General features: G+C 39.6%; 2 protein-coding genes and 1 non-coding gene across 8 annotated transcripts; 1 reads left to right on the top strand and 2 right to left on the bottom strand.

Annotated features, from left to right (window-relative positions):
- Nucleotides 1-37969: 37969 nt before the first annotated feature.
- Nucleotides 37970-100408, top strand: tspan5.S (tetraspanin 5 S homeolog). Its single transcript, NM_001090505.1, is given in 8 exon segments — nucleotides 37970-38407; nucleotides 85933-85983; nucleotides 91911-92057; nucleotides 93509-93679; nucleotides 95347-95472; nucleotides 96140-96187; nucleotides 96441-96557; nucleotides 99648-100408. Coding segments are annotated over 8 exon segments (807 nt in total). The 5' UTR covers nucleotides 37970-38326; the 3' UTR covers nucleotides 99714-100408.
- A 10600-nt stretch (nucleotides 100409-111008) lies between these two features.
- Nucleotides 111009-129339, bottom strand: eif4e1b.S (eukaryotic translation initiation factor 4E family member 1B S homeolog). 6 transcript variants are annotated; one of them, XM_018235085.2, is made up of 8 exons: nucleotides 128247-129006; nucleotides 125038-125091; nucleotides 124686-124780; nucleotides 122312-122407; nucleotides 121017-121080; nucleotides 120824-120937; nucleotides 115277-115416; nucleotides 111009-111689 (listed from the first exon to the last, which is right to left on the bottom strand). In XM_018235085.2, exons 1-8 carry the CDS (start codon nucleotides 128568-128570, stop codon nucleotides 111614-111616), a joined length of 963 nt encoding a protein of 320 aa, XP_018090574.1. In that variant the 5' UTR covers nucleotides 128571-129006; the 3' UTR covers nucleotides 111009-111613.
- Nucleotides 117981-118111, bottom strand: LOC121399584. Its single transcript, XR_005965157.1, has one exon.
- Nucleotides 129340-137555: the final 8216 nt, after the last annotated feature.

Raw genomic sequence — 137555 nt, 5'->3', positions numbered from 1 at the left:
ATTCCGTAATTCGGAGCTTTCTGGATATCGGGTTTCCAGATAAGGGATCCTATACCTGTAGTTAAAATGCTCTCTACCTTAAAGGGGAACTATTGCGAAATGAGAAAAGTTCTAAATACAATCAATTCCCTTACAGACACCTGTTGTTAAATCATAAAATATAACAAACTACTGGTGATCTTTTTGGATTCCCCAGTTTGCTCTGTTTGCAGTGACACGATACCAACAAGATGTTATTTTTGCCACGTGCTGTTTTTTGATGGTCCATTAGGTGGCACTATATGAACACAGATTATAATCTTGCTGCAAACCACAGATGGCAAAGATCATTTATGCAATAGACTATTATATATAATATATATTATTAGACTTTATCGCTGGTGTAATTATTCAACACATGAATATCCCTATAAAGGCTACATGAGTAGCCAATGAAATGACCGAAACATACATTTATGGAATAGATGTGTTTGAAAATCAGAGATAGATCACCGAAGGTGCTGCAGCAGTTGTAGAACTCCTCCCTTCCAACACATCTGGTGGGTGTCCTGGAAACTGTGCTGTAATTTTTTCATAAAAAGTTAATGTAAACTATTTATATTATATTTTATTTAGCTTCTAGCCATATAAAGTAATGTTACTAACACATAGTTATACTGCACTTAAATATGCTGCAGTACCATACAATAAATGGGTGTAGACACTGAACATACAGATTTCAAACAAAAAATACAACCGATAAAAGATAAAGAGGGACCTGCCAAAAACATAGTCTTAAACCAGAGTGGCATAGGAGCATGGCTATGGACGAGCAATTACTGAGTAAGAACGGCAGCATTCATTATGAACTGGAAATATAACAGTGTCTGGAGTGGAAGGCCAATTATTAGAGAGCTGCAGTAGTCATAGTGTAATATGACGAGAGAGTGAATCAGAATTTTGGTGGCATCTTGGGTAATGATCATATTTTGCAAATATTCCTTAAGTCAAAGTGACATGATTTAGCGATTGATTGAATATGAGGAGTGAAGGACAGGGCAGAAGCAAAATCATAATTGTGTCATTAATAGTGATGCTGTAGGTGTTGGATGGGGAAATGAGGACCATTTCTGTCTTATAGAGCTTACCACTGGGACATCCAAGTAGAGATCTGAGTGGAGATCAGGAGAGGAGGGAAAATTAGAGGTCTAGGACAGAGCCTTAAATAGGAACTATCGCAAAAATTAAAATTTTATATAAGCTTCCTCTGAAGTAAGAAACTTTCTAAATACAATCTATTAATAATTCAGCATTGTTTCTTAAATATAAAACAAGGGAAAGTCGTGCTCACCACTAATTTTTAAAACCATTAGGCGGGGGTGCAATGAGGGTGTGACCACAAAATACATATAGACAAATACAAGATTCCTCTGCACTCAACCCATTACCAATATATTTAAGACAGAGACATTTTGTGCATACTGCTACTGAAAAATGCCTTACCCTTTAAACAAAACAGGGATTGTTTGTCCATATATTGCAATATATTTAATCTGGCCAACTACGTCAAAGTCATCCCTGTTTTGTTTAAAGGGTAAGGCATTTTTTAGTAGCAGTATGCACAAAATGTCTCAATGTCTTAAATATATTGATAATGGGTTGAGTGCAGAGGATCTCTTGTATTTGTCTATTTGTTTCTGAAATAATCAAGTTTTATTCACTATCCCTCTCTCAGCATCTGTTTCTCTTCGTTCTGTCTTCATGCAGCAATGTCGGATAAATGATCCAATATATATCTTATGGGTGGCTTCCTTTCCTAGCAAATGAATTTGAGCTCATTGAAATAACTGATTCCAGTACAAAAATCTAACAAAATAACTGCCTTTTGCACAAATCCTGCATGTAGAGAGACAGGATTGCTGGTGATTTTAATAGAGTGAGCGCTAATACATCTAGGCAAAAGAAGCCCCCTATAAGATATATTGGATCATTGATCTGACACCAAACTCCTGAATGAAGACAGAATGAGGAGAAACAGATGCTGAGTGAGGAACAATAAAGATAAACTTGTTATTTTAGAAACGGTACAGAATGTTTAATTGGTTGTATTTCAGTATGCTGAAGCTAATATAAAATTTTCATTTTTGCGATGGTTACCCTTTAAGGAACCCCAAAAGAGACTGGTAACAGAGAAGATGTTACTTCATTGCAGGAGACACTGAAAGAGTAATTTGTGACATATGAGAAAAACCAGGACAGGGCAGTGTCATGGAAGCCAAGTGAATGGAAGGGTTGGAGGAATAGACATTAGTCTATGGTGTCAAAAGCAGCTGAGAGATTGTTGATAAAATGTTCATTAGTTAGCCATGTTAGAACAGTTTCAGTGGAATGTTATGGGCTGAAGCCAGATTTTAGGGGTCCAGCAGGTTATGGTCAGAGTGGAATAGAATCAGTCAGTTGTATACTAACTGCTTGAGTAGTTTAGAGCTGAAGGGAATCAGAAAGATACTGTGAAATTTGCCAAGGTTATGTGATCCATTCGTGGTTGTTAGGAGGTAAGGGACTTTGCTGCCAATCAAATCATGAAGCATGAATTTAGAGTTGGACTACAAATTTGCTGATTCCACAACTCAGACAAACCCATTATTACCATGGGCACCCATGAAGACACAAATAACACTAATTGAAAATGTATGTGCTGGTAGAACTTTGGGATACAGAAGTCAGAACAGATTTGAGGGACCAAAAAAAAAACAGCAACTAAACCCTTACAACAAGCTTCATCCTCATTGTTGTTCACACTTGCTTCATTCTTATAAATACTTTAATTAGGCTGAACCCAAGTGATGACTGATATACGGTACATTTAATACTGAGAGATTAAGTAAAAAAAAAATGGCATGACACATGCTTGCATGCATTGTGGTTTTCATGAAAAAATAGTTGAACTCTCCACTGCAAAAGGTGTTACTTGTATATGTAACAGTTATAAAATATGGACAAGGCTCTCTACAGTATCACTGTCCTATCAAACAATTGTCTTTGGGCTAGGATATCATATTTTTCCATTTTCTCTCTCCCCTAAAATGTTAATGCACTATTGGTTAGGGCTGCTGTTTCCTTTCAAGATGTCATGTTTTACACAGGAGTTACCATTTTTTTCCAAAAACCCTATAAGCTAGTGTGAAAATACAAAATATTGAAACACAGCTAAACAATATTGAGGAAGTTTTGTATAGTGTCCTTTGAATATAAAATGTTTCACTGTTTTATGAACACCTTGATATTAATTGTACCACACTGAGGTTGCGGTAGTGCCTCCACCTTTAGGCAAATGTTGAACAAAGGGGCCTATTTATCAAACTGCGTAAATGCTGAAAGAACTGTGTAATAAGATGTGTAAATTAAATGGCAACGTGTATGTGCATTTGAAAGAAAAAAGACCATTATTTTGCATAATTCAGATCTTGTGTAATCAGGTACAAGTACATGGTTGCTAAAAATCAATACACAACTTAATAAAACCGCTGTTCTTTATCAGTGCCGAGCCCTAGGCAACCCAGCCAGCTACGTCGCCCTCTCCTTCTGTGCATGCGCTCAAGAGTGCACTCGTCAATGATAAATGGATTGCTGTTACAGGTGGGAGACTTCAGACTCTAAGGAAGTGCCTGGAGATCCGGCAAGAAACGCTTAAGTCAGCCCAGCATACCCACCGCTAGATTCCCCCCTGTGTGTTTGTTTTAATAAAGCCGACAATTCAACACGAACGCTTGTGTCCTCACATGGTGTCCTGGATCAGCGCCTAGTACGCGAGAGTATTGTTTGTCCTAATTTCCTTATATTGCCTGCATTGCCATGGTTACACTTCACATTTCTTTTGCAAGTCCATTTAGTGATCTGGTGACCTTTCCCCCATAAAGTCCATATAGACACCAGGTTAAAAAGGCTGTTTATACTACAAAAGTACTAGATTTAAATCTTTAATTCTTGCAAATTTTGTTTGTTTTTGCAATTTTAACTTGAATTTAAAATTTTACATTTACGTTTTAATTGTATAACAGGAAAATATGGAAAACTCAGCACTGCAACTTGTAGATACAGGAAGTAGTCCAGCAAGCAGTTCTACATACAGCAGGATAATGTAGAGCTCCACCAATGAGGCAAGTGAAAAACTTGCATCAGGTGGCAGCACCAAATAGGTTACCAGGGGTGGCAAAAAGCCTCCTAGAGATGGTGTTTAATATGGAAATGTTGCTTTACTAGTGCGAGAGAGAGCAATTGTGCTCTCCACACTAGTGTTGCGACCTCTCCCTGGACAGATGAGGGGGGGACAACATTGCAGAAGCCACCTCAGAAAAAGTCCTGATGTACAGTTCTAAATCTAGTTCACAGAATAGGTCAGGCAAGGTGGGCACAGTAATGGACGGCAGTCTCCCAGGCTGGGCACAGTCACTGACCTTAACAACAGCCACTGACTCCAATGAGACTTCCAAGTGTTTGTGTGGCGTGGACCTAGGCCGTGTGCTTCTCAGTCTCTCACTTGCAGCAATACTCCACCTACTTTCTGTTCTTGTGAGAAGTCACTTCCAGCTTGTGTTTGCCACCTGTGGTTTTGAACTGAGCATCAGATAGAATCGAGCCAGTTTTATCTAAGTCAGTGCTGTCCAACTTCTATGGTACAGAGGGCCGGAATTTTTCTAATCTACATGGTGGAGGGCCAATAACGGAAGCCAGTGTTAGCCACTCCCTGTTTTTAGACCACACCCACTTTAAACCACACCATGTTACCGCAAGACCATGTCCACATTAATAGCACACCAAAAAACCAAATGGTTGGTGCTCACTGCAGGGATCAGGGCCAGAACTAGGGGTAGGCGGCTGTCTAGGGCGCCATCATTGAGGGGCGCACTTTTAAGGGGATTTTTTTTCGTTTTTTAATTTTTTCGTTTTTTTCAAGCGTTTATTTAATAATTTGTTTCAGTAATCATGGTCACCCAATTGGGTGGAATCCATCTCCTTCACCTTCTCCCTCTTGCCGGCAAGTAATAGCTCCTTCTGTGCAGTGCAGCGCGACGTGCGTACAAGCGTCAATTACATCACTGATGTGTTGGGTGACAGAGAGCTGACGACCTGCTTGGTGTGGCTCTCGCTGCTCTCAGCCTTGCACAGTTGCACTGAACTGAAGACATTCTTTCTATTACTGTAAAGTGTGAAGCTTTCTGCTGGAACAGCCAGGTACAGATTTGGGGCCCATATGTTTGCTGTTGCTGCTGGGCTGGGCGCTGGCACAGGTACATAATATAAGACATACCCATAAATCCATATGTCTCCTCCTCCCCTGTGTATAATACAGTATCCCCAGCATATGATTAAAAACCTTATGGCCACTAACAATAATTTTCAATTGCTAACAAACCCCCAGAACAAATACCAAGGGAGCATAGGGAAGGCAGATCAGTGCAGGAGACAGGAATCAGGACCAGTCTAATATGTACTACATACAGTGACAGTGCTGGTGCCCCATTAGCATTTTGAATAAGGTGTGAACAGGTGAACAATGTGGGCAGTTTCAGTCTGGGTCTCAGGTGTGAACAGTACAGGACTTTAGCATGTGAACAATAGAGGTGTCACAAGTGTGAACAATACAGGGGATTACAGTGTAAATTTTAGGTTTAAACAATGCAGGGGCCAGTTAATCTCTGTAGTGATACCTTTTAAATTTTACATATGGTAAACAGACACAGCAGGCAGACTTTGATGTGGAGGGCCATATAAAGGGGGGTCGCGGGCCGCCAGTTGGACAGCCCTGATCTAGTGATGCAATAACCTTGCTCCGGTGTCAGAACTCCCCCATCATTGTGCCTACCGTTGATGTCATCATGTCTGTTCCTACATCACTGCACCACCCCCAAAACTATCTGCTAGCCCCCCGTGTTCGGGTTTAGCCATCAGCAAAGGTGGCAACCCTATCTGGAATATGAGCAGTGATTTATAGGAACATGTCAAAAAAGGAGGTGTGGTCTATTTATTTTGCCCTGGTACGCTGTCAATGCCACTATAATGGCAAGTAAGTATTTTGGTAAGGAATTTTGGTAAGGATTGAGTAATTCATTTGAGCCCTCAACTATTCATCTTCCACTTTAATTTCACGACTAAATCATTCACGAGTTAAATCATAGCAACCAGATACATTGGATTCCAAGCCTGAGAGCTACACAGCAAAAAATGTAAATACTGTATTTCCCTCTTTTTTTACCCTCTAAAGTTACTTTTAGGGGAACAACTTTATTTATAAATGGGCAGGCACATTAATCAAATATCACATCACACAGACCCATTGTAGTAGTCTAAACACATCCTAATCCAAAAATCACATAGATAATATACTATACTATGAACTATGGTATTTGGTTAATTTACCCGGACATTTATTTCACTTTAATATATGTGTTTCTATGTTTGGGTCTTGCATTTGAGCAGAGAGTAAGTGACTGTACAGAATATCTATAGAAATAAGTCAAATCAACTGGACTTGCTGTGTTTTTCTTGAAGACGTTTCTGCAGGTTATACCCCTGATCTATAGACGCATGTAGCTAAGGTCCTGGTTAACTGCTTTGGTGTCTTTGGGTTTCAGATTGTCATTGCTTGTTCAGCTGTTATTTACTGTATTTGGCCACAAGTGTTCAGAGTTAACTATCAGTCTGCCTATAAAATCCTCAGCTCTGAATTCACTCACTGCTTGGTATAGATCAAGCTTAGGTGATCTGATTTCTGCTTCTAATCCCTGATTCCTGCTGCTCTTCTCCTGTCTTGTGTTGACTCTTTGGTTTTGACTCGACTTGTTCCTGAGTTTGAGGTTTGTCTTGCCATTCTACTGTATTTTGTATTTGATTCTGACCTGGCCTGACTACATCCAGGTCTGTCCTTACCAGCTTTATTGATGTATTATATATTTGCCTCCCTTGTCTGCCATACTTGAGTAGCTGAGGGCCAGACTCAAAGCCAATTCCTGTCTAGCACTCCTAGACAGGAATCCAGATCTTCCACTGGGGTGTGGGTTTTCCATACGTGACAGCTAGGAAATGAGGAAAGTGCTGCCAGGACAATTTGCCAGGGAACAAAACAGAAACATGAAATGCTAATGATGACGCAAGAAAAGTTTAGACCTTTCCCAAGGAAATGTGAACAGAACAGGTAACTAGGAGGAAAACATGGTTAGACTTTACCCATGGAACAAATGCTAGCACAAATGTTGACAAGCTGGGATATGAGCTGTTATCTATTTGTGAGAGGATATTATTGCGCTCCATACAGCTGGGAAACCCTGACATCTGTGCTGCAGGGACACTGTGTGCTCTATAAACCTTGACTTTGCAGTTATATTGCTGAAATAGTGAGTGCTGCATTTATGGTTATAAAAGGAAATTAATTTTCCTGCTCCCAGTCAATGTCCCTGACGTGGTAAAATTTGGATAGTGCCACTTTTATTGGCTTGCTTCTGCAAGTTCTGAATCATTTCTCGGTATTAAGCAGAGGCCGACAAGTAACATACTGTAAAATCCTTATCATTAGAGAATATTTGTCTCTAGAATACTAAGTGCAACCCAGTAAAAAACATTTTTAATTGTGGGTGAAACATTATTCAGATAAATCAATTAATTAACAGCTAACCTGTGTTCTCTAATTTGTCAAAAAAGACTACAGACATTTCTGGTTAATATGTTATTCAAAGCCTTTTAAATCCTTATAATGCATATATAAACAGTGTAAATAAAAAGTGACATTACAATGGACGGATGTATTCCGCAAACATACAGATTATGTACATACAGTATACTAACCCATGCAGAAGTTATCAGAGCAATGCTCATTAAAACTACATCTAAAAGGTGAAAGGAGTATAAGACACATGGGGGCAAATTCACTATGCGCCGAAGCGCCTAACGCTAGCGTCAATTCGCTAGCGTTGCCCATTTTCGTTACTTCGCAAATTCACCAACTGGCGTAACTTCGCTAGTTTAACTTCGCACCCTTACGCCTGGCGAATTTGCACAACGGACGTAACTACGCAAATTCACTAACGCGCGCATTGTTCTGAACGCTACCTTTTACGCTAGACTTCCTTCGCCACCTCAGATCAGGCGAAGTGCAATAGAGTAGATAGGGATTTCTTCAAAAAAAGTTAAAATTTATTCTAAGTCCCAAAAAACGCTGGCGTTTTTTCTATATTATGGGTGATAGGCTGAAAAAGATCAAAACATTTTTTGGGGCTCCCCTCCTTTCCCCCTACATTTCCTAACTCATGGCAACTTAACTATACAGTGGGCACATGTGTAGGGCAAAATAAACATTTTATTTGATGTTTTGAAGGTTTCCCAGACATTTGTAGTGCTGCTACATATTCCTCCATTGAAATTTGAATTTGGCGCCGTATGCAAATTAACCATCGCTAGCGTAACTTCTCTTCGCTTAGCGAATCAACGCTAGTGCAACTTCGCAACCTTACGCTACCCCTGAGTGCAACTTCGGATTTTAGTGAATTTGCGAAGCGCTGGCGAAACTACGCCTGGCGAAGTGCGGCGAAGTGCGGCGAAGTTACGCCTGGCGCAACTACAAATCTTAGTGAATGTCCCAGTGAATGGATTTGGCAGTGAGAGAAGTGAGTGTTTAGTGTATTTAGCAGGTGACAGCAGCTTATCCTGAAAGAATACTAGGTAAGATGAGAGAAAGTTCATCCAGTGCTGTCCAACGTATTACTTGTAGTGGGTCAATTTCTGTATATGTCATACAGCATGTTGGAGGGCAGGATTGAATTAAAATGATATACAGTGAAATCTATGGAACCTTTGAGCAGGCTGGGGCCATAAAAATACTTTGGAGGGCCTCCAGTTGGACAGCCCTGCTCTAAAGAAATGAGTTTAAATAGCTTCAAGGCAGACATATCAGGAAGATTTCAGTAACGAGACAACAAATCTCCCTAAAAATTATCCAAAACTAAGCAACATTTTTCTTATTGTAGAGCATTGACAGATGTAGAACTGCTTAGACCAAACAGATTTAGAAACTCAACAATAGTAATAAATATAAAATATGTTTCAAGAAAAGCACCCAATGAACTTTATTCATCCACTCTGTGCATTCCAGCTACTCACTAAACATTGCTGACTTGTCTTCTGTTCATGTGTGTGGGTGTAAAAAAACAATGAAATAAGCAGCCTACTATTCACCCAAAACAGAAAACTCCAGTGCACATGATGAATAATTAGTAGGTCTGGAATTGCATAGACCAGCCTGCTTGCATTGATGCCAAGGGGTCCTACCAGTGACATTATACTTTATATCAATGGAAATCGCCTAGTTGTGTTATCAAGTTGCATTAGTATCCGTCCATAGGAGCAAATTTACTAAAGTGTGACGTGACTAACCCTAAATTCGCCAGAGTGACGTCATTTCGGAACTCCGCCGATTTACTAACGGTCGCTGGCGTAATTTCACTAGCAAAGGAGATAGACTCTAGCAGTATTTTGCTCCCTAACGCCAGGCAAATTTGCACTCTGGCGAAGGGTCGTAACTGCGCAAATTCACTAAGATGCGGATTTTACTGAACGTTACCTCTTACGCCAGACTTGCCTAAGCCACCTCAGACCAGGCGAAGTGCAATAGAGTAGATAGGAGTTCTTCAAAAAATAGTTGAAAAACACTGGTGTCTTTTCCTTTTTACAGGGTGATAGGCTGCAAAAGATGGTCAAATTATTTTTTTTGGTAACTGGCTTCCCCCCTACATTTCCTATACACTGGGCTCATGTGTAGGGCAATATAACAACTTAATTTTATTTTATTAAGGTTTCCTGAGCTTCTGTAATGTAATGCATTTGCTGCAACATATACGTCCATTCAACTTTAACTTCCTGCCGTATGCAAATTAGGCAGCGCTAGCGCAACTTGGCTTTGCTTGCCGCAGTAACGCTAGCGCAACTTCGCCAGCGTTAGGCGCCCCGGGCGCAACTTCGGATTTTAGTGAATTAGAGTTTTCGTGGCGAATCTACGCCTGGCGAAGTGTTGCGATGTGAGCAAAGCCGTCGCTGGCGCATTTTCGAAGGTTAGTAAATTTGCCGCATAGACCCAAAGGTCCAATAAGATATTGAATCCAATTTTAAAAGGCTGATTATGTCTTTCTCCATTTGATTTGCTTCTGCACAAGTACCTTGGGCATACTGCCATAGCGAAATGCTGAATTATACATTATACTATACCATCATTCCTTCTGTGCTGTACACACACTATGGGCATTTCTATAAGGAGCTTGTACTGTATTTTGAGTGTGAGAGAAAAGCCATGCAGACATGGGAGGACACACTAGATAGAAGTGCTACCCAATGATCCACCGTGTTTTGTATGTTTTTTCTTGTTGTCAGAGAATGAATTTCTTAACTACATTTAAAATGCAAATACCTATAGTGGCTAGAGTTAGAGAAATATAATCACATATGTACGTTTTTTTAAACATACAGGTTAGAGTCAGTATTTCTTTTTACGTTACAGGAAAATGATAACTCAGTGCTAAAATGTCTAGAATGTTGAGTTCATCTGTTAGATTTGGATCTTGAATAGCTATGCCATATTTTCTGCTGTTGCCTAAATTATCTGCATTTCACTCCCCCTAAATACTTTAGCACTGCTAAATTTGTAGCAGACTGCCATAGGGTATTTTCAACTTAGTGGCTTAAAAGATGAGATCAGAATTATTTTAGTGCTAGTCCAAGCTTTCTATCCCAAGAATGGCTTCTTCTAATTTCTACATTGGCTTTCAAACTGCTGAACTGCTGTTTCTATCAGTCTTAGTCAATAGACAAATAGCTCACAGGAGACTGAGAAAAGCACAAGGTAAACTGCATTATACTGAGAAATATATATACATACAGTGGTCATCAGAAGCCATATCATTATATAACTTAAATCTGCTGCTACCAAATAATTCATGGACTCGTTCTCAGGTGTATCTGTGTATGGCCCCATAAATATATTGGCATTGAATTATGAAGGAGAGAATTATAATGTGTGTAACCCAACAGGGCTGTCATCTCAGCCCCCCCCCCCAACCCAGACAAAAGCTCTTCCAAATATCATCTGCCTCTTCTCTCCCCCCCCACTTGTTGCATATACTTTCGACTTCATTGTAGCCACAGTGGGAGGGGGGGCTGGAGCATCAAGAGTCCGGAAGGGGAGCTGGAGTGGGTCAGGGCCAGCAGGGCCAACTGTACTTTTTTACTGGTAACCCTGACCATAATCTCTGACACTTTGTAAGTGCAGATTTTTTTACTTATTAAGAAATTGTTGAATGATACACACTATGGACCTGCGCACCTATTTTTTTTTTATTATAATTTTTATTGGGTTTTGAAAAGCACAACATGGTAACATCAAGAGAGTAACAAGGCATATTGTGTAGACATAACAGCAGTTAACAGCAATATAGAAAGAGTATAATCACAGTGTCTACCTATGTTCACATTTTACATAGATTAACAATGTTCAATATGGAATACATTTTATTATTGTAGGAATGGGGTGTGGGGGTATAAGGTATTTTAGATAACTGAAGATTTTCTTCCTGAGGTGGCCTTCTGAAAAAGGGATAAGACTGGTGGATATTAAAGGAACAGGGGTGATTCTAGGGCTGCTGTTGCCCACCCTCCCGATCCGCGCTTAAAAATCATCGTCGGAACGGGTCAAAGGGGGGGCAGCATAGTGCAATGAGCGCAATACCGATCTCTGCACTAGTGAAGCTGAATTTCTGGGCTACACACAGAAATTCGGCTCTTGAAGTTACAAAAGGTGGCTTTTTTGCCGCCCCTGGTAATTGGCTGCTTGCTGCCGCCTGAGGCAAGTTTCTCACCTTGCCTCATGGCACCTTGGTGCTATCCACTGCAGCTATATTTAGAAAAACAAAAGGATGAGGATGCACACAAGGATTTTTAGAAAAATTAAAAATGTTAAAAACAGGTCGATGTTTCGGTCTGCATCTAAGACCTTTCTCAAGATCATACACTGCTGATTAAAAGTTACGTATTTAAATAGATAAAACACCCCCACACTCAACCAACCCCATGCTACATCATTGGTCATATGACAGAAACTAAAGCCCCAATTAAGGGTGAACATGTATAGTTTAAATGCATATGAAGCTATTCACATCCATAGCACTAAAGCAATAGAAGACAAGCTTGTTACTCCCCCTGGATAATGAAATGGAAAAAGCAGAATAAGCACCACTGTTGAATAGTAAACCTACAGGGCAAGTATTTAGCGTTCATTAAGAAATTTGCCCTTTAGTGAATTTGCCCCCTAGAATTCATAATATTGTGAAAAAAAAGGTGAAATGCATTGTTAATATTTCACATTTTGGTGCCATTTTTTTTGCATTTAAACTTGGGAAAGGCACTGTTCTGTATGATGTGTCTTGAGAAAGGTTCCAAAGAGGACCAACACTTACAGGGACTTACAGTTACAGGGATTCTGATATATATATAACACACAGAGACAGCACTCACTCAAATTTTTTTTGTAATTTTTTACTTTTCACTGAATACACATTTTGTAATGAGTGAGCGCTGCCTCGGTGTGTTTTTTTGTATACAGGAGGAGAAGTCCGGCAATCTCCCATAGGCTGTGCACCAGATTTCATATAATTCTTCAGAGAGTGCTGCTACAAGTGTGTTGTTTATATATATATATATATATATATATATATATATATATATATATATATAGTTACATAGTTAAATCTGGTTGAAAAAAGACAAAGTCCATCAGGTTCAGCCCCTCCAAATGAAAACCCAGCATCCATACACACACCCCTCCCTACTTTCACATAAATTCTATATACCCATACCTATACTAACTATAGAGCTTAGTATCACAATAGCCTTTGATATTATGTCTGTCCAAAAAATCATCCAAGCCATTCTTAAAGGCATTAACTGAATCAGCATCACAACATCACCCGGCAGTGCATTCCACAACCTCACTGTCCTGACTGTGAAGATCCCCCTACGTTGCTTCAAATGAAAGTTCTTTTCTTCGAGTCTGAAGGGGTGGCCTCTGGTACGGTGATCCTCTTTATGGGTAAAAAGGTCCCCTGCTATTTGTCTATAATGTCCTCTAATGTACTTGTAAAGTGTAATCATGTCCCCTCGCAAGCGTCTTTTTTCCAGAGAAAACAACCCCAACCTTGACAGTCTACCCTCATAATTTAAGTCTTCCATCCCTCTAACCAGTTTAATTGCACTTAGTCTCTGCACTCTCTCCAGCTCATTTATATCCCTCTTAAGGACTGGAGTCCAAAACTGCACTGCATACAGATTAGGCCTCACCAGGGACCTATAAAGAGGCATAATTATGTTTTCATCCCTTGAGTTAATGCCCTTTTTTTATGCAAGACAGAACTTTATTTGCTTTAGAAGCCACAGAATGACACTTCCCAGAATTAGACAACTTGTTTTCTACAAAAAACCCTAGATCCATCTCATTTAAAGTGGACCTGTCACCCAGACACAAAAATCTGTATAAATAAAGTCCTTTTCAAATTAAACATGAAATCCAATTTCTATTTTATATTAAAGCATTCATGGCTGTTGTAAGCTCATTTAAAAATCTCAGCTGTCAATCAAATATTGTCTGCTCTTCCTCTATGCCATGGGCATAGAGGCGGGGCAGGCAATTACTTTCAGTTTCCATTCAGCACTTCCTAGATGTCACTGCTCTCCCCACATTCCCCTGTTCTCTTTAACATTTAATTGTGTAGCCAGTGCATAGAAATGGACATCGGGTCTCATTCTGGTGCACAAACAAGATTTTGAGATGATGCAAGGCTTGTCTTAATAACAGTGTCCACAAAATGGCTGCTGCCTGCTTGCTATCATTTTGAATTCCCAGACCGAAGGAAACAAGATTCAGATAATTTATACAGTGTAATTAAAGTTCATTTTGCTTGACTAATGTGATGAAATAGGATTTTGAATAATTTATTTTGGGTGACAGGTCCCCTTTAAGGAAACTCCCAACACACTGCCATGTAGTTTGTAACTTGCATTTATATTATTTTTGCCAAAGTGCATAACCTTGCATTTATCAACTTTGAACCACATTTTCCAGTTCGCTGCCCAGTTCCCCAATTTAGACAAATCACTCTGCAAAGTGGCAGCATCCTGCATGGAACCTATAGTTCTGCACAATTTAGTATCATCTGCAAATGCCCACCTCCAGGTCATTAATAAACAAGTTGAAAAGCAAGGGACCAAGTACAGAGCCCTATGGTACTCCACTAACAACACTGGTCCAATCGAAAAATGTTATATTTACCACCACTCTTTGTAGTCTATCTTTTAGCGAGTTCTCTATCCAGGTACAAATACTATGTTCCAGGCCAACATTTTACTAACATGTTAATATTATTATTAGAATTTATTTATATAGCGCCAACATGTTGCGTAGCGCTGTAAAGTAAATGTGATTATACAACTGAATCACATGAATTATATACATAGAACATATGGAGTTACTTACATCACAATCAATACCGGTACAAAAGGTGAGGAAGGCCCTATGCAGAAAGAGCTTACACTCTAAAGGGAAGGGAGTAATATACAAGGTGTGGGAGTGGGCAAGATCGAATTAAGTGGGTGAGAAATGTGGTACTGTATGTGGTGTTTGGTAGTTAAGCTGAGTGAGCATTCCTGTGACATTGCTTAATTTAACCAGTAACCTTTTGTGTGCCACTGTATCAAATGCTTTAGCAAAGTCTAAGTAAATAACATCCACTGCCATCCCAGAAACAAAGTCCCTGCTTACCTTCTCATAAAAAGAAATTAAGTTAGTATGGCAAGATCTATTACGCATAAAACCATGCTGGCACACACTCATAGTATGATTTGCTACAAAGTCCAGTGTCTCTCTGCACTATGCCAGACCTCAATGAATCCTGAAAAATTAAGTAAAGAGGTTTGGCAATCACAGAGCTAATGTCATGTTCGGCACCCTATATCCAGAACCCAAGCTAAGCTCCCTGGTCTCGGCTCTCACTTCTGCCTTTAACCGCCGCCTTTCACCTCGGGAGGAGCCCTCGGCTAATTGGATGCCGCAAGGTCTTAACAGAGAGAGGAGCAAAGCTAACGGTTCTGGACTAGCAAAGGGGCACGATCGTCTCACCAGGATACTGAAGGAAGAACACCACCAGAAACGGGCAGGCCGAGCCAGCACAAGCAGTTAGAATAGTCAGACAGGCAGTGGCGTAACTAGATGTTGCTGGGCCCCACAGCAAATTAATTTTAGGGCCCCCAACATATCCAGTGTTTGTCCTGTTTTACCAATATATGTTCAAATTGCTCATCAATGAGAGCCTCATGGGGCCCCCTGTACCTCCTGGGCCCCCTGCAGCCGCAGGGTCTGCTTCCTCTGTAGTTACGCCCCTGCAGACAGGCCAGAATCAGGATATAGATCGTAGAATAATCGGAGAACAGGCAAGGTTTCAGGATTGGAGATATCAAGGTAGTTTCAGACAGGCAAGGTCAGGATTGGAGAGGTCAGAATAGTAAGCAGACAGGCAAGGTCAGGATTGGAGAGGTCAGAGTAGTAAACAGGCAGGCAAGGGTCAAACACAGTAGATCAAACAGGAATCACTAGAAATAAACACCCAGGATCAAACTAATTGAACCTAACAACGGGCACGGTCCTGTATTTCAAATGGGCTTTAAATACATTTGAATTTCACGCCAAATGTGCGCTAAGAATGAAGACCGTACCTATAGAGGAAGCCGGCACAGGAGGAGGAAGCAGTGCAGCGGGCATCCACGCCGAGAACGCGTTGATGGACCCCGCTGCCTACTAGGCCACCAGGGTAAGGCTTCCTTACCGCTAAGCTCGCTAAGTACCCTGGGATGAATACCATCTGGCCCCGGATCCTTTGTTTATCTTAACATATTCTAGTCTCTTTTGAATTTTCTCATGTGTGAACCATGCATCATTAGTTGTATTACTAGAATTGGGACTATTAAGAAGGAAACCATCACTTACTGGTTCCTCATTTGTGTAGACAGACAAAAATATGAGTTCAGAATCTGCACTTTTATTTTGTTTTCATCAAACAGCTGACCCCCCCTCTGATACTAAAGGTCCCACCTCTTCCTGCTTGATTTTTTTACTATTAACATATTTAAAAAAATATTTTGGATTTTTTTTACTGCTAGCTGCAATATCCTTTTCCATATCAATTTGCGTTTGTCTTATAGCTTGCATGATTTATTGACCTCCTTGTACCTTATAAATGTTTCAGCTGTACCAGCTAACTTGAAAGCCTTAAAAGCATGTCTTTTCTTACCCACCTCAACACCAACACTATTGAACCAAAAAGTGTTTGCTTTGCAACGACGTTCCTTGCTTACAAGTGGAATATACTGACATGTATATTTATGAAGCAGCATTTTAAAGACTTCCCATTTTTGTTAATATGTTAATATGTTGCAGAGAGTCCCTTATACTGTTATATATATATATATATATATATATATATATATATATATATATATATATATATATATATATATATATATACACCCTAGCACTGGGGTCATTTGGAGGAGTCAAACTTAACCAACTTAGCTGGCAGGAAGCTTTAAAAGCAAAATCAAATGGGAGGAGCTCTAAAGAATCATTTAAACGGATATGGTCTCCTTATTTTGAGTCATGTGTTTCTAATACCAAAGATCAAGTTTCAAGGTTTTGCCAAATCTAATTAGGATGGTAACTGTACAATCTGATTTTCCTGAAACAATGGGCTCTTTCTTTCTTTCTTTCTTTCTTTCTTTCGGCTTCACATCCACTGGTTTAGTTAAATTTTTCAGTATTTAACAATTAATGTTATTAATGTTTGAAAATGTCATGCCACTGTATTTATTGCAGCATATTCTCTAAGTCTGCTTAATATATGCTGTCATTTTGATTTTTCTTGTTTATGTAAAATCAAATAAATATATTTTAAACAAACTTAATGGACTGTTTTCAATCCAAATTAATTGTGTAATTAATTAACTTCCTTTTTTGTAGTTTCCCAATTCACTTCAACTTGCCACAGTGATAATCGTTAAAGGGATAGTGTCATGGGAAAAAAAGAATTTTCAAAATGAATCAGTTAATAGTGCTGATCCAGCAGAATTTTGCACTGAAATCCATTTCTCAAAGGAGCAAACTGATTTTTTTATATTCAATTTTGAAATCTGACATGGGGCTAGCCATATTGTCAATTTATCAGCTGCCCCAAGTCATGTGACTTGTGCTCTGATAAACTTCAATCACTCTTTACTGCAGTACTGCAAGTTGGAGTGATATCACCCCCTCCCTCCCCCCCCCAGCAGCCAAACAAAAGAACAATGGGAAGGTAACCAGAAAACAGCTCCCTAACACAAGATAACAGCTGCCTGGTAGATCCAAGAACAACACTCAATAGTAAAAACCCATGTCCCACTGAGACACATTCAGTTACATTGAGAAGGAAAAACAGCAGCCTGCCAGAAAGCATTTCTCTCCTAAAGTGCAGGCACAAGTCACATGACTGGGGGCAGCTGGGAAATTGACAAAATGTCTAGCACCATGTCAGATTTCAAAATTGAATATAAAAAAATCAGTTTGCTCTTTTGAGAAATGGATTTCAGTGCAGAATTCAGCTGGAGTAGCACTATTAACTGATGTGTTTTGAAAAAAACATGTTTTCCGATGACAGGATCCCTTTAAATTCTTTTCTGTTTCTCAGCCGATTTTTGCCTACCATGATAAGATCTTCAACACGCTCTTTAGAAAGACCTTGAAACAGCTGAGTCGCTTACTAACTGATAGAGGGAAAAAGTTTTGTCTTTGGTCCTCAAGTCAGCTTCACCAGACATTGAGTGCCTCAGTTAATCTTGCCAAAGATTCTGTCATTGCAGGCAAAATCTCCTACTTCATATGATCGAAGAAAAACCCTTCTCTTGGTCTGCCAGTTGTACAGCACTGATGCAGAAAAATGAAAGTGTTTTTAAGTAATGAATAAATAATGTAGTGTTGTCCAGTCCTGCACTGGTAAAACTGGTGTGTTTACTTCAGAACAACTATTATAGTTTATATAAACAAGCTGCTGTGTAGCCACGGGGGCAGCCATTCAAGCACAAGGCAAATAGTAGATAACAGATAAGCTATGTAGAATCACATTGTATACTTTAGGGCTTATCTGTTATCTGCAGTGGCGTAACTACCGGGGGAGCAGGAGGTGTGATCGCACCAGGGTCCGCTCTCCCGTGTAGCCCGCCGTAGACCGTGCCACAGCAAACACGGTAAGGAAACCTTGCATGGGGAGGGGGGCTGGAAAAGGGTAGTTACATTACTAGTTATCTGCTGTGTATCCCGTGCCTTTTCTCCTTTTTGAGCTTTGAATGGCTGCCCCACACAACTACTCAGCAGCTTGGTTATATATACTATAGTCGAGTTGCTAAAATAAACAAACAAGTACAGACCAACAGTGCATTATATTTTAATTCATTTAATACACTTTCATTTGTTAGTGTAACTGCCTTAGTAGATGCTCTCTTGATCTCTCTCTATTTAGGCTGCGCTTACTCCAAGTTAACCTCTGTCTCTGCTTGTTCTGCCTATGGAATCATATAAAGTGACACATTTTAATTAATAGCATTATTCTACACTGGAGTTCGTTGAAATAAAACCAACAGTTTACAGTAAGAATTAGCGTACATGTAAAATTGAATATCTGTGAGGAATGATTTCAGCTAATGACACATGTGTGTGCTTACCATATCATAGCAACAGAATTACAGTTATGGGGTCCATTTTCCAGAAAGTTCTGAATTATGGGAAGTCTATTTCTGTTAGAGTTAATTATAAGCAAATAATACACATTTTTTTAAAAGTATTTCCTTTTTCTGTGTAATAATAAACCAGTACCTTGAACTTGATCCTAACTAGGATAGAATTAGTCCATACAGGTGGCAAAACAATTATATTGGGTGTAATTGTTGTTTACATGATTCTTTAATAGGCTTAAGGTGTGGAGATCCAAATTACAGAAAGATCCCTTATCCAGAAAACACCAGGTCCTGAGCATTCTAGATTCCATTTCCCATACCTGTAGTAACAAGCAGACAATGGCATTTTGTCTGACACTGTTGTGCGGTAGATGGTGGACTTGATCATTGTGCCTCATGAAAATAAAACCAGTTGTTCCCTTGTATACGAATCCTGTACACATGATTGTTCTTGTTCTTCTAAACAAAACAGCCCAAGTATTGTACAATTGAGTCTACCCATTATTTTAATAGGATACACACTGCATTGTTAATTATTCAATTAATCCAGGAACCAGGCCTTGTTTAAACATTCTTTGACTGCCACAGTTATCAAGAATTTCAGCAACTATTAAAAAATACAGCATAATACTTTTTCCTTCAACAATAATGCTATGCATCATGTCTTTTTATATATAAACCTCTTCACAAATGGGTGTTTCTGTAATCTTGTTCAATAATAGATGGATTTACTAGAACAAGAAAAAACAAACTTTGGCATGTCTAGCAGCTTTGCTGATTCTCACTGATTCTTAGTCAACTTCTTGCAATTTGGCTTTTACTGTAAGGTTACCTCCCTTGCTGAAACAACATATCTAAAAGGCATATATATAGCTGTTCGGTCTCCTTATTGTCATGTCAAGGAAATATTTCCTCTTGGTGAAATCACTTAAATAACAATGCTGCTATAAAATATTTATAGAGCAGATGTATTGTTTGCTAAATTTACTCACACAATGAGAGTTTTTAATGTCACCATACACCGATCTTATTGGTTTGTCCAGTAGCCAGGGGTCGACCTTAAAGGATGTCGAAATGCATCTGCTTGTGTTTTCAGGGGATACTTGCAGAAGCCCAATACTTATGAACTAAGCCACACTTTTCATAAAATACAGAAGATACACATGTAAACTGCACCTTCCTTTCTATGGAACTTCCTCTACTCTACATTCTGCCATGATGGACCAAGGCTGGAACTCTTTTCCTCTTCAATAATCTACCCATTTATAAGATAAATGTGTAAAAAAGCACTGCCAAATGCAAATTATTATTTGGATAGTTGTTAGTATCTGTAATTAGCAGTGAGATCTCTAAAATGGGAAAACATGGTCATGCCCAGTTGCTCCTTTTGGGGTCTGCAATTTATTATTGGCCTGCATAAAATGGGACCATTCAAAGATATATTATTGCTGTATTTATTGCAGTATCCAACAACCAGGGCCATTTCTGTCATGAGACAAGGTGAAAACATTGCCTTAGGCAACAGTTTGTGGCAGTATAATAGGAAAATAATGGCTCTTAAAGTGCAGAAAACACAATTGATCTCTGCACTAGCAATGTGGCTCCCATTGACCCGATCTGATGCAAAAGATATAAGCTATGGAAGTGAAGAAGTGGCATTGGAACTGCTAACTAAGGCAGGAGCAGCCCTCGAGTGTCCCTACAGTTCTCAGAATTGCCTTTTAAACTAAGAAATACAATGGCCACACAACTAGGCTTAGAGATTTCAGCAGTTTCTGAGCTGTATCTCCCACCATCATCAAGTCCATACACCAGATATCTTTGATGATGCATCACAGGAGCAAATTATGTTATATACAGTGTAATGTACTTCAGCAGTATCTGGTCAGGTACAATATGCAGATTCGTGATCTAGATCAAAATGTGGAGAAAATGAATGTGTAAAGCAGCTCTAAGGACACAAAATGACTAATTTAGTGTAAATGGTAGTTTGGAAATAGCACAGTAACAATGGTTGGTGAGAGCTGTAGTGCACTATGCTGTAATGATTTCTATAAGGAAATTGGGTAAATCAGCAGACTTAATTTCCTAGTCTACAATTCACTACTGGGCATGGGAAGCACGAAGCTGCTGTTTAAAAACCAGTGGCACAAATGTAGCTAATTCTTAATTTTAAAAAATAATGTTGAGTTTAGAAAAATTAGCTAACATAACTTTTAGTGGTAAATGCATTGGCTGGCCAAAAACTAGACTCTAGGTAGCAGGTAGAAACTAGGTCAACTGCACAACTATTTTAAATTAATTGCAGCTCAACTTATTAATCTATGATTAAAGGGCAAGGGCACGTATACAGTAGCCTGCGTGCAAAATGCAGACAGAGGTAGCTCCAGTTACAGGCATGGTGTCGGCCTGTGTGGAGCTACACTATGCAAAAATGCATGCTTTTGTGTTTTTGCAATGATGTCAGCTTAATGTAGTGTAGGAGGAAAGAGGAGTGTCCGCTGTGTGTGCACTTGCCCTAAGAATAAAGGAACATTTGAAAAAACAAACATTTAAAACCTTATGTGACTCATCCAGTGCATCATGTGTAAACCATTAACCATTTAGTTAACCATTACATATTACATTCAATTAAGGTGCATTATGCTAAAGTGCAACGTGAATAAATACATTTATCTCAAATACATTAATAAGGATGCATCAAATAACCATTGCATCAATTATCATGACCTCAATCCATATATAATACATAATAATATTATGTGTAATTAATCCATAAAAATTCCAATTCATATAGTGAATACATATTAATAACCCAATGAATTCCATAAAGATACATTTAAAATCCAGGTAACTGCATGATCCAGCCTAACCTGTAAAAAATAGGGAAAATGCCATTAAGGCCTATCCAATCACTTGCGTTTTGTAACTATGTTGTGCCAGTTTAGCATTTATATTTATTTTTGCAATGGTCACGAATTTTCAGCTACAGAAACTTGTATCCATGTATTATCTATTTGAGCAAGTATATTGCAAAAATGTTGCAATCAGCATAACGGCAATAGCTGAAAAAGGTATTCTCCTAATAGAATGGACTCACCCATACATGATTCAGCAGGAGATCCATGACATTACGACTAGCTGACTAGTTAAAAATCCTGAGGACAAAGAACAGAACAGTATTATTTCCAAAGATCTTTCAAAGAAAACATGCTAGGTTATATTGTTCATTTAATCCTTTTGGGTAGGTACTTTCTAAGCGATTTATCCATCTAGCCTCTCTCTGTAATAATAAGGTATTATGATCACCCCCTCTGGTTGGTTCTCTAGCACCTTCCATTTAAGCTGACATACATTGTGCGTTGCTAAGTCGAAATGCCTAGCTACAGGGGTATCAGTATAGGTATTTGGTTTAAAATCTCGTATATTACTTTTATGTTCTTTAACCCTTTCCCTGACAGCCGTTTTGTCCTAGATGCGAACATCTACCGCCAAGCAGTTTTTAGATATTTTGCACTCTTTCACTTTAAGGGCCTTTCCTGGGGTGGTCTTTTAGTTTACCCAGGAAAACAATATATTGTTTTTTTCAGGACAACCTGAACTTTCACAATATGCAAGAATTTTGGTGTAATTCTACTTCTGTAAAAAAAATATAGGCTTCTAAGTGTCTAATAAAATGAAAAAAATCATGTTTCACGAAGCACAATCACATATATCAGAAACATCATTTATTTTATGTACGAGAACACAGCCGATTTAGAAAGGTCTATGTCTCCTGAACGCGGCAATACTAAATATATATAGTTTTATGGAGATTTCTCACTTGTATAGCTCAAAATCTACAAGCAGTACACAACCAAATTTCCAAAGCAACGCTCCCCAAACGGCATACTTTTGATTTCAAGGCCAAACATTCCGCTAACAGTAGGTTTACCCTAGAAAACTACCCATTACTAGAAAGAACAGATTCTGGTGAACCAAAAATGGGTAAAAATATCTTTGTACTCTAAACTACCAAGTTGCAATTGTTTCCTAAAGTTATAATGTTTTATAGAAATTGGTGAATTTTTTGAATAATTACCTCAAAGCTTCCACTCTACAGCAACATATCTCCCACACATCATTAGGTATCAATGTAAAACACCCCAAATATGAAATCCTGGGGTCCACTGAACAGTTTGATGCCCAATATGTATAGGTGTACCCAAGCACGTGGCATAGGGGGCCCCAAAAGGAAGACCCCCCATTTGTTCTGTCATTTCAGATACTGCAAAATCAACACATTTACATCGTTTTGGGGGGCGGCAAAGGTAGAAAAAAGTACGTTCACCCCAGAAAACCATATATTTTCGGAAAGTACACATTCCCCTGAATCCAAATTGGGTATGCATGTCTTTCTACACCAAAGTACCAAGCGGCAAACCATTCCTAAATTTGGTGATTTTGGCGACATTTCCAAAAATCACCTAAAAATTTCTACCCTGCAGCATTGTATTACCCACATACTTTTAGGTATCAAGAGAAATCACCCCAAATATGAAAGCCTGGGGTCCTCTGAACAGTTTGATGCCCAATATGTATAGGTGTACCCAAGCACGTGGCATATAGGGGCCTGAAAAGAAGACCCCCCCCATATGGTCTGTCATTTCAGATACTTCAAAATCAACACATTTACATCGTTTTGAGGGGGGCAAATGTAGAAAAAAGTAAGTTCACCCCAGAAAACCATATATTTTCGGAAAGTACACATTGCCACGAATCTAAATTGGGTATGCATGTCTTTGTACTCCAAAGTACCAAGCAGCAAACCATTCCTAAATTTGGTGATTTTGGTGACATTTCCAAAAATCACTTCAAAATTTCTACCCTGCAGCATCGTATTACCCACATACTTTTAGGTATCAAGAGAAATCACCCCAAATATGAAAGCCTAGGGTCCTCTGAACAGTTTGATGCCCAATATGTATAGGTGTACCTAAGCACATGGCATATAGGGGCCCCAAAATGAAGACCCCATATAGTCTGTCATTTCAGGTAAAGCAAAATCAACACATTTACATCTTTTTTGGGGGGGTAAAAGTAGAAAAAAGTACGTTCACCCCAGAAAACCATATATTTTCAGAAAGTACACATTGCCACGAATCTAAATTGGGTATGCATGTCTTTGTACTACAAAGTACCAAGCCGCAAACCATTTCTAAATTTGGTGGTTTTGGTGACATTTCCAAAAGTCACTTCAAAATTTCTACACTGCAGCATCGTATTTCCCCACATACTTTTAGGTATCAAGATAAATCACCCCAAATATGAAAGCCTAGGGTCCTCTGAACAGTTTTATGCCAAATATGTATAGGTGTACCCAAGTACGTGGCATATATCGGCCCTAAAATGAAGACCCCCTTGTATGGTCTGTCATTTCAGGTACTGCAAAATCAACACATTTACATCATTTTGGGGGGGCAAAGGTAGAAAAAAGTAAGTTCACCCCAAAAAAACATATATTTTTGGAAAGTACACATTGCCACGAATCTAAATTGGTTATGCATGTCTTTGTACTCCAAAGTACCAAGCTGCAAGCCATTCCTAAATTTGGTGATTTTGGGGACATTTCCAAAAATGACTTCAAAATTTCTACCCAGCAGCATCGTATTACCCACATACTTTTAGGTATCAAGAGAAATCACCCCAAATATGAAAGCCTAGGGTCCTCTGAACAGTTTGATGCCCAATATGTATAGGTGTACCTAAGCACGTGGCATACAGGGGCCCCAAAACAAAGACCCCATATAGTCTGTCATTTCAGGTACTGCAAAATCAACACATATACATAGTTTTGGGGGGGAGAAAAGGTAGAAAAAAGTACAATCATCCCAGAAAACCATATATTTTCGGAAAGTACACATTCCCGCGAATCCAAATTGGGTATGCATGACTTTGTACTCCAAAGTACCCAGTCGCAAGCCTTTCCTAAATTTGGCGATAAAAGCAACAGTTTTTACATTTTTGAAATTGCCTAAAAAGATTGCAATTGGCCGCATTTATCTCACCCAATTTCTTGCATACAATTGTAAAATACCATAAATACTGATGCCAAGGGTCAACTGAACTGTTTGATGCCCAATATGCATTGATATACCAAGGCAGCTGGCATGTGCGGACCCCAAATGAAAATAGTGCGTATGATTTTTCTCCGCTGCCGATTCGCCTTCTCTGAACATAGACCCATGACTTCATATTATGTGCCTCAAGACCCTCCTAACAGCAAAGACCCCCCCAAAACCATATATTTTTGTAAAGTACACATTCTGACGAATCCAAAAAAGATAAAGACGTCTTTCTACACCAAACTAACAAACTGCAAAGCTTTTCTAAACGTAGAGGTTTTTACAACATTTCTGAAAATCGCCTAAAATTGTTGCAGTTTGCCGCATTTATCGCACACAATGTTTTACGTATAAAGAAAAATCACCCTAAATATGGACGTCAGAGGTCTACTGAATAGTTTGATGCCCAATATGCAAAGATTTACCAAAGTATGTGGCGTGTATGGACCCCAAATGAAAAACATGCATACGAATTTTCACGCTAGCCAACTAAGCTGCAGAAAAGAGAGCCCCAACTGTATGTTATGTGCCGTAAGACCCACAAAATGTAAAAAGACCCCCAGAAAACTATATATTTTTGGAAAGCATATATTCTGGCGAATCAAACTAAGTAAAATAAATCTTTCTATACCAAAGCACCAAACAGCAAAACAATACTAAATTCACAAGGAACAATAATGCAGGGATAAAATTGCAATAAAACCACAAAAATAGTGTAAATCAATGAAATAACAAAATAATTGATCCGACAGCGTAATTAGTGGCCGAAATCGATTATCCAATAGTCACGCTGTCAAAATAACATGTTCTTAGGCAAAACAAACGGTACAATGAATAAGTAAAAAAAAAAAAAAACCTGTTTGTGAGTTTTTGTGTATACATATTTGTGCACTAATAAAAGTTGTCTGAGTGTGCAAATACATGTAATTAAGTGTAAATAAGTGTACAAAATCGACCAAGTGTGCTAAAATAAAAAAATAAAAAATACAAATTTTTACTAAAATGTTTGTGTAAGTGTATAAATGTACTGTAGGTATGTGTAAGTGCAGGTAAGTGGGTAAAAAAACGTGCACTTTTTTTTACCATTTTTGTAGCAGGATTCCATTTTTGTAGCAGGAGGATCGCTGGAACAGATGGAGGCAGCCAGAACAGCGTGTCTGCAGAGTTACTGCGCAGCAGGAAGTGTGTGGGCGGCTGTGCAGGAAGGAAGAGGTGAGTATGCCGCAGCAGCGATATTTGCAGCGCATTTGCGACTTTGAAGTCGGATCTGCAGCAATCGTGTCGCAGATCCGACTCGACAGCCCCCCAGCTTTGTTGCCCAGGGGGCTGTCAACCCTTCTGACTCTCTGCGGAGGCGCCAAAAGCCGCCGATGCAGAGAGTAGGGCTCAGCTGCAGGAGAACGTACATGGTACGTTCTTGGCAGCCTGAGCCCTGAACCGCCAGCACGTACGCCGTATGTGCTTGGCGGTTAAAGGGTTAATCCTGGTGTTTACAGATCTTATTGTTTTGCCTATATATAACTTCCCACATGGACATTTCAAAGCATATATTACATAACTTGTTTTACATGTGGCAAATTACCTCAATTTTATTTCCTGACCCGTAATTGGGTGACTTATATTGGGTCCTTTTATAATAGAACTACAGCAGTTGCAACTCATACAAGGGTATGTACCTACTCTAGGGGTACCTTTAAAAATTGTTGTACTACTATTGTCTGGTCTAGAAATGGAACATAATGTATCTCTTATAGAACTACCTCTTTTATACGAAAAGCGAGGGAGATTAGAAAAAATTTTCCCGAAGGTAGCATCGGTTTGAAGTATTGGCCAGTATTGTCTAACAATCTTTTCTACCATTTTGCTTCGTTTGTCATATTTACGTACGAAAGTCAATCTATCCTTGTCATCATTCTTTTGTTTAGGGTGCAGTAGGTCACTCCGATTTATCCTATTTACCTCTCCTGCTACAGCTTTGAGTTTCCCTTTCGGGTATCCTCTTTGTATAGCACTTTAGCATAATGCACCTTAATTGAATGTAATATGTAATGGTTAACTAAATGGTTAATGGTTTACCCATGATGCACTGGATGAGTCACATGAGGTTTTAAATGTTTGTTTTTGCAAATGTTCCTTTACACTTGACAAAGGGCTCCGCCCGAAACATGTTGTGTAACTCTACCTCCCAATAAAGAGTATTGCAGTCAACTTGCTGCCTTGGGTTTGTTCCACAACTAACTGCATTATTGATACATTGATTTGGGATATCGAACACAGGATAACCCGTGGAATTAAACCAACAAAGACTTTTGGTGAGCCGCACCCATTCCTTTATTTGAGACACTTGCCCTAAGAATGGCCAGTAGGTTGAGATATACCTCAAAAATGGGCTTGGGCCAAATGTGTACTAAGCTAAGACTGTATTTCTCAATATAATATATAACCAGATTTGTGATTCAGCTTTTCATTGCTACATATTTAGCTTCAATTAAAAATAAATCTGAACATAATTCCACCTCACAAATCATAAGATCAGCATTTAATCCAATCAACAATGACACCCATGGGAAAGTGTGGTTCTTCCAAATACCAAAATTAGTGAATCTGTATTTCCAAATAATCTGTTTCACCTGTTTCCTTTATAAAAACAATATAAAGATATTAGAGGAATTGTCAGCAGACAGAGAGGCTCATCTGACATGTAAAGTTATTCTAGGCCAAGAGCAAATGCCTTAGCCACTATAATTTAAAACTGGTTCTGGTGAATGATAGCTCTGACAGAATAATTCTATGTTCCACAGTTCTTCAAACTTTTACATGAACATGTCTTTTGTAATGATGCCTCAATTCAACATACATATACTGGATATATATGCATGTTGAATGGAGGCATCATTATAAAAGAGATGTTTGTGTAACAAAACGTACTTATATATTTATATATAGAGAGAGAGAGAGAGCGAGAGAGAGAGAGAGAGAGAGAGAGAGAGAGAGAGAGAGAGAGAGAGAATATTCAGCAGGAATCGCACTCCAATATAATTAAATCATAGTGCTTTAATGATAATACTTATGTATACATATTTACATATATAACTGGTAGATGGGTGTGTGGTACCCTAAAATCATAGCTACCCTAAATTGGTTACCTCATTCCCAGTTAGGTTAGGTACAACTCCCAGCAACTTCTGGTAGTGCCCTGGCAGCACTGTTGGAGGAAACAGGGCAGGGCCAGGCCGGCCGGGAACCCTAGGCAACCCGGCCATCAAGAGAACGGGTAGTGAAGGTTAGACGGAGCTCACCCTTTCGTGTAGCGTGTCGGCCGCAGCTCTCGCGATAATCCGGCTACTCCAAGCCGGAATCTGTAAGACAATCTCTGTGTATCGCCGTTCAGCGCTAGCCCATTCTCCACTCTGATGAAGTGCCAATAGGAAGGGCATGAAACGCGTTAGTTTGTACCACTTACCCACTGCCTGTTATCACTTATGGAGCATGAATAAAGCCGCTTTTTCAAAGAATATGTGTAGCGATTCCTGATGTGGAGAATGGGCCAGCGCTGAACGGCGATACGCAGAGATTGTCTAACCCGGCCATCAAGCCCTGCCCCATGGGAGGGGTGAGTGACGGAGGGAGGGTTGAACCACAGAGTGGAGGGGTGAGCCACAAAGATGAGGAAGGGAGGGAGGGACAACAACAAAGGGGAGGGTGTCAGGAAGGGCATAAAACGTGTTAGTTTGTACCACTTACCCACTGCCTGTTATCACTTATGGAGCATGAATAAAGCCGCTTTTTCAAAGAATATGTGTAGCGATTCCTGATGTGGAGAATGGGCCAGCGCTGAACGGCGATACACAGAGATTGTCTAACCCGGCCATCAAGCCCTGCCCCATAGGAGGGGTGAGTGACGGAGGGTTGAACCACAGAGGGGAGGGGTGAGCCACAAAGATGAGGAAGGGAGGGGAGGGAGGGACAACAACAAAGGGGAGGGTGTCAGGAAGGAAGGAAGGGGAGTACGACTGAGAGGTGCGGACTAGGGGCAGGCAGAAGACAATTTTAGTGGTAGCTGACCAGCGCCCCCCCCCCCCCCATAATTGCACCCTAGGCAGCTGCCTCTTCTGCCTACCCCTAGTTCCGGCCAGGTCCAGACTGAGAAGTAAAATAGGCCCTGGCATTTCAGGTACACAGAGGCCCAAACAGCCCCCACCAGCCCACTAAATACTGACTTTCTATGGCACCTTATAGCAGCCCCTCTGGCATTTGCCAGAACCCACAGATTGACAGTCCGGGCCTGGTTCTGGCCCTAGGAGGAAAGGTTAACTCTACTAATTCCACACACAAAGTTTGATCTTTCAAATAAACTTGGATGCCAGTGGTTCTTGGATGTCAATGTGAAACCCTTTATTGGTTGATATATAAGTAGGTAGTACTTAGACTGTCTTGGTGAACAATTTCTATCACTAATCAAAGCTCCCAGAAGTATATTATTTTAGGAATTATCTATTCGTAAACCTGACCACTTAAAGAAAAACTATACTCCAAACAATGTACTGTAGGTCTATATTAAAATAGTTTGCATAAAACAGTTCTTATGCAAAACCCTGCTTCACGTAAACCATTTTCATAATAATATAATTTTATGATGTTCTGTGCCATTGGGTAATCATTAAAAGAAAATTGCCATTTTAACAAATAAGGGCTACCCTCTGAGATCCACATACACTATACATGTTAGGTCTAATGAACCAATTAATGTACAAAGTTCTGTCTTTTGCTTTCACACTTCTTCCTGTTATAGTTAGAGCTGCAATATCTCTGGTCAGGTGATCTCTGAGGCAGCACACAAACCATCACAAAATGGTGGCTCAAGAGTAAAACTACTACTTAAATATATATTCCAGTTTGGTAAGAGTCATTAATATGCCACCTACTATGCGGAATGATGTCCGTTGCTTAAGTATTCATTGTGGGGGTATAATTTTCCTTTAAAGGGATTCTTGATTTCTATGATGTAGTTTTTATTTCTAAATAACACTGTTTACACTGCCAATAATTCACTTTACCATATAAAATTTCATTTTTGAAACAGCAAGTGTTTTTTTTTAGTTGTAATATTGGTGTGTAGGCAGCCATATCAGGTTATTTTACCTGGTCATGTGCTTTCAGAAAGAACCAGCACTTTAGGATGGAACTGCTTTCTGGCAGTTTCTCCTACTCAATGTAACTGAATGTGTCTCAGTGGGACCTTTACTATCGAGTGCTGTTCTTAGATCTACCAGGAGGCAGCTGTTATGTTGTGTTAGGGAGCTGTTTAGTTGGGTATATTTGGGTAAAGGACGCAAACCTAGCTGGCAAATTACCCTTCTGGGAAAACTAAGAACCTAAAGTTTGGCAAAACCTTTACCATTCTATTCATATAACTACAGTACATTAATAGAACAGATGGGAAACAATACTATAAAAGATCATTCAGTTATATTCAAGTTCAATGGTAAGTACTAAGAGGCACAAGAGAAAGTCCCTGCCCCAGGGTTTCTAAAATGAACCAGAGGGCTTGTATACCTGCCTATCAATGTTCCTACACCATCCATTTAGTGTATTGTGTAGGAGTGACCATTGAGCCCCCTTTTTTTGAATGGGCACCAGATAGGACTTCTGCCTGTCCCCACACTGATGACAGTTCTGCTCCATATAAGTTGATCTTGTTTTTATGACTATGTGAGCGCTGATGTATTTGCTACAAAACCTAGTCTCTGGAGTGACTCATTTCCTAGTTTTGTGTTAATGACTTGATATAATTATACACTTCACTAGCACATTTACTTTTAGCTTCCCCTCTGGTTCTAGCATGTGAACACACCTCTGTGAATCTGTCGACTTGTATTAAATATTGTTAAAAGGGTAATTTTTAGCTCAAACTTTCCTTTTGAAGACCTGAAGAAAATCTTTTTTCACTTAAGAGGGAATCATGACTGAATACAAGCATTTTCTCTATTAATAAGCATTTTGCAAGTCTAATGCAATTTACAGATAAAATGCCAGCTATCCCATAAGTTGTCTGTTACGACATCCCACAATAACTAATTTAGTTAGCCAAAGCTGCACTCAAAATGTCACCATTAGCCCACCTTAGTGAGTCATGATGTGTGGGTCGAGAAATTCTCATCTTGCACCCATCCCTAACCCGACTAATCAAGACCTGCACCGACCAAGCCCACGGTTCCATGTGTCCTTATATATAAAGCTACCAATGGCCATCATGACTTCATCAACCAAAATCATCAAAAGACATATCATTATCTTGCTGAATAGGGGTCTCGTCCAGGAAAGAAACACCCTAGCTAGGCTGAGTCTTTTCTCCTTTAATAGTCCAGCATAATAGTTTTCAAACCGGCCTCCCAAGCACCCCAGCCTCATTTTGCAAGGCGTATACAGATTTGCAGGAAACTGCTTCCCTACAGTTTCTGGTAAGGGTCAGGTGAGCAGTAAGACCTATAATGGCTTTCCAGAACCTGTCATAATTCTGGAGGCTTTCGCCTGCCTCTTTGTCCTTCTTGTCATCATCAGAATCTTCCTGCTTAGCTGAGAGCCCAAAGAGAATACTCTCCACTTTATCAGGGATATTCTCAAAGTCAGAGGATGAGAAACTATTGGCATCATAGGAATTGAATATGTACACCAATATATTGCAGCCTCTTTATACTTCTTAAGCCTAGTAATTCTGCTTCTCTGTGTAACCTCTGCTGTATTCTGCTATATATACTGGTAATTATATTGTAGTTTGTCTCTGTTAACCCCAATAACTTTTGTCTGTTAGGCCTACTTTGATTTTAGTCAGAGTACTTTGATTTAGTACATGTAACTATCTCAAATTCACATCTGAATCCACTTCCCAGTCAACAAGAGATATTTTTACAGCTCCAAAATGTGGTACTAGTTTTTTTGAAGAACTCTGTCATTTCCTACCCAGTTTGTTTGTGGGGGGCTTCTGGGGGGAGTTAGAAAGTAGAGTAGAGTCTGCCCTTCCTGCTGTAAAGTAATGATTAAGGCATCTATTTGTGGTGCAAATAATTGAGACCTTGAGAACTTTGGCCATGGGGTTATGTCCTTGCTCACTGCTTAAGATAAGGCATAGCAGCATATTCCATTTTAATGGTCAAGAGAACAATCTGCAGATCTTATGGTTGTCTTACTTTCTAGGTCACCCATCCTCTCATTTCAATGTGTTTCCTAGCAAGGCTTAGGAGGGCTGGCTGCCACTTTAGCATAATGGTTGTATAATAATAAGTGCCTGTCCCAACACTCAAAGTCTATAGTTTGGTGAATGAAGCCAGCAGCACAGCCTCTCAGTTACCACCAGGGGACGCCCCTTTCTGGAAATCCCCAGTGAAGGGAACCCGGCTGTGTGAGCCCAAGGTAGGGTTCCAGAAGCCTGGAGAGAAGCCGATAGCAGGCCCTCTCCAGTTCTGCCATGGGATATCCCTTTCCAGAAGTCCCCAGGGGGAGTAACCTGTAGTGGGAGCCCAGGACATAGTTCCAGGAGCCTTGGGCAGAGAAGCTGGCAGCCCAGGCCAGTATGTCAGCTTCTGTCTCCAAAGCTCCTGAAACCCTTTCTGGGGCTCCTGCATCTGGTTTGTCCCCCATGGACTTCTGGAAAGGGCGGTTTCTCTCCCCAAGGCTCCCAAAACCCTTGTTTAGACACCTGGAGCCAGTTTCTTCCCAGCAGGACTTTTGGAGAGGGGCATCCCCTGGCGGGATCTGAGAGGATGGGCAGCTGGCCTTTTTCCCAAGATCCTGGGACCATGGCCTTGATTTGCGAGGTTGGTTCGTCCCTATGGGTATTTCCAGAAAGGAGCATCCTCTCATCTGCAGGCCCCAAATGCAGTATGCAAGTACAGACTGCTTTGCTGCTGTCAGTGAGGGACCACGTGGCTAACATCCCCTTCTCAGCCCCAGGAGGGGATGGCTCCCTGGTTTTCTACCAATACATGCCTGAAATTAGGAGCACCATTGGGGGGGTAGACCCTGGTCTGCCTTGAAGCATTCTGTACTTGCACACCATGTTTGGGGCTGATGGATGTTGTGATTCTCCATCAAGACTTTGACCTTACTTTGCCCTTACCTTGAGGAGAGAAGCTGGTAGCATGGTCTCACAGTTCCCTCTAGGCCTAGGGGATGCCCCTCTCTGTAAGTCCCAGTGGAGAGGAACCATCTGCAGGTGCCCAGGGCAGGGTTCCAGGAGCCATGTGGAGAGTAGCCAACACGCCAACCTTAAGGTTCCCGCCAGGGGATGCCCCTCTTCCAATGTCCCCAGGGAGGAGCCAAGGCACTGCTTGACTGCAGGGCTCAGCCCTAAGGGGACTTCTGGGGGAGTTACATTCTACCGTCGACTGATGGTTAAGGCATCTGTTTGTGGTGCAGGTGGTTGAGAGTTTGAACCTAAGTTAAGGCACAGCTGTTCATTCTGTTGTAATGGTCAGGAGCACAATCTGGAGGTTGTATGTTCGTCTTATGTTCTAAATCACCCATCCTCTTATTTAAAGTTGTTTCCTAGAAAGGCCTAGGAGGGCTGCCTGTCCCTGTAACATAATTGACAAAGTTCCTGCCCGTGGCATGCAAAGCTCGAGCTTGTATCCTGCCCCACCACTCCTGTACAAAACACAACCCTTGGTAACATGCTCCCAAATATGATTCCAAGTTCTATACAGAAAAACAGTCCACAATAAGCAAGTCCCAAGGACAACTGCAGACTTAAGATAATCAAATCCCAGCAGAGGCAAGGGGCAATGGGTGCTTCCAAAAGGGGCTGACTGACCTAGCTCAAGTATGAGCAAACAGGTCCAAAAATAGTAGTGGCTAAATGGTGGAACCATTATATACCTGTATGGGAGAGAAGGGCATGGTCATGATGGGAAACCACCATATATCTGGGTGGGTTAGATGGCCAGTGAATGGATAGTGGCTAGATGGCTCCTGGAACCCAACCCTGGCATCCCACAGCCAGATCCTCCCCCTGGGGACTTCCAGATAGTGGCATCCCCTGGCAGGATCCAAGAGGCCAGGCTGCTGCCTTTTCTCCCCAAGTATCCTGGATCCCTGCCCTGGATTTCCAGCGCTGGTTCCTCCCCCTAAATTCTTCCAGGAAGGCCAAGGTAAGGGCAAAGTAAGGTCAAGGTCTTGATAGAGAAACACCAAATACCTGGGTAGGTTAGATGGTGAGCTGGGTTTCTATCCTGGTGTGTGGCATAAGTGGGAATTAAAGTCAGGATGGCCTGCACCGCACTGCATTGTTTAACCATTATGCCCTATGGCTGTTGTCTTTATAAAGAAGCACTTTATACCAAACATTCCAAAATTTGGCATAGTGGTGAAAGCAGCATCTTTATAAGAAGAAGGTTGTGATTTTGATTTCTGCTTTTTCCAATATCTGGGGCTTTGCCGACAGTTGCCTTAGTTCTTTATACATTTTTGTAAAATGCTGCCTTTCTACATAGCCTGCTTGCTTTGATCGCTCATTAATTGATTAATTAGTCAATCAAGGTCTGAATTTCCCAATCAGCTGCATTTAAATTCAGGCTCAGCATAGGGGATGGCACTCGTATCAGGGGGTGGGATAATTTTCTTGTCCAAAAACTAACCAACTTTTTGGGAGGAACCACTTCCCTGTCATCTGTCGACTGGATCTCCATGATGGGTGGGAGGAATCACTTTCTTGTCTGAAAACAAAGCCTGTTTTGGGGGAACGACTTCCCTGTCATATGCCTACAGGACCTCCATTATATGGTTGGCTGGGGGGATCACTGAAAAGAAAGCCTCTTTTTGGGAGGAACCACTTTCCTGCCAGCAGCTTTTTTTTAAAAAAAAATGTAATCACAGAAAAAAGGAAAACACGTACGAAACTTGGATGCTGTGGATGGGATTTTGCAGTTATATGGGTCAGTTCGTTTTCCTTTTTTCTGTGATTTAATATTTACTCTGACTGCACACCATTTTCCTGATGGTCGGTGCTCCCCAATATCTAACTTTTGTATACATTAAAAAAAAATTGGACAACTTTTCTCTACTTTTTTGTATAGGTGGTACTGTTGGGTTGCATGGAACTGGTGTGTTAACAATAATTTTAAATCCATAATCCTCTTGGTTGTTATGGTTGCTTACATGGCTCTTACCATCTGCCTGCCATAATAAATCATAGGTCTCCATTGATGCTCGGTGGCTATCGTTTAATTCCCGCAGATGAATGCATGTCAGAAACTTGACCATTTGGTTCCAGGGGCTGCATTTAGTGATGGGCGAATTTATTAGACAGGCGCAAATTCGCAGCGAATTCCCGCGATTTGCCACTGGCAAATAAATTTGTGAATCCGCCGCCCATAACTAGCTGCATTGCTTGCATTTTATTTATTTCATGCCTTTAAAGGGGCTTGGATGACTTCTTGGAATATATATATAGTTTTACTTATCCCTGCTGCCAGGCTTTTTTTATAGAGCATGATAATTATTATAATAATGCCTATTGGCATATTTATGCTGCACAAGGATGTTATTGTATGTTCTGACAGAGCTATAGCTGCCACAGCTTGTCTTCCTTCATTCATCTAGAATATATATATTTACAAATCACTGAGCCATTTCACTAAGCCTAACAGTCTGCATTTTTATACTCTCTATACCTCTTGGTGCAGACATAAGAGGGAGCAGAGGTCAGTGCATTGTCTGATTTATACACATTCATGCACAAGCCAGGAATCAGTCCTGAATCCTAGCCAGCTAATACATTTCTGTTCAGCATGCCATGCCATGCCCTGTGCCACCAGGTGCACATCCTTATGTATATATTTTTACACTAAGCATGTCCCTTTTTAAAAACAGTGTCTAACCATTTTGCATGGTTACACATACACAGGTGCTTCTGCCATGAGGCAAAGTGAGAACATTGGCAGGGTGAAAAGCTGGGGAGTAGCCAGGCCTGGATTTTGTGGGAAGGCCAAAAAGTCCTGGGTGTAGAGCTGCAGGATGCTGCCCAGCCACATATAAATAATGTCCGAAGTACTGTGACATGCAGGAGATTTGATTTGTATTTTGAAATCTCCCGTTTGCCAAATACCCACCCAACCATATGCCAACCCTATGAGGGAAATTTGCACATGCACATGAAGGGGAGAGGACAATGAGTTGGTAACTGAGGCCTAGGGGTGTGTGGTAATTAAATTCAGGCTGGGGAGTAACTTCAGAGGTCTGGGTCCTGTGATAACCTCCCTCCCTGCACATACTCATGGGTCTCTACTGAGGAAACAGATCCCCCTCTGAGCACCCTCCGCCTGAGAATTTCAGTATTTTTAACCAGCGACGCCATTGTTCTCGTGTAGGCACCTGTGCAGTTGTGCTCTCTTGTGAGCTATCCTGACCCTGTCCAAGTGCAGGAGTGGTGAGTGTAGACAGCAGGGCCGGATTTACATAGTGGGCGCCCCTAGGCCTGCTGTTGTTCATCGCCCCTTCCCATCCCCTTTTATTCGATCAAATTTTCATCATCGGGACCAGAAAAATGGGGATTGGTGCACAGGAAATGTAAAAAATCTTATCTCCTGAGCATCCCCAGTGTTTCTGAACCAATGTGGTTGTGGTTGGGCAGCATGCAGCCCCCTAAAATCCTGCCGTCCTAGGCCTTGATGGCCTCTCCACATATCCGGGCCTGGTAGACAGGGGTATTGTTACATACTTCCCAACTATCCTGTTTTCTGTGGGACAGTTTCTTACTGAAATGTCCCGAGTTTTTCTTTGATCTCGTGCACTGATTCCAGAAAAAGATACCTTAATTAAAACAGGCTTTTTGGCATCAAGCCCAGAACACGGAGGCTGCATTTCGATACATTTGTAACAATTTTAGATAAGCAAAGAAACAATTGTAACTATTTCAAATAAGCAGGTCTCTAGTGGAAACCGACAGTTTAAAGGGTAATTTCACCTTTATTAGCAAAACTGTTATAACATATAAAACATTCCCTAAACCTCTCAGAAATGTGTTCAAACTTTCATAACCTGACAAATTTTGTAAAATGAACATGGTAATTAGGGGGTGTGCCCATAAAATGGGTGTGGTAAGAATTTAGCCGTGCTGTGCAGCTGATGTTTTTGTCCCTCTTTACATTTTTCCCATGTTGAGAGGTATGTTGTTATACAGTCTAAAAGTGCCCTCACACTAATATTGGAACCAATTACATGTTTCAACTGTTGCATCAGAACCAAGAGAGTTGTAATTTTTTTACATAGTAATTCTGATTTTTTTAAAAATACAAGCCTTTCAGTTTCACTCCATGTAACTTCTAATTTTCCCTCATTTTGAGCACCAGACTGATCAATTTACAGGTAAAGTTTTATACCAATAACTGTAAGGGCAGAGACACATGTGGAGATTCAGGGAGATTAGTCGCCCTGGGCTCCTTTATCCGGGATGGCACTCGGAGTGTTTGTTTTCCGAAGTCGACAGAAGTTGCTTCACGAGGAAACTTCGGGAGATTTTGGAAAATGAAGAGCTTGAGTGGCATCCCGCTGGCGATTTCAATTCTAGCCAGTGCTAAGGCAATTCAGGGAGATTAGTTGCCCAAAGAAGAGGCTATTTGTCGCTAGGCGACTAAGGGTCAGGGCACACAGGGAGACTCAGGGAGATTAGTCGTCTGGCAACAAAACTCCTCTTCTTCGGGCCACTAATTTTCCAGAACTGCCTCCACTGACTTCCCGCCGGCTAAGATATAAATCGCCTACGGGATGGCACTCGTCGCAATTCGTTTACCGAAATCGTCTGAAGTTTCAATCTCCCCATGTGTCTCTGCCCTAAAATTGTGAAACCAGTGAGGAAGAGGTCTCCCAGTTGTACAATGATTTGGTACAGTACGTAGATAGTGCGAATAGAAAGTACATATAGCAAGATGGGAGCGCGCGAGGGCACAGATAAGGCATCAGTGGGCGGGGCTATATCAGAGGGCGTGTAAAGCGAGGGAGGAGCCTATGCGCTGACAGAGCTAATGCCGGTCGGTCAGTCTGGTGGTGTCATCGGTCTGGAGCTGATCCATCAGCAGCTGAGCAGGAGGGACATATAAACACAGTGGCTGCAACTCACGCGGCTGTATGCACGGAGGAATTATACTCCTACCCATATAAAGCAAAGCGGCACTTTCATTCCCCGCGTACACTTGCTTTCCACACAGCGCTGCACACATTGCCCAGAAGAGCTCCAGAGCCTCAGCAGTATAAGAGAGCCATTGCACACGGTGCCCGGGAGGAGCTGCTTTGGTTCGACTAGATCTGTGGGCCTGATCTACTGCTTCCACCTGGCTCCATCCCGGGCAGTCAGTCCTGACCCCCCTCGCTGCCAGCCTGGGAATCTGCCTTCATGTTCCGGCAGCATGTCTGGCAAGCACTACAAGGGACCCGAGGTCAGCTGCTGCATCAAGTACTTCATATTCGGCTTCAATGTCATCTTCTGGGTGAGTGTCTGCAGCTTTATTATTCCCTTAGCTCAGTGCCATCTGCCTCCTTTATCCCTAAGCACTGGGGCACGCTGCTGTCCTCTCACTACTCTGTGTGTGTGTGTGTCAGTGTGTGTTTGCCAGTGTGTGTGTACAAGTGTGTGTGTGTGCCAGTGTGTGTGTGTGTACAATTTTGTGTGTGTGTGTGCCATTGTGTGTATGTGTGTGCTGCTGCTGCATGGATACACTCTTCTCCAGTCATTCCTTGGGAACTAATGCACTCCTCTACCCTAAAAGATATATATCAGATGTGTACAAGCTGCATTTTCTATTCAGTGAATGATTTCACTGTTGTCCTATTTAGCTTTAAGGATCAGAATAAGGCTTTGTATTATGTTATTGGAGTGACCGCTTGGGCATTTGCAGCCAAACGTAAACAGGGAAGGATTAAAAGGTTTAGGGAGAAGTAGGCAGCTTTCCTGTAAATGATAATGTGGACAACATTTTAGGACCATCCTGAACTCCAAGTTAAAAGAACAATAACATCAAAAAATGAAAGTGTTATAAAGTAATAGAAATATAAGGCAGTGTTGCCCTGCACTGGTAAAACTGTTGTTTGCTTCAGAAACACTACTATTGTTTATACAAATGAGCTGCTGTGTAGCAATGGGGGCAGCCATTCAAAGGAGAAAAGGCTCAAGTTACACAGCAGATAGCTGATAACACCATTATGTACTACAGAGCTTATCTGTTATCCACTATTTAACCTGTGCCATATAGCCTTTTTTCAATTTCCACCATTGCTATTCAGAAGCTTGTTTATTTACTATAGTTGTGTTTACGAAGCAAACACACTAGTTTTACCAGTGCAGGGCAGCAGTACATGATATTCTCATTACTTTAAAACGCTTTAATTTTTTTGGTGTTACTGTTCCTTTAAGGAAAGATCATGCAGTAAGAGCAAATGTCATTACAGTCACTGATATTGTTGGCCAGATGCTCTCCTGCAAGTTCATTGGTGGTTTATCAAGGTCTGTACTAGGGATGCCAAATATGTGGCTCTCAGAATAATTTCCTGCATCCTTCCAACAACCTAAAGGTGGCCATACATAGAAAGATTTAAGTTGCAGATTCGGCTACTTATCTGCCAATGTGTGATGTGCCTCTCCAGTAACGTAACTAAGGAGGGTCGGGCCCAGGTGCAGGCCTTGCAGCCGGGCCCCCACCCCCTCTGGACGTAGTTTTCTGTGCACCTTCGCATTGGCCCAAGAGTCCGGAGGGCCCCAAGGAGGTGCACCCCTGGTAGTTATGCCTATACTTCCCAACATTTAGGAAACTGAAAGAGGGACAAAAAGATTTGGCGCCAATCTTTGTGGCCACGCCCATTTATGTGGCCACACCCCCTAATTACCATGTTCATTTTACATAATTTGGCAGGTTATGAAAGTTTGAACACATTTCTGTGGTTTTTATATGTTATTACAGTTTTGCAAATGAAGATGAATTGCCTTTTAAGCTGTGAGTCTAAGTTCTTATCTTATCAAACTGTTACAGTATGTAAGTATGTCAAGTATCTATTCTGGGTTGTCTGCCAAGACACAATTAAGTTAGAAACGTTGTATCTGTTTCTGGCTGTTCCTTGCAGCAGTTCAAAGAGAATCAGTACAAATCCGTGACAGCGGGTTGAGCTGTCAAAAGCAGTACTGTCCCGTTGAAAACGGGACAGTTGGGAGGTATGGTTACGCCCCTGGACCTCGCTGACTGATATCTGGCCAAAAATCAGCCAGATGTCCATCAGACAGGTTGATTTTCACACCCAACTGAGGACTGCATTGGCTGGTCCTGTCAGCTGGTATTCCTGTAGTAATCTGATCGTTTGGTCCTAGAACTGAATGATCGGATTAGCCCAATATCGCCCTCCTCGCCCAATTAGCAGATCTTACAGTGTATGGCCATCTTAAGGCTTGGAGATGTACACCAACAACTTCTAGAGGGTTCCATGTTGCCCAATACTCAATCTATCACTAGAAGACTGAAACATTTTAATCGTTAGTAAATAAATGTGAACTACACTTGTTAAAAGTATGATATCATGCACCAGAGTCTTTTGGGCTTTAACAAATACAATCTAATGTTGTGAGGGTGGATTTGGGACACATCTGGTTTGCAGAACTCCAGTTGGACAGCCCCCAATCAGTGTATATGAGCAGAATTTAGTTGAGAAGATTATAAAGACATTGGGTTATGGAGCTGTATCATATTACATTGGTTAATAAGTACTGATTGCTGAAAAAAGGCAAGTAAGAATGAAAGAAAATGTAATTTAGTATAAAAATAATCCTATTGGGTTTGATTATTTTTTTAGTAGTCTTAAAGGGATCTTGTCATTGGAAAACATGTTTTTTTCAAAACACATCAGTTAATAGTGCTACTCCAGCAGACTTCTGCACTGAAATCCATTTCTCAAAAGAGCAAACAGATTTTTATATATTCAATTTTGAAATCTGACATTGGGCTAGACATTTTGTCAATTTCCCAGCTGCCCCTAGTCATGTGACTTGTGCCTGTACTTTAGGAGAGAAATGTTTTCTGGCAGGCTGCTGTTTTTCCTTCTCAATATAACTGAAGGAGTCTTAGTGGGACTTGGGTTTTTACTATTGAGTGTTGTTCTTAGATCTACCAGGGAGCTGTTTTCTGGTTACCTTCCCTTTGTTCTTTTGTTTGGCTGCTGGGGGGGGGGAGGGAGGAGGTGATATCGCTCCAACTTGCAGTACAGCAGTAAAGAGTGAATTAAGTTTATCAGAGCACAAGTCACATGACTTGGGGCAGTTGGGAAATTGACAATATGTCTAGCCCCATGTCAGATTTCAAAATTGAATATAAAAAAATCTGTTTGCTCTTTTGAGAAATGGATTTCAGTGCAGCATTCTGCTGGAGCAGCACTATTAACTGATTCATTTTGAAAACATTTTTTTCCCCATGACAGTATCCCTTTAAGGTAAGGAGATCAAAACTGTGGAAACACTCAAGTCCCAAACATTCTAGATAACCTGTCCCGTACCTGTATTATCATTCAGAAAGTATTTTGCCTCTTTATGTCATAATGTAAAACCTTTTCCCAGAGACCTAACCCTCATAATAATCACATAACAATTTGTATGAGATGTCCAAAAAACTCTGCTAACTATACTTTTATAATCATACACTGGACTTGTTAAAAGAAAGCTTAGTTATTGGTATCATTATCATAGAGCCTATGATTAAGGGATACAATCCCGAAACGCGTTAGGCGGTTTACAGCAGTTTTTTCCAATAAACTTATTCAGAAGTGCCGTCAGCCTGTGGAGTTTTTAATTATTGGTAGCTCAATGCCAGAAAGTCACCCAGAAGCTTGATAGCTCTTCTAATGGCAGTTCAATCCTAGACAAGACATGTATTGCTTTGAGTGCAGTGAGAAGCAGCTAACAATGCCATATTCAGTGTTGTTTGGAGTTGTGCTTCAGACAGCAATTATTATTATTAAAAATTTAAAAATCCATAATTGCAGGATTTATAAAAAAAAATACTAAACCAAACTGAAACAGTAATGTCCACATTCAGAGCACGTTAAAAAAATGAAACTACCTGTCAAGAAATATTTGTTGTAGTAGGACTCTGCAATATTATATATATATATATATATATATATATATATATATATATATATATATATATATATATATATATATATATATATATATATATATATATGGTTGCAATGTGATTTCACTATCGTTGAGTTTTTTTTTTATGCCCTTATACAATCAAGTTTATTAAAATATGCACTTAGAAATGAATTTTTTTCAAAGTAGAAAAAAATGTTAAAATTCAAAAATTAGATTTTTGATAAATTTGCTAAATGGGTTTGCCTTTTGTTCAGATGGCTGCTAAATATTTGCATAGATCTGTTACAGGTATGGGATCTGATATCCAGCAACTTTCCCTAGATTCCCTTTTCTAATACCTTGAACTTGATCCTGAGATACAACCATCCATATTGGAGGCAAACAATCCTATTGGGTTTAATGAATGTTTACATTTTTTAGTAGACTTAAGGTATGAAGATCCAAATTCTGGAAAGATCTCTTATCCAGAAAACCTCCGGTCCCAAGCATTTTGGATAACAGGTCTCATACCTGTAATTGCAATAATTGCTACCAATGGGTCTAGCTGTCAATGAATCCTGGATTAAAGGAGAAGTAAAGGTGTAAATCACTGGGAGGTGCCAAAATATTATCCACCCCCAGTAATTATTATCACTTACCTGATACCCTGGGGCCTGGGTTATTTCTGTAGAAGCTCATATGCGGCATTTCCTTCCCATTCTGTCTTCTTCTCTCCCAGCCCAAGCAGGCATGTGTGCAGTAGATTAAAAAGCCAACTTAATACATTGAAGTGCTATTGCAAATGTGCCTTCCCAGAGAAGAACAAAAGAAGACTTCTACTATAGTTACTGGAGGTGGGCCTAAAATGTTGCCCTCTTCAACCCTGTTATTATACATTTTGTTTTTCTTTAAGGAGAACAAAACGTAGAATCACCAAGGGGTAGCAAGTTGTCCTTTGTCCAGCTCTCATCTTCTTCAAAAAATCCGCCAAGGTTAATAAGTAAGTGCCTAGAATCATTGGAGCTTTTCTTAGGAGCACCTCCATATTTTAGGCATTTACTGTACCTACACCTGCTGGAGCGAAAGAAAAGATGTTCTGAAGCAAAGACATTCTATGTGCTCACCCAGGGCTCAACAACTTGGCACACCATGTGATGCTAAATGTCATTATAGACTTGCTTACAATTTCATATTGTTTTATTATACAATTTCTGGCTGGAGGACCTTTTTAATTACTGTACAACCCATAATGAGAGAATTCACAGAGCTGGTTTTAGTAAACCATAGTTACTATGAGAAACTAGATTTGACCAATACAAGTGCATTAAGACTGGCAAAACCAATTCCGACTTGCTTTAGCTTACTACTCCGGATTTAACAATGCTTTTGAAATTCAACAACCACACTTTAATGTTGATTTAATCTGAAGGAGTAATCCGTGAACCAACATTTTGTCAATTATTTAGGGCTCTTGCACACAGGCTATCATGCACTCATGCTTTTGGTGGTTCAGTTTGGCCCCACCAGTACAACCTGCATTGAAAATAATAGACTTCCTTAAAGGGGTTGTTCACCTTCCAAACACTTTTTCCTTTTCAGTTGTTTTTAGATTGTTCCCCAGAAATAAAGACCTTTTTTCAATTACTTTCCATTACTTATTTTTTACTGTTTTTCCAAAAGTTTAAAGTTGAATGTTGGTGTCTCTGTTGTTTCAGTCTGACAGCTCCGTAATTCAGGTGCAGACTCTAAACTGTTACAATTTTGCTACATTTAGTTGATACATTTCTCAGCAGCATCTCTGGAGTATTAGAAACTATTGTATCAATTCTAACAGCTGCCTTTAATGAAACCCAGGGATTCTGCTCAGCAGGGACAATGATAAAAAATGTATCAACTAAATGTATCAATTTAGAACAGTTAATAGGGTCGGCGACCCCCCCTCCCAGGGCTGCTTTAGAAGGTGGAAAAATGACACTTTACACATCAAAATTAGAAAAACTGTCACACATAGAAAATAGAAAGTCTTTATTTCTGGTGATCTATATGAAAACAACTAGTTGTTTGAAGGTGAACCACCCCTTTATATAGTCCTAAACTCCTGCACTGCTGTGCAGAGGAATGCATCAGAAAGCCACCACACATGAGCGAACGCTCATGTGTAAGAGCCCAATAGCATGCTTGGAATTGTAGTCGTGCAGTATAGCACATTGAGACTTCCTCAACTCCCCAGGGCCAGCAGCCTAATTTTAAATGCAAATGTAAGTTTCTAATGAGTACCCAACCTCATACAGTATGTGCAAGGAAAGTGTCTAGCAGAAAAGTGTTGATGGAGAAAATGCTAATGCTGTTCCGATATAGTCCTAAACCTAGCTTTATGTTTTATGTACAGGTACGGGATCCGTTATCTGGAAACCCATTGTCCAGAAAGCTCCTAATTACAGAAAGGCCATCTCCCATAGACTCTATTTTATCCAAATAATCCAAATTTTGAAAAATTATTTCCTTTTTCTCTGTAATATTAAAACATTAGCTTGTACTTTATCCAATCTAAGATATAATTGATCCTTATAGGACATAAACCAGCCTTTTGGGTTTATTTAATGTTTACATGATTTTCTAGTAGACTTGACGTATGAAGATCCAAATTACGGAAAGATCTGTCCAGAAAACCACAGGTCGCAACTATTCTGGATAATAGGTCCCATACCTGTACCTCTTTACCTGTCCTTTTAAGGACAAGGAAAGCCCTTTTCACTTTGGGGTTCCAAAAAGTTATAACAGTATAATAAAAATGTATAAAACTGCCCAACTATAGCTGTCCAGATTTTGATATTCAGATACTAGCCAGATGTTGTACTTATATACTGTTTAATAATAATTATACTATATTATATATAATAATATTCTTATTCTTTTCTTATTGGTAAATTATTTTGCATGTATAAATAGGATTTTGTTAATGTACACGAGAGAACTAAGGGTGAAAAAATATTACATGTATTTACTAGAACCTTCCAATTATAAACAGAAGGTCTTTTCTTTTGGAATATCCAAATATTTCACAGCTCACATTATTTAGGGTATTTATTTATAGATCCGTAATCTTTATTCGCCACTGTATTCATTGTGTTGTCAGAGCATTACTTTATATAGAGTATAATCTCCTGTCTCCTACCTAGTTTATATTACTGTTCTGCTTGATGCACAGAACCTGGAACTTTTTTAGTTTTTGCTAGAAAAATTTATTCTGAAGGCTAAAGCTGTTTCATCATCTCCCCTACAGCCATATTATTGTATCGTTGCTTTCCCTTAGTACATGTGCTCTTTTTCAGCTTAGTGGGGCACGTTAATAAATGCACATCTGGCAGTTGTAAAACCATGTAGTATTTCATGCAGAGCACAGAAACTAGGCCTCCTTTATATCTGCTCTTAATTAAGGCAGGAGAAAGCTCCATATATCTCCCTGCAGAGAACAAGAGGATGAGAGAAACCAATACTTGCATTCAAATTGGTTTTAATTATTTTTGTGCTTATTAATTTTTAATTGCATTTCATTTGAAAAGACTATGTTATGCAGGCCAAGGCTCTGCTTGATGTTTTAGGGCAATGAAATAGTGAATATTTTGATTCCTGCTACCCACTGATGATATTTTCTTATTAAAGTGAGTATACACGCTATTTGGGCATCCCCCACAGTGCTTCACATTCATCTCATTGGGAAGCGATCTAGTGATGATTAGAGGGAGAATTGACTGCAGCTACAAGTAATGGGGATTAAAAAAAGGTTATTTGCCATTGTCCTTATGCACATTTTTAGTCAACTTGCTGAGAAAGGAGAAAAGGAAAACAGCTTTTTTTTTTTTTTTAAACATAACTTTAACTTTTAAATTGCACTGAACGTTTAACTTGGCTGGGTACTTGACACTATCGGTTTTGAAAAAAGCTTTTAGACTAGTAGTGGTCTGAAAAAAGTAGGGTTTATTTCATATGTAATTTCATTAAATAAAACATTTTCATCAAAAGATCCTGTAATTTATATTTACTTTTTATTTTTGTTGAACCATTACTAGTAATTTTTTGAGTTCTAAAATCTCTGTCACAGAATTTTAAGCAGCCACATAAATCTTCTGCAGCAATTAGTGGGTATGTTATAACTAGTATGGAAAAATAATGGCCCACTTCTCTTGGTACAGTGGCAGGGAACAATATATTGAAGCCACATGTATTTTCATCATAGGAATGTACAACTTAATTTATAAACAGGGATTACCTTCTATTTATTTTCTATTAAAAAGAAGTTAAAATATGATATATGGATATGAGAGTGACCTACCGTGTCTTACTATTCCTTTCAAACAATAGCAATATTAACATTTATTGCAACTAGGGATGCACTGAATCCCAGAATTTGTTCAAAATGCTTAAAGGAGAAGGAAAGTCTGTTAGTAGTTGGGGGTGCCAAATGTTAGGCACCCCAAAGTGATTGTATTGACTTACCTGAAACCCTGGGCCGGTGCTCCTATGAGCAGAAAACTGCACCAGCCTGAGGTTTTTATAGCAATCACCACGGAGAGATCTTCTTTCTTCAAATTTCCCCGGGTAAACGCATGCGCAGTAGAACGAAATAGCCGACTTTTTAGTTAAATTTCAGTTTTTCGTTCTACTGCTCATGCGCAACCACACAAAGAAAAAGGAATCAGGAAGAAGATCTCTCCGTGGTGCTCACTGGTATAACCCCAGGCCAGTGCAGTTTTCTGCCGACAAGAGCACCGGCCCAGGGTTTCAGGTAAGTCAATACAGTCACTTGGGGGTGCCTAACATATGGCACCCCATGTTCTAACAGACTTTCCTTCTCCTTTAAGAATCGGAACCTACTGTGGCAAGATTCTGAGTGCCCGTATAAACTGAATCTGAAACATTTAAATCCCATGATGAAAGAAGGTGCTGGTTTCTTTTAGTTTGCCATTTTTTTCCAGGATTTGGCAAATTATACTGATTTGCCAAATCCTGATGAATTTGATATTCGGGCAAATGTAACAAAAAGTACGGATTTGGTGCATCCTTAATTGCAGCAAGGAATGCTGTTGTTACCTGTGAAAGATCAACTAAGGTGAATGCTCACATAGAAAAATGTTCTGGTTAGTTTTTTCTCACACTCACTTTAAGAACATTTGTCAAGGTCAGATTTTTGTGGTAGGCAAATCCGGTTGTCCCAAGAGCCAACAATCCAACAATAACAGGTGCCTATGTACATTTGTTAGGTTGGATTAAGAACTATTGAGGGCCTTGATTGGGCACACACATACCTCCCAACATTTTGGAAATAGAAAGAGTTACAAAAAGATTTGCAGCACGGGGAATTTTTTGACCCCCCCCCATTTTTGTGGACACCCCCCCAATTACCATGTTCATTTTACAAAATGTGGCATGTTATGAAAGTTTGAACACATTTCTGTGTTTTTTGTGTTATTACAGTTTTGCTAATGAATGTGAATTGCCCTTAAGCTGCAAGTCACAGTTACCCCATGAGACCTGCTTATTTTAAATTGTTTTTTTGCTTATCTAAAATTGTTACAAAAGTATTGAAGTGCACCTGCCACATATTCTGGGCTCTCCAAAAGCCAATTAAGTTTTAGAAACATTGTGTCTTTTTCTGGCTGATCTGTGCAGGAGATCAAAGAGAAAGTCAGGATATTTCAGTAACAATCAGGGACTGCGGGTTGAGCTTTCAAAATCGAGGCTGTCCCGTGAAAAACGGGACAGTTGGGATGTATGCACCCACGCCCTGTAAATAAAGGAGCATAAGGTGGTGCAGGCTTTTGTTTTTGGCCAACTTAGTTTTGATGCCCCCATCATCATTATTTGAAGTGCATAATGGGATAATCTTCAGTTCTTGTAACTGATTCTCTCTTCATATCTATGTCCTGTTTTTCTAATGTGATTATCTGTTTCCGTATTTTTTTTTTTTGTTGTTTTTTCTTTACCCACGTAACAGTTACTCATTGTTATAATTCCCTCTACTGCATATTAACCCCAGGAACGGAACTAGAGGGGGGCGGGCCCTGGCGCAGGACGCGCAGCCGGGCCCCCGCCCCCCTCCGTACACCCGGAACTGGCCCGGAAATATGCGGCACTTGGACTGCCGGGGGGCCCTGAGGGGGTGCAGGCCCTGGCCTGCTCGCACCCCCTGCTCCCCCGGTAGTTCCGCCCCTGATTAACCCATATGAAATTATTGATTTTGGTGTCCTTTTTCACCATCATACCTTCTGAATAACCACTGCTTACTCCCACTTACTTGTCTTATCTTAAAATAATTTGCATTAATTTATACAGAACAGATTCTATTGTCATAATCTTTAATTTTCTAGTAATAAACTCAACACTTGTTAAAATACTGTTTGTTTTTTCCAAATGTCATATGCTAGCGGTTCCTCTTTCTCTGTTGATATCATGTAGGCAACTCTCTATTTAACTTAAATTAAATTGTCTGCTACTTTAATTTCTTCTCTTTTATTATTACCATCAATCATTTTATGTAACATACTGTAAATTCACCATTCTAGTACACAGGGATATTTTGATATTTTGGGAGCTATACATTAAAAGAAAATGGTCTTCTTAGGCCTCCCCAGTAAGCAAGATTCACAAGTACAGTTATGGGACTTGTTATCCAGAATGCTTGGGGATTTTACATTGCCCTCATGTTAAAAACACATGTACCCAGTAAAATACAGCCAGAATATATAGGTGTGGTTCTAGAATTTGACTGTTGTAATAGAGTTCATTGGGGAGATATGTTTCACTTCACACTTTGGGTGGAACACTAAATAACAATAATTTATGTCATATGTAAAGAATGCTGTTTATCTATTATCTCTTATATCTGCTATAACCAAGCCATGGACATGCAATCTCTTGCTTAACAACATCTCTCCACAAAACCATTATTATTGAATTTTTGGTTTCTAGTTTAAGCCTTTAGGGCAACTTTTTCCTTTTTCTATTTTTATTTATTTATGTTTATCTTTTCCTTTTAATAATGACAAACTGGTGCTGACTCATTATTAAGTGGTTTGAACGTTACAGCGTGTTATCAAAACATATGGAACTGCTAAAAATTCACTATTGGGATATCTCCCCACTGTATATTTGTTCTGGTTAAGAATGCAACATCAATATGTTGGTTATAATCGACATCACTTGACGATCAAATGTATTATGTTGAATGATATTGCATCGTTACAACTGCTATTGTTTATTCAAAATTCTACAAATAAAAATATTTAAAAAAGAAATGTGAAATAATGAAAACCTGAATCAGTTACATTTCTATCTGGGTCTCAGATCTTAGAGAAGCAGGAAACACTAAGTAAGTTTTATTAGAAAGGTCTTTATAAATACACCAGTAAACCCTCAAAGTAATGCTGCTCAGAGTCCTCTGTCAAAAGAAACACTGCATTTCTGTTCTTCTATTGTGTACACATGGGCTTCTGTATCAGACTTGCTGTTTTCATCTTAAATCGCATGGACTTGGGCTTGAGCATGCTCGGTTTGCTCCTGTCCCCCTTCCTTCTCCCCTCCCTGTTGTAATCTGAACTCAGAGCTATGAGCAAACAGGGAGACTCAGGCAGGAAGTGATGACACAGCAAGCTAATATGGAAGCTGCTATCCTAAACAGAGAGCTGATTACTCAGGTATGGAAAAGCGTTCTAAAAAATAGCGTTCTTGCATGCACTGTTGTGACTAATCTATTGGCAATAAACTGCTTTGGTAGCGTTCCTTCTCCTTTAAATACTGTCACATTTAAATCTGCCCATACATAGTCCCATAGCTGCCAACTTGGCTTCTTCAGGCCAAGCCAGTAGCTTCTTGTAGCATGTATTGTCCCAAGCAGATGGCTTGCCCGACCTCCTTATCAATTTATGGTCCAACCCTGATTTTACATTCCCACATTTTACATTTTTCTCTTGCCGTGCCTGCACAATGGCTTATTCTTTGAGAAACAGCTGCTTCATTTTAATATTTCTAAACAAAAGGGAATGAGCCAATTTTCTGCTATTCTAGTGTCACATTGTGTCACTCTCGCACTAGCCTCAAACTGACCCACTGCTACTTGAGAGTCCGTTATTTGGCAATGGGTAGTCAGAGCTGATGTCTGAGATCATTTTGCACTCTAATTATAAAAGACCTTAAAATGAGTCTTTCCTCTTCGTAATGCTCCTAATTTGCCAATAAGTGTTCTTTGGGATTTTGTGTGCAAGCAGATTTGAGATTTATTCGGTATATGTGGATGGATGCTGTGTGGTGGGAGGAATCTTTGAAAAGACTGCAATTCTTTCTCAGTGCAGAGGTTAATTTTTGCTTATTGGATCCAGTTGGACATCTGGAGTGAGGTGGGAGGAATGAGTGATAAGAAATGTGTATGAATACAGCCCACATACATGGAGATATAAAAACAAGTGTTACTTAGCAAATACCATCAAACTATACTTCTTAAGAAAGTTATCTTTTTTTTCTGTTAGTGTTGCATGGAAAAATCAATTCCTCTGATCAAGTGACTATTTATATTCTGGCAAACCATATAGCCATCTTCCTCAGCACTTTTTGACAAGGATTTGTAATATATATACTCATTATGAAAGCTGATATCCCACAAGGCAGAGCATCATCTGTTACATTTTTGTGAAATACTCATTAAAGGACTATAGAGTAAAAATAATTATTTTTTAAATTAATTTTTATCTGTCCAAGCAGCAGCTACAAATATTATTTCTTGAATACAAATATCCATTTTTTAATATGAGAAATGTTTGACCCAGTGGGAGGCAACTCATCATTGTGCTGCTCTCTACACTGAGCATTGCATTTTTTTATCCCATCCTCAGTAAAGAGAACAGCAACCCTGGGGGAGCAAATGCTGTGTAAATAAGCACTACAATGTGCTCTTGTGCACTTGTGCACCCAGGGTATTTAATGACCCCTGATGTGCTACTAGCTCAGAGTGCAGTTGTAGCCTTTCCTCCGTAGCCACATTCTCACTTAGTGCTTCCAATCACCTCCCATTGGGCTCCTATTTTATTGCAAGACTGTGTGGACTGTGGCCAGCCAAATGGTATCATAAATGGCAGAATAAGCAGTGAAGTGTCTTTAGGGTTTCCTATAACTTGTAAGATACCTCCCAACATTTTGGAAATAGAAAGAGGGACAAAAAGATTTGCCGTGTGTAGCAGCAGTTTGTATACAATAGCCTTTAGGCCGAAATGGTTTGGAATAGATGAATACAAAGAAGAGACATCAATAGTACCCCAACAACAAGAGGAATCCCAATGAAAATCATTCAGTCTATTGATGAGATGAGAACAATCTTTAAAATATCCTGGTAATCTCCAGGGGTTGTCTACTAGTTCGGACAAGGGTTCACCCAGGGATCCCATACATGCAATAATTGTTCTACCCAATTGTGGATGTTCTGGTTGATGGATCTGGAAAACAGAACCTTTACTGGAAATGGAAGCTTTAGATAATCAGCTGTTTCTTGAGTTATAATGGATATATCTTTAGCATTATCTACAAGTTGAAAGAGAATTTCTTGGTATTTCTTAGTAGGATTAGTACTTAGGGGAGTATAAGGGTTAGGGTCGCTAAACTGACACAAAGCTTCACCAATATCATCATTGGAATTCATGATGACAAAAGCACTCCCTTTATCTGCTGGACGACTAACAATATCCTTATCGTTCTGAAGTTGTTCTAATGCCAGAGATTCTGCACGAGTGAGATTGCGGTTAGTAGGATTACGACAAGCGCATTGGGCTCCGACTGGTCAGTCGGGAGAAAAAGCAAACCATCCCGATCGATATCATGTCCAGATATCGATCGGAAAGACCCGACGGAAGCCTCCATACACGGGCAGATTAGCTGTCAAATTGATCTAAACTAACGATATCTGCAGCATTATCTGCCCGTGTATGGCCACCTTTTCAAGTTTCTTGAAAACTTCAAGTCATTAGAAATAATATTACTAGATGGCCTACAGTGCCTCAAAATGTAAATAAACAATTGGGTGTTTGATTTTTCAGTGATGCCTAATGTATTACATAAGCAGATCTTTGCGTTTGTTTGTTTATTAGCTGATACTACACCGATAAATAAATTAACTGATTGTTGTGGTAGTTATCTCCAGTGTTAGTTCATTAACCCTTATGTGACCATTCTATTGTGTTTATTTATTTAATGTTTAATGTTTAAATGTTTTTAAATAGACTTAAGGAAAGGTGATCCAAATTATGGAAAGATCCAGGTCCCAAGCATTGTCTATAATAGATTCCATACCTGTACAGTAAAAATACTGAATTATTTTTAGAATTGCACCAATGTAAAGCATTCGCCAATTTGTTTGTCTCTGGCAATAAATCATGTTTTGTAACCATAGGGCCATGGAATAATTAGAAGCCAAACTCCTAGCAACTCTATTGTTTAAGCAGCCAAGGTATACCAATATAGCATGCCTGCCATTGAATACTATATAATTAAACTCTGTATAATGGTGTTACAGGTATTGGACCTAATATCCAGAATCCTTGGGACCCAGGGCTTTCCAGATAACAGGTCTTTCTGTAGTTTGGATCTTCATACCTTAAAGAGGACTTGTCACCTTGAGACATGAGTAATATATAGCTTTCCCTCCTTAGTTAAACCCTTTAGTCAGCTGTTTTTGTCTATATCCAAAACGGATTAGAAAATATCCTACATGTAAAAAGTGTTTCATAGGCGCTGCCATCTTGAAACAGGACCCCTTTGTTTTCTGTGTGTGGGCTGAGCCAAACTGCCAAATCTCATGCATGCTTAGTCATCTGTGATAGACATGTTCTGCACCACTCATGTCACACCAGGACTTGATATTCTATTAGGATTGTTTGAAACGCCTTCTGTATTAGCACATTGTGTGAGTTACTACTAAAAATCTCATAAACTATGAAATTACCAAAAGGCTAAAACTTCTAAGAATGTGCAGTCCTTGGGGCTCATTTATAAACACTGGGCAAATCTGCACCTGGGCAGTAACCAGTTAAATGTTTGATTTCATCATTCAACCTGCAGCTGCCTGTAAAAAGCCAGTCACAGTTGCTATGGGTTACTGCCCAGGTGCAAATATGCTAAGTGTTTATACATGAGCCCCCTTTAACTTAAGGTCAACCCCAACATAAAAAATGTGCCTAATAAAAGAAAACATCATTCTAAGCAACTTTCTAATTTATATTTATTGAAGATGTTCAGTGCTTTTAAAGTTATAGTATTTGCTTAGCTCCTGGTTGGTACTTTTTAAACAATGTTGCAAAAGTCTTAGTTCCCCAGCAGCAAAGGCAGTTCTTCTAATCAGCTGCCTTGTCTTATGTAAGGCAAAAAATATTTTTTTTTGGGTTAACATTCCCTTTAAAGGGGTGTTCACCTTTTTGTATTAAGTAGATATGGATATTCTGAGACAACCTGCAATTGGTTTTCATTTTTTATTATTTATGATTTTTGAGATATTTTGTTTTTTATCCAACAGCTCTCCAGTTTGCAATTTCGGCAATCTGGTTGCTAGTGTCCAAACTATCATAGCAACCATGCACTGATTTGAATAAGAGACTGGAATATGAATAGGAGAGGACCTCAATAGAAAGACTGGTAATAAAAAGTAGCAATAACAATAAGGGGCAGATTTACTATGGGTCGAATATCGAGGGTTAATTAACCCTCGATATTCGACCAGGAACTAAAATCGTTCGACTTTGAATATCGAAGTCGAACGATTTAGCGCTAATACTTCGATCGAACGATCGAAGGATTATTCGTTCGATCGAACGATTAAATCCTTCGAATCGAACGATTCGAAGGATTTTAATCGTTCGATCGAACGAATATCCTTCGATCAAAAAAACATAGGCAAGCCTATGGGGACCTTCCCCATAGGCTAACATTGAGTTCGGTAGCTTTTAGCTGCCGAACTAGGGGGTCGAAGTTTTTCTTAAAGAGACAGTACTTCGATTATCGAACGATCGAATAGTCGAACGATTTGTAGTTCGAATCGTTCGATTCGAAGTCGTAGTCGAAGGTCGAACTAGCCCATTCGATGGTCGAAGTAGCCAAAAAAACACTTCGAAATTCTAAGTTTTTTTTATTCGAATCCTTCACTCGAGCTTTGTAAATGTGCCCCTTAATGTGTAGACAGAGCATTTGTTTTTTAGATGGGGTCAGTGATCCCATTTGAAAGCTGGAAAGAATTAGAAGGTAGAAAATAATTCAAAAACTATAAAAAAAATAAATAATGAAGACCAATTGAAAAGTTGCTTAGAACTAGCCATTCTATAACATACTCAAAATTAACTTAAAGGTGAACCAACCATTTAAGGCAAAAAGGAAAGAAATTGCAAGGTGACTAATCACTTTTTTTGTCAGGGCCATTATATCGGGACATTGTTTTTTTAGTGTTTATCACATAAAAGCATAGGTGTTCCCGCTTTAGAGTCTGTGCTGCCAGGGGTTAAAAGCATAGCCAAAAATGGAGAGGGGAGTAGGACTTCAGTAAGAAATGCAGCAATACAAAAGGCTAACAGCATGGAAGACAATGTTACAATTCCCCCCTCCTTCAAAGTACAATTATTTATGTCCCACTCCTACGATGCAAAACACTGCTTTCCATGACCCCTCAATGCCCCTTTATCCTTATGTACTTCCATGCCCCTTCACCTTCCAAGTTTCTCGATCCACAATGTCAATCTATCTCCAAGCACATTCTTTTCCAAAATCTCCTTTCTCCGTGCTCGCCCCCCCCACCCCTGCGTTCCACATTATTTATTACAATATGCAGGGGGGTAACGGAGCTTTCAACTTTTCTCACTAATACTCCGTTAAGAAGGGACAGGGATGCAAAGGGACAGATTGCAGCTCCGAGGATTCAAACGGGTGGGAGGTGAAATCTCTGGAGATTTATAGTTTTTCCCTTGAGGCTTTGTGTGCCGACTTTCAGAAAGTCGGAATGGTAGAGTCTCATGCACACATTGAAAGCACTGCATTAGTCACATTTATTCAAAAAAAGATGGTGGTATGTGAGTATTTATAACTCTTTAATTACAGTCCTACTGTCAGCAAAAAAGTGACAGGTTTCCTTTAAGTCTACTAGAAAATCATGTAAACAATATATATATATATAATATAATGCAATATATATATATTATATATATATATATACCGTATATTACAATATAAATGCAATAGGCTGGTTTAGGATTAATAATAGGATTAATTATGTATTAGTTTGGATCAAGTACAAGATACTGTTTTATTGTTACAGAGAAAAAGGAATAATTTTTTAAACTTTAGATTATTTGATTATAGTGGCGTTTATGGGAGACAGTGAAAAGAAGTAACCAGAACCGCACACACGCAACTTTTTAGCAGTCGGGGAATATCCCCTTTTATTGTGCCACCAACAAGATCAACGTTTTGGGGGGGGGGGTAACCCAGGGTAACCCACCCTTCATCCTGATGATATTCCGACTGCTAAAAAGTTGCGTGTGTGCGGTTCCAGTTACTTCTTTTCGCTGTTGCTAAGGGACCCTGCCCGGTCTACGGCAGTCCAGCACATAAGCATAAGCAGGGAGAGTGAACTACAGGTGTGTGGAGGTTACAATATATGAGTCTATGGGAGACAGCCTTTCTGTAATTTGGAGCTTTCTGGATAACGGGTTACCGGATAACGGATCCCATACCTGTAGTAGAGTATACTGCAATAATGCAGTAAATATCTAGTGTTTTAGTGTTATTAGGACAACATAATTGTGTCTGGGTATATATCCAGTTTGAGTGGTCATTAATGGGTGTTGCATCTGATGGAGTTCATCATCATCATTTATTTATATAGCGCTGTCAAGATACGCAGTGCTTTACTGCAGTTATAGCAAACAGGGAATAAATGGTGGATAACAGACAAGGATTACAGAGTACAATAGGGTTTACAAACTAAAAGGTTAGGGTACAATTGAGACATTAGGATTATATAAACACTTTGTCATTTTTGATGCAGCAATGATTAATTAAGGTACATCGAATAGGCCTCTTTAAACAGATGGGTCTTTAAGGAGCGCTTGAAAGTTTGGAAGGAAGGAGAAAGTCTGACAGCTTGTGGCAGAGAGTTCCAGAGAAAAGCAGACGCCCGAGAGAAGTCTTGTAGACGAGAATGGGCAGAAGTGACCAGAGGAGAAGTGAGGCGAAGATCAGAAGCAGAGCGTAGGTTTCGTGAAGGAGTGTATTTGGAGATTAGAGATGAAATATAGGGAGGGGTTTCATTATTAAGGGCCTTGAATGTGAGTGTAAGTAATTTGAATTTGATTCTAGAAGAGATTGGGAGCCAGTGAAGGGACATACATATGGGAGCAGCTGATGTTGAGCGGCGAGCTAGATGAATGAGTCTAGCGGCCGCGTTTAGAACAGATTGGAGTTGTGAAAGGTGACTTGTTGAATACCTGTGAGGAGTAAGTTGCAGTAATCAAGGCGGGAGATGATGAGAGACTGAATCAGTGTTTTAGTTGATTCTGAACTGAGATAGGGTCGTATTCGAGCAATGTTGCGCAGTTGAATACGGCAAGATTTTGCAAGTGTTTGAATGTGTGGTGAAAAAGACAGATGAGAGTCTAAGGGCTATTCCACACGGGGAGATAGCGACGCGTTTGCGGTCGCGGCGACAAAGCGCCGCGACAGTCGCCGCGACCGGCGCAGGCGACAGTTTTGTATGGGCGCCTATGTAAAAACGCCTGTGCTAACCACACGAGGCGATGCGCTTTTCAACAGTCGCCTGAAAATGCCTCGCCAGGCTTTTTCAGGCGACTGTTGAAAAGCGCATCGCCTCGTGTGGTTAGCACAGGCGTTTTTACATAGGCGCCCATACAAAACTGTCGCCTGCGCCGGTCGCGGCGACTGTCGCGGCGCTTTGTCGCCGCGACCGCAAACGCGTCGCTATCTCCCCGTGTGGACTAGCCCTAAAGGTGGCCATACACGGATAGATCCGCTCGTTTGGCGATGTCGCCAAACGAGCGGATCTCCCTCCGATATGCCCACCTTGAGGTGGGCAATATCGGGCTGATCCGATCGTGGGCCCTAGGGCCCAACGATCGGATCCTAGCGTTCGCCAAACGGGCGGTCGGATCGCGGGACCGCATCAACGAACAGATGCGGCCGCGATCCGACGGGATTTTTAATCCCATCCGATCGAGATCTGGCCGACTTTCGGCCAGATCTCGATCGGGGAAGCCCGTCGGGGGCCCCCATACACGGGCCAATAAGCTGCCGACACGGTCTGTCGGCAGCTTTTATCGGCCCGTGTATGGCCACCTTTAGATAACTCCTAGGCAGCGTGCCTGTGTGGTGGAATGAAAGGTGGTGTTGTTTACGGTGAGTGATATCTGAGGGACAGGGGAAGATCTTGGAGGAAATATAATGAGTTCTGTTTTAGAAAGGTTCAGTTTCAGGTGGCGCTGTGACATCCAGGAGGAGACCGCAGAAAGACAGTCTGTGACTTGGGAAAGGACAGAATTAGAAAGATCAGGAGTAGACAAGTAGAGTTGGGTGTCATCAGCATAAAGGTGATACTGAAGTCCAAATGACTGAATGAGTTTTCCTAGTGAAGTTGTATAGAGCGAGAACAGCAGGGGGCCAAGAACAGAGCCTTGAGGAACTCCAACAGAGAGTGGGAAAGTAGTAGAAGTAGAGTTAGAGAAGGAAACTTTAAAGGAACGGTCAGACAGATAAGATGTAAACCATGAAAGAGCAGTATCCCGAATGCCAGATAAGTGTAGAATGTCAAGGAGGAGTGTGTGGTCAACTGTGTCAAAGGCTGCAGAGAGATCTAGAAGGATTAGAATGGAATAATGACCTTTAGACTTTGCCAATAGAAGATCATTGGTTACTTTGGTGAGGGCAGTTTCAGTCGAGTGTGATGGGCGGAAGCCAGATTGCAAGGGGTCGAGGAGGGAGTTGTGAGTGAGATGCTGGATCAGGCGTTTATAAACAAGCCTTTCTAGTAATTTGGAGGCGAATGGAAGAAGGGAGACCGGTCGATAGTTAGTGGGAGAGCTGGGATCAAGGGAAGGTTTTTTGAGGATAGGAGTGATTAGTGCTTGTTTGTATAATGATGGAAAGGTACCAGTAGAGAGTGAAAGATTGAATAGGTGGGTAAGTGCAGGAGAGAGTGTATCAGAGATTGGGTGGAGAAGGCGAGAGGGTATGGGGTCAAGGGAGCAGGTGGTGGGTTTTGAGCTGGCTAGAAGTTTGCTGACTTCATCTAGAGTTGCAGGGGTGAAGGAGTGCAAAGTAGATGTGAGTGGACTGCACGTTGGTCTGAGATTGTTGTCAGACGGTATGCTCAGCCTAATGAGATCGATTTTTTCATTAAAGAAATGAGCAAGGTCTTGGGCAGTAACATTAATAGGTGGAGGAGGTGGAGGGGGCATAGGAGTGAGTTAAATGTGGCAAACAGCTGCTGTGGTTTGGAGGACATAGTAGATATTAGATAAGAGAAGTATTGTTCTTTGGCTAATGATAGAGCTCGGTTATAGAAGGAGAGCATGAATTTGAAGTGGATGAAATCAGGATCAGTTCGTGACTTTCTCCACCGTCGCTCAGCTGATCTACTACATCTTCTGAGGTACCGTGTTACACTAGTGTGCCAGGGTTGGGGTTTAGCTGGCCGGCTGTGACGGGTGGTAGAAGGTGCAAGGGAGTCAAGTGCTGTTGAAAGGGCATCGTTGTAGAGAGAAGCTGCCGTATTGGGACAGGAGAGAGTATTAATATGAGATATGGATTGTGCTGATACTGTTGATAATTGTTGTGGTTCAAAGGCATTAAGGTTTCTGTACGTATGGGTAGAGAGAGATGGTTGTGAAGGTGCAGGTGAAAGCAGTATCTGAAAGGAGAGTAGATGATGGTCAGACAGAGGGTAGGGAGAGTTTATTAATTTGGATGGGCAGCATGAGTGGCAGAATATAAGGTCAAGAGTATGACCCTCGATGTGTGTAGGTGAGTCGGTCCACTGAGAGAGACCAAATGAAGTTGTTAGAGAGAGAAGTTTAGAGGCGGCAGCAGAAGCAGAGTTGTCAATGGGGATGTTGAAGTCCCCTAAAATGAGAGCAGGTGTCTCACTGGAGAGAAAGTATGGAAGCCAGGCAGCAAAGTGATCCAAGAAGGTGGAGTAGGGACCTGGGGGGCGATATATGACAGCAACACGCAGAGAGATTGGAGAAAACAAACGTATGCTGTGGACTTCAAAAGAAGTGAAGGAGAGAGAAGACGGTGTAGTTAGATTTTGAAACCTGCATTTGGGAGAGAGAAGAAATCCCACCCCACCGCCATGACGGCCATCCGGTCTAGGAGTGTGATTAAGTGAGAAGCCTCCATAGCAGAGGGCAGCAGGTGAAGCAGTGTCTGAGGGTGAGAGCCATGTTTCAGTGATTGCAAGAAGGTGAAGGGATTTAGCTATAAAGAGGTCATGGACTGCTGTTAGTTTATTGCAGATTGACCGTGCATTCCAGAGGGCACATGAGAAAGGCAGGGAGGGTGTTGGCTTTATGGAGTTGTGGGAGATGCATCAAAATTGGCGCAGTTGCTCTTACACTGCTTTGTGGATTAGATGCAATAAACTCTGTTCAAGTCCAGTTGGCATATTTTCTGGTGTTTGGCTTGAGAGTGACTTGTGTGCCCTACTATTTTGGCTCATCGGCACTACAGTGACTGATACAGGCTGCTCTGGGAATCCTAAAGCTAACTGCATGACTTGTGCAAATCAAATACTAATGCTGTTATTAACCCTGCAACATTGGAATGCCAGATGTAATGCCACCCCCAAGCAAGTATGTTGGAATTCTGGTGGAAAAGGCTTTATTGTGGAAATCTGATCCAAAAATTGTACTTTGGCTTATAAACAGTATTTGTAAATGAGGCTTTTAAACTCTTTTTGGTTGGCTTTTTTATTATAATCATGATTTATAGTTATAACAGCATCAAGTTATTCATTACTTTATATTCATATACAACAAACAAGGTCTTACAATAACAAGGGTTACAGAATATAAATAGGATCAGAGGCCCCTCATACTTAAAGGGTGAGGACTCATCTCTGACCTATCCCACCATCAGAAACTAGTTAAAGGTTAATTTTGAACTCGCATGTTTATGTCCTGTGACCCCCAAAACTTACAGATAAGGTTTACTCAGCAGAAGCCCTAATATTAAAAAATGGGGATAGGGACCGGGTTCTATAGAGACCCCCACCCCAGTTCCCCCAGTTCGGATGCCCTCCACCATCCTGCATGTGTAGCAATCTTCCACAAAACGCTATTTAAGATTTTTTTTTCACAGCCTGATGAACTCCACTTTATTGGGAAGGAATGATATACCTGAAAAAGGAAAGGTTTGGAGGCACATTGAGTAGGCTTTGACTTCCGATGCTATCAAACCAGTTGTTGCCTTCACAATGGCATCATTCAGTAGCTCCGCTGGCATGTGTAATGGATCCTTCCTTGAGACTTCTATTGGCATTCCAGGTTAATCATAACACTACATGTGTACAATGGAATAGTACAATACAGGAACCAATGTCTCTGCCCTGACCCTCGTCTTTTATCTTCCTTTGGTGTCATGCCATGAATGGTAGTTTTGTGACTGTTATGTCTATAGGAATAAAATTAACTTCTAGAAAGAGGCACATTGTTTCACTCTTATTTAAATCTCACAGTGCCTTGGGAATTGAAATATATTTATCACTGGATACATTTAGGGTAGTATGAATAAATTGTAGGGATGCACCGAATGCACTATTTTGGATTCTGCCGAACCCCCCGAATCCTTCGTGAAAGATTCGGCCGAATACCGAACCGAATCCGGGGGAAAAAAATTTTTACTTCCTTGTTTTGTGACAAAAAGTCACGTGAATTTCCAACCCCACCCCTAATTTGCATGTGCAAATTAAGATTCGGTTCGGCTGGGCAGAAGGATTCGGCCGAATCCTGCTGAAAAAGGCCGAATCACGAACCAAATCTGGATTTGGTGCATCCCTAATAAATTGTAAATATTGGTAGATGCAAGAATATTCAACATCTTTTGGTGAAATAGAAATAAAATTGAGGTGTAAGAGGTAGGGTGGGAAAAAATGAGTCGTTAGTGAAAGGCACGTGTAAGGTTTATGTTACTTGGTTACATTGAAGTGGAAAGAGGAGGATATTTTTTTTAGGAATGGTATTGGCTCGTCTGAAAGGAAATGTTATAGCAGTATATGGTACATATCTTTCCTCTCTTTTTGAAAACAATATGAAAGTTTTTATTACTGAATTTTAAATAATTTCAAATAATTGTTTTATGTCTGCACCAAAAAAAGCGGGGGCGCCTGGGTGAAACGGAAATTTCAATATACTGTAACAAGCATATTGACAATAAAGATTTTTGATTTTGATTTGAATCAAAACCAGGAATCTGACAGACAATAATACACCCAGGTACTCACAGGATTGAAGACCTATAATTGGGCAGGGTTTCAGCGTCCAGGGCGTCCTTTTATTAAAAAATCCCGGCACCAGCAATGATGTCATCATCATGTGTTCAGCATGTGTGCCGCCATCTTGGATTTTCATCACGACCGCCAGGAAGGTAAGCAGTGCCATCGGGTGCTTCCGGCAGTCCTGACAGTAAAGTGCAATTTTGGACTCGGTTGGCCATGTTTCTTACCCACAATGCAGTAATTTCCCCTATAGAATGCAAATTTGCACCCACAATTGCTCATGTGTGTCTGTTCAAGTCAAATTCACTTTCTGGTAGCGGAAACATTTTTTGACCGCACGCAATCGCAATGGGTAATCCCCCTATTTCTTAACTACTCGGGTTGGTGCTGCAGATATTTTCTCCAACCGTTCTACATTGCTGACATTGCAGTATAAGTCAAGGATTCCCTACTTAAAAAATGATGCAGTTAATGAGTCCTTATCCAATTAGATGTACATGGCTCAGACAGGGATATCCTTCCAACCTGCTGAATCTGCAGAGTACTGTGGCTTATAAACCCTTCCCTAACGAATTCACAATAGATCAGTAACATTCATTTAGACGCTGAAGCAATTCTAGCATACTAGAATACTCATAAAAAGCATATTTAGGTTCTTGATTTTTTCTCGTTGAATAAAATACTATTAGGTAGCTGTCTTTTTAAACCCTTTCGAATGCACTCCTTTGGCTCTTTGTACATATATGAATGGATTTTACAAACATGGGGTCTCTTAGAAATTACTTCCAAAAGTTGCAGTACTTTCTAGTTGTAGGATTTCAGGCATAAATATTCACCAACATCTGCATATTGAGGGGCCCACATGAAGCAATACTGTACAAATTGCTATGCATAGCAGATGAGCTTTCTGGTTATTTACATCTTAAAAAAGTTACCTTTCATCTTTATATTTTGACCAACATATCTTAATATAGGGTTGCCACCAAAATGATTTCATTTGTCTTGGTCGCATCATCAAAAACTCCTTTTAGATCCCTCAGAAACAACAAATCTATAAGATTTGTTTCCTGAATTTCCAATATAGTTTCTGTAGAATACTCAGAAAGCAGTTGAAATATACAGGTATGGGACCTATTATCCAGAATGCTCGGAACATGGGGTATTCCGGATAAAAGATCTTTCCATAATTTGGATTTTCCTACCTTAAATCTACTAGAAAATCATGTAAACATAAAATAAATCCAATAGGCTGGTTTTACCTCCAGTAAGGATTAATTATATCTTAGTTTGGATCAAGTACAAGGTACTGTTTTATTATTACAGAGAAAAAGGAAATAATATTTAAAAATTCAGATAATTGAATTATAATGGTGTCTATGGGAAACGTCCTCACCGTTATTCTGAACTTTCTGGATAATGGGTTTCAGAATAACTGGTCCCATACCTGTACTAAAATCTACCAATCAGAACTACAGTCCTGCAGCCACAAGAGACAACGTGAAAACAAACAGGCACTGGAAATTGCATTATTTTCGTAAATTCAAAGACTGAATGGATTATCCTTATATTTTGTTTTGCATTTGGAAACTGTATTAAATCCACAAATAGTAAATATGTTATCACATATGTAGTTGAAGTTGACATTTTAATTTATTTCTTTGCACTTGTATTTGACAATTTAATAAATACATTTAAAAGCTGGAGGCTCCCTACTTGCTTCTACACCCTACATTCCATTCTTCCTTAGGGGATTTTATATTGCTCTTCCTGGCAATTAACATTTCTTTGACACATGAAAAGGAAATGTGCCTTGCCTGTACAACAAGCGTGCTTGACATAGCAGATGTGCCTCTCTGCTGAAAACATAAGCAACTGCTCTTAGTCAATCCTATGAAAGTGAATGTCAACAAGATTCTTTATTTGCAGAAATGCTTGGACAGGTCCAAAAATGTCATCATCAAAATCCTTTTAGGAGAGGTTTCCATGGGTTATTTTGCTTGCTATAAAAATGATAGAGAAGCTGAATCGACTTCCAGGTATGCCTAACATTATGCCACCCTCCAGTGCCATTTCTTCTCATTTAAATATACTTTATTTTTAGAATTACATATTAATAACATTGATTATATTGCTTACTCGACTATAAGGGAAACCTTGTAGTCGTATATTTAGCTTTTCAGCTGTATGTGCCATAGCCCTTATGCAGCTACATGGATTCAGCTCACGCATCTGGAACTGATATAAAATGTTTGGCACTCCAATTATTCATATGTCATTACTTATTTGTTTGACATTTTCTTATTTTAATCCAAACATGGCAATAATCTCTTATTGTTAATTCAAGTAAATAGCCCAATGATTGTTCTGAAAAACAACGACTCAAAATTTTATTTTGCTTTATAAAATGCATGTGTACATGAGTAAAATATAAGCTAAATACAGTATTGTTATATGATTTAACGTCAATTTTATACATACAGTATAAATCTGTACAGTAGTACAGATTTAATAATTTTTAGGCAAAGTTTGTACTCACGACTTTCGTGAAACATTTATTGAAATAAGTCTAATGAGATCTGTAAGCGATGCTTCTCCAAACCTGCCTGTGACACCTTAAAAAAAAAAAGAAATATAAAATGCTTTTGAACACAGGTTTAATAATAAAAACTGAAAACACACAGACCTCTGCAGAAGCGTAAAGGAGCAGACATAATAAAACAAAGTCCAGGTTCAGGCAATTGTTCAGGGAAGGCTGCAAGTAAACTGAATCCACAAAATAGGCACTAGATAGTGGTGGTGGCAGACAAGGCAGAAATCCAATAACAGATAAAGTTCTGGTATAGAATAAATGAAGAACAGGTTTTAATCCCTTATCCATCACAACTAATACCGATAAGGTATAATATGGATTTTGATATCTTACTCAATGAAGAATTAATACAGTCATTATCAGAAGAAAATTTACATATTACAAGAGTTAAAGATTTTATAGAGTCAAATCAAATAAAGCCAATTGAGAAGTTATTTGGCGAATTTAGAGAAAATGAAAATGTTAAATAAAATTACCAAGAGATAACAATTTATTGACTCTAGATATTTTGACTCAAAACAGAGAAAATACCAGATTAGATGATATCATTGAAAAAAAACATTAGAATAAAAAGGCCAATATCATTTATGGACAAAAACTTAATAATCCAAAATAACAATAAGCCATAATTTGTGGACAAATAGGAACAAGAGGTAAACATACATCTTGAAATAGAAGAATTGGAGAAAATATGTTGTAATAACTCGAAAATTTTACATCAACAAACAAGAAAATTGCTATAAGATTTTATTAAGATGGTACTTTTACTCCAACTAAACTAAAATACATATATGGTACTACTGATATTTGTTGTAGATGTAATAAAGAAATAGTCACATATGAACACATTTGGGTTACTTGTCACTTACTAGAAAGTAACCCAAATAAAAGAAACATTGATTTGAAAAAAACAAATCCGATAACAGGCCAGGGGTCAAAACCAGGGAGTCGGGGAACAGTGAAGGAATGGACCCACAAATGTCCAGTAGACAAGGAATCCAAGACACAGGAATTCATGATGCAGGGGTACTAGATACTAGGATCTTAGGAACAGGAGTTTGATCACAGCAGAAGGGCTTAGATTACCCGGCAGTTTACAACCACAGTGCCTCATGTGGCTCAGCCTGGAGGAGCCATGGCCAGTAGCACAAGAGCCCCGTTTCTAAATCAAGGAGTTCTCTACAGTAAGTGATGACTGCATACTACAAACTGTGTTGACATTACCTACCTCCCTTCTTCTAGTAGGTAGTCAGATCAGCATCAGCTAAAACAGGCTAGATTTTCACATCATTCGATTGGAGGTTGTCCACAATTACAGCAAGCTCTTCACCTTACCTTACTTGAAGAACTGTTTAGCTAATTCTGCAGAGACACAGAAGAACCTTGGCTGAACTTGTGGGTCAACTAGTACATTCCTCAAAATTAATAATGTGGCAAAGATGCAGGGACCCAGCAGAGGAATGCATACCTCCCAGTTGTCCAGATGGTTGAACCCATAAGGGGCAGAGATTCACACAACATGGCCTAGTTTGTGACTTTTAAATGTTAAGTGTTAAGAAGCATGTGTTGAATTGTGATAATCCATGCTCATTTGATAATCCATGCTCACCCAGGACAAGGGAATCTGTGTAAAATGTAAATGTTTATTTATCCAAAGGTTAAAGTGTTAATGCAAAATGTACAAATACCAATAGGGAAACAGGTTTTCTTTTGTTTTCTGTAGCAAGATAAATCATCAGGTACAGTACAGTCACACTAGGCTCCGCTCCACAATAGAACTAATATGTTAAAGAGAGTAAATCCAAAGTACAAATCAGAGTACAAATATGGATAATGAAATAAACATAGTTATCAATGCAAACATGATGGTAAAGTAAGCCAGTGTGAGTGCAGCAAAATAAAGATTGGCTCCACCACTGTATGCTGTTGTGTATAACAATGTATTGCTGATACAGAGCATAAGATTTTTCTCATCAGCTTTTTAATACACTGTACATTACTCACTGATGTGAATGGCAAATCATGCAGTCATATAGGCCATATATTGCATTAGCCTCCCTAAACTAGAAAATCACCCTCCACCTGTGTTCTCAGTGCCACTGCAGGATGGCAGTTTTAGAAGATTTAACAGCTGGCTGGCCCCACCAGCCGTTCCATTTATTTATGTACTTATTTATTTATATATGAAACTGTGTCTGCGCCCTATGCTAATATCTCCAATATTTGAAATGACTCTGCTCCTTCTGTTGCCAGTTGATTTGAAAATAAAAACTGTCCGCTTATGTTAATGCAGTTTTCTATTATGTAAAGCAATTATATCATCAAAAGTCTTTGCTAGGGCTAGTTATTTTCTAGAATAATAACAATTTAATATTAGTGATGCACTGACATGGAATGCATGCAACAGCACATGTTAAAAGTACCATGTCATTCCTTTGGTAAGGGAATGTGCATAGGACATTATTCCACCTATAACAAGGCAGGAAGAATCATAAAATATAAATACTGTATTCTTTTAGTATGTAAGCATCTACATTTGCAGTGTTTTTTGTGTCAGTGTTAATACAGCAATTTATGACAGTATTTTAGAAAAACAAAGCCCAGATTAAAAGCTACACAAAGCAAGGCTGAAATGTTGTAAGTGTTGTAAGCATGGTACATTTCTCTGTGGAATAACGTCCATCTGTCCAGCTTTATAAGTGGTTGAAATCATCACTTGCAATCATTGAGTGGCCCTGCCAAAACCCAGTTCAAATTTTTTTCAGACCTTTCCAAATACTTTTGGACAGGATACTATTAGAAGGAGAAAAGTAAGTTAAAACACATTTAAAAACAATTTGTGACATGTAGGTGCTTATACAATAACATGGACATGGGAGTACTTTGTATTGTATGGGAGCATTTATTAATCTCACTGTATCATTTATTAATTTTAATCCACATTATCGTTCGTTAAATTAAAAAGAAAAGATAAATGTGTTTATTTTAGAAATGACACCACTGCAGATACATATCTTAGAAATCAGTGGTGTTTACCCTATCAACAATGCTCTGCAGACATTGTGCACCAGACACCTGGTACCAGAAGCACCTGAAACTAGGACCCGATACACAATTTTAGGATTTGATTGAATACCAAATCCACCCCACAACAATTTTGGCCAAATCCTAAACTGCATCCGAAACCTAATTTTCATGTTTGAATTCTCCAAATCCAAAAACTTAACAAAACTATTGATCACCTTCAGGTGTGCAGTAGTCTATAGTTATATCCTAATTAGGGGTTGGATTCAGCCAGGAGCTCAGAATTCAGCTGAAATCCTACAAAGAAAGCTTGCATTCAGCTATATCTCAAACTGTATATGGAATTCAGTTACACCTTGCTCAATGCTGTGAATGGTTTGGAGAGGAAGAAGTTCTGCAGCCTATACTATTATATTATGTTATATTATGATTAATTATGTGATGGGTGTAAACACAGTGGCAAAACAGGTGGCCAAAGGTCTCTAGAGCAACCTTTAGTTTGGGAGCTCTCTCTTTGACAGCCCTGGACACACTTGTCCCTTATCACTACCAATTTGGTAACCCTTTACTCTCCACCCACACATATCTTCTCCATTGTTTATTCATTTGGGTGGAAAGATCTAATTCATTGTGCTCATAGGGTCCCCTGAGGAACTTGGAAATGGGTTCAGTAGCAACTTCTTCATCGCTGCTAGTGAATAAACAGTAGAGTAATAGATAACCACTGAATAAAAGTGGCACAATGAAATGTAATCATAGTTATACCTAAATTTGTTTTATATGTAAAAAAAAGTCTGTGCCATGTTTTTTCTTACTCACCTCAATATCACACAGAGCACTGTACATTCTGTATATCCACATTTTATATGTTATGGCCAAAAGCCTGGGAAATAATCTAAAAGTATAAGCAATTTGAGACCTTGGTTTTCTGTTTTGTCATACAACAACCCCTGTTTTTATTAGTCTGCAAAATCCTGATCTGTTAAAGTCATGGAAAAGGACAATATCTGGGGAACCAGTTGTTTCCTTTACTGAAAGCTCACATGAGATTCTGCTGAAGGACAGTGGAATGAAATAATAAGGAAGCAAGAGAAAATATCCACAGGAAATATTTTCTGCAGACTTTCCAACCTGCAGAATAACAACTGGCTTTCAAAATATTTTTTGTTTGTCATTTTATCTGGACACTATTTGATTTTTTACAGTGGAGGGTTTCACATTTTAGGTTCTTATTATTATTCATGTGTTAGCAATATATACAAAACAGGCCTTTTAGGTTCACTTCTTTGGGTGCCAATAACCATAGAGGAAGACAGTCTAGAGTCTGCAGCATTGTAGGTTTCTGTTGGGATACATGGTATGGTTTAGTTGTATTTAAAGTATGCTAGCACGTGAAACATCTTAGCAAGGGCTGTACCATGCACACGTATTTACACACTAGAGTTTTGTCGAGAGCCAACTAACAACCTACCTGTATGTTGCTGGAGCGTGAGAGGAAACCATTCGGGAACTGTCAGCTATATTTGATTCAAGAAAAACACCTTGCATTAATGTTACATCTCATGTAGCCCTTCAGAAGACTTTTATGGGACGTAAACTTCCCAAAGGGCTCCATTGCCTTCTTTGTGTTTCTGTGCATTTAATTTCTGCAAGTTGCTCTGTGAAAGTCACACTGTGTATTTCTATGGTTCTGTCCCAATGTACAGTACGGAATTATTGAAACATATTCGTTCCTGCCATAATGTCAGTTACTTTTAGTTCAGCGTAACTCACAATGAGATTTTAGTTGCTCCACCACCATCTGGTGCTCATTTAGGAGATTTCTTATGAACGGATTCTTGCTTTTCTGTTAATAATAAAAAAAACTGTGTTTGTACAGCATGCAGTATACGCGAAACTACTGTAAATTTCAATTATGTTTTTGTAAGCACTAGAGACGCTAAATAAAATATTCCCCCACTTGCCACCTGACTAAAAATCTGGCAGTGGATCCTTTGGTGATACGTGCAAGTGCAATATGCAAACTGTAGTGCACAAGCGCTAGTTACCAAAGAGGGCAGTCCATGCATTAATAAGTGTGTCAAACATAGGCCAATATTTTGGCAGAGAATTATATAATATGGTGAAATCTTTCTTTATATACAATAAATTGCTTTATAAAATGGAAGGTGGGGAGTAACGGGGGGGGTGGTTGGCCATAAAAAATACTAAATAATAGAAAGAAAATGAGCAGTTGTTTCAGGATTAAATTTCACCAGACGTCACCAGTTTATGACCTTAAGGCACCGTTTAGGATTGACAATGAATTGGATGTGCAGATTTGGATGTTTGGGGATAGATTTGCTTATGGTCATATCAATAATACATATTACATCAACTTCATAGACATTGTAGCCTCAGAGGAAATCTATCAGCCAGCCAGCTGAAAATTTCCCTTAACATTTTAGTGTCAAAGCACTTTGTATGTCACCAAGCTTAATTGCCGCTTCATTTATTTTGCTGGAAAAAAAGTGCATTAGTTTGTTACTAACCAAGCAAGCCACATAAATTTCGAATTCATGTGAATTTTTTTTTTACATGAATAACCTCCAATATACTCACAATTCGACTGCTGCTCTTCTTTTTACATGGTAGCTTCGTTTTCCGAAGTCGCCTGAAGTTACCTCACGAGGAATCTGCGGGCGACTTCGGAATATGAAGCGCCTCGTGTGCCATGCCGCAGGCAATTTTTCATTATAGCTGGCGGAAGACAGGGGGAAGCCGTTTGGGGAGATTAGTTGCACCAAAGAAGAGGCGATTAATCGCCAGGCCACGAATTGCCAGGTGTGCCCTTACCCTTAAGCTGTGAGTCACAGTTCCCAAGAGGCCTGTTATCTTATATTGTTACAATTACTTATTTGCTTATCTGAAATTGTTAAAAAGTTTCCAAGTGCACCTGGTGGCTGTTCTGGGCTCTCTTCCAAAAGCCAATTAAGTTAGAAACATTTTTCTTTTTCTAGCTGTTCAGTGCAGTAAAAAACTTTCCAGCAGGTTGAGCTGTCAAAAGAGGGTCTGTCCCTCTAAAAACGGGACAGTTGGGAGGTATGCTGCTGTACTGCAAGTTGGAGTGATGTCACCCCCCCCCCCAGCAGCCTAAAGCTGGCCCTAGATGACCTGCCACTAACCATTCAGATCAAATAAAGTAGAACAGTACAGATCAGCCGATGTTCTGCCCCTGACAGCAATTGTACGAAAGTTATATCCGACAAAGCTGGTGACAGTCTTGCACTGAAAATCGTACGATCGGCAATACACGCAGAGATATTATCGGCAGCCAACAGAAATCTTTAAACCTGTCTGATCGACTAAACGACGATCTCCACTGGACGAAAAAGGACGGGACTCTCCACACACGGTCCGAAAATCGTACGAATCGAGGATCAGATCTTTGCGTCTATGGCCAGCTTAACAACAGAACAATGGGAAAGTAACCAGATAACAGCTCCCTAACACAAGATAACAGCTCCCTGGTAGATCTAAGAACAGCACTCAATAGTAACAATCCAGGTCCCACTGCGACACATTCAGTTACAGTACATTAAGTAGGAGAAACAACAGCCTGCCAGAAAGCAGTTCCATCTGGCTTTTTCTGAAAGCACATAACCATGCAAAATTACCTGAGATGGCTGCCTGCAAACCAATATTATACATTAAAAAATAAATACACTTGCTGTTTCAGGAATTAAATTTTATATGGTACAATGAATTATTTGCAGTGTAAACAGTATAATTTAGAAATAAAAACTGTTGTGACAGAATCCCTGTAAAGTAGAAGTAACAGTAAAATCACTGGGGAAGGTCCAAATTACAGTATTAGGCAGTGCCTCCTTGATTCTTTCTAATAGCTAACCTGCTACACTGGACTGGTGCATTTTTTGAGGAAGAGGGGTGCCCACGCCTAAGCTAATTTATACTGAGTGCACTTGCCAGCAGCTTTCTGCTTTCACTGTGAATCCCTGCTTTTCGCTGAGCAGATACAGTACAGTATATTTCTGTACAGTGCATGTCCCCAGCATCAAGTACGTACAGGTTATCCTTGGAAAAGAAAAAGATGATGGAGTGTACTCACAGGAAAGTATGTTGTGTCAGAGCATTTATTGAAGAAGCTTAGTGTAGCACTAAGAGTAACCCCCACAGTGATTTTTATGTTTGTTTCCTTTAAAATGCCCATTGAAAATATCTAAGAGGGGGACAAAGGGGGACAAAGGCACAAGAGAAGTTACTATATGGTCTATATGCAGAGATCACGCCCCCAATCTTCTTTTTCAGTGTAAACAAACAATCCCACCTTTTTCAAGGTCTTTTTTCATTAAATGAGGTCTTCCATGCTCGTTATCAGCTTCATTTAAGCTGGAACTTTCTACAGTAAGACTGAATCGCCTCTCCCTTTTAACTACCATATTCTGCTTCATTATTTAAAAGTCAAGATCAAGAATTTCTCCTGCAAGTGCTACCGTGAAACCATAGGAACACCTGCATTTCATAAGATCTGTGCTATGCCTTCCCATTTAGTGCCCCACCACCACCAGTGCCTGAGACATGGTGGCTTATATTGAAGAAGGGTTAGCTGATGGCTTGTTAAAGAGGTAGCTCACTAGTATGTTATAAAATGTATTAAAATGTCCATTTCAATTTTTTTTAGTTATTTGCCTTCCTCTTGTGCGTATTTCCAGCTTATATTTTAAAAAGCAAAGACTACAGTATTGTTGGCATTCATTTTATTAATACTTATCTTTCTGTTCAGTGACTCTTCTGTTTATCGTCCAGTCTGTCATTCAAACCACTTGCTTGGAGGAGTTGAACCATAGCAACCAAATAGCTGCTGAATTCAAACTGTAGACCAGCTTAACAAAACTGCTAGACAATTCTAAAACCACAAATAAAAAACTACAACTAATACATACTGTCTCAAAATATCACTGCCTGCATCATATGAAAGTCAATTGAAAGGTGAACCACGAAAGGAGATTAGAATTTGAGCTATCAGCCTAAGAAGCAGTTCTTTGTAAACCAGTTTGGTTCTTGTCTACATGTATCAAACTTTATAAACAAAGGGATTAATGTTGTTATAACATGTGACCATCCTATGACACACACCTATATGATACCCACCTAATACATTCAGCTTGTTTAATTGCATTTGTGGTGATTTTGTATTTGACCACAAAGATGCAGATTGGCTCTGTACTGCACATGACACCTGTCATAAACCAGAGCATGGTGGCTGAGTGTTTTGTCGATTTTCAGTTATAAAGGGATTAAAGTCCATCTAAGCCCTATTCATTCAAGGACTTCTTCCTTGGTCTTCCATTTATAGAGTGTGTTTGGCCCCTACTTTACCCAGATACAACATTTGCAGAAACTGTAGAGAGCAGCAATGAACAGATATACAAGGGAAAGCTGAACTGTGTTGTCATGTCAGCAAATGCACCTCAGCCAGAGAATAACTTTTGAATATGTGTTTGCAGCAGTGTGGCCACATACAGCAGAGTATTCTCCATAGGTAGTCTGCTTCTTTTCTCTGTGTTTATATGTCAATGCTTTCTCTCTTTATTTACTGTGTGTCAGGGTAAGACAAGCTTCTGTTCTTCCGCCGTTGAATGTGACAGCTGAGAATGAGTCAAAAGTAGATTTGGGGTTCTGTGCAGTCTAGTGCCTAGGGAGGCACAATACCATGAATTAGGTTGTACTCATTCCTTGCAAGTCTTCTTTAGAAAATAAACTCCGCTACTGCAGTAGACCAGAAAATCCAAGAATAGGGACTTTCGAGAATTTGTTTCATATAAATATGTCAACATTTTAGTCTGGCTCTAAGATCTTTATCATTAAAATACATGGATGACTTTTCTTTTTCTTGGCTGGCTAAGCAGTATGGCCAGTATATATACAGGACCCTTTCACCTGGTCATCCACAGTAAAAGGTCCCTCACACTCGTCAGTAATTTGCACCTAAAACCTTACCCACTCTATAAGATTGCTTAGAAATATCACCCAAAGTTCTCCAATATACATCCAAAGGAGGCAAGCAGGGCAAACATGCACCTAGTTTCCCTCAGATCTGGGTTGGCATATCAAAAGATATGGAGCTAATAGCTTTTTAATCTATGATTTGTCTTATTTCTTGAGCTAATCAGTGCAAATAGGAAAATTTAAGCTACTCCCCTTCCCTTTTCCCCATGACATTTTTGTAAGCAGTAGTCCGTTTTGATCTAATTAGCAGCAGCCCCAGCACATCCAAAACCTCTTTATTATTTATCATTTAAATATATAATAGGGTGTTTAAACTCATTACATCAGATTTTTATCTTGCTACTGTACATCAAAAAAGCAGAAGGGAAGGCCTTGAGTAGAGGTAAGGGGCTAACGGAATTAGCAGCAGCCCCCAGCATATTCAAAACCTCTTTATTATTTATAATTAATTATCATTTAAATATATAATAGGGCCTTTAAACAAATTACGTCAGATTGTTAGCTTGCTACATCAAAAAAAACCTGAAGGGAAGTCCTTGAGTAGAGGCAACAGGCTCATCCTGAAGGCATGGGTAGATAGGCATGAGGTTTGGGTAGAATGCCAATTTGCTCTGTGAGATCCATCCAGAAAGCCCAGCTTGAAGTTGATTAAGAGTGTGATTTGCATGTGAATGTTATTATTAGAAATTAAGAAGTATAAAATACTAACGAGATGCATATTTTGCCATGGTTCTGTCTGTAAATAGCCAAGTCCAATTAGTCTGCACCTTATACAGTCCTGCGCCAATCACTTATTGCTTTAGGTTGTGCATGTGACTGGCAGAGAGGTCTTGCACATGCCCCCAATAGTGTAACATTAAAGCTGCATTGCGTAACCTTGTCATTAGCACATAAAGTAAATATAGTATTTTAGATTCCTCTGCTTATATCCTATAACTACTTGAAGAATGGCTTGCTATGATACTTTTTCCTGAAATGTTATTGGATTTTATACTATTTTTCCTGGTCTCCTGTACTACGGTGTGTAGTAGGGAGTTCTGAATTGAAAAGGTCTTACTGCAATTTTATGGAGCTCTTGAAAGAGAGTCAAAATGTTTATTGTCAACATTTGACACTGTAAAGTGTATTCATAGGTTGACACTGAATCTCTTTGTACTGCCCAACCACTGCTCCTCTCACTGTCAGCAGCAATCATATTAAAGGGCAAGACTGGGTCTATATGGGAGGGCCCCAAGAAAGTCATGGCCCCCCAATCACCCCATATGCCTAGTGGAATGCAGACAAAAGGGGTACATGCCCAGCTGTTGGCCTAGGCACTTGCCTCTTTTGCCTACCCCTTGTTCCTGCCCTGTTGAATTAGTTCGTTCACCTTTGAATAAACTTTTTTATAAATTTCATTTGCATTAAAATTTTGAATTAAAAGAGCCAACATTGTGGCCTTGACCTTATTGGAATCCGTTTACACTAATGGCGCTGTTAGTTTCTTGTTTAAAATATAGCTCGTTAATTACAAAATAATTAGAATGCAATGAGTCACTCCTAAATGCATCAATAAATTCAGTTTCCTTATTTCTTCCAGCTGCAAAACTAGGAAAATATGGAAGTACATGTATGGGTATAAATAAAATGCAAGCTGCACTTTTTATCCATCTAAAGTACTAAAGTGCAATCTATAGAAACAAATGGCAATAATTGTTTTTTTAATCTTGGCAATTGTTATAAAAGTTGGAAAAAAATGAGTGTGAACTTGTTCTAGAATCTCGTAGCATATCAATCTGATCTTTCCAATCAAGCAAGTGATCAGTAAATGCTGCACTCAGATTGTTTCCTTTAGTTTGCTAAACCTTAATTTACATTTTCCTTTGTCCTGAATGCTCACAGGAGGTGTTTAAAATGGAAATACCATATCATAGCTTAAAGGAAGAGTAACTGCAAAATATTTCTTTATGGAGTCTATGGGAGACAGCCTTTCGGTAATTTTGGATAATGGGTTTCCAGACAACGGATCCTATATCTGGATTATTAATCCTTATTAATTGAATGCAAAACAATTTTAGTGGGTTCAAATGATTTTTAGTAGACTAGTAAGCATAGAGATCCAAATTTACAGAAAACCCTAGGTCCTGAGCATTCTTGATGACGGGTTCCATGCCTGTAATTAAAAAAAAAATGTCTACAAACATAACTGTGTAACTAGGGGGCATTGTTTAAGTAAGAGTATCAATCATGAAAATATTTTGCAATATAATACACAACACACAAATAGGTGATACTATCTGGGTAGAAAAGTTTCATCCTAATGTCCCAGTCTTGTTATTTATTGGTTCCCAGGTTCAATACCCATAATTTTCCCTGTACCTGCTTAGACATTTGTGTAGGCATGGTATGGTCATTATATTTCATTATAATTATATTAATACTGAATCTCTGACCATTTATCAGTAGAACAGAATGTTGTTTTTTGACCGCATGCAACATTAATTGTATTACTAGGATTGGGACTATTAAGAAGGAAACCTTTATTTGTGCAGAAAGGCACGAAAAGTAACAGTTCAGAATCTCTGATTTTTTCTGTTCTCATAAAGCAGATGACCCCCCTCTGTCTGATATTAATGGTCCCATTCGTTCCTGCTTAATTTTTTTTACTATTTACATATTTAAAAAATAATTTTGCATTCTTTTTACTGCTTGTGCAGTAACCTTTTCCATATCGATTTTAGCTTGTCTTTTTTAGCATAATTGATTGGCCTCCTTGTACCTGATAAACATGTCGGCTGTCCCAGCTAATTTGAAAAATTTAAAAGCACTTCTTTTCTTACCCACCTCAACACCAACACTTCTATTGAACCACAACGTTTTTGTTTTTGCAACAACGTTCCTTGCTTCCAAGGTGAATATACTGAAAATCATTTACCACTTAATATAAGTAGAGATGCCCGTATACTGTCAAAGTCGAAAATGTAGTGTTTTAATTACTCCCTTAGATTATGTTGTTTCTGCAACATAATCTCAAAGTAGACCATGTTGTCATCACTATTCCCTAAATGCTCACCCACACAAATGCTAGAGATAAATTCTGTATTATTAGTTATTATAGGATCCAAAAGTGAGTTATTCCTAGTAGGTTCTTGAACAAGCTGAAATAAAAAGTTGTCATTCAGCATATTTACAAACCTACTAACTTTTTCTGCCTTGGCAACCCCATTACCCCAGTCAATGTCTGGATAATTAAAGTCTCCCATAATAATAACCTGACCTAGTTGCAAAGCCTCTTCAATTTGTAAAAGTAGCTGGGCTTCATTCTTGTCACTTCTACAATGTGGTTTGTAGTATACACCAATGATCATTTTCTTTGTAACCTTTTGCCCAGTTGAAATCTCTACCCATAGGGACTCCACACCCTCACCAGTGTCACCAAAGGATATTACTTTAGTGCATGGCTTTAATTCAGGCTTTACATACAAACACACTCGTCCACCCTTTTTTAATCCCTCTGTCCCTCCTCCCTGATTTGTTTGCTTTAGTGGAAATGTATTGGCTGGTGGATCAACCAATAAGATATTCTATGAAATAACACACAAGTCAGATTGTTGTTAATTTGTTAACAGTGGAGACAAACTAGGGGCATTTGTTTGTCTAGTTAGTACATTGCCAGGGACAATGCTCTCCAGAAATAAGGTGTGTGATGTTGGTACTATTTCAAATATGTAAAGGAATCATGAAGACAGGATAAATGAGTTATGCACACTGGTGGCCATACACGCACAGATTTTATCATACACAGTATGTATGAACAAACGTTCGTACTATATTCGGTAAGTGTATGGTGGGAGATGAGCCGACCAATATCGGCAGAAGGCTTGGCTATTGGTTGGCTTGTCCATGCAGAAAATTTTGATTGGGTGCCTTTAAAAGCACCAAAAATCAGCCACTATTTAGTGCTGAATCGTCAGATACAGGTAGAATTCTGTTGTTTCTACCTGTATATGTGACCTGACGATTCAGCTCTGCACGTGTGTGTTGAAACAAATGATCTTTCTTGGAAAGATTTTTTCAAGGAAAGATCGCAATTGTTACATTTATGGCCACCTTTAATCAGTGGACAGAGGGACTCTGCCTCCAGGTTAGATATGTAACGCATGCAGATTTACCATCACAGTATTCTTTTTATGTATTTGTAAAAGCTACATAAGAGTAGGGGAGCCCTAAAAAAAGTTGGATCACAAAGTGATGAATTGGATGTAGAAAAGTCTGCTTTATGGGCTGGGGGACATAGGAAGCAAACTACCCACTGCCCACCAGGGGTGATTCTAGGGCTGCAAAATTTTAGAGGGGGGGCATGCAAGCTTGGGGTGGGAAGTGTAAAAAAAATTTTGTGTTGTTGGGAATGAAATTCCCGCAGGGTGGGGCCCCCTTCTGCAGACACCCATGAGCGGAGCTGAATTTCCGGGTTAAAACCTGGAAATTCAGCTTTTTGCCACCCCTTGTAACTAGCCGCTCATTGCCGTCTGAAGCAAGGTTCTCACCTTGCCTCATGGCAGGACCGGCCCTGCTGCCCACCATTGGTTGCTTCCAACTCAAATTTCAAAGACTTGAGTCTTCCTATGTATGGTCTTTTCCAGGGGTGCCCAAACTTTTTTCAATGAGGGCCAGATTTGGTGAGGTGAAAATGTGTGGGGGCCGACCATTCAGCCCAGCATTCTTTAAACCATTAACATTAAATTACAGGAATCAATTAATCGTAGCAGTAATATTTGGGCACATTAGTGAAATGATCTGCCACTTGGTCTATACTGCTGCCTGTGGGCTGAAGGTGTTGGCAATAGACACATACTGGCACGTAGAGACGCCAAACTTCTTTAGTTCACTGTACTGGCACATCAGTACGTCTATTGACACCTTCAGCCCTAAAGAAGTATGTGAAAACTGTGCGTCTACGTGCCAGTACGTGTCTATTGCTAACACCTTCAGCACACAGTCAGCAGTATAGACCAAGTGGCAGATCATTTCACTTATGTGCCTTAATATTACTGCTATGGGATTCCTGATCACACTGTGCTGGGGGGCCTCATTATTATTAATTTCATGGTTTAGGCTGAGGGCCGGTGTAAATTTGAAAAAGGGCCGCAATTGGCCCCCGGGCCGCACTTTGGACATGCCTGGTCTGTTCTAAACATGGTTCACACCAGTTCTTGACTACACCATAATACTGTGCTCTAGGTAAGAAAAAATATACATGCATACAATAGTATGATGGCAACATTATATAGGGCCTTGATGGGGAATCCAGTCAGTGTAGCCATGGTGCACAACAAGGTAATGTATAGTATCTGCTCTAGTTCCAGCAGTATGAAGAACAGTAATTATTTTAGGAGCCAGTCCCTATAGTCTGGAAGACTGTGTCTGCATTTCTCACCACTCACTAACATTCACTAATAAAATCTTTACTTCACAGTCAACTGTTAGGCTTAGTTGCTTTTATTTCTATGGTTCCCTCTTGGTTCATTTTAATGAACACACTCAACAGGCTAATTCTGTTGCTGAAGTATTGACTCTTCTGAAATACTTACCTGTAATTGTCTAAATTTAAAATAGGAACAATATCGACATTGTTGTATCTTTGTGCATAAAGGGAGGTATACGTTACTGAGAGCTTGTTCAAATTCCAGAGAACAAGTAGAGATGTTTATTTCTAAAACTAGATATCGACGAGCCACTTTCATAATGTAGCCAGTGTTCTCTCTCGTTTCTTGTTGGCTGTATATGAAAAATGTCTTTTTGAAAACTGTGTGCACAGTGCAGTCAGTAGTTCGAAGCAAGTGTGTGTCTGTACCTGATTTCCATTGTGCTCCGTGCTGGTTACTGACTGCAAATGAGTACTCGGGTCAAAGGGAGCATTGTATACATGATGTGTATATACACAATATGGAAAAAGTATGTGGAAACCGCATGTATGGGCCCAACATGATGCCTGTCTGACGCGTATCTGGTTTGTGATGGCTAGACATCTGTAAGGCAGTTAATACCATCGGACGAGGGTGAGGACCACATTTGGCCAATTATGGGACATTCTTTTAAATAAAACTTGTTTCCCTGGAGGGAGGGACATTTTTTGGTAACAGGTGCCCTTTAAGAGTGAATCATTGCCCAGCCAACAAGGTAATACAACAAAACAATAATCATTGAGTAGTTTATAATAAAAAAATATAGATGTTTTCAATTAATGTATGGACAGGACACATTTTCTATACAAGCTGCGTATAAAAGGTGAGTATTGCCAATTTAATTAGTGTTTAGAAGTCTTGGGTTCGGTTAAAAATACATAAAGTTTTCTAAATGTAATTTAGAATGCTGTGAAGAAAAATAACATTATAACATAAGATAAAAAACCCCGTATAATAGTGTTCCACTGTCTCCTTGGATTCAGGCATATCTGGGTTACTTTACCATCCCCTGAGTTTTTCCAATTGTCTCTTCAATAGCCACATTCACTGAACTCCATTCTTTTCATCTTTTATTTACAAGGTCTACGCTGTATTGCCGCCTCCGCTAGTGATAACTGTTCTTTGATATTGTGGCTCGACAAATGCCATGTTCTCTGGCTCTTCTCCAGCGCTGAATCAGTCCTGACTTGAAGATGCAGCATTACTTTGTAGACAAGAGTTTTCTATTAAAGTGTCCGTTTTCGCCGACAGTAACAAATTCTCACCAACTTAGTCATAAAGATTTCAGTGAATTCATAGTACATGGATAGCAAGCCAAGGGGATAATCGTATTTTCTGCCAATAAATAGACACTTCACGCTAATTGTAACAGCTGTTAGTGTTAATGACATGCAAGTCAATTAGATCATTTTCACCAGGAAATCACTTTAAATTGTTTCAAACATTTATCTTCGAAGCTGAAAATTAATTGTTATGAATTAAATGCCAAATCTTAAATTGTTTGACCAGAACTGCTTTTGCCACAAACCTTTAAATGTGAGATATAACTTGCTTCTGTGTCTACGTTCTGAAAAAGAAAGCATTTGTACATTGGGTTACCATTTATTTTCTCATTATCTGACTGTGCAGTATAAATAACAAGCTTATATCAAGTACAAAATGTTTATTTAAAGTGATGCTGACCCCTTCCAAGTCTACACAAGATTGTGTCCGTATCACTTTAACACTGAAAAAATGGTAGATGATGATGTGCTTTATTCCATTGGATAGATTTTTTTGAGAAGTTTTAATGTTAAATTAAGGGGATTCAGGTTTAAGAGTTTGGTCAATTTTTTTTACATTATAGTGAGAAAAAGTTGAGTTTTAGTAAATATTCCCCTTAGTGTATTCTGTGTACAGAACATTTAGAATTATGTGCTTTTTTACATATCAGTGGAAATGGCATAATGCGTTGCTGACCAGAGACATGCTATGAATATTTCATTTGTTTTGTCTAGTGGTCTTAGATTGCTGTGCTCCCATGGGCACAGACCCAAAAAGGAATTTTGGATCAATAATGCCTGCATCGTTGTTCAGTGGAAAAGTGAGAAAAATCCACTGAACTTGAATGGAGCCCCTGCTATTCTGGAATAAAATTGCATTGCTTTTCAGAAAGAAAAGAAAACAAATGGTATCCGATAAGAATAAGTATAGAGGCATTAAAGAGCATTAAAAAAAAGCATACTTTTATAAAACATTATCTTGAAATAACAGTTTACCTTGAACAGTGCACCTAGTCAGCAAAGGAGCGGTTAATTACAGCGGTCTTATTGATCGTTCCTCATGTTTTGGCTGGCTACTCAACAATTTAGCCATATTATCCATTTGATATTGCTCATTGCATTTAACAGCACTGTATGAACAAGCATGAAGCCTCATTACAAATTCCAGAGATGTTTGCGCAGAGTTCAGAGTAGTAGCACCCCTGAATGCAAAGAACTATGCACCAAATCCAGGATTCGGTTTGGAATCCTTCTGCCCAGCCCAACCAAATCAGAATCATAATGTTGCAATCCAGACACGTGTCTGGTTTGTGATGGCTAGACATCTGTCAGGCAGTTAATACCATCGGACAACGGTGAGGACCACATCTGGCCAATTATGGGACATTCTTTTAAATAAAACTCTTGTTTCCCTGGAGGGAGGGATATTTTTTGGTAACAGGTGCCCTTTAAGAGCGAATCATTGCCCAGACAACAAGGGTATACAACAAAACAATAATCATTGAGCAGTTTATAATAGAAATTATAGATGTTTTTCAATTAATGTATTGACAGGACACATTTTCTATACAAGATGTGTATAGAAGGTGAGTATTGCCACTTTAATTAGTGTTTAGAAGAGTAGTAGCACCCCTGAATGCAAAGAACTAGGGATGCACCAAATCCAGGATTCGGTTTGGGATACGGCCTTTTTCAGCAGGATTCGGCCCAATCCTTCTACCAACAGAATCTGAATACTCATTTGCATATGCAAATAAGGGGCGGGGAGGGAAATCTCCTGACTTTTTGTCATAGAACAAGGAATCCAAAATAGTGGATTCGGTGCATCCCTACAAAGAACACTTTTTGATACAAGTACCTTTTTTACAAAATTGACTGGGGGTGGACTAGATGCAGTAAATAATGCTATTGGTGTAGGAATGTCATTGCACTTTCATTAACACAATCTGTTTCACAAATAATGGAGCTTGTGGCAGTCACCCCTCACTTGATAATGTCTGTATATGAATGAGAATGGCAGATTTTGAACAGAGGTGTTCACAAGTACTTTTGCATTCAGATTCCTTTTACAAGGCAAATGTACTGAACCTGGGTATTTGTGTAAGTAACATAGTAAGTTAGGTTGAAAAAAAGACACATGTCCATCAAGTTCAACCTTTTAACTCTATTTTAACCTGCTTAACTGCCAGTTGATCCAGAGGAAGGCAAAAAAAAACATCTGAAGCCTTTTTAATTTGCCTCAGAGGGGGGAAAATTCCTTCCTGACTCTAAAGTGGCAATCGGACTAGTCCCTGGATCAACTTGTACTATGAGCTATGTTCCATAAGCCTGTATTCCCTCACTTGCTAAAAAGCTATCCAACCCCTTCTTAAAGGAGAATTCAACCGTTTAAAAAAAAAAAAAAAAAAACCCCTACCACCCCACGTGGACCCCCCTCAATCCTCCCCCCCAGCATAGCTACCCCCCGGGGAAATGCCCCTAACTTATACTTACCCCTCGACACAGAGTGAGGCATCGGAGTTCCACGCAGCCATCATCTGTGTCTTCTTCTGGCGCTTCGGCAATTTTTGTGAGTTTGGCTGCACGCGCAGTTGTCGCAAACCGGCAAATTGCTTCAACTGCGCTTGTGCCGCTACTCTGGTCTCTCACTCAGCTTACAAAGACCCGGAAGATGGCTGTGGGGAACTCCGATGCCTGACTGCACTGAGGGGTAAGTATAAAGTTAGGGGCATTTACCCGGGGGGCAGCTATGCTGGGGGGGAGGAGGGAGGGGGTCTATGTGGTGTGGGGGGTTGGGTTTTTTTTTTAAAACAATTGAATTCTCCTTTAAAGCTATCTAATGTATCAGCCCGTATGACTGATTAAGGGAGAGAATTCCACATCTTCACAGCTCTCACTGTAAGCAAGTTAATATTTAGGCGGAACCTCCTTTATTCTAATTGGAATGGGTGAACTGGAAAGACCTATTGGTAAATAAAGCATTATTATTATTTATTTTATTATGTAATGAGTAACAGTGCTTGTCCATCAGTCCTGAAACCAGAAGAGTTAAAAACTAAAGCTTATAGCTGCTGGTCCTTATATAGCACTGCTGCTTGTCCTCCCTGTCTGAATGACAGCCTGATGATCATGCAATCATGGAGCCCGTGGCAGAGTGGTCACCATCCCATTTATCAGTGAGGTGTGAAAATCGACTGAGCGAGCAGAAATGTTATTTCAAGGTGACCTGTGCTGCTTTATCTATTGGCTCTCAGTTATAGATTGTAATCTGAGAAAGAGCCCGGTGGCACTCCATGGTAAATTGTACATAATAACAGGGCCCTTCTACTCAATTTACAGTTTCTCTGGGAACAGGCACACTATCTACAGTATGTAATATTCTCTTCTTTCCCTATAGCCTAGCATATAACATGTAATACCGTGTTTGTGTGGTTTTATAGTATAGCACAGTTAGACATCCCTTACAGCATTAATCCAGTCTTTGAGACCAGTGCCAAAGTAAGTGAGTATATGACTTCTTAGAAGATACTTTCAGATACTATGTATTACGTTTTCTTTATATTCACTTTATTTTGTAGGGCCGGCATTTACACACCTGTAGCGCACAAACTTGTCAGATGTGTAGAATCTGACGATAACAGATAACTAATAGTGGGAGCACAACAACAGCATCTAACCAAGATACTGCTAGAAAAATTTAATAATGTGTCAGTACAAGAAAAAATGGGCTGTGCATTTTAAATAACGCACATTGGTACAATTACATGTTGAAAATGTACTTCTTTCTAGGCAACAAATAATTGGTTTTACTTTTGTATGTGTTTCCTCCATCTTTGTATGCCATTTACTGCATCACATTCCCCCTTTATGGTAAAAGAGTCTCACTGCCTCTGTAATACATGAGAATAGTGCCTCAGTCATTCTGGCAGTGGGGTTACCCTTGACTCTTGCAGAGAACAAGTACATTTTAGTTAGGTCTGTATTTTGCAGTTTGTTCCTGTGCCTTGCGTCAGGCAGGGTGTATTGTCCCACTTTGAGCACATCTTGAGCCAACTGATTACTTTTTATTCTGCCTGTTTGTACCTACCATTCTTCAGACCTAAGCCTAGGTAATGGTATGGATAATTTCCCCCAGAAAGGGCAAGAGCAAATATCCCTGGTGTGTCTGGGTATATTTGTATGCATCACCCTGTGTAAAAAATATTTTTTATACATTTTTTTCTATGAGCAACTTCCACCAGAACTTACAAAGGTCTGGAACCTTTTAAAATAATGGCAGCAAATTTGTTCACATGGCGTAATATAAATTCACCACGACCCCCGTACCCGACTTCCGCCTTCCTTTCATAGACCCACACCGCCCTGCCTATTATGTCACAAAAGGAGCGGAGCAGACAAGTGTACGCCTATAAAACCGGCAGTCAGAAGCCGGCAGTGTAATGTCGCGGGCGGGGAAGCAGGCAGAAGAGCTCAACCCGAACCCACCCACAAATAGGGGAGTGAGGTCGGCCCGGGTCCTGTGGGTATCAGGCTGGCCGCACATCACTATTTTTTACAGTTTCCCTGCAAATTTCACTTTACACAGCATAATAAATAGCCCGCCCCCCCTGATGTGATATACAGTATTTGTGTATTTAGGCATAGCTTTTCTGTTGAAGGTCATTCCTGCCTGTGATACTGCAAATCCATTGTTTCCACTGTAAGTGCAACTATCTTTTTTTTTTTTTTTGCCCATAAGGAAATGGAAGTGTGTAGAATTTGTATTTTCTGATGTCTGAATCCCCATGTCAAGCTGTGCTGCTTTGCTTTCATCTGTACTATTATGTTTATTCAGTGCTGCTAAAAGTTTAGTTTTTTTTTTGGAGTTACATCCAGAGCCCTTGGATAACAGCACTGGGGCATAAGGATTTAACTTTTATTCCAAGTAAAATAATTTCGTATTTATGTATAGTAAAACATGGTATTACTACACATGATTTATTATATCTTTAAAGACTGTTACACCAAACAATGAAAGCTTGTTATAAAGTACTGTTAGCAGAATATGGCAAAAGGAAATGTGCAGATAAGCTCTGTAAAATACAATGGGTTTATTCCTTACACAGGAAGGTAAACAAGCAACAAACTAAAAAACACCTTGTGATTTCTCTTTTGGTATATTTTTGTTGGTGGAGAATTGTCCGAAATGAATACCTCTAAGGGTAAGGGTACACGCTAAAATTCGGGGAGATTTAGTCGCCTGGCCATAAATCACCTCTTCTTCAGGCAATTAATCTCCCCCCGAAAAAGCCCTCCCGCTGACTAGAATCTAAATCGCTGGCCAGATGGCACTCGGAGCGATTTGTTTTCCGAAGTCGCCCTTAGTCGCCCCATATCTTCTAGTGTGCCCTTACCTTAAGGGTAAAGACAAACACAGCGCTGCTAGTAGCAGCTACTTGTCATGGCTACAAAATAGTTAGACACTACTTAGGGTCTGGCCACACGGGCAGATTCGGGAGATTAGTTGCCAGACGACAAACCTCCTCTGCCTCCTTCTGCCCCCAGGCGATTTTCATTTTAGCTGGCTGCAGGCAGATCGGGGAGATTAGTCGCAGTGAAGAAGAGGAGATTTGTCGTCTAGCGACTAATCTCCCCGAATCTGCCCGTGTGGCCAGACCCTTACTGTCGTTTAGCAGAAGGTATGGTCTATGGCAGGGTATTTTGTAGCCACAAAAAGTAGCGACTACAGACTATCTCTGGAGCTACCAGTAGCAGCTACTTTTTGTGGCTACAAAATACCCTGCCATAGACAATACTGAGAACTGCATGTGTGTCTTCACCCCCTTATAGATTTGCTTTCAGATCTGTTTCCATTCTGCTGGTAGCAGACTGCTAAAAAACAAATTTCTGGTGGGAAACTTGTGCACTTGAACTTTTTAATGCATATATTAGTAAATTAGCCCTACTATGCAAGTGTATATAATTCTGTATAATGAACACAGAAGAAATGAAACAGTTCTTTAATATACTACCATTAAATGTTGCATTCTGATTCTATTACAGCTCTTGGGACTTACGTTTCTTGGAGTTGGTCTGTGGGCATGGAGTGAAAAGGTATGTTCCAAAGACACACTTTTTTAAACTCTGTCTGTTTATAAAAACTGTTGCCTGTTAGGGTTTTGTCTCAATTCAGAAATTTAACTTAATTTGCCAGAACTACGCCTTCTAGTTATTTTATCATTCCTTTCCTTTACCTTCCAAACACTTTTTGAGTTTTTTCAGGTTGTTCACCAAAAATAAAGACGTTTTTATCCAATTACTTTTCTTGTTTTTTTCATATTTTTGAAATTTTTTCCAAAATTTAAGTTTAACGATTAATGTTCCTGTCTCAAGTGTTTCAGTCTGGCAGCTCAGTGATCCAGGAGCAGATTCTGAACTGTTACAATTTGTTCCATTTATTTGGTACATTTCTCTGCAGCATCTGGGGAATATTAGCAACTATTGTATCAATTATAACAACTGACTAATAAAATGCAGGGATTCTGCTCAGAAGGGACAAAGATAACAAATGTATTAACTAATGTGTCAATTTAGAACAGTTTTACAGAGTCTGCAAGCCCCCCCCCCCCCCCGTGGCTGGAAACATGAAACATGGTTGTAAGGTGGGCAACGTGAAGCAAACTTGGTTGTGTGGAGGGCATCTTCAAACCGGAATCGGGGAAGTCAAACTTGTTAAAATGAAGAATCTTTATTATTCCATGTTAAAACACACACAATGCGAGCAGGCAGGGGAACAGCTTAACGCGTTTCGTGACCTACAGTCACTTCATCAGAAGCTAACGCGCCCCCTGTGGTTGTCTAGAATACGGATTCGGTCTAGGGAGAGGAAGAGTTCTTTATCTCATAGAGAGTTTCCCCGAATTATCACCACCTATTCCAAGGATAGCCCATACATCCGAAAAGTTATTAATAAATATTGGAAAAGTTTAAATTAAGAGTCCTCACCTAAGAAATATTTTACCATCTCAACCCAACTTTACTTACAAGAAGGGTCATAGTTTGGGCTCCAGCTTATCCCCCAGTTTAATCACAGATGTCAATTCCACACGACCCACCCACTGGTTGGAGACTAAGGGATGTTATAGATGTGGGGTATTCCGATGTGGGTCTTATAAGTATATGAAACCCTCTAAGGAAGTCACTAATAGCAGCAACTCTAGACGCCACAAAATTAATTTCTATGCCAATTGTGGCACAAAATCGGTTATTTATTTGATTACCTGCTTATGTGGATCCAAATATGTTGGAAAAACCAATAGATCAGTCAGGAAAAGAATATCCGAACATTTAAATTGCGCATCCAGAGGTGATTCCAATTCGGCTGTAGCCAAACATTTGTTGGACCGCCATGCGGGAAATTTGTTCATATCTTTTCAAGTAATAGATAGAGTGGTAACTAATGTTCGAAAGGGTGATGATGAAGTCTCTCTTTTGAGAAGAGAGGCTTTTTGGATATATACTTTAGATACAATAGCTTCACATGGTATGAATAGAGAGTGGGAGTTGAATTGCTTCACTGGTCGCTAATCTGATCGTGGTCATAGAACCTGATTTCCTTTTGGTCAACAGATTTTTTTCCGATTATGTAATAATACTGACCCCCTTTCTGGGACAAGAGATCCCCTTTAACATAGTTAACCTTAAATTTATACTTTCAGATATGGCATGGCGTTATTAGATCATTATTTGTGATTTTTTCATTTTTTCATTTTGTTAATGTTTTTGACTTTTTTCTTCCTTTTTTTCTCTCCTTTTGGTGATTCGGACTTATCTTACCTTGCCTAGCTGCTATATTATTTACATTACTATATCATTATTCCTAATACAAGTTGAATGTATTTAATGCACATTTACTCATTGATATATGCGAAGTGACCTTTGGTCTTAATTCAATTTGCATTTTTAATTGTAGTGGTTTTATATGCTAGACAACCACGGGGGGCGCATTAGCTTCTGATGAAGTGACTGTAGGTCACGAAACGCGTTAAGCTGTTCCCCTGCCTGCTCGCATTGTGTGTGTTTTAACATGGAATAATAAAGATTCTTAATTTTAACAAGTTTGGCTTCCCCGATTCCGGTTTGAAGATGCCCTCCACACAACCAAGTTTGCTTCGCATTCGTATTTCCGCAGCCAGAGCGGCTCTGGATGGTGCATTCCAATAACAGGCTCATATTAGCTCCGCCAAGTGGAGCAGCGACGCCTACCCTTATGCCTCTATGAAGGAGTTTGTAAGGTGCACAACCCCTTTTAGTCTACTACAAAATAATTTAAAAATGAAATAACCCCAATAGGATGGTTTGCCTCCAATTTGGATTCATGTAGCTTAGTTTGGATCAAGTACACACTACTGTTTTATTATTACAGAGAAAGGGGAAATCATTTTTAATGTTTTAATTATTTGATACAAATGAGAGACGGCCTATTAGGAGCTTTGCAGGGGATCCCTGACTTTGGCCAAACTTAGGGGTTTTACCTTGTAATGAAAATGTGAACACGTAATTATATTAAAGTATTTCACACAGATATTTAGTCTACTGCACAAACTATGTGAAAATTATATGTGAAAATATCTACTTTAATACTTATTTGCCGGCAACTACTGCTTTGCATACCAGAACAGTGCACTGTAAACATAGTTTTGCACAACCAAAACAACATTTTAGGGGTCAGTATTTAGTAGTAATGTAACTATATTAGGGTTAGGGACTCGGCCACCAGATGTGCAGCTTGGTTCCCAACCAGAGATGATTCCTGCAGTGGTTTTGCAGGCACGAAAAGCTAGTCGGCCCGATGCAATCCCCTACACCCCCGGTAGTTCCCCCACTGATATTTGGCTTATTTTGATATTTTTCACCATACTTCCGCAAATAGTCCAGTGCCAGCTAAAAGGGTAAGAGAGTTGGTAGATAATTGCAAAGTAGATTTCATGGCTCCATTTGGGTCCTTTTTTTTACCCTCTTGAACTGCTCGTGTAGAATAATAGCAGTGTGTTTAAAAAGTGAATAGTCTGGTAAAGAAACTTTTGATGGGGATTCCCAACTTGCTCATATAGCGGTAATTCCCAAGCCAAATAAGGATAAGACACAATGCAAAAAATTCCGCTCTATATCAATACTCAACATTGACCTCAAATTGTTAGCCAAAATTCACGCAGGCAGATTAAATACTTTTAATCATGATGCTTGTGTCACCATGAGTTCACAGTGTACTGTTGTTTGAATTCAGTGTTTGGAGGTCATCTGACAAACTGGCCCCTTGACCCAAAAAGAACAATCTTGCTTTCATCAATCCACAAAATGTTGCGCCATTTCTCTTTAGGCCAGTCAATGTGTTCTTTGGCAAACGGTAACCTCTTCAGCATGTCTTTTTCTCAACAATGGGACTTCTTGCCAATAGCTTGCCTTCACTAATTGTAACAGTACTCACACGTAACTTTAGACCTTTTTTGATTTTCCTGTAGCTGAGTCTTTGCCATTTTGACTATTCTTCTGTCCATTAAAACTTCCACGTCTTTTAGGTTTAGGTTGCCATTTTAAAGCATTTGTGATCATTTTAGCTGAGCAGCCTATCATTTTCTGCAGTGGCATAACTAGATATTACTGGGCCCCAAAGCAAATTATTTTTCAGGCCCCCAAAATGTTTAGAGCTTGACTTGTTTCTCCAATACTTATTGAAATTGTATATGAATTAGGGCCTCATGGGGCCCCTATACCTCCTGGGCCCCCCTGCAGCCGCAGGGTCTGCTTCCTCTATAGTTACGCCCCTGATTTTCTGTACTCCTTTATATGTTTTCCCCTCTCCAATCAACTTTTTAATCAAAGTACACTGGAATGTAAATGGGTCATGACTGGAATGACCCATTTTACTCAGATTGTCAGAGAGTGAAATGCACTATAACCAGCATGCACAACATTTGCTGCCTTCCTTCCTTCCTTAAATAAGGGCCATAATTGACACCAGTTTTTTCACAGAATGAATGACTTCACTAATTGAACTCCACACTGTTATTATTTGGAACAAGTTATTGCTATTCTGAACACTGCTATTATTTGGAACAAGCCTCAATTAATGATTCAATTACACAGAATCAGCAGAATACATGTCATGGCTGTTGGTTACTCTACTACACCTACTAGTAAATTATTAACCATGTAGAAATATAATTTCTACCAAAAACAGCGAATGATCAGGTTAGTGATGTCGGACGGATATTATTCTGAACACAACTGTGTGTATATATATATATATGTATATATATATATATATATATATATATATATATATATATATATATATATATATATATATATATATATATATATATATATACCAGCTAAGAAATTACCCTTGATCCATTACCCTTTGGAAATCGGCCCCCAGTTCATATTGCTTTTGTCTTTTCTGGAGATAAACATGACTATGTTACCATGATGTCAGATACCCGTCTTTCTCCAATACAAGTGTATGTTGTCTGCTAAAACTGTTTAGGACTGCAAAAAACACAGAATACGAATAAACCACCAGAGCCGAAATGTTTATTTTAAAACCCCCAGTCTTGTTATAACACATATAAAGTGGTTTACTCTACTGCACAGCAGGTTTTCTCTCTACTTTTATCCTGCGCATCTAAATATATTTCTTTTTTCAACACAATCTGTTTCAAGTTTATAAAGCTGCCAACTTCATTGCCTATTTTAAGACAATACAGACAGTTGAAAGGCAAAATAATATGCTTATGTATAGCTCTCTATGGCTGGCAAACAGCTGGACTGAGCAGTGGATAACTGGATTAGGTGGCAAGACAGAAGAATACAGGACAGACTGCCATGTATCAGTATGTGACAGAAGCACAAAACAGTCCAGCAGTACTTGGATCAGGTACTGAGGAACACAGTAGTTGCTTTTCTCATTTTTTTTGGTACACACTTTTTAAAAGTTTATGTAGCATGCTAGGACAAACTAACATTATGGGGCATATTTATCAAAGTTAGAAGTTAAAAAAACTTCGAACTTCAAATTCAAAAAGACCAACCGAATAGAGGTCGAAGTTTTTTCCGGTCAAAGTGGCCAGAATTTGGCCTACTTCGAAGTAGCGCTACTTCGATCTACTACGATTCGAAGTTTTCTAAATTTCGAACTTCGATAAATCTGCCCCTATGTGTGGTGGTCTCATGACCTGGGTGATTTACTCAACATTAAAGAAGATATTGTTTTTCCAAGGTATACTAATAAAAATGTGTCTGTAATTAAAGAAGAAGGAAAGGATTATTCCTTGTGGAAGTGCCAATTTGTTAGGCATCTCCCGGGGATTATAATCGCTAACCTAATACCCTGCTCCTCATCACTTAGAAACATGTTACACTTCACCTCAACACGTCAAGTGGGACATGCCCTGTCTACGGGTATCAACAACCCTTATTTTTAGTGTGGTGTCCTCCAACCACATAAAATAACATTTGACCCTAAGTTATACCACCCTTTTATTATATTCCAGTGTGGGGAGGGATCATAGGTGGGTCCCTCCACAGCAGGGTCCATAAATATTTGGCCAGTTTGGTAAGAGAAGTAAGTATAGGCTGTCTGTTGCAGGTTGATGTGAAAATTAATGGAAAACCTGCTTTATGATGATAGGTAACTGAAGGAACTTCCTGCAGGAACAAATAGCAAATGGTGAGAAGAATAAGGTGCCAGCCTCAGTCTCATGGTGCAGAGAATAGGCAACTGCTGCTGCCTAATAGAAATAGAATAGCCCTGGAGCCTTAATTTCCTGAAAGCTGATGTGGAGAAAAAAGGGGAGAGCAGCTAAAAGCTGATGGACTATCAGATGGGGCACCTAGTATAGACTGATATGGAGGGAACCTGTTTTCTTCCCAAATACTGTACAGTATAAGGCCAAATAAACAATAGAAGTAGAATTAACAGCCATACGCTCCTGCCTTTTGCTTCTGCAGTATCAATTGTATCTTTGCTTCCTCCACAGGGTGTGCTTTCCAACATTTCCTCTATCACAGATCTTGGGGGTTTTGATCCAGTGTGGCTGTTTCTGGTAGTCGGAGGGGTCATGTTTATCCTGGGCTTTGCAGGCTGTATTGGGGCACTCCGTGAGAACACCTTCCTGTTGAAATTTGTACGTAACCTGTACTATTCATAATGGCAATTTATATTTGTTAAATGCAATAACTGAAAACCAGTTCACCCAGAATGATGGGGTCCCATCAACAGGGCCCTATTTAAAAGGGGGTTCCAGTTATTTGTACACTGGTCAGCTGGGCCCTGTCATAAGTAAGGATTATTTACCTTTTATCTGAAGACTCAAATGAAATCTAGGATTTAGCTTTTTGACCTAGTAGGTGGCTTAAAATCTAGATTTTTCTTAATTTTTCCTTAATATGCTTCAGTAAAGGTGACACTATGAGATGAAATGTAGGAATGAAATCTGTCTGTAGGAGGACATACTCTCACACACACACGCCAATAATAGCTAATTAAAGGGGAACTCCACACAAACATAACTTAAGCTTTTTGAAAACTAAACATAATTTCAACCAACATTGCAATAAACATCAATTAAAAAATATGCAGACTTTTCATGATTTTTTTTTATGGTTTGGAATAGTTCCCTAAGCCTAGCCCCCTGCTGATCTCTCTGACTACTTTGCTGAGCTGGCTGACTACTGTTACTTTGTATCAGCAGCCATCTGTCCTCAGCCTGCATCCTCCAAACCCCACAATTCCCTGCACACGTGATTTCAATAAGGAAAGGAAGATCACAGTGTAATGCATTGTGGGTTATGTAGTTCCTGCATGCTGTCTGTAAACTGTGGAGAAGTTGTTAATTGTTTTAGTCCCTCCTTCCCTGCCAGGATTTCAAATGATGCAGAAAGAGAAGAATTGTTAAACAGTTGGATTTCAGCATAGAAAATGGCATTTATTCAAACTTTTTAACTGTGATGGGTATATTAAGGTTTTCTGTGTTATGTTGACCTCTTTATCAGATTTTGGTTTGGAAGCCGGAGTTCCCCTTTAAGAAAAACCCTTAAAACACTCAAATGCTTCCCAATACAGGAGGGAAATGTTTGTGCGCAAACTAGCAGGAATCCTGGCAAGTAAAAACAAAAAAACAAATTGCAGAGCAACTGAATAAAAAGCTAAATAACTCAAAAATCAAAAATGATAAAGAATTAAAACTAAATGCAAATTGTCTCAGAATATCAATCTCTACATCATACTAAAACTTCATTCTAAAGTGAACAACCCCTTTACGTTTGCCACTGGTCTGGTAACCCATAGAAACCAATCGGCAGATAGCATTTACTGGTTAGCTGTTTGAATACATACATTTGATTGGTTGCTATAGGTTATTAGATGTGGGCACAGTGAAGGCTTTTTTTGCATTACCCCATTTGATTGGAGTCTGGTCGGTTATGGTTGCCGTTGGTGCACACAGGGATCTAATTGAATCCATCCCTATTCATTTACATTACTAATATTTACATTATTAATAGTGGGAGTGCTGATTACTTCGCTCTGTTCTTACAACATTCAGAGTACATGTAACACTCATTTATACATTTGCAGTTTTCTGTGTTTCTTGGAATTATTTTCTTTCTGGAGCTCACGGCGGGAGTTCTTGCCTTCGTGTTCAAAGACTGGATTAAAGACCAACTGCAGTTCTTTATTAACAACAACATCAGAGCCTACAGAGATGACATCGACTTACAGAACCTTATTGACTTCACACAGGAATATGTAGGTACCAATCTCTTAGTGGGCCATATTTAAATGGAGTCATTCCTACTCACATGCTTATGAATAAAAAAAAAAATGAATAACACACTGTCCAATCTGCTAGCTGCTACTGAAGAGTGGACATGTGGTTGCTTCCAGAAAACATTACATCTGCAACAATAATGCTGCTTGTGGCACTGCCTATATAAATCTGGTGATTTCAACCATTTCTATTACTGCTACTCACTAATGGCAACGAAAACACTCCATGTTGGCTCCATGTTCTTCAGCTTTACTTTCCAGCAACCGGAAGCTTAAGCACTGAACTGTTTGGATGGTTCTTAATGTAAAATATGTCTCTTTTTTTTTTTTTTTTTGTAGAATGGTTTGACATTTACATAGCACATTTCTTCCTGTGTGAAGTCTCTGTATTTGTGTTGAAGAAATATAATAACTTTACCTGTATAAAGTTGTATTACATTCACTGCACACCTGTGCAAGCTATACATTTCTACATTTCTTCTGCACATCACCTGTGTATTTCGTTAACTACTTTTTATTTCAGTCCCAAACTCCAATTTGCAAGTTCAGCAATCTGGTTGCTAGGGTCCAATTTATCCTAGCAACCATGCATTGATCTAAATAAGAGACTATGGATATGCATAGGAGAGGCCTGAAAGATGAGTAATAAAAAGTAGCAATAATAATACATTTGTAGCCTTACAGAACATGTGTTTTGAAATGGGGTCATCTGGAAAGAGTCAGAAGAAAAAGGCAAATAATTAAAAAAAAAAAAAAAAGGAAGACCAATTAAAGGGTTGCTTAAAATTGACCATTCTATTAACATGCTAAAAGTCAACTTAAAACTAACTCACCCCTTTAAGCAGACAATGATTCCAAACACCAAGGGGCCTATTTATTTGTAAAGGGGAAAAAACCTGAAGCTGCTAAAATCCAAATTAGAAATACTCCGCTAAAACCCGTCGAAATTATGTAGAAGTCAATGGCAGTCGGTCCATTTAACAGTTGGGACATGTTTTTTTTCCTTGATGGTTCTCAAGAGTTTGATTTTAGTTCGATAATCCGATAAATTCGAGTTTTTGGGGCAACAATTTTTAGTAAATAGGTCTTGTAGATATTCTCCCCAAGTGGCTTGAAAAGTGAATGATATGCAATGCCCATGCAACCATCTGATAATCCAATTGATAATCCATCTGGTAATCTGAGGCATTATTATTGTGGTTATTATTATTAATAAAATATGAGATCCATAACCTTCATCTTAATAATCTGAACTAACTGAAAGGATCATTATGTGAAGATGGGGCATACACCCAAAAGACTTCTAAAGCCAATGTATATGTTGATATAATACACAAAAGCCATGAATATCTTGTAAATTCTATCCTTATAAACAGTGAGTTCTGATGTCATCAGTTATAAACGGTGAGTTCTGATGTCATCAGTTATAAACGGTGAGTTCTGATGTCATTTCGGTCACATGACTCACTGAAATGTGTGTATTATAATAAATAAAGTACCCCCAGTTGTAAAATATGAGGATATTAGAAGTTACCTCGGAGTTCCATGACCTTTATAAAAACTTTATTCACTATATAATGTACATTATAAACAGGGCGACGTATTCTCTTTTTTACACTCTTTCTTGCATTATTGTCTCTTCCCAGTGGCAGTGCTGCGGGGCGTTCGGAGCTGATGATTGGAATTTAAACATTTATTTCAACTGCACCGACTCTAACGCGAGCCGAGAGAGATGTGGGGTGCCATTTTCCTGCTGCACAAAAGACCCTGCTGTAAGCTAACAGTCATGAGAACACCTCCCTCTTTATTGCTTAGATCCGGCATGTCCAAAGTCTGGCCCGCAGGCCAAATGAGCCCCGTTTTAAAATTTATACTGGCCCGCAGCCTCCGTGATGAAAGTAATAATAATGCGGCCCGTCACCTCATTTAAGCAAGGAATCTTACTTTATTCTTTACGGTGGTAAGGTTACACTTCCATTCATGTGCGGAGCTTTCTGTCAGATAGCTCTGTGGTTAGAGGCGGGGCTCTGAGCTATCAGGTGACTGTGACGCCAGCAGGTGAATGGTCCAGCGCCGGGCCCCTTGGGAGGAATTGGTGGGTACACGTGTCAGGCTAAATGGTCGAACCTCACACATTTTCACTTCACAAATCTGGCACTCGTTGAAAAAGTCTGGACACCACTGGCTTAGATCTACGAATAAGCAGGGTCTTTAACTAAGCACCAATACAGCTGGGCAGTTTGGCTGGTTTTATAAGAGCATCCTGCGGTCTCATATATACTGTATGTGTGTATATATATATATATATATATATATATATATATATATATATATATATATATATTATATATATATATATCATAGATATATCATAATCCGTCTGCTCTGCAGTAAGTGAGTGTGAAAATGTAACATAAAATGTTTTGGTATTTCTTACAGGAGGATGTAATAAACACACAGTGTGGCTATGATGTCAGACAAAAGCCTGTAAGTATAAAGTTGATGTGGACAAGTTCATTTCATTTTTCGACAGCCAATCTTTTTGGATTACATACGTGAGAAAAAGTTCTCATAAGACACACATCGGCCTGCTTCCTTCTCTTATCAGTAGGTCATACTGTCACATTGAAAACCTGCCTTGTGCATGTTGTTGATGAAAGATATGTGAATGCAAAAGCACAAGATCTTCCCACACCCTGCCCAGTAACAACATGTGTGGCTCTGTTTTATCTTTTCAAAGGAACTGGATCAACAGGAGACAATTCACACAAAAGGCTGTGTCCCACAGTTTGAGAAATGGCTGCAGGATAACCTTACCATTGTGGCAGGGGTGTTCATTGGTATTGCGCTTTTACAGGTATGTGGCGTCAGGCAGTAAACCCCTAGCTTTGGTCTCATGACATCACATAGGGGAAACCAGGCCTGCTAACATAGACCTAAAATAATCTTTGGTGGTTACGTTAAATGGATACACAGTTGTTGCACCCAGTGACTCATTAGAGGTAGCTCCATATATTTGTGCCAAGCTCATTTGCACCCAGCGAGTCTGTCTGATAACCTGTGGTAACCTGTGGAACCCTGGGTCCACTACCACCCTGAATGTGGGGTTAATTTCAGGGCCCCTATTATGGGCTGCAATCCATTGCAATATTACGGGGCAGATTTATGGTTGAATGGTGAATTCGAATTTTTAAGTTTGAAAATTCTCACATTCGAATTTTGATCCCACTAGTCGAATTGTGAGTATATTCACGTAAATTCGAAAGTCGACCTTTGATAAATGGGCCTCTACATAAACACTGAGCACCAGAATGCTCGTGACCTGGGGTTTTGGATCTTCATACATTAAGGGGGTAATTAACTAAACTCCAAATGCAAAAATCATTTAAAATTAGTGATTTTTTTTTATAAAATTGGACTTTTAAAAAAATCACAGTTTTCGGAATTTATTTAACCCAGAGGATGGAAAAGTCCAAATTAGAAAATCCGGCATCTCAGACCTGTCAAGGTTGTATATAAGTCAATGATTTTTTGATGTGCGATGGGTTTTGTGCAATACCCTAACATTTTCGGGTGAAATATTCAGAAAAAATCACGAAAATCAGATGAAAAATCCGAAAAAAACCCGCGAAAATCTGATTTTTTTTTTCCTGCAAAGCAAATTTTTGGGAAAATTTAATAAATAAGCGCAAAAAACCTGAACGGATTTGATCGGAGTTTGTAGCAGAAAATATTGAGATAAATTCAAGCTTTGATAAATAACCCCCTAAATCTACTAGAAAATCATATAAACATTATCTAAATCCAATAGGCTGGTTTTGCTTCCAATAAGGATTAATTATGTCTCAGTTTGGATCAAGTACAAGCTACTGTTATATTACTACAGGTATGGGATAGGTTATCCGGAAACCCATTATCTAAAAAGCTCCGAATTACAGAAAGGCCATTTCCCATAGACTCCATTATAATTAAATTATCTGAATTTTTATAAATTATTTCCTTTTCTCTGTAATAATAAAACAGTACCTTGTACTTGATCCAAACTAAGATATAATTAATCCTTATTGGAGGTAAAACCAGCCTATTGGGTTTATTTAATGTTTACATGATTTTCTAGTAGACTTAAGGTATAAAGATCCAATTAATGGAAAGATCCGTTATCTGAAAAACCCCAGGTCCCGAGCATTCTGGATAACAGGTTCCATACCTGTACGGAGAAAAAGAAAAAATTGATTGCGCCTTTTTTCCATTCCAAACGCAACCCTCTATTCTATTGATTGAACGTTCATCAAGCACAAGAAAATGCAGCATGTTGTTTCTAAACAAATGCACTCAATCACAAATGGAGGAAACACAACGCTCATGAGAACAGCCTGGCAGAAAATATCGCAAATAAAGTACCCCCTATTGTAAAATATAAGGATATTAAAGTCACAGAGGAGTCCCATGACCATCAGCCGAGTGTTTTTATACAGGTCATGGAACTCTGTGGTTACTTCTAATATCCTCATATTTTCCAACACGGGGTACTTTATTTATTATAATACACACGTTTTAGTGGGTCATGTGACAGAAATTACATCACTAAGCTCCATTTATAACTGATGGCATCCGTTTATAAGGATATAATACACAAAAGCCATGAATATCTTGTAAATTATATTCTTATAAACCAGTAGCATCACTAGAGGGGGGGGCGGGCCCTGGTGTGTGACGCGCAGCCGAGCCCCGCCCCCCTCCGTACGGCCGCATTTTCAGTGGCGCACGGGCTGCTTGGGGGGCCCTGAGGAAGTGCGGGCCCTGGCCCGCTCGGACCCCCTGCTCCCCCAGTAGTTCTGCCACTGTTATAAACAGTTCTGATGTCATTTCTGTCACAAGACTCACTGAAACTTGTGTATTATAATAGATAAAGTATCCCCAGTTGCAAAATATGAGGATATTAGAAGTTACCTCGGAGTTCCATGACCTGTATAAAAACATGAAACTCCTCGGTAACTTATAATGAAACTCCTCGGTAACTTATAATATCCTTATATTTTACAAGAGGGGTTACTTTATTCACTATATAATTTACAGGATATTCATGGCTTTTGTGATTTATAATTAGGGATTCCTCCAAATCAACTATTTTGGATGTGGCCGAAATCCCGAATCTTTCCTGAAAGATTTGGCTGAATACCGAACCAAATCCTATTTTGCATATTCAAATTAGGGTGGGAAGGGGAAGACATTTTTTTTCTTCCTTGTTTTGTTACACAAAGTCCCCCACAATTTCCCTCCCCGTCCCTAATTTGCATATACAAATTCGGATATGGTTTGGCCAGGCAGAAGGATTCGGCCGAATCCTGCTTAAAAAAGCTGAATCCTGGCCGAATCCCGAAACGAATCCTGGATTCAGTGCATCCTTAATTATAATGGAATCAATTAGTGAAGACGGTTTTTTATCCGAATCCTAATTTGCATATTCAAATTAGGGGTGGGAAGGGGAAAAGCATTTTTTTCTTCCTTGTTTTGTGACAAAAAGTCACGAGATTTCCCTCCCTGTCCCTAATTTGCATATGCAAATTAGAATTCGGTTCAGCCAGGCAGAAGGATTCGGCCGAATCCTGCTGAAAAATGCTGAAGCCTGGCTGAATCCCGAACCGAATCCTGGATTTGGTGCATCACTAATTATAATGGAATCAATTAGTGAAAACTTCTTTTTTTTTTCGCTCAGACCTGTGTTAAATGCATAAAAAAACTCAGGAGAAAACGCGGGTGTGTAAGAGCCCTTAGTGAGGCCTTCATTCATAGGTGGGTGGTACAACATGTATAGCATGGAGTATAATTACTGAATTACATGGAGTATAAATAAATAAATTACAGCAGTTGCCTATTGTAATGAATACAAAGTTATCACAATGCCCTACAAACATGCCATTTCCACTTGTGCTCTGTTCTCTTTTAGATATTTGGAATCTGTTTAGCGCAGAATTTGGTGAGCGACATTGAAGCCGTCCGAGCCAGCTGGTAGAATTATTATCCTGGATACAAAGTGCAATGGAAAAGTGTGTAGTCTCACAGGCCAGTATTACTGACTGCTTCCGAGGGTCAGAACTACAAATCTAACATTTGTTAATCAGGCAGGTTCAGTGATCTCTTCTAGTCTGGGAACTGCAGGACTCGGGCAGCACAAGGACACTGCTATGGGACAGTCGATGAAGAGACGCGTGCTAATTATTTCACTGTAAGATGCATGTCAGTAATTGAGGATCAATGTGCTGCCTGTTTCATTTCCAGTAAATAGCAAACAATTGTTTTACACTGATGGACTCTAGGAATCTTCAATCTGCTTTACATTAAATGTGGTTACACAACTCCCAGCAGCACTGACAGCCCCAGGCTCTGGAGCCTCAACAAGGCAAGATGGATGTATAAACTGGGTTCCACAAACTGGCACATTTCAGACTTCTTTATAGACCTCTCTTGTGACTGTAGGGGTTGGGGCTAAAGTGATTTTTTTTATTCACCTGTATTTTGAGTGACAGATGGGTGAGTGCAATATATATATATATATATATATACACACACAACTGGTGGATTGTGGCTAAAATGTTTCTTTGCTGTGTATAAGTGTTGTCCTATTACAATATAATTATTACTTTGGAAAAACAAAAATAATTTTTAATGAATTCTCATATTACTGGATTAAAGTTTCGTTACACTTTACATTGCTTTTATTCTTCATTATATGTGACAAAACTGATTATATTTTATATAATTTCACCAATTTTATGTGTTTGTAATATTTCTAGACATTTTGGTTTTTCCAGGTTATCCTCTTCAGCGCACCGTTGTGTGACCTCAGATGGGAACAACCCCACCAAGCACCGACGTGTCTAAAGTGCAGCAGGTACTTTCAAAGTTGGCCACAGGGTGTCGTAACTTTGTTAAACATCTTTGCAAGACCAAGACTGTGCACATTCTCAGTGGTGTCTGGGCTGGCACTGGGTCCTGTGTTGTCATGTGGATTTTATAATTTTTGTATTATCTAATACAAACTTTCTCCAGCTTTGCAGAACCAGTGGCTGCAGCAAAATAATCCTCCAAATAGAATCCCAGTTTATCGGTTTAAATCTGGCTCCATGATCTTATCCTTTTTCCCATAATGTATCAGTAGATACTACAGTTATGGGACCCATTGTCTGGAAACGAGTTTTCCAGAAAGTCCCAAATTACAGGAAGGACATCTCCTTCATTTTAATCACATAATATAAAAAATGATTTCTTTTTTCTTTGTACATTGTACCTGATATCAACTAAGATATACTTGATCCTTATTGGAGGCAAAGCAATTCAATTGGGTTGAACACCTATTTTTAGTGGAAAAAACACTCAAATTTTTTCGAGATTTATTATACTCTGAAGAAAGAAAAAGTCAGAATCAGAAAATCTAGTCTCTCAGACCTGCCGAGGTTGTGTATAGGTCAATGAGAGAGGTCCCTATCCTATTTGGAAGTTTCTGTGGTCTGTGCCTGAAAATCTGACTCTTTCTGACTTTTCAGGGAAAAATCCCAAAAATGCGGCCTTTTTTGGAAAAAAAAGCCTGAAAAATTTGAGCGATTGGGGAAAAAAACATATGATTTGGATTTTTGCTCAATTTTCACGTTTGTCCTCGATCCGATTAAATCGCGATTTTTTAATAATAAAGGTCCAATTGTGGATTCTAGTTTGGTTGGACTTTTTAATTAAAATAGTCATAAAAATTTGGATTTTGATAAATAAGGCCTGAAATGTTTAAAGGGGTTAAACTTGATTTATATTTTTCATTGCAAATTAACTATGTAACTGAAACGTCTTCCCTTTCGGGGCAGTTGTGACACCCAACGGCAACAAATTTGGCTTTTAAATCCAGCTGATCTGATCATTTCTGTTCCTTCGTGTCTGTAAGCAGGTACTTAACATCCCTGCAGCTGGTATTGGAAACAGTAAAGGGGATGTAAAGGCAAAAATAAAATCCAATACAAATCTCTGCACAGTCGCCGACTGCTCTACAGGAAAACAAACAAAGCTGCTTGAGTTCTGCATGGCTGAGAAGTAAGTCGGGGGCTCCCCCTGCTGTTCATAAGTATGATTGGGACCTTCTGACAATTCCTATGCACACCAATAAATGAAGGGAGAATTTCACTTCATACAGTCAGGTTTCTTATAAAAACAGTACACATTTTTAATTAAAGTATATTGGAGATAGGTTTTATTTTTCATTAAAGAAAATAAAAATGGGATTTTATTTTTTTTGCCTTTACATGCTTTTTAAATGATTTTTAGGCCAGTCTCATATTTTAGACGTATCGTGTTATTGCTTCCATTATTATATTTTAGAAGTATTGTGTTATTGCTTCCATTATTGCTTTCATTTGTGTATCAATAGTATTGTATTCACTTGTGTAATGCCCTTTCAGTCCTGTCTTTCCCAATGGTTTATCCTTTTTCCCATAATGTATCAGTAGATACTACAGTTATGGGACCCATTGTCTGGAAACGAGTTTTCCAGAAAGTCCCAAATTACAGGAACGACATCTCCTTCATTTTAATCACATAATATAAAAAATGATTTCTTTTTTCTTTGTACATTGTACCTGATATCAACTAAGATATACTTGATCCTTATTGGAGGCAAAGCAATTCAATTGGGTTTTATTAATGTGAGTACATGTATAACAGTAACTGTTTGTCCTGCCACTGTTGGAATATATTTTAAATCCAGTATTTTGCATACTAGATTTATGATTTGAAATGTGTGATGCCAAGGGGGCTTAAAGGAGAAACAAACCCTTAATAAAAAAAGCCTAGCTGCCCCCCCCCCCGGACAAATGACTCTAACCCTTTACTTAGGGGCAATTGCCAGGGGGACAGCTAGGCTGGAGGGGAAGAGGGAGGGGGGGGTCTTTGTAGGGTAGGGTTTTTTTTATTAAGGGTTTGTTTCTCCTTTAATGGTTTATTATGGGTTGTTTTTTACCAGTCTAAAAAGCAGATGACCTGAAGGCTGGAGTAGGTTTCAGCATTGTGCAGGTTAAAATTAGACCAGAAATCTTCTGCATTGATTAAAATGTGTCCATGTGCCATCTAGTGGTAGAAAACACACCAGCAGGAGAAATAGGAGGAAATTATGTTTGAATAGCTGGACTGGTATAACTCCATCAAAGCATTTACAGTGCTTGGAACCAAGAAGTGTTACAACAGACTTTTATTCTCAGTATGAATGTATATTTACATATGTAAGGATATTTGGATTTATGTATGTATATATACTTACACCTTAGATGGAAGTCCTTTACCCATTCGCTAAAGAGAACAACTGTATTGCCTGATGAGGCATTGTCCATCTGTGGCCTGAATGTAGGGGTGGTTTCTACATCAACAATGAAGCAGTGTGTGGGCATTTGGGCCTTCATCAAATCATATAGCCCACAAATAATCCAGTAGTGTAAAAGGGCCATTTGTAACACATGAGCTCTAATGGCTTTGTTTTTTAAAAATCTATTCATGTGATTCTGTCATTACTTCTATGGCTTTTTATTTGTTTTTTAGCAATGCGGGTGTCAGGGAGCTGTTATCTAGTATATTCCTATATTTCTGTTGATAGGCTGCTGGAGAGGGATTGGGTATCACTCCAACTTGCAAAGAGCGACTGAAGTTTATCAGAGCACAAGTCACATGACTGAGGGCTTCTAGGAAACTAACAACATGTCTAGCCCCACTTCAGATTTCAAAATTCAATATAAAAAAAAACCTGTTTCTCTTTAGAAAAATAGATTTCAGTTCAGGATTCTGCTATTAACTAATGCATTTTGTAAAAAACATGTTTTCATGTGATAGAATCCCTTTAACAAAACAGAACCATGTTTTACCTTTCATGAAGTTTGAGAAAGAGTCCCTATATGTGTTCAGTATATCCAAGTTAATAGTTTCACATAGCTAAGGTACATTCACTTGCTGATAAGAAATTTCTAATCTTAAGAAGGATATTAATGGGCTGGAGAGAGTGCAGAGATGTGCAATTAGAGTGTAAGCCGACCCTAGTATAAGCTGAGGTACCTAATTTAACCTACGAAAACTGGGAAACCGTATTGACTCGAGTATAAGCCCAGGTGAGAGCTATGGACAAGGTTCTTCATGGTGAGGGCAGTGAGTCTGTGGAATACTCTGCTTGGATAATTTCTTGAATACGCATAATATAAAAGGTTATTGTGATTTTAAGCTAGTTAATATAGATATTGACATACTGTATATAGTTATACTATATGTCAATTATAGTTATATACAGTAAGGAGGTTATTAAAGTCCGAACACCTATTTTTAGTGGAAAAAACACTCAAATTTTTTCGAGATTTATTATTTTTATTTATTTTATTTTTTTTCAGAATCAGAAAATCTAGCCACTCAGACCTGCCGAGGTTGTGTATAGGTCAATGAGAGAGGTCCCTATCCTATTTGGAAGTTTCTGTGGTCTGTGCCTGAAAATCTGACTATTTCTGACTTATCAGGGAAAAATCCCAAAAATGCGGGCTTTTTTGGAAAAAAAAGCCTGAAAAAATTGAGCGATTGGGGAAAAAAACATATGATTTGGATTTTTGCTCAATTTTCGCGTGTTTGTCCTCGATCCGATTAAATCGTGATTTTTTAATAATAAAGGTCCAATTGTGGATTCTAGTTTGGTTGGACTTTTTAATTAAAATAGTCATAAAAATTTGGATTTTGATAAATAAGGCCTGAAATGTTTAAAGGGGTTAAACTTGATTTATATTTTTCATTGCAAATTAACTATGTAACTGAAACGTCTTCCCTTTCGGGGCAGTTGTGACACCCAACGGCAACAAATTTGGCTTTTAAATCCAGCTGATCCGATCATTTCTGTTCCTTCGTGTCTGTAAGCAGGTACTTAACATCCCATCACTCAATTGTACATCCAGATCCTCAGAAACACACCAACTGTTCTCTATGCTCACCATACAAGTGTGGATGTCCTGTCAATAGGAAGAATGCCAATAAAGGACAAGGCAGTGCTGGAGGTGGAGAAGTAGAAAGTCTTAAAAGCAACTTCCATTTGCCATCTTGGAAGCGTGATAAATGTAATTTTTATAAAATAAAACAGCTTTGGGATGACATGTTCAGCTTTTCAACACTCAACATGTGACCCAAAAAGAATTATTTGCTTTTTGACAAAGGCTGAAAACATTGAGCTGTTCCATATGCATGGTATTCCCGTAATGCTGAGAACAGTTATATTGTGTCACGGTCGGCACCCAACACCAGAACAAACACCAGGCACCCTGGTCTCGGCTCGTGCTTCACCAGTAGTGTGACCGCTTTTGGGCCTCGGGAGGAGCCCTCGGCTTACTTGGATGCCACCTGGACTAAAACGAGAGGTGCAAGATGAGGGTTCTGGATAGGCAGAGGGGCACGACTGTAAAAGTCTTTGGACTGAAGATCGTAGTACAAGGCGTTAAGCAAAAGAGTAGTCAGATCAGGCCGGGTCAAGGCAGGCAGAGAATAAACGTTATCAGGCAGGCAAGGGTCAAACCAGGAAGTCAATCAGAGGGTTAATCAGAAGAGGTAGTCGGTAATCAGGCAAGGGTCAGAATCCAGAAGTCAGAATAGTCAAAATAGCCAGGCAGGGGTCAAAAACAGGAATCAAACAGGTTCAGAATATAGCAATGAATAGCACAAGGCTCAGAAGCACCAGGAAACAATATCCTATCACGGGCAATGCATAAAGTAAAACTGTACCTTTAAATACATTTGAAATTCGCGCCTTTGCGCTCTGACATCATACGTCAGCGCGCCTGCGCCTTTAAGACGCAACCAGACGCGGCGCGCGCGCCCTAGGCGCCGAAGAACCCTGCGGGCGTCCCCGCTTGGAGTGCGGCGGCGTCCCCGCCGACCCCCAACACCCCTACCGGGGTAAGTTATTACATATTGCCAGATAAGAAATGTGCTAGACTGCTTGCGTTAGAAAGTCTTTTGTTCAATGCATTTTATTACTCAGTATCCAACAAAATTTGGCTGCCAAGTACTAATTGATAAATACCATTATTAAATGGAACACTAATACTGACCTGAATATTGACCTGAGGAATTGAATCTCTCCCTACGATACCTGCTCTCCCACAGTTCTATAAAGATAGATTTTATAGAATAAGCATTTACTTTATTAGAAAATCAAAGCCGATCATTTTATAAAGCTAAAGCATAATATACCAGTTTGACTGAAATGCAGTATATATACATCCAATCCGTGGTTACACTCTTGCCAGAGGTTAAATGGAAATTTGCTTGTAAAATGAAGGCATTTACTGAAAATAATTTCAATAATTTTAAGCAATACCAGTTCTGCCTACCCCTGGTTTTGGCCTTGGATACAAGCACTGAACTTAATCCTTGATGAAGGTACTGTAGGTAGAGGCCTCCCTTGCACCACTGAGTAGTGAGACTGAAGAAAGGCACAGAGAACAGTTGGAGCTGCACAAGGGGAATGTATGAGTACGTAGTGTAGGACAATCTGCTTTGTAGTCTTTAGTGCTCCAGCAACTTGCTATAGCCATCAGTCAGATATAGAAAACTTTTATATAGGGTTGCCACCTGTCTAGTTTTGACCCGATTTTTGAAGGGCTGTCTGGGTAAAAACTGCCTGCCCGGTTTTCCAAACAAGGAAAACTGGGCAGGATTTACTAAGATTGACGTGGCGATCAACCAATCGCCATGGCATAACCCTACCCCTCTGGTCACAGGCCCACCTCCATTACGTCACATCTAACCCCATACGTCATGGTCCCGCTGCCTCCCCAGAGTTCGGCAGTAAAGAAGGTGGCAATCCTACTTTTATAGTTGTGGCCCAGCATGAAACAACTGGTGAAGAATTGAAGCATACACCAGCCAGCAACATGTGGAGGCCAAACGTACAACAGCCAGCAATATCCACAAGCCATAAACAAACCAGCTAGCAAGTGTCACAGGTCAAGTATTAAAGGGGTTGGTCACCTTTGAGTTAACTTTTAGTATGATGTAGAAAGTGATATTCTGAGACAATTTGCATTTGGTTACTAATTGTCAGACGGACCCTACTCTGCAGGGAAACCATCATACTTATGAACAGCAGGGGGAACCCCCGCCTTACTTCCCAGCCATGCAGAACTCAAGCAGCTTTGTTTGTTTCCCTGTAGAGCAGTCGGTGACTGTGTAAAGATTGTATTGGATTTTTGCCTTTACATCCCATTTATTGTTTCCAACTCCAGCTGCAGGGACAAAGATCATGGAGCCAGATTTAAACAGATAAACTGGGATTCTATTTGTAGGATTATTTTTCTGCAGCCACTGGTTCTGCAGAGTGGAAGAAAGTTTGTATAAAACAATACAAAAACTATAAAATCCACATTAGATTACATGACAACACAGGACCAAGTGCAGTCTGCATATTCTGATTATTAATCCGTTTTGCTGTATCTGCTTCTGGCAGATATTATTTGACTTGTGCTGTTTTGCATGTGCACATTCTTGGCCTTGCAAAGATGTTTAAAGGAGAAGGAAAGCCTTCTTCCACTTGCGCAGTAGAACGAAATAGGCAACTTTTTAAAGTTTGGCTTTTTGCTCTACTGTGCATGCGCAGCAGCAAAAGAAAGAAGAAGCCGGAAGAGGATCGATCCGTGGTGCTCGCTAGAAGAACCCCGGGCTGGTGCAGTTTTCTGCTGATAGGAGCACCAGCCCGGGGTTTCAGGCAAGTAAATATAATCACTTGGGGGTGCCTAACATTTGGCACCCCCAAGTGGAATTAGACTTTCCTTCTCCTTTAACATAGTTACAAGATGCTGTCCCTGTGGCATGCTGTATACAAAATACAGCATTTGTAGCCTTAATCTATTTTAGACTTTACTTCCCCATTTAAGAAGTGCATATATTTTATTTCCCTTTAGCGTTAGAGAGCATGGGGAAGAATTATCAGTAGGGTACTTGGAGTTGCAAATGAACAGAAGTTGAAAGGTCACGATAGGGACATAATCTCATATCAACATCAACATTTTTCTCAAGTAAGGTTGCAACCTTTTCTGAAAAAAGTACTGGCCTTCCCACCTATATTGCTCCCTTCTTTCCCCTTGCAAAAGAAGCTAAATTTGCCACCACAACTGAGCAGCAGGTGGATAAGTGCTAGACATAGAGAGTGGGTGGGGCAGAAGGTAGGAGGGTTTAATGGTGATGGTATGGGCTAGGCCACTGGCATCAAGCATCAGTTTTATTAGCCAGACTTTTAAAATACTGGCCAGGTTGCAAGCCTATTCCCAATAGACTCCTGAAGGGCCAAACAGGAATTGGTTTACAGAGCGGCATTGAACTTCAATCAAATATAGTGTTGCAAGGTCACCGTACTTTTGGTGGCAGTTTCTTCTTATTACAGCACATAGACCAAACATGGCACCAAAGTGTCTGGCACCCCCCCCATTGAATTTTTGTTAATCAATTTCAAGCACTTTTGTGATCTGTATTTTCATACAACTGTGTAATGTTAAGTTGATTTACCCAAGAGTGAGAGTATTTCAGGCTTTGTCCATATAAAACCTGAATTTTTAGTGGGAAAAAACAGAGTTTATTATATCCAGAGGATGGAAAAAGTCCGAATCTGAAATCCTCCATCTCAGACCTGCCAAGGTTGTATATAAGCCAATGGGAGAGGTCCCTATCCTATGTGGAAGTATCTGTGGCCTGCGATGGAATTAGCCCAAAAATCTGCCTGTTTCATACAAAAACCCAAAAACTGGGACTTTTCGAGAATAAGCCCTAAGAAAAAAATTGAGCGATTTGAATAAAATATCCCAAAAAATAGTACGATTTGGATTTTTGCTCAATTTTATTGAGTTTTTCCCCAATACAATTAAATTGTGCTTTTTTAATAATAAATAAGGTCAAATTGTGGATTCTAGTTTGCTCAGACTTTTTTTTTATAAAATAAGATTTAGATTTAATTTTGTTAAATCACCACCTTAATGTTAAGGTGTTTCTATGAATACTATTCAAATTGTGAAAGAAAGGGTAAAAACAGACAACTCAAGTATTACCATCTCAAATCATTTATTGTGTGTCCAGTCTGTTCCTAATGCCTATGATAGCCATAACGTCCAATTCAAAACGATCACAGTCAATAAAGAAACTGCTCAGCTAGCCGGTTGTCAAATATTTACCGGACTTTGCCCTGCACCTGTCCAAGCGTGCCCAAACCAGGTAGTAAAAGAGCCAGCATGGTTTAATTTACCTTTATATGGCAGGAGATCCTCATAGAGGTGACTGGCTTCAAACAACCAGCAATATTTACAGATATGAAGGACCCATCAGTGTAGTACACAGTCTTTGGGCCTCCTGTCCATTTGATTTCCAAGCACCTTCCAAGTAGCTTCTAAGTTTGGAATTTTGGGACACTTTTCTTCTGAGAAAGTAATGTGATAATAAAGGTCAAAAATAATTCTCAGCACGAATTTACATTTAGGTTGGGGTTTCTGCAGTGAAACTTTTACATGTTCTGCTGGATTTTCTACAAGAAAAGTTTAATAAAAGTTATTGTCGTTGAAGGGCTAAGTGTCGGCCTTTGTTGTTTGTCTATGTCTGCATTTTTTTTTTCATAAAATTGCAGGAATTCAGAAAAACTGATGAAGTAATTAGGCCTTTCGAAGGACTCAGTGCCACCATGAAACATTAGAGCTTGGATCCCCAACTTTTTTTCATCGGTGAGTCACATTCAAATGTAAAAAAAAATGGGGAGCAACAGAAGCATAGAAAAAGTTCCTGGGTTGGCTATTTGGTAGCCCCTATGTGGACTAGCAGCCAACAGGAGGCTCTGTTTAGAGTAAACTTAGATTTTATACAATTAAAATTTGCCTCCAAATATGGAATTAAAAAAGAAGCACCTGTGAGTGCACTGAGAGCAACATGTTGCTCAAGTCACTGGTTGGTGATCACTAAATTAGTGTGATCCTGTAGAACATCACTTACTACACAGGGAAATGTATTATTGGATCTATATTTGGCAGATACAGGTGGATGATTTTAGCTTCTGCACAGAACTCTAGCAGACTCCTGATCCTACAAGAACAGGCTTTAATGGACCACTTTGTTAATCAGCAACTTGCCTGAGTTGCCCTACGATAAGCCATTTGTTATATTCTTAAGTCTATATTCTCAAATTGTTTAAATGGGGAATCAGACCTCCATCAGGCAGAACTTGCCCTATACAGTCTGACTTGGCACAGTTCATTCTATGCTCTGTAGAATTCATGGATGTGTCACCATTTTGCATAAATAAACAGGGTGATTCCACACATTTTTGGCTAAAACGTTTTCCTGTTCAGTGGTCCTCAAAAGGCTGTGAAGTGTCCTCCATGCTTTTCTATATTTATGTCCTGCATATGTTACTCAGGTGATTTTTGATAAAAAACACAGACCACTGCATTTTTGAGAGCGAATTTCCTGATCTGTGAACGTATCAATGAGTGCTGGATGTTACCATAGGGAGAAATAGGAGGGTGATCAGGAGCAGTTGTTGCTTGCCGACTGAGAAAAGACTTGTACAAAAAGCAAATTGCCCTATGTACCATTATCTTTTGGTCCCACCTAGTCTGGTGTACAGGGGAAGGAACGGGTTTCTTCTAATTAGCACCCTGCCTCCTGCTAAAAGCACGGATTCCTGCCATGTCTAAAGAATGCATTTTAATATAAGTATCAACAATGTGCTTTGTGCAAGTTACTTAAATGCAATGAGCTTCATAAAACACTGGTGGTCTTGTCGTATCCAAAACACTTTTTGTTTTTGTGATACAATATTCTTAATAGTATGGGGACATCTTAAACAAAGAACTAAACCTAGGAAAATATACAGTTAATAGGAGCAGCTAAAACTTTAAAAGGTGGCTGGATATAGATTCTGCTCCCAAATGAGTGAGCTGGAAGTGGACCATAATTTTTATGAAAATCAACTTCAAGGGGCAGATTAATTAAACGTTGAATAGTAATTTCTAATTTTCGAATTGTAGCTTTGGTCAAAACTCACAAATTCGAATCGGGAAAAATCCAAACTCGATTCGAAATTTATTTTCGATTTGAATTCGACTATTTGCGACCTAAAACCTGCAGAGTTCATGTAGAAGTCAATGGCAGTGGTCCAGTGACCCACTTGAAGATGTTAAGTCTTCCTTTTCGAGTTTAGTCAAATTCCATTTGCATTTGAGTCAGTGATATTCATTCGAGTTTTAGACGGTCTAATTTTTTCTTAAATAAAATCCAATTCGAATTTCGAATACATTCGAATTTATTAGAGTAAAAAAATAAATCAAAAAAATTTCACATGAATTTGAAATTCGACCATCGACAAATGGGCCTCCAAATGTCAATGTCAGAGTTCACAGGATTTGGGGGGCATTTTTTATTTGGAGATGCGAAGGATGCGATCACAGCGTTTTTGTAACATGAATTGTTTACACTGCCTTTATAAATGGATTACAAAACAAATCTGTTTGAAATATTAAAGTCTGTATGAGTCAGCGCTAAAAAGCTCGGGGAGACAAGAATGCAGCATAAAGGGAATCTAAGTGTAGTGGGTTGGTTGTTGTAGTTCCACATATTGCCAAAACTTACTAAAGGGTGTCAGATTACTTGTTACAATCACCACGTGTTTGCTAAAAGTTGGGTACTTACAAGCGTTTGAGCTTTAAATCACATTCATCAGAATAGTCAGGTTCTCAGTGATTACTCCATGATTTGAGACGTTTTAAAAAGGCACATCAAATCTCCTCTGTCCCTCTGTCGTGTTACTGTGCAAGTTGCTATTGTGGTTTCGGCTCCAACCCGCTGTAACACTCCTGGGGCGCTTGGAGAAGTCACCACCTTCATCTTACATCATTTTAGGACTTCATCAGAGGCAGTGACGTCATTTCCATAATATTGCGAACTTCCACGCGAGGAGAAATGGGAACTACAGAGTCAGAACCAAAGGGGAACCCCGGTGACACCATTAGCGAATTATTCAACATCTGTTTGAAAGTCAACTTTTCCTTTAAATGTGACGCTTTTAGGAACATGTCTGTACCAGATCGCTCTTGAAGGAGGGGAAAAAAAAACCCGACATCTAGTTGTCTAAAAGACAATTCACTGTACACATTTTATTTACAGTTTTGTACACTGTATTAAGAATTGTATGAATGGTGACTGCTTTGCTACTTGAGCCATTTGTTTTTTTTTTTTAACCAAAGCAAAAAATAGTCTAATACAATGTGTTAAAATACTCCATAAGACACAAAAAAAACCCAAAAAACAGACATACTATTTCTAGTAAGGAATGTCATTACGGTGTACATAAAAAAAATTAAAAATCCACAACTATGTTTAAGAAATCACAGAAACAGGTCACTGATTCTACTGAAATGCATAAACTTGCAGCAAAGCTTTGTAATGTCATAAAAAAAGAAAGAGGATTTTATAAACTCACAAAATAACACTTTTATTTAACCCATTTTTCCCCCAGATCCATCACCAAGTTACAAGAGCTAAATAAAAAAAAATTGAATATCACTAATGTTATCAAGGAGGGAAAGAAATAAATTAAACCTAGCAGCCAACATCAGCGCAAATTACAGCCAGAATAATGCTGTTAAAAAAAATTAAATAAAACCAAACCATGAATCGCTAGAGAAATTTGAATGTTTTTTTAATCCTCCGCCTTGTAAATCACCAAGCTGTTGTATTGCATACAATGCAAACGTTGAGTTTCAATTAACTGTGGGTGATGTGGGTGCACATTGTGGATGAATAGATCTGTAATAGCAGAGGGCTAAACTTCTATTACAGACATAACCTGGGCAACAATTATGGACACTGGGAGGATGGGCATCTGAGCATTGAAATGTTTTGATTGGATAACTTTACTAAAAAAAAGGGGGGGGGGAAAAGGAAAAAAAAATTAAAATAAAAAAAAAGGTGAGGGTGGTGAGGAGATTTGAACATAGCACAAGACAAAAAGGCCAAAGACTTTTCACAAATCTTAGCAATATTTAGATGGAATTTGAATTTAAATGCAGTCCACTCTGCTTTTGTAGAGGCTTTGGTACAACTCCCAAGTCGCGATTGCTTGACGCAGTCTCCTATGTAAGAATACTTTGATGGCGTCTTAAACAACAAATCGATTTTTAGTAGTGGAGCCGCTCTTGGTAGCTGTGTCTGCATGGGACTGATAACCAATCACTACCTTTGCAGGAAGTCCTAATCTTTCTTTGTAAACCCTCCTGTTTAAGTCACAGACAAAATAAGCACAATAAGTTCTCATGAATGTTACAAGAAATAAAATCCAAAAATTAGTTAAAGGAAAAGTAACATCAAAAAAATTTTACAAAAAATTGTTAGAATACAACGGAAAAAAAAAACCACCAAGACAAATTAAAATTTAAAATAGCAAAGCCTTTATTAAGAAATAACTAGCAGAAACGGCACTTCCTGTTCTCTACGGAAAAGACGACAGGGCGACCATCCAATCCTGCAGCACGCAATTTCTCCTCCCTGGCTATTTACTGACAGCGGGTCCTCTGCCCCAATCTCCTTCTCCAGCTCTTCTTCATCCTCCTCCCATGAGCAGCAGTAGGAAGGCGATGTTGGTGGGGCTCCACGGGATGTCGCACCCCAGAGCAATGTTGCATTCGGATCAGGGCCTGAAGCGCCAGTACCGACAGGCCCGGGAGGGTCTCAGGAAGAATGGGCAAGCGGCGCAAGATCTGTCTCTAGGATCGTATCCTCTGCCTCCGCACTGCTCTGGCCTTCAGCAGGGATCCAGCAGCAGGAAGCTGCAGGCCCAAGTCCCACTGCTGCCCGGCCCCTGCTCCCAGCACCTGCACACAGCAGCAGTCTCTAAATGGACGCATCCCCCGGACTCGCGCATGGCTGCACAAACCCACACAGGTGGGAAACTGGTTCAAAAAATAAGAGGGCATGGCTTGCAGCTTCCCGTGGAGCCCCGCCAACATCGCCTTCCTACTGCTGCTCATGAGAAGAGGATGAAGAAGAGCTGGAGAAGGAGATCGGGGCAGAGTGAATAGCCAGGGATGAGAAATCAGGCGCTGCAGGATGGATGGTCGCCCTGTCGTCTTTTCTGTAGAGAACAGGAAGTGGAGTTTCTGTAAGTTATTTCTTAATAAAGGCTTTGATGTTTTAAATTTTAATTTGTCTTGGTGTTTTTTTTCAGTTGTATGCAAACAAATGTTTTTGTAAAAAATGTTGATGTTACTGTTAGTTTAAAGGAACAGTAACACCAAAAAATTAAAAAGTGTTTTAAACCTAAAACATCATGTAGTGTTACCCATCACTGGTAAAAACTGACGTGTTTGCTTCAGAAACACTACTATAGATCATATAAACAAGCTGCAGTGTAGCAATGGAGGAAATTGAAAAAAGGCTATATGGCACAGGTTAAATAATGGATAACAGATAACACCATTATGTTCTACAGAGCTTAGCTGCTGTGTAACCGGAGCCTTTGAATGGCTGCCCCCATTGCTACACAGCAGCTTATTTATATAAATAATAGTAGTGATTCTGAAGCAAACAGCAGTTTTACCAGTGCAAGGCACCACTGCATTATATTTTATTACTTTAAAACACTTTAATTTTTTTGATGTTACTGTTCCTTTAATTGTAGTAAAACCATAAAATATTGATACATGCAGTTTAAACAACATTACTCAATTGACAAGGATAGAAGCATTACTGTTGCACAGGTCAATGCTAAATGATCATCAGACAATACTCTTCCTAAGTTTCCACTGGCAGATACAGAGTTTAGTCTGTAAACTACAGAATATTTGGGCCACAGCACACGCTGCTATTTCGGGAGATTAGTCATCCAGTGACAAATCGCTTCTTCTTCGGCAGACTAATCTACAATGTAAATCACCGTCAGGATGGCAGTCGGATCGTTTCGGCTTTCCTGAAGTCTCCTCATGAGGCAACTTCGTAAAACGAAATGTTCTGAGTGCCATCCCGCCGTCAATTTAAATTCTAGGCGAAGGGAAGGTATTTAGGGGAGATTAGTCGCCTGAAGAAGAATGAATTTGTGTTGGGCGAATAATATCCCGAAATAGCAGCGTGTGCCCTTACCCTTAATGCAGGGGTCCCCAACCTTTTTTTACCCGTGAGCCACATTTAAATGTAAAAAGAGTTGGAGAGCAACACAAGCATGAAAAAGCCCATGGGGGATGTCAAAAAAGGGCTGTGATTGGCTGTTTGGTAGCCTCTATATGGACTGGTAGCCTACGTGAGGCTCTGTTTGGCAGTGCATCTGGTTTTTATGAAACCAAAACTTGCCTCTAAGCCAGGAATTCAAAAATAATCACCTGCTTTGAGGCCACTGGGAGCAACATCCAAGAGGTTGGCGAGTAACATGTTGCTTGAGAGCTACTGGTTGAGGATCTCTGCCCTAATGTCATGACAATCAGAGTATTAGGCAGTAAGACATGCTGAGTTTTGGTAGTCAAGTGCACCTCTTTGAACACACACACATATATAATTGTGACTTACCCTATATGTGTAACAGCATCCTTGTTTTCAAATTCAGTAGTCCAGATTGCTATTTTATCCCCTTTTGCTCTAACATTTACAACTGCACCACATACATCGTCGCTATGTTCATCAAAGGACTCTCCAATAAGGCACATGAGCTGTAAGATGAACAATATTTGTAAGGTAACATGTTCCAATCAAAATACCTGAGCAGAAGAATGACTTTTTACACACATGAAACAATCTGAATTTCTTTTTGTGCTCAAATACTCTTACCATAAATGCGAGCTTAACTTTGCAGTCTATGAAAATTCTAGTGATGAAACAGTAACAAGCTTATTTTAAAATTGAATTTGCTACCTAATCACTCTAACACAAATGTTTTAATAATTTCTAATTTTCTAATGCTTAATTTCTGATGCATAAGATGTCAAGCAAATGCACCCCCACCCTCAAAATTAAACAAATAAAAAAAGTAAATTGCAATGTATTCATCACAGACTTTGTTTGGAATCTATCTGCAACTGAACGGTTACACACAGTATTGCTGAATATTATGCCAAAATTGCAACAAATTCGATGGCCCAGTTATGCTGCACAGTCCACTATCTTTTGTCAAATATGCCTTATAAATTGTCCCATCATAACTTTGTAACCCTAAGACTAGTAATGGTATATGAACTCCTATATGGATGTCACCTCTATAATTATATGAATATATTTACCATTCACAGAACTTTTAAATTTTCTAATTAATTTGTTTTTACAAATGCAAACTTTCTGTTCTGGATAAATGTAAATGATGTTACCTATTTCAATGTATATATGGAATACTAACCTACATCTGATGTAGAAGGAAGTTAGCTCTGTCAGTGTCGCATCTACCAACATTTACAGCAATAAAATGCTTCCTTTGCTAAACCCAAAGCAAAAACCCCTCCCACCCCTCCCCTATTTCAGGCCTATATTTATCCATCTGTCCAAGACTGGCATTTAAAATGATTTGCTTTACTACATGTTTTACTGAATTATAAAACTGTGAAGAACTATTTGTTATTAAGATCCCTTAACAGCTGAATACTGAAATACTTGCTTCTGAAAGACTACCATCGTTTATATAAACATTGTATAAACTCCATTATATAAATGAAGTCTATGGAGTAAATTTACTATTGGCCGAAATTGCGCTAGTGATGGCTTAGCCGCACTTCGCCAGGCAATGTTTCACCAGGGCTGCTCAAATGCACTTAAATCCGAAGTTGCGCCCATGGAGGCGAAAGGTAGCAAAGTTGCGCTAGCGTTAATTTGTCAAGAAAAGCGAAGTTACGCTAGTGATGCCTAATTTGCATACGGCGCCAAGTTAAAGTACAATGGACGTATATGTAGCAGCAAATACATTACACTACACAAGGCTGGGAAAGCTTCATAAAATAAAGTTGTTATATTGCCCTATACATGAGCCCACTGTATAGTTTAGGTGCCATATGTTAGGAAATGTAGGGGGAACCCCCAAAAAAATTTACGATCTTTTTCAGCCTATCACCATTAAAAAAAAAAAGTAAAAAAAGACGCCAGCGTTTTTTGGGACTTAGAAAAAAATTCAACTTTTTTTTTAAGCAATCCCTATGTACTCTATTGCACTTCGCCTGGTCTGAGGTGGCAAAGGCAAGTCTGGCGCAAGAGGTAACGTTCAGTAAAATCCGCAAGTTAGTGAATTAGCATAGTTACGCCCCTTTGCCTGAGCGCAACTTCGCCTGGCGTTAGGGTGCGAAGTAGCGCTAGAGTCTGTCTACTTAGCTAGGGAAATTATGCCAGGGAGCGCTAGTAAATCGGCGAAGTAACAAAATGACGTCACGCTGGTGAATTTTCACTAGCATTATCCACTTCGCCCTTTAGTAAATTTCCCCCTATGGGAGAAGGCCTTTCCGTTCTTTGGAGCTTTCTGATGTGTTTTCAGATAATGGATCTCACCAGAATCCAAAATTATTTTGCTTTTGGATGTGATTTAAGATAAGTTAAAATGGTTTAATCCTTTAGTTCTAAGGTTCACGGAAAATTTAGTGTGTACATTGCACTTAATGGCTTGTCACAAGAATTGGTTGCAAATTAATTTGAACATTAAAATGTCAAACTGATGCGATTAAAGGGATAAAATATTTTTACTTTACTTTTACCTGCAAAACGTAGATATTTCCTGATCTGTCAGTGACATTAACCACCTGTGACCATTTGTACAAGCAGTTGCCATTCAGGAGGAATAGGCAGTTGTACCTTCTTACCAGGAAAACATTCTGAGAGCATCATATGACCATACTCCTAGGTTTCATTTCTGCACTGCTGCATTGCGAATGGAGAATTTCCCATAGAGCTTACAATGAACACTTAATTTCTAATAAGTAAACAAGTGTTTTAAAAAGGGCAGATTCAGGGAGACTAGTTGCCACGGCAACAAATTGTCTCTTTTTCGGGGGGCGACAATCTCCCCAAACTGCCTTCCTGCCGGCTATAATGAAAAATCGCCAGTGGGATGGCACACCCAGCGCTTCGTTTTCCAAAGTTGCCTCACAAGGAAACTTCTGGCGACTTCAGTAAACGAAGAGCCGCGAGTGCCATCCTGCTGGAGATTTTTCATTATAGCCGGCAGAAAGGCCGTTTGGGGAGATTGTCGCCCCGAAGAAGATGCCATTTGTTGCCGGGCCAACTAATCTCCCCTTACCCTTAGAAGTGTTGGCAGAGTAAGTAGGTCCTGTGCACAATCTTGTAAACAGTCCTGTTCCTCTACCACTTCATATAGGAGGAGAGTATCAGTAGAGCCCATGAAACTTGTCAAGATCTACTTTCTTAATCCTCCATATAATAATGCAGGGTAAATAATGTGAACAGCTGCTAAATGTCGATTTAGGGATGAAAGGATCTTAACGTGCATTGATGTGAAAAATCAAAGTTGGACAAACACACAGAGCAGCATAATGAGCATGAGATAGAGGAAAATGTTTTAGAATAGTCATAACTAGTGATGTCCAAAATTTTTGGCTTGAAAATGAGGCCCATAGACTCCAATGGGTGAAAAAAAGTGTTGTGTGACAAAAAAAGAATTTGACGCCACAGACAAAGGACAAGGAAAGTTAAACTAAAGAATTAGGCTAGAAATGTTGTACATTATGTCTTGTGCTTCTGTACCAGCTAAGGGCAACCACAGCCATTTAGCAGGGAAGATCTGTGTCTCCAAAGATGCCCCAGTAGCTCCCCATATTCTTTTCTGCTGATTCACTGCACATGCTCTGTGCTGCTGTCACTTACTAAGATTAGGGACCAATTCACAATATACAGTACACATAGAATAGAAATGTCACAATATAAGGCTGATTAGTAATTAATACAAATAATTACTACATGGCAGCACTGAATTCAGTGCAATTAGCATAAGAATTTAATAATCAGCCCTGTAGCATCAGCTTATATGACAGACAAACCTCATTTTCTGCTTGATAATTTGCAACATTCCCCAAAGCTTAGTTTCTCAGCAGCTGCTCAGAGCCCACTGAGCATGTGAGTGTCACAGACACTTTCCAAGATGGTGACCCACTGTGACAAGTTTGAAGTCCTGTATCATTGCTGCTATTGACAAGCTGACAATTTAGGCTGGTGCAATAAGTTCAGTATATAAAACATGACATTTTTAGCCCTATTCATTTTTATGGTTTAAGTTCTCAGTTAAATGCAAATTGGCAAATTTTCTCACTCTCACAATTTGTCGAAACGGGTCAAGCAAATTCTCACTGCTTGTAGGTCCATGTCTATGTATAACTATATGAGAGTTGCAAAATAATTATAAACAAGGTTGCCAGAATGCATCAACCAGAAAGGAACAACTTATGTTACACTACTTTATAGCCAATGTTATACAGGTATAGATTAAAATGAATGTGCTGCATAACAAGGTGCGTGACTCACATACATCCCTTCTGAAAGTAGCAGGCACAATCCATTAGAAAGTTAAAAGTAGTGATATGTATGCAGGTGTGTATCTTGATTTTGTTATACACCATTACTTTGTAACCCATTCAAATCAATAGGACAGAGGAGAAATTCCTAAGCGGTGTAACTTATCAAGGAGTGTGTTACATTTATACTATAAATATACTCAATTAAAAGGAGTTTGAGTAAAAAGTGGTATAAAAAGCATTACGCAGTTTAATTAATACATATTGTATGCATTGTAGCATGGCATAAAATGTTTACTTCACCTCTGATACAGCTTGAAAAATATGCCCCTAAAAGTACACCGTACAATATAACTTTACATTTAAGTGGAAAGTATTAAATGCAATTATTAGTTACTATCGGTTCGTAATGGAACAGTATACTATTATTTTTTTTGAACATCAAAATAAGGATATTAGTGCATACAGTCTGTATGTTCAAGGTATAGACCCATATAACAACATTACAAATGGACATGCTTTTTAGCATTAAAGAAGAAGGAAAGCTACGGAGGCATTTTATTGCCAATAGATTAGCTGCAATAGTGCAAGCTAGAATGCTATATTTATTCAGTAGAATATTTTACCATACCTGAGTAAAAAGCTCTAGAAACTCTCTGTTTGTTTAGAATAGGAGCTGCAGTATTAATGTGGTGTGACATCACTTCCTGCCTGAGTCTCTCCCTGCTCTGGGCAGATTACAGTAGAGAAGGGAGGGGTGGGGGGAGAGGAGCAAACTGAGCATGCTCTTGCCCAGGACAATGAGGTTTAAGCTGAAGGCAGGAAGTCTGATACAGAAGCCCATGTGTACACAATAGAAGGAAAGAAATGCAGTGTTTCTTTTGACAGCGGACTCAGAGCAACATTACTTTGGGGGTTTACTGGTATATTAAGGTGGACCTTTCTGATAAGGCTTACTTAGTTTTAACCTTTCCTTCTCCTTTAATATGCAAAATTATATTTCAAATAATTGCAGCTTTAGAAAAAATGGGGGGGGGATTTAAATGGCCTTCGAATGAGATAATAGAAAAGAAAATTTGGAATATATTTTGTAACATTTATAAATTGAATTATGGCCATTACTGAAGACAGAAATCAAAAAGGAATTCAACTTGTGAATCTTAAATGTATAAAACTACATCTGGATAACCACTGGGCATGCAAATAGGTGATCCTAAAACAACTGTAAAGTGCTGTGCTGACATTTCTACTTCAAGTGCATTTCTTCTCATTCTCTTATTTGAGGGAATTAATGGAATAGCTCAATAGGACGTACAGGGGGATTTTGGAGGTACGAGTTTGAGGAATGATAAAATTTAGAGGTCAAGAGATGCATTTGTGGTGTAGCTGTTCCATAACCCTCTGCAGGTATAAAATGTTCCAAAGTTGATGAGTATTTTAATAGACCAACTTGTATTAAAAAAATAAAACTAATTTTATAATGAAATTCAAATTATTTGAACTAAACTCTTAGAAGAGGGAAATCTAAAAGGAAATAAACTTGTAGCAAAACAGAATAATGTTGGCACTACAATTAAGTTTTATTAGGCATTTAAGCAGCCCAACTACCAACAAATCTTACCGTCTCTAGCCAAAAACGATCTAAATCATTTCTTCTCTGCTGTTTGTTTAGTGTGATTAGCCATCTACCTCCACGCTTGTTCTTTTCATCTTCCCACATAGGCTCAATCCCATCCTAATAGAAAATATACAAATAGGCCAATCAAGAGTCAGAAAAAATAAGTATCTACTGTCTAGGAGTTGCAAGAGCTTACCTTAAAGAGTGAATAGTCACATCCGGACATTAAGTTACTAGACAACTGGATATGATTGTAAAGCCTGGAAAAAAAAATGAACACCATATAAATCAAAAGTTTATCTAAAGTAGCTTATGGGGAAGGTCCCCATAGGCTTCCCAACAATTTTCTGATCCAAGGAAAATCGTTCGATTGAACGATTTTTCCTTCAATCGTAGGAAATGCAGTAAATCCTTCGACTTCGATATTCGAAGGATTTTACTTCGACGGTCGAATATCGAGGGTTAATTAACCCTCGATATTCGACCCTAAGTAAATATGCCCCTATGTGTAAATGTAGTCACCTTTATACAGAGTGCATTGGTTTTGTTACTTCCATCATCCCTTATTATAGTAGTGGTCTAGCAAAATAATCTCTGTATAATGATCAACATACAGGCTTATCAACAAGGAGGCAGTTCAGGACTTGATAATGAAATATACATAAACAACTTTACCACAGACATCATCAAAGCTCCTCTATCTTCTCACAAGCAACCTACCAAGGCTAACATATTTAAACAGGCATCTGTGTCAGACATTTCTGCATCTTTACTACAAGTTGATGGCACTTTACAAGTGGCCACAGAATATACACAGAATACTGCCCTTTTTTTATTTAGTGTAAAAATAAAGCACAGAAGCCTCAGAGGCTCAAGCATTGAGTGACAATCAAATAAACTGCAGATTGCAAAGGCATAGTACACCCCCTTGTTCAACATGACTTCAGTGAATATGGCTTTTACTGAAACTACTTTTTGCCTGCTGTTTGAAGTCAAGTCAGTTTTTTGTTACTGAAGGCACTTTCTGAGGACTGAAGGCACTAGACACAAACAAGTAAATATGTGAGAACATTCATCATGGAACTTAAGGGCTGTAGCACACGGGCAGATTCGGGGAGATTTAGTCGCCTGGCGACTAATCGCCTCTTCTTCGGGGCGTCAATCTCCCTGAACTGCCTTCCACCTGCTAAAATAAAAAATCGCCTGCAGCAATGCATTCGCAATATAGCAAAATATAAAAGAATTTTTACAAGGACATTCAGCTACAAAAGTTGTATTATTTGCTTGCAAACACAAAGATATCCAATGTGGTGGTCCAAGATGGGTGTGTGCAGCTGGTTCCCTCCTTCTGCATAGTGAGCAAATAAAAATCGGTCTGTCAATATGCAATTTGGAACGCTGCCACATTTATTGTAGTTTTTATCAGGTTGTTTCAGTGAAGAGGAAACTAAAAATCTCTGCAATGAAGTGAAAAAAAAAATAAAAACTTACGCCCAAAAATCTTCAACTGTATCAAATTTTGAAATGAGGCGCAGATTAGCCTGCCAAGTTTTGCTTTTATCGTTTTTGAAGAACCAAAGGGCCCATCTAAAAATAGCCAAAAGGATAAATGTTAATATACATGCATAAAATGTAGTCTTGTATGTCATTATATGCAGTCCTCTGTATTAAAAAATGCAAATGCTCGACATTGTTGAACAACCTGCATGCATACAATTCTATATCTGACTTTCTATAAGGTTATGGAACAATTTTTCAAATATAATTTATATGACATATAAAAGAGCAGACTGCATTGTGAAATGCCCTAGGATTCCATAAAGATCAGATAAACTAAAAAATAAATCTCTCAGCCTGCCATATAAACATGCTGGTACTTGAAGCTGGTTTCTCTGAGAATTTCAACACAGCTAAATGGAAGGTGGCATTAGTCACTGCAGAGCAGGTGCAGATACAGAAACCATTCTGGACTAAATTCATTCTACTTTCATTTTGGCTGAGCATATGTTGCAACTAGCCTGTACTTTACAGGACACAGCACGGTTACTTTTAAGACAAATGCAGTTTTATTAAAAAAACCTCACAGTAGTCAAGAGTGTCATCTTTTAACAGGCCAGGTTAGAGATATGTGCAGGCTCAGGAAACTGAATAAACACTGCTGAATGTGTGCTCAGTCTGCCTCAATTCTACACCAACTCTATGGAGATTACTGGTTAATAACTAGCATTTAATTAAGCAGTATAAATGGACAATAGGATGTATTTAAACTTGCATTTATAATGGTGTACTTGTATGTGCTTCATCACAAAGCAACAGCAAGGGGCAGATTTATCAAGGGTTGAAATGAAAATTCGATTTTTTTTTTTACGGTCAAAACGGTCAAATTCGACTAGGGGGTTATTCAAATTCAATTTTAGTTTCTAAAAAAATTTGAATTCGTTTTTCAAGATTGATCATACTCTGGCCCTTAAAGAACTCAAATTAGACTATTTGCCACCTAAAACCTGCCGAATTGCTGTTTAAAGGGGTTGTTCACCTTCAAACAACTAGTTGTTTTCTGAGAGATCACCAGAAATAACGACTTTTCCCAATTACTTTCTATTTTCTGTGTGTCACCTTTTTTCTAATATTGAAGTGTCTTTTTTTTTCACCTTCTAAAACAGCTCTGGGAGGGGGGTCGCTGACCCCCTAAACTGTTCTAAATTGATACATTTAGTTGATACATTTCTTATCTTTGTCCCTGCTGAACAGAATCCCTGGGTTTCATTACAGGAAGCTGTTAGAATTGATACAATAGTTGCTAATACTTCAGAGATGCTGCTGAGAAATGGATCAACTAAATGTTGCAAAATTGTAACAGTTTAGAGTCTGCACCTGAATAACTGAGCTGCCAGACTCAAACACCAGAGATACGAACATTAAACTTTAAACGAAGGACAAGGCCAGACGAGGCGTTTTTGCTGTGTTTTAAGTTGCGTTCTTAAAAAAGAACAGCCAGGCGTAAATATGCATAAACTGCACTACCACTGAAACTAATGAAAAACGCACTATGGCAATTCACAGGGCGCTTGCAAGCTAAAATCCGCCACAGGACGCCAGTATTGGTATTTATTAACAGAAACGCCAATACGTCGAGAAACTACCAAATCAATAGACTCTATGGGATCTGCACGTTTGAAACCACACTTTGAGTAAATACTCAGCAAATTTTAAATATGGCGTCCAAATTCTCAATGAGAACAATGAGAAGTGCATGTTGGGAAAAGAATCCTACGTGCTGAACAATGCATGAAAAACAGATGTTGATGGTCGCATGTGGTTACAGTGGCGTATTGACGCCTGGCTGTTCTTTTTTTAAAAACGCAGCAAAAAAGCCACATCTGGCCTTGCCCTTAGATTCTGGAAAAACTGTAAAAAATAAATAATGGAAAGTAATTGAAAAAAGTCTTTATTTCTGGGGAACAATCTGAAAACAACTGAACTGAAAAAAGTGTTTGGAAGGTGAACAACCCCCTTAAGATGTCCAGGGATCAATTTGGTGTTGTTTGCAGCCTTCCTGACATTCAAGTTCTTTTCGGAGAAAAAACTTGAATCTAGTTTTTTAGAATCAAATCAAATTTGATTTAAATTATATTCAAGTTTTTGGGTCGATTTCATTCATCAGAGTTTGAAAAATCCAATTCTTTAAAATACATTTTGATTGGTAGAATTTCGAATTAATGGGAGTTTTTAAAAACTCACATGAATTTGAATTTCGACCTTTGATAAATGTGCCTCCAAGTGTATTTTTTTCCAGTCCATGGCAGTGGACACCAATGTTTTTTTTATTTTTGCAAAATGGAAAACAAGGATTCTGTTTTATTACCTGTTCTGTAGTGGATGCTTAATGTACTGATCGGGGCTTACAATCTCCTGACCAGTTTCTTTTTCCTCTTCCGTAGATTGGGGATTGGTGTTTTCCTTAAAAAACAAACAAACAGGGAAACACTTAAGTACACAAGTATACAGTGGAACCTGAATTTTACATCCCCTGATTTTAAAGGGATACTGTCATGGGGAAAAAAAATGTTTTCAAAACGCATCAGTTAATAGTGCTACTCCAGCAGACTTCTGCACTGAAATCCATTTCTCAAAAAAACAAACAGATTTTTTTATATTCAAAAAAAATTAAACATCCCACGCCCTACACTAAAATAATAATACTGATCGGGGCTTACAATCTCCTGACCAGTTTCTTTTTCCTCTTCCGTAGATTGGGGATTGGTGTTTTCCTTAAAAAAAAACAAACAGGGAAACACTTAAGTACACAAGTATACAGTGGAACCTGAATTTTACATACCCTGATTTTAAAGGGATACTGTCATGGGAAATTTTTTTTTTTTCAAAACGCATCAGTTAATAGTGCTGCTCCAGCAGACTTCTGCACTGAAATCCATTTCTCAAAAGAGCAAACAGATTTTTTTATTTCAATTTTAAAATATGATATGGGGCTAGACATTTTGTCAATTTCCCTGCTGCCCCCAGTCATGTGAGAGAAATGCTTTCTGGCAGGCTGCTGTTTTTCCTTCTCAATGTAACTAAATGTATCTCAGTGGGACATGGGTTTTTACTATTGAGTCACATGACTTGGGGCAGCTGGGAAATTGACAATATGTCTAGCCCCATGTCAGATTTCAAAATTGAATATAAAAAATTCTGCTGGAGCAGCACTATTAACGGATTCATTTTGATTTCATTCCTTTTTTGTTATAAAAGGAGTCCGAATCTAAAGGACATGCTTACGAGAAGCCATTTTTACAATTCAAATCATAGAATTAATAGAAGAAATTGGGGCTGCTTCCCTTGTGGAAATTGTAACATGTGTAACAGGATGATCAGAGTTGATTCTTTTGAAGATCGTTTTGGAAAAGAGCATAAAGTTAACAGTTATATCAACTGCCGGACTGATCTACTTTCTTGAATGTCCTTGCGAAAAGAAGTACATTGGCATGACAACTCAAATGCTGTAATATATATATACGTTTCGATACCACACAGGTATCTTCGTCTGACGAAGATACCTGTGTGGTATCGAAACGTTGGTTCATCCTAATAAACCTTTATGATATTTATCTACTGACTCAAGCGTGACTGATTCTGGAGTGCCGTCATTGGAGGGACTTTGTATGTGTTTACAGACTGGCACCCGGCCCTTGCAGCATTCATGGTTGTGCGTTCCTGCTCGTCCATATATATATATATATATATATATATATATATAGTACTACAGCATTTGAGTTGTCATGCCAATATCTCTCTCTCTCTATCTATATATAGGGGTGGTTCACCTTCAATCAACTAGTTGTTTTCAGATAGATCACCAGAAATATGACTTTTTCCAATGACTTTCTATTTTCTATGTGTCACAGTTTTTCTAATATTTAAGTGTGACGTATAATTTTTCACCTTCTGAAGCAGCTCTGGGAGGGGAGGTCGCCGACCCTGTAAACTGTTCTAAATGGATACATTTAGTTGATCCATTTCTAATCTTTTTCCCTGCTGAGCAGAATCTCTGGGTTTCATTACAAGCAGCTGTTAGAATTGATACAATTAGAATTGATACAATAGTTAATACTAATGCGAATACTCCAGAGAGATACTGCTGAGAAATGTATAAACTAAATGTTGCAAAATTATAACAGTTCAGAATCTTCTCCTGAATTACTGAGCTGACAGACAAACACCAGAGACATGAAAGCCAGTTAAGCCATCTCACGCTATAAGTATCATATGAGTCAGACACGAAAAGGGAGAGTTCTTCAAATTTATGGAGTTCGTCAACTTTTGAGTACCAATCCTGTACCGTCAGAGCTAAGGTTTGTTTCCATCTTAATGGAATGAGCATTTTAGCCACATTTAATAAATGAGGCTCTATTGTCGAAGTGAAGGTACCAAACGGTTTATCCATATAAAATAGCAGAATATATGCCGGGTCGTCAGGTATATCATAATGTAAGATTTCCTGCATAGCTTGTCTCACCCCTTTCCAGTAAGGCTCAATAAGCGAGCAGGACCAAAAAATATGTAATAGGGAGCCTGTATCAGTGCCGCATCTCCAACATCTATCGCTGGTGTTTTTGAAAATATGTTTTAGTCTGGTAGTGGTAAAATACCATCGTGAATAGACATAACTTTCATATGATTGCTGTCACAGCCACAACATCGGCTGATTTGTTCTTTCACTATTCTGTTACTACTTTATTTAATCTGAATGGTAAGTGGCAGGTCAGAAGATTGTGACGTAAGATCGTTCGTTGGATATGAAGCCAAAATCTGCACATCTATGGCCAGCTTTAGAGGCATATTTATAAATGTGCGTATTTACACCTCAAAAGAAAGGTGTGAAATACAGTGTAAATATATTTTGTATTTACAGAGCTTTGCTTGCTGTTATGACCTAGGAAACACTGAACATATGCTGTACTTGGCAGAGTAATTATTGACTGACAGCACTGAAGATTGTATGATTCATGGCAAGTTTTAAGTGAGTAAAAGGTATTTATGTATGTAGGAACTTCACCTCATTGACACAGTAAACATTGTATCCCTGATATATTTTACATGGATGGCATCTTATCATTCACAACATTGTAAAAACCTTATACAATCCATGTGATGCGCTGGATCAAGGTTACACTGGAGAGTTTTTCTCCAACTTCTTTAACGCTGTTGATGGATGTTGCAACTATGCAAAGCTGTGAATTCTGCTTTTTCATTCTTCTGGGCCCCAATGTCATTAAAATTAATAGCAGCTAAGCAGATATTAATAATGAATACAATTAAAGAGGAGTTGCAACATTTTAGAATGTCCTTTACTTCATACTGGAGTAGGCCGCAAGTGGGCAAAGTATGTTGCTTTAAGGGACCTTCTGCTGGGCTGCTCAACCAATATGTGGCTGAAAAATCAAGCAGGTTAGAAAATCCATTTGATATTGTATTGGGATAGGATTTAGTAGTCCAGCATTATGATATAATAATAGGCAAGGGATTATTAGATGTACAGCCAAATGAATGGTTTGTAACAGAAAGACACAAACCTGAAACCCACCTGTCACAGAGGATGACAGGTAGATTCCATTCAAGTAAGTGGAATATACACTAACTGTTGGGATTCTAGAGCCTAACTGTTGGGATTCTAGAAATATAACCAAAGCTACAACAATTCTGACTTTCTTTGTATGACGTCAGGGTCTTAAAATAACCTGGTCCAGTCCATGTTGTATGTGGTTGGCCCACTACACTGAAACGCACTGCTCTATTTGAAAAGTGACTGTTTAACAAAGAAGACAGGACACATCAATTCTGCCAGCGGGGGATAAAGCTGCGTGATCAGCCAAAATTACCAACGTTTTGCAATTTCTGCATAGAGTTGTAAAGAAGTGCTTGCCTCATTGTCTAGAGTTCCCTCATGAGCAGTGTCTGACTCTGAGTGGGGCCGACAAGGCCGGACACCATGTGAGGGGAAAGGAGACATGTGAAGGCAGTGAGGGGAAAGGAGACATGTGAAGGCAGTGAGTGCAGAGACATGTGAAGGCAGTGAGTGCAGAGACATGTGAAGGCAGTGAGGGGAAAGGAGACATGTGAAGGCAGTGAGTGCAGAGACATGTGAAGGCAGTGAGGGGAAAGGAGACATGTGAAGGCAGTGAGTGCAGAGACATGTGAAGGCAGTGAGTGCAGAGACATGTGAAGGCAGTGAGGGGAAAGGAGACATGTGAAGGCAGTGAGTGCAGAGACATGTGAAGGCAGTGAGTGCAGAGACATATGTATGCGCCTTTTCAATGAGTAAGACAACGTGCACAAACTAAAGGGGGAGGGGACAGCCGTGCCATATTAACTTGTGCAACACGGTGGGGGCGGGGAGTTGATGTGAGAAGTAAAACGGTAACGCTGTAACAGTGACGGGCTAGTTGCAGTAACTAAACCCAACACAGACACGGCACACTTCGCTGAAATGCCGGGACGCGCCCGTAAAAAGCCATTCCAAATAGTCTCGCCTCCTGGTGACTGTGTGTGCCCGCCACGCGGCCAGCCGGCTCCTCGTCACACGCTGACGCGCGCACACACATGTGTAATAATGGAGAAGGGGACGGGAGCGCGCACGGGTGTCCCACAGACTGTGGAGTAAATATTCCCCTAGCATCGCGAACGGGACATAGGGTGGGGCAGAGATCGCAGCAACTCCTACGATGCAGTAGCAACAGCCGCCGCCTAGAACACAAGAAACATGTTACTTTGGACTCCTCCCTCTGTTTCCTAAGCACCTGGTATAGACCCAGCCGTCCCAATGTATCATTCGCTCCGCAAAACAACCTCTACAACCGTGTGCATGTAGGGCTTTGCCTGTTCACGAGTCACGCGTCTACTCACCGGTTCCACGGCCGCCATTTTAGATGGATGTGACTGCACAGCCGCCGCTGGCAGGGAAGAAGAGGAGGTTTAAAAAAAAAAAAAGAAACACTACTTTCAAACCCGGTTGGTTTGGGGCGTGCCACGTGACGTCCGCCGACAGCTGAGTCTGCGCGGTTCCACCCACCAACTTGTAAAGAGGGAGGGGCGGCGACATGGACGATGGGAGTTGTAGTGTAAATGGTCGCATGGAAACTACTACTATTACGAATTGACTGTGTTTCACTTGCAACTGCAAGACATTGGTAGGCGAGAATCTGTTCTTTCATTGACGTTGAAGGGCACAAGGGAAGTGTCTGTGGGAATGTATAACAATCGCAGAGCAGCTGATCACTTGTGCTTGAGCTGGCCCTGTCTACTGATGTGCAGCACAACCAGTTACTAGCACTGGGCGCTTGGATAAAGTTTAGTTCTTTCCTCATTTAAACACCTTCATGTAAAGGTTACTTAGCATTGGAGCACTCCAATCCTAAAATAACTATACAAGGATTATGGAAGTCCAACTGATCTGGCTGCAATGTCTACAAATATATCAAAGAGAGGGGATTGATAAGTGTTTCATTAGTCATCATTAAATATATAAGTATATAACTATATATAAATATATAACTGCACTCTTAGCCAAAGCTCTGCCACAGCACACTATAGGGCCCATTCATTAAGTTCGAGTGAAGGAATAGAAGAAAAAATACTTCGAATTTCAAGGTGTTTTTTTGGCTACTTCGACCATCGAATGGGCTACTTCGACCACGAATCGAACGATTCGAACTAAAAATCGTTCGACCATTCGATAGTCTAAGTACTGTCTCTTTAAGAAAAAACTTCGACCCCCTAATTCGCCACCTAAAAGCTACCAAAGTCAATGTTAGCCTATGGGGAAGGTCCCCATAGGCTTGGCTAACTTTTTTTGGTCAAAGGATTTAATCATTCGATCGAACGATTATTCCTTCGATCGTTCGCTCGAACTATTTGCGCAAAATCCTTCGACTTCAATATTCGAAGTCGAAGGATTTTAATTCCCCAGTCGAATATCGAGGGTTAATTAACCCTCAATATTCAACCCTTGATACATTTGCCCCTGTATCTAAAATTGACTTAGCACACCACCATTGCAGAATGGAATTATTAAAATGATTCACCTCTCACTCATTGGCACACATATATCCCATAGCAATATGACTTCATAAAACAGCATAATACAATTTAAGGGATACACCTGCCTACCTTGCACACCTTTGGTACATGAAAATGGATGTGCTTTTTCAGTCCACTTTTGATTAAACAGATTTTAAGGAAAATTACCTATTAGGGTGGTGGCACACAGGGAGCTTAATGGCGAATTGACAAATCTTCTCTACTGCGGGCGACTAATCTCCCAAAAATGCCTTCCCGTCAGCAAGAATGCAAATCGCATAAGAATGGTTTCCGTATTTCTTCGGTTCTCCAAAGTTGCCTCATGAGGAAACTTCAGGAGACTGAGGCGATGCATATTCCATCCCACCAGCGATTCACATTCTAGCCGACAGGAAGGCATTTCGGGAAGATTAGTCACCCACAGTAGAGAAGATTTCTTGCTTGGCAACTAATCTCCTCATATACCACTACCCTAAATGGCAAGCTCTAGCCTAAAAAACTGATTTTACAAAGCTCCGGTGTCTGAACAGATATGCCTACAATAATGATTAAACATACACCATTACAGCAGACAAAAGGATTAATGAAAATGTTTGAAAAATATATGGTTGGTATGTACATCACATGACAAAATAGGAATTCTGATTTGGTCAACATGCCTTCTGTCCACCGCAGATTGCTTCCCATGACATGGTTACAGGACTCTGCAAACGCTACTGCTAAATAAAATGTTTATTGCCTCTGCAGAAAAACTCACCATTGATGTGATATATTTAGACTTTGCTATAGCAGTGGATACACTTTTGTGTCACGGATTGGTGCATATAATTAGGGCACTTGAACTAGGGAAAACGGATTGTACTTGGGTAGAAAACTGGCTGGGTGACCAGCCAGAGTTATTAATGAAATATATTCAAAGTAAGCCAGAGTTGTTAGTGGGGTGCCTAGGTTTTACAAAATGGGGCTGTCCTCCTTAGGAAATAGGTGCCTTAGAGGAAATATGATTAACATATAATTATATGCAAATTAAAACAAAAAATAAACATTATTTTCCATAGGACTGTGAAACAGTAATTCATTAAATGGGTAGTTCACCTTTAACTGATTTGTTTGATATAGGTACTCTGAGACAAATTGTAAATGGTCTTCATTTTTTTAATTATTTAACTTTTTGTTTAGCATGTAAGGAGGTGAACATTTTTATTTTTCTAAGTGTAAGTAGTTGGGCAATATTACAGTTCAGTCAACCCCTAAGGTTGGTCTTTGGTGGAATCTTCCTACAGCAGCCTGTATATGGAGGTGCAAGAGCTGTGCACTTGTTTAGACTAGGAACATCAAACAGGCAGGACAGAAGACTGAAGGCCAGACCAGGTGGTGGGTTGATTCCTTCAGGACTAGCAAACGGCTAGTAGTGGGGTGTAAGCTCATTCTAGGTGTGGGAGATAGAGAGACTAGTTAGCAAGTATAGCATATTGTCCCAACAACTAGCAAGTATTGGGGGGTAGAGCCTTGGCGAGTGTGCGCCAATTAGGAAATTGAGAGCATTTAGATATAGGTTAAAGGGATCCTACAGGGCTGTAGTGTGACACCCTGGGAAGACGTTATAGCACTGTATGCTGGACACCACAGATAAACAGGGACAAAGAGTAGGGATTGTCCCATGGGAAACATGTAGGTAGGCAATATCCTATGTTACCATGAAACCCAGTGAATTTGGGCCAAAGTGTATGATTTGTAAAGCTGGCCATTACCAGATTGCGAGAAGTTACAATTGTTTCTAGCCTGCTAGCTTTGTAGTAGCAAAATACATGTGGTACACCCAAGCCCTCCCCCTTCTCATGGTTTTAGGCTTAGAGAGGATAGATGCTTTTCTTGATGGGCATATGCCCCTGGATAAAGGTGGACTTTCCTATCTGCAGGAAATGTGCAGATTTTTCTGGAAAGTGAATAGGTAGGGTCCTAAAATAGCTTTATTACAAGGTCTAAAAGCTATGATCATGAAAAGACTAAGGGGCAGATTCATTAAGCGCCGAATTTGAGCTAGCGTCCGCTACGCTCACATCGCAAAACACTTCGCCAGGCGTAGATTCGCCAGGACAACGGTAATTCACTAAAATCCAAAGTTACGTCCAGGGCGCCGATCGCTGGCGAATTACCGCTAGAGTCTATCTCCTTCACTAGCTCAGTTACACCTGCGCTCGTTAGTAAATCAGCGAAGTAACAAAATGACTTTTTTTTTTGCTTACGTTAAATCTGCCCCATAGTCGGCCTAGAAGTCAGCTAAATGAAAGTCAGAATACTACATGATATTTTTCAATTTGATTTAAAGATGCAATGTGCTCTCTTTTACACTGTACTGAAAAAATTATGCCGAGCTGCATTATAAGGACTTTAAATGAAACAGAACAAAAATTGTCTATTGACATGTTTCAAAAAAAAACCTTGAAAGCATAAAACAATGGTTTTCTTAGCATTTTGACTGGCAGTATGTCACATTTTTTTCCTTTGCTTAAATCTTTTAAAGGTTTAGATTATATGAGACCGGAATGCTTATTTTCTGGCTAGGTCAAGGTACAAAGTGCAAAAGAACACCACCATAATCTTTCCCCACAATGTTTGTTTATCGTTGTGCCCCTGTGCTTGTTCAGAACCCCTCGCTTTGCACCTCTCTTATTAAGACCTGGCGGCATCCGATTAGCCGAGTGCTCCTCTCAAGGTGAAAGGCGGCTGCAAAAGGCTGAAGCAAGAGCCAAGACCAGGGTGCTTAGCATCGGTTCTGAATTAGGGTGCCAACCATGACATTATAACGGGCCAAGACGGACGAAGAAGGTCACGCCGCTGCTCCTTCCTCCACTGAAGTGCTCCTCACTACTCGGATACAGCACTTGGAGGATCATGAACGGAAGCAAGCCTACCTGATGCAAGGCTTCCATAACCTGACTCGCAGACTGGAGACCACACAACTGTCACCAAGTCCAGTAGTCCCTCCTCCTGTGGCTGTCCAAGTGGGTTATTCTGCCGTGATGGGTAATGTTCACAAATCCCATGGACCCAAAATTTCTTTCCCCGAAAATTTTAGTGGGGATAGAACCAAATTTTTTGTCTTTCAGGAGGCATGCAAATTATACCTTAGATTTTTCCCTCAATCCTTCACAACTGGTGAGGAAAAAGTGAGGTTTGTAATGACCCTGTTACCGGGTGACCCCCAAATTTGGGCACTAAGATTATCCTCCTCTGACCCTGCCCGTTTTTCCCTTTTTTAACACCATGGCGGCATTTTACGATGACCCGGATCGTGCTTCTACGGCCAACTCCGCGATTCGTAAATTACGCCAGGGAAAACGGGATGCAGAGGTGTATTTTACTGAGTACTGCCGGTGGGCTGTAGAAACTGGCTGTAACAACATGGCTGTAACAACATGGCTGTAAGTAGCCAATTTCGGTTAGGGCTCACTGATGCTGTAAAAGACAGCCTAGTAAACTACCCTCTATCTACTTATCTGGATGATCTCATGTCTCTAGCGATCCAAGTAGATAAAAGACAGAGGGAGAGAAGGGTACCTCTGTTCCTACTGTGTTTACTAATGTTAAGTTATCTAACCCCTCAGTGCCTCTACCTCAGGAGGAACCTATGCAATTGGGTATCACTCATCTAACTCCTGAGGAAAAGGCCCGCAGGCGGTCTGTGTATTTTCTGTGGGGAAAAGGGTCATTTTCTCAACCAATGTTCTAAGAGGCCTGGGAAACTTCAAAGCCTAAATGGAGAAGGGGAGCTCCATTTGGGTCGAGAAGTTTCCTCTCCCCAATTTTCCTCTGAGATCATGGTTCCTGTTAAGTTAACCTGGCCTACGGGCTCCGTTAAGGTTTCTGCTTTTGTGGATTCAGGGGCGGCGGGGAATTTCGTGGATGCTGCCATCGCAGTGAGGTTTAATATTCCTTTAATACCCCTTATTCGTCCTATGAAAATCTTAGCTGTTGACAAAAGCCCTTTGGGGTCAGGTTTGGTAACACAAAAGTCTGTGGCCTTGTCCTTGTGCATTAACAACTTGCACTCCGAGGAGTTATCCTTCTACGTTATCAAGGGTTCTTCTTCTCCTCTAATTTTAGGGTTACCTTTGTTACAGGTACATAACTCACATATTGACTGGGTAACTGGGGAGATTCTTGAATGGGGTCAAAAATGTAAGGGCTCTTGCATAAGTGTTCCTCAATTGGTGGCAGTCACATCCCTGGGGGGTTTACCCACAGCTTATACTGATTTCGCTGATGTATTATCTAAAAAAGCCACGGAAACATTCCCCCACATAGGCGTTATGACTGCCCAATTGACCTCATTCCTGGGTCTACTCCCCCTAGAGGGAGAACTTATCCTCTTTTATTGCCCGAAGCCCAAGCAATGAAGGAGTACATCAGTGAAAATCTCGAAAGAGGTTTTAGTAGACCCTCTAGTTCCCCTGCTGGTGCTGGGTTATTTTTCGTGGGCAAGAAGGATGGAGGTCTTCGCCCATGTATTGATTATAAGGGCCTAAATAAAATTACCATCAAAAACCCGCTATCCCCTTCCGCTGATTTCTGAGTTATTTGATCAAGTCAAGAATGCTACCATCTATTCTAAACTTAACCTTAGGGGTGCATATAACCTCATTCGTATCAGGGAAGGGGATGAGTGGAAAATGGCCTTTAACACCAGGGATGGCCACAACGAATATTTAGTTATGCCATTCGGTCTTTGCAACGCCCCCACAGTGTTCCAGGAATTTGTCAATGACATCTTCCGGGATCTGCTGGGGTTATTCATAGCGGTATATCTTGACGATATTCTAATTTTTTCCCCTAACTTGGATGACCATCAGAAACATGTCCGGGAGGTTTTGCTCAGGTTAAGAAAAAATAACTTATTTGCGAAACTTGAGAAATGCACTTTTGAGGTTTCTTCTGTCCAATTTTTGGGGTTCAATATCTCCGATAAGGGTCTAGAAATGGATCCCAAGGAGGTTAAGGCCGTATTGGACTGGGCTCAGCCTCTTTCTTTACGTGCAATCCAAAGGTTCTTAGGTTTTAAAAACTTTTCTGTGGTGTCTCCAAACCAAAAAGGGTGCAGGTCCAAGTATGTGGCCTCCCGAAGCTATTCAAGCCTTCGAATTCCTTAAGAAAGAAATGAGCAGAATCTTTGGTTGGGATTGAGTTGTCATTCTCTACCGCATATCACCCTCAAACCAATGGTCAAACTGAAAGGGTTAATCAGTCCCTTGAACAATTCTTAAGGTGTTATGTGTCTGACAACCAATCCTCATGGGCTGAATTATTACCCTGGGCAGAATTTGCTTACAATAATGCAACACATGCTTCCACTGGTCAATCTCCGTTTTTTATTGTTAATGGTTTGCATCCCAAAGCATTTTCTTTTTCTTGTTCATTATCCTCTGTACCCTCTGTTAATTCCTCTGTCAAACAATTCGCTAAGATCTGGTCGGGGGTGCACGGCTCTCTTTCTGCAGCTACGGCTGTTCAAAAGAGGGCAGCTGATAGGTCTCGTAGAGAGGCACCCAAATATCAGGTAGGAGACTCAGTGTGGTTGTCCACAAAAAACATCAAACTTAAGGTTCCCTCATTCAAGTTGGAGCCCAGGTTTATTGGTCCATATCCCATTACTGAAATTATTAATCGTTCTTCTGTTCGTCTCAAACTACCTGATAAGTTCAAGATTTCTAATTCATTTCATGTCTCTCTCCTAAAACCAGCCACACAGGTGCGCCTAGAGGGTCAGCCTGAATTTGTAGTCCAAGAACTCCTTGATTCTCTCCTTGTGCGGGGTAAGTTGCAATATCTAGTAAAATGGAAGGGCTACGGTCCTCAGGAGAATTCTTGGGTTCCTGTTTGTGTGACATTAGGGCTGATCGTCTCAGGAAACAATTCCACCTTAAGTTTCCTGAGAGACCTGGGGGTCCGGTGGCCCCTCCTCAAAGGGGGGGTAATGTAACAACTCACCGTGGTGGTCTAATGGGGGGGACGCCCGCCGTGCCAATCTTCCCTGCCGCAGGCGCCGGTTTCCTAGGGCGCACGTGGCACACCTCTTTATGATTTAAAGGCGCAGGCCACTGGCGTGTGTGCAATGGTGCGAAATTTTAAATGTTTAAAAGGCTCATTTGGGCTACAGGACTTTACCCGTTATAGGATTTGTTCCTGGTGCTTCTGAGCGTTTGTGCTATCTGTATTTTTGATGCTGATTCCTGTTGTGACCCCTGCCTGGCTTTTGACTATTCTGACATCTGTATCCTGACCCCTGCCTGATATCCGACTTCGCTTATTCCATATATCCCCTCTGATTGATCTCCTGGTTTGACCCTTGCTCTCTTATTAAGACCTGGCGGCGATTACGCAAGGGCTCCTCCCAAGGTGAAAGGCGGCTGCTAAAGGCTGAAGCAAGAGCCGAGACCAGGGTGCTTAGCATCGGTTCTGAATTAGGGTGTCAACCGTGACAGGATATGGGTTCATTTGTTTATTTTGGTACCCTCTAGTTCTCTGCAGAGGGTCAAAAGCTGTTCATGTAAGGGTCTTTGGGGCATGGCGTCCTAAAAATATAAAAACAATGCTTTGAGAATAAAGCATTCAAAGAGTCCCTCATAGATGTGAAGCAGTGTTGAAGAAAGTGAAGGCTAGCAATAAACAATAACTATTTGGCAACATTCCATAACAATGTGGGCAGGAAATACTTAATTGCTTGTAGTAGGAAAATCGATTTAAAACATTTATAAGCTGAATGTAGGGGTCCCTTACTAAGTCTTTAGGTCTATTTCCCCACCTCTCTTAGGCTGGCAGAGTCATTCAACCACTCCCTTAATGTGTTCTTTGTTGATGGATATATATACTGTATAGTATATACTAGTATTATAGAAATATAATAGTCTTTAAGTTATATTGCATAAGCCCAACTGAATGAGCTTATTTCCCTTTAAGGCTTTGGTTCTCCATTAAGGATTGTGTAGGTTGGCTTAACTATTTTTTTAAATACTGTACCAGGTATTTGATCTTTCCGTAATATCAATCTTCAATCATTATATATCATTCTAATGTATTGAATGTTAGTAATGATCTTACCCTATCTCCAAGGTTACACAGGTATAAGTGCTGTAGGCAAGTAGTTTTTCTTTGCATT

The sequence above is a fragment of the Xenopus laevis genome, chromosome 1S, assembly GCF_017654675.1.
Source record: "Xenopus laevis strain J_2021 chromosome 1S, Xenopus_laevis_v10.1, whole genome shotgun sequence".
NCBI lineage: Eukaryota > Metazoa > Chordata > Amphibia > Anura > Pipidae > Xenopus > Xenopus laevis.
The sequence above is the reverse complement of the archived record's forward strand: the minus strand, read 5'-3'. Positions and strand labels throughout refer to the sequence as shown.

What these genes read in the sequence shown, in the direction of transcription:
- eif4e1b.S (XM_018235094.2), bottom strand. Translation starts at nt 128,570, where the DNA reads ATGTCTCCTTTCCCCTCACTGCCTTCACATGTCTCTGCACTCACTGCC. An exon ending in AGGGAACTCTAGACAATGAG is followed by an intron (nt 125,092 to 128,246) that starts GCAAGCACTTCT and finishes TTTTTTTTTAAG; the next exon opens with GAAAACACCAATCCCCAATC. An exon ending in AAGCATCCACTACAGAACAG is followed by an intron (nt 122,408 to 124,685) that starts GTAATAAAACAG and finishes GGCTATTTTTAG; the next exon opens with ATGGGCCCTTTGGTTCTTCA.